The sequence below is a fragment of the Urocitellus parryii genome, chromosome 12 (genome assembly GCF_045843805.1).
Source record: "Urocitellus parryii isolate mUroPar1 chromosome 12, mUroPar1.hap1, whole genome shotgun sequence".
Lineage (NCBI taxonomy): Eukaryota > Metazoa > Chordata > Mammalia > Rodentia > Sciuridae > Urocitellus > Urocitellus parryii.
This window is the reverse complement of record NC_135542.1, coordinates 46,372,227-46,516,405: the sequence shown is the minus strand read 5'-3', so window position 1 is coordinate 46,516,405 and position 144,179 is coordinate 46,372,227. Positions and strand designations below refer to the sequence as shown.

Sequence of the window (144,179 nt, the reverse complement as noted above, 5' to 3'; positions counted from 1 at the left end):
TGACTAATGGACTCTGGTCAGGAATGATACTTGTCGGTCGATCCAACATGGCAGCGGGCGTGGAGAGATCAAGTCTCTGACCTCTCCAGCTGCACAGGCATAGGGAGTCGTAAACTGTCTGTTTGCTCAGGATCACTAGGCAATGCTGAGCTGACGTGGATCTGGGGCCAACAGTTTGGGCCTCTCAGAACACACACCGAGCCCGGATCGGCTGCATTCAAGCTCCAGTTCGCCTGCTTCTCGTGACTCAGCACTAACGATCCCGCTGAAATAACTGGTTGGCGCTTCTAAACTTACAGAGGTAAAAGCCAACCGAGCCTTCATAGGCAGTGGCCACGGGATTGAAACGGGGCTTGGGAGAGACAGTCAGGACCCACCCGTTGCATTGGTCACCCGGCAAAGGGAACGAACGGTCACCATTTGCATGGGATACCACCATGGCAGAGAACTGACGTCACGGGCGGAGGAGATAACTTCATTGAAACCAGCGGCGACAGGTGTGTAATCCCCTAGCCATCCCTCTCCACACAGCGGGGAAACCTTAAGGGCCCCTCTCAGCTCTCCCGTGAGCACGGTAGCCAGACAGAGGGAATCAGGAGTGGCGCGGGACTCGCAGCGCGGAACTCCAGGCTTCCACTCCCACCAGTGCTGACAACTGAGGTCTCTTGCACCAGCTACCGGGGGCGTAGCTACCGGAGGGCAAGCAAATACGCTGGGGGTTCTCAGCCCCAAGCTCTACAAACTTAGGGTCTGAGGGAGGCAAACAGGGAGAGTGTGCCCAGGCGTTCATGGAAACAGGGCTCCCAGGAGCAGCAGACCTGGCATGTAGCCAGTATTGTGGTGAGCGTCACAGGTGAGCGGGGTCTGGCTTGAGGAAACACACAAAAAAAGCCCAGGACCGGATGGGTATACAGCGGAGTTTTACAAAACCTTTAAAGAAGAATTAATACCAATACTTTTCAAGTTATTTTAGGAAATAGAAAAAGAGGGAACTCTGCCAAATTCATTCTATGAGGCCAACATCACCCTGATTCCGAAACCAGACAAAGACACTTCAAAGAAAGAAAACTACAGACCAATATCTCTGATGAACCTAGATGCAAAAATCCTCAATAAAATTCTGGCAAATTGGATACAAAGGCACATCAAAAAAATTGTGCACCATCATCAAGTAGGATTCATCCCTGGGATGCAAGGCTGGTTCAATATACGGAAATCAATAAATGTTATTCACCACATCAATAGACTTAAAGATAAGAACCATATGATCATCTCCATAGATGCAGAAAAAGCATTCGACAAAGTACAGCATCCCTTTATGTTCAAAACTCTAGAAAAACTAGGGATAACAGGAACATACCTCAACATTGTAAAAGCTATCTATGCTAAGCCTCAGGCTAGCATCATTCTGAATGGAGAAAAATTGAAGGCATTCCCTCTAAAATCTGGAACAAGACAGGGATGCCCTCTATCACCACTTCTATTCAATATAGTTCTCGAAACACTGGCCAGAGCAATTAGGCAGACGAAAGAAATTAAAGGCATAAAAATAGGAAAAGAAGAACTTAAATTATCACTATTTTCACCTGACATGATTCTATACCTAGAAGACCCAAAAGGGTCTACAAAAAAACTACTAGAACTAATAAATGAATTCAGCAAAGTGGCAGGATATAAAATCAACACGCATGAATCAAAGGCATTTCTGTATATCAGCGACAAAACTTCTGAAACTGAAATGAGGAGAAACACTCCATTCACAATATCCTCAAAAAAAATAAAATACTTGGGAATCAACCTAACAAAAGAGGTGAAAGATTTATACAATGAAAACTACAGAACCCTAAAAAGAGAAGTAGAAGAAGATCTTAGAAGATAGAAAAATATACCCTGTTCATGGATAGGCAGAACTAACATCATCAAAATGGCGATATTACCAAAAGCTCTCTATAGGTTTAATGCAATGCCAATCAAAATCCCGAAGGCATTTCTTGTAGAAATAGATAAAGCAATCATGAAATTCATATGGAAAAATAAAAGACCCAGAATAGCAAAAGCAATTCTAAGCAGGAAGTGTGAATCAGGCGGTATAGCCATACCAGATTTCAAAATATATTACAGAGCAATAGTAACAAAAACAGCATGGTACTGGTACCAAAACAGGCGGGTGGACAAATGATACAGAATAGAGGACACAGAGACTAATCCACAAAGCTACAACTATCTTATATTTGATAAAGGAGCTAAAAGCATGAAATGGAGGAAGGATAGCATCTTCAACAAATGGTGTTGGGAAAACTGGAAATCCATATGCAACAAAATGAAACTGAATCCCCTCCTCTCGCCATGCACAAAAGTTAACTCAAAATGGATCAAGGAGCTTGATATCAAATCAGAGACTCTGCGTCTGATAGAAGAAAAAGTTGGCTCCGGTCTACATATTGTGGGGTCGGGCTCCAAATTCCTTAATAGGACACCCATAGCACAAGAGTTAATAACAAGAATCAACAAATGGGACTTACTTAAACTAAAAAGTTTTTTTCTCAGCAAGAGAAACAATAAGAGAGGTAAATAGGGAGCCTATATCATGGGAACAAATTTTTACTCCTCACACTTCAGATAGAGCCCTAATATCCAGAGTATACAAAGAACTCAAAAAATTAGACAATAAGATAACAAATAACCCAATCAACAAATGGGCCAAGGACCTGAACAGACACTTCTCAGAGGAGGACATACAATCAATCAACAAGTACATGAAAAAATGCTCACCATCTCTAGCAGTCAGAGAAATGCAAATCAAAACCACCCTAAGATACCATCTCACTCCAGTAAGATTGGCAGCCATTATGAAGTCAAACAACAACAAGTGCTGGCGAGGATGTGGGGAAAAGGGTACTCTTGTACATTGCTGGTGGGACTGCAAACTGGTGCGGCCAATTTGGAAAGCAGTATGGAGATTCCTGGGAAAGCTGGGAATGGAACCACCATTTGACCCAGCTATTGCCCTTCTCTGTCTATTCCCTGAAGACCTTAAAAGAGCGTACTACAGGGATACTGCTATATCAATGTTCATAGCAGCACAATTCACAATTGCTAGACTGTGGAACCAACCCACATGCCCTTCAATAGATGAATGGATAAAAAAATGTGGCATTTATACACCATGGAGTATTACGCAGCACTAAAAAATGACAAAATCATGGAATTTGCAGGGAAATGGATGGCACTAGAGCAGATTATGCTTAGTGAAGCTAGCCAATCCCTAAAAAACAAATATCAAATGTCTTCTTTGATATAATGAGAGCAACTAAGAATAGAGCAGGGAGGAAGAGCAGGAAGAAAAGATTAACATTAAACAGAGACATGAGGTGGGAGGGAAAGGGAGAGAAACGGGAAATTGCATGGAAATGGAGGGAGACCCTCATTGTTATACAAAATTACATATAAGAGGTTGTGAGGGGAATGGGAAAATAAACAAGGAAATAAATGAATTACAGTAGATGGGGTAGAGAGAGAAGATGGGAGGGGAGGGGAGGGAGGATAGTAGAGGATAGGAAAGGTAGCAGAATACAACAGTCACTAATATGACATTATGTAAAAATGTGGATGTGTAACCGATGTGATTCTGCAATCTGTATTTGGGGTAAAAATGGGAGTTCATAACCCACTTGAATCTAATGTATGAAATATGATATGTCAATGTGTTGAACAACCAATAAAAAAAAGAAAAAAAAAGAAACGATACTTGTCACTTTTAGATTCAGTCATAGAAGATCAGTCCTGATTCTGATGCACTCATTTTTGCATCAGTAAAAGTGGAGTGTTCTAAATGGGTGTAGCCATGAGGCAAGGAGCATCCACCAGCCAGATCCCAGGAACAGAGGCTCCTCTCCCACTCACCCCTTGGCTGACTCACAGTGGATGGGCAGCACAAGGGAGAAACTTTTGCTGTGCTATGTCACTACAATGTTGCAACTCATTTGTTATAATAGTTACTCTATCACAGTTATTCTGATAGAATAACTACTCCTTGGAATTCCCTAAACCAAAGCTTAACCAGAACTTTAAATTCAGAGAAAAGGGCAATAGATTTTAAGTGCAATGATTGCATTCTATTCTCAAACCACTTTGATTTTGTTTTTAAAATATTTTATTTACGTCTTAAATCTGAGGGAAAATAATTTCAAACTCTTCTATCTGGATAATGTTTAATGATTTTAAATCTTCCAATTTCTTCTTATTTCTAGACTTTTAAGCAAAAGAACTTTCTGGGATAACTAATAAAGTTAACCTAAGTAGTATCCCAAAATTAGAAGGAAGAGGCCTTAGAATAGCATCCCATGTGGATTACAAAAGGAACTCACAAGATATTTTTTGTAAAGTTAAAATAATTGAGCTAACATTTATCATGAAAAATAATATTTAAAAAAAAAGAGTAGCCTTCTGCCAGCTTCATGGTTTATTTGAGACAAAATGAAATGCTGAAGGAAGCATTTTTCAGAATTCATCCAACCCAGCTGGATCCAAGTAGTCCAGGAGGGTGCAAACACACTTTAGTGGTTAGAGTTCAAGACTATGAAGTGTGAACAGTGTACTGCTTTCTAACTTCAGCTACATGGGGGTTTTATGAGGATTAAATAGTTAAAACTATTGGATAGGGACAAATGCTTAAGTTCTAAGCATTATTATTATCTGAAACTATTACTACATCAATTCTTTGTGTAATCAAGTATTATTATTGGAAGCTCTGCAAGAAAACCTAATCTTTAGAGATTTTCAGCTCCATCTGCAGAACAAAGGGGTATGGGTATCATTTATCCTAAGTATTTTAGACATGCGAATCGTGAGTACCTAAACAGTGAGTGTTTCTTGTTTGCCCATATTTCAACCCATGAGAACTTTGTATTTATTGGCATGACCCAAAAAGCAATATGTTACTCTGGGGAGGAAATAAAACACAAAAAGATTTAAGTTCTAGAATAAGAATAAAGTAAAATGGAATCTATCCAAACATTTTCAGCTGAGATTAAAACCCCTCCTGGATATCTGAAAAAATGCTATTTAAGTAATTAAAACTATAACCTGTGCTCTTTAGTAAATTCTGGTAATTTCTCTGTACTCAGTTTCAAGTATTTTCTGCCTGGCTTCTTTCCAAAGAGCACACCTGTGTGTTAGTTGAACAATGTCTTACTGAAAGATGAAATTAACTAATTTTGTTTGATTTGGATCTTGGTTAAAACTCTGAAGTTAGATATTTATATGCAGAGCTACATAAAGAATACTAGCTTAAATTATTCCACCAGGGACTATAATAAGATTTCCATTTAGCTAATAGAACATTAGAATATGCTTAGCTAATGAAAATGATTCATCTCTGTTTTTCTATTAAACACAAGAGTTGGGGGGCAGGGATGAGCTATTATTTTAGGTACAGACATTTCAGTGTTTTAACTTTCTTCCCTTTCATGCTACATCTTCTTAAAAATTTCAGTTTTGTTTCTGAACTCTGAAAAGTCCTTGATCTATTTTAATTATGAAAAAGTAATAAAACATTGTTTTGACTTTAAATTATTGGTCTTTAATGCCTTTGATCCCCCTTTTCCATGTAAAACAAAAGCCTAATGATTCCCATTAAATGAGGGAAATAAAGTTTATCCCAATGACTATTTTCATTTTATGAGGGCAATTTAAGTTTTTGCTCTTGCCCATTAATTACATGGGGATGGCACAAACTACAGAAGACAGGCTTTATTGGTTTCCAATTTTGATCTCAATTGTTGTTACCACTCTATAGAGAATTAACATGTAACTGAGTGGGGGTGTCACTTTCCACACCTCAAGGGTACAGGTGTGTTCAGTAGGTATCAGGTGCCATTTACAACAATGAGACAATTTCTGAGCAATCATGCTTTCCTGTAAGTCTTCTGCCAGAATGGCCTCCAAGGAACTTCCATCTTGCTGTCAGATGAGCCAACTCTTCTGGTATTCGACATGTGGGCTTTCTCAGGCCTTGATGGGAAAGAATGTTGGTGACTTCCCCGGCCATCCTGTCTGAGGCTCCAAATAATGACCTAGTCCAAGATTGGAAGAGAAATCTCAATTTAGGAAAGGAGTCTTTGATTGCACTTACAATGTCTCCTTGGTTGCTTCTCAAATATTTTGCAAAGCACCTTAGGGAAAGTAGTAAATGTGCCTATTTAAAAAGATGATTGGCTGGATGCCGTGGTGTATGCCTGTAATCCCAGCGGTTCGGGAGGCTGAGGCAGGAGGATCACAAGTTCAAAGCCAGCCTCAGCAAAAGTGAGGCACTAAGCAACTCAGTGAGACTCTGTCTCTAAATAAAATACAAAATAGGGCTGGGCATGTGGCTCAGTGGCTGAGTGCCCCTGAGTTAATCCTTGGTAGCCACCCCCCCAAAAGAGATTATTCAATTCTACATACAACATTGGACAAACAAATGAAAAAAAGATGGATGAAAGTAAGTATAGAAATAGGTATCAAATAAGGAACAGATAAAGCAGAAGTAGAGCATATGTGTGCTAAACATGGGTTAGAAAGGATGGAAAAACCAAGTGCTTGATAAATATTCAGGGGTCATGTGATACCTCCAATTTTCGTGAGGCATTGAATACCCATGTCATCTTTAATTAGCTAGTTGGTGGTGGTACCCAATTAACCTCCACTTTTTCTCAATCCACCACTCAGTTCGGGCTACTTTTTTATGTAGCACTAGAATTATTAGGACACAGTGACCCACGAGACAGTAATGCACCACAGAAGCAATGCCCAAAGAGTAGAAGCAGCATCTGCAATTTCGAAGGCCATATGTCTCTAGTTTATAAAACTTTAAACATGCACATACAAAAAAAGACCTAATTGTTAAGGAGCAGCACACATGGAATTTCTTGGGAAGCCATATATTTCTCTAATTCTCATCAGGTTGACCCCCAAAATCATATTTCTAGGCATTCCCAAGGATGCCTTATGTATTATGTGTGCTCACTTAGATTATATGCAGCTTCTCCTCTCCAGCTGGTGCTTGAAGTCTCTGACATGAGGGTTTCACAACTCTGAAGCCATGGTGTTTCCCTCCGGAAAACAGAGAATGACTCACACCAACACTTTGCATCACTCTTTATCACACAGATTCAAGTAAATGGTCTCTAGAAGTAAATGGATGTTACAAGATGGAATTTGGTTGTGGACCAACTAGGGAGATTAAATTGTCAAATAATCCAAAGGGCTTTCCCTGGAAATGGTTCCATAGCATGACAGGGAGGTAAAGTCCTGGGATTTATGACCTCCCTCATCCTTCTTCATTTATTTCTTCTTAAGTTCTCTACCTTGATTTTATTTATAGCCTCGATCCTCCAGTGGGGTTGGGCAGCCTCAAATTGCCTGTGAGCTTTTTAGAAATGTAGATTCTCATTCCCATCCTACACTGACTTTGCCAGAATCTGCATTTTAACAAGATTCTCGAGTTACTCCAAAGCACATAAAAGTGAGAAAAGTACCAATTTGTATAACAGAACCTGTGGATTCTCTCACTCCAGTTTCACATCCACGTTCATTTCCAGTCTGGCAGCTCTAAGACTCAAAGCTCGGTCCCTCCTCCTCCTCCCCTTTCAGACTGCAGCATGTGCAAAGCTGTCCTTGGCAGCATTTGACTCCAGTGCCGTCCTTTCCCATTACCTGTAAGTAACACTTTCCTGTTCCCTTCCTGCTGAAAATGTCTGCACAGGCTCCTGGGCTCTGTTTACCCTCTTCTCGGAGAGGCTGGAAACACAGCCCAAGCATCAACCGTAGCTGGCTTAAGGGGCTCTGTCTGCCCTGCCTCTTCTCATGCCAGATGTAATTACTCCCAGAGTTCAGAGGTTTATGACTTGTTTCTTGTAGTTCCAAATTTGTGGTCAAGATGCCCTAGTGTTGAGTTGGCAGGACTAATGGCTTGTTTAAATATTTTTCCATCTCTTCCCTTCCAAACCATTTCTTCCAGGTTGATATCACTTATATGAAAATGTGAATGTAGTGAAATCATGTGAATCACAGCTATCAAGCCTGTCTTTCAACTTTTATACTGATTAAGTCACTACATCAGCCAATTCTACACACTTTAAATCTACTCTGAAAGAAACAGTACCTGAAATTGGATATCAAGTCTTTCCATAGGTACTTGTATGTACTCTGAGAATATTCTTTTGCTTCCTAGAAAAGGCAAGAGATTATCTTTGGAGTCCAGAAAGGGAAAAATGGTGAAGATGTGTAGAAATCAGAACCTTCATGCATTGCTAGTGGAATGGCACCACAACTCTGGGAAATAGTTGGTTGTTTCTCAAAAATGTAAACATAGCAAAATAAGGTAGTATTAAAGGCAGTATCATATTGGCCCAGAAATTCCACTTACAGGTAACAACCCATAGAAGTGAAAACATTTACATACTTAAATGTAAATGTCTATAGTACCACAGTAGCATTATTTACAATAGACAAAAGGAGGAAGCAATACATGTTCATGAATACATGAATGAACTTTTAAAACATGGTACATGCACACACACACACACCCACACACACACACACAAGACACACATGTGGAATATTATTCAGCCATAAAAAAGAATAAAGTTCTGATACATGCTACAACATGAATGAGCCTTAAATTTATTATACTAAGTTAAATTATCCAGGCACAAAAGGACAAATTTTGAATGATTATACTTATAACAGGCAAATCACAATTTTTACAGGGCAGGAAAGAAAAGCCCTAGAGAAGACAGTAGGAATTAAAGGGTATATATATATATATATATATATATATATATATATTGTGTGTGTGTGTGTGTGTGTGTGTGTGTATGTTGCAGTGGGAGGGCAGACACTAAGCAGATAAACAAACAACCTCAGGATGAGATTAGTAATGTTAGAAAAAATTTAAAAATCAGAATTAGAAGCTGGTGAGTGGCAAAGGAAGAGAGATTGGTTGGGGGAGGCTGTTATGATTTGGTTGTGGTTTTTCCCCAAAACTCTCATGTCAAATCTTGTTGCTAATGTAGTGCTGCTGCAAGGTGAGACTGTAAGAAGAGTTACTGTATTTCTCTAGAGACTAGATTAGGTAATACAGGAAATGATTATCTCTTGCAAGAGAAAGCTGTTATAAAGTAGGTCAGCTCCTTTGTCTCTTCTCTTCAACACATTCCCGTTTCCCCTTCTGCTTTCCCACCAAGCATACAGCAATATGTGGCCCTCACCAGAAGCAGAGCAGAGTCTGGCACCATGCTCTTGGACTTCCAGAACCAAAACTAAATAAACCTTTTTTCTTTATAAAGTACCAAGTCTCAAATATCCTGTTATAGCAACAGAAAACAGATTGAGACAACACTCAGCTAAGATATCTTGGTCATGCCTCAGTTTTACTAAGGGCTGTGTCTACAGGATATAGTCTTTAGACAGAAACCTGTCCTTTGATACTGCCTTATTTTGATTTTCATATATCTGTCTAAATTCTTTTTCATTTTACTCCCCAAACTCATCTTATAACCCTAGAATCAATAAAGCAGTGCAGTTGTCTAAGAAAACAATTTAACTAAGTCCAGCTGGCCCAAATTCAAGTTCTCTAAAGTCAATTAGCATATAACCAACTTGCTTAATGATCTACTGACCATGTACTGCTTTCATCTACCTTTCTTGTAATGTTTCATCTGCTGCAACAATGACTAAATCAGTCAGGGCTACTCCAGGTGAAGTGCACTGGCATGAACAAATGATACAGACATTGGGTTCAGTGACAGCTCCTCAGTCCCAGCTCCCACAAGGAAGGCAAGAGAGGCAGGAGAGAGGTTGGGGGGAGTGAGGGGGAGAGGAGGAGAGAGAGAAAAAAAGAGAGGGGGGGGAGAGAGAGAGAGAGAGAAAGAGAGAGAGAGAGACAGACAGACAGACAGACAGACATGCCTGAAGCCCTACTTATGAGGCAAGGAATTGGGTTTTAGGGGGGTGTAGCCCAGTCCCATTGGGTGACGCCCACTCCCAGAGCTGTAATTCCTTGCCAAGCAAAGGTGGGGTCCATTTGCTTTCTGCTCCAAGCAGAAGCGAGTTCCACACCTCCATAGCTCAAGGCTAAGGGTGATGCTCAGCTGCTGTGTGCTTAGCTCCTGTTCATGGTGTCCCCGACAGTTTCACTTTTAGAGCATTTCCCATAAAGTAGGACAGTTTCAGCCTTTTTACAAAGTTTTGTATTTTTCTACATATTTTTATGCTTCAGTCATTTATTTTTGTATTCCTCATAAGCATTTATGCAATTATTCATGTGATTCATCAAACTGATCCATTTGAAGTGTTCCTACCTCTATTTTACTCTTTCCTTTGGATTTTTTAAAAATATCTATTTATCTGTATAGCTCATTAGTAGAAATTAATCCCACCTGTGTTTGATGTAGCTCATGAAGTATTACTATTTTGACAGAGGCAAACTATTTTCCAAGAAGCTTCCTAGTAGCAACTTTTTACAGGTGTTTCTAGGCTCATAAAAATGAAAAACTAAAAATGCATTACCAGTAATTACATACTATCTGATCACATTATACTCATTTGGAGGTTTAGGAAAGGCTGAATCTCCAGAGCCCACACATATGGACAGAGACAAGACTACAGGTTTTCTGACTTCAAACCCAGTGCATCAAGCAAGCCTTTATGCTGCCTCCATGCTGATGCTGCCAACGTGCCAGCTGTACTGTTAAATAAGACATGGTTTATCTACCATTTGCCCAAACCTTGTCTGATTTGGAAAATATCATCTCTTGTTACCAACAGTACTTTATTCAGGAGGAAACTTGGTTGAATAGATAGATAAATTATATGTAAATTGACATTCTAAAATTTAGTCCATGAATTCAATCCCTAGCACCAAAAACAAAACAAAAAATTACAGAGATAAAAAATTAAAAACCAAGATCAGGAAATAGTTGAGCAAAAAAAAATCCCCCCTCCAGAAACATTTAAGTTAGCAAATCTTGGTTGGAGGGATTTTATACCCCTCCTAGACGTGTAGCAGTGCCTAGAAATATTTTAAGTTGTCACAACATGGGAGAGGGGGCTACTGGAATCTAATGGATAAAGGCCAGGGATGCTGACAAATGTCCTGCAATGCACAGGACAGTCCCCACAGGGAAGAACTATCTGGCCCCAAATGTCAGCTGTATTGAGGCTGAGAAACCCTGTTTCAATGGCTGATTATTTAAGGAGGAAAAAGTGGGGTGTACTTTGAAGACTAATGCTGGCCTTGCAGAGAACAGTCTTCTTTGCACAGCATAATCTACTTCCCCAATATGGCTTTCACATGTCTTGCCATTTATGCCCACACTCTTTTTTTTTTTTTAATCTATGTTCCTATGTTCATTTTCTTGGCCTGAAGTCTTGGGTGAGGCTCTGCTTTATTCTTCTGTTTTCTCTGGCACAACCCCCTCTCCACCAACTCTCTTTATAAGCTTGACTCTAGTTCTCAGTGGAGAGAAAGACCATTATTGCCTCAAGTTTTGTCACTGCTCCCAGACCCATCACCTGGGCGAGGCTCCAACATCAGGCAAAGCAGGCAAGGTCTCTGGCCCAACCTACTCCTTTTCTAGGCCAAGACCAGCTGGGAACCAACTGAGGTAGGGGAGGATTTCCTACTCTTTTCCATTTGTCTTTCCAACTCCAAAACTCCAGTTTCCTGCTGTCCTCCTTTTTCCTCCTCTGCTCTTCCTTTAGAAAACTAGTGAATTTTTTACCCCTATCTGCTGGTCAAGGTGTCCCATCCAATGTCTGAGCCTCAAGACTGATTTCTTTCAACCATCCCTTTAAGCCTCATTCTCAGAGAGGATCGAGACTCAAAAAAACTAATTATTGACAATGTATGGCCCCTTCCAGCCTTTCAACAAGGGACCCTGCTCAATGAACATAATATTTCCTGGTGGAATATAGGGCATGCTAATACAAAGTACATTTCCCAATCTTTTTCTCATTGGCTTCCAGAGCTTCTCTCCAAGCCTGGGAGGGCAGGGCTCTCTAATGCCCATTAAGATGGTGAAATATGCATAGACATTCAAGTCGCCCATTGGTGGCTGGTGGTGCTTGCATGAAACACAGGGGCTTCAGACCCCATGAGATCCTGCTGGGTTGGAAGTGGGTATGGACCCTTTGAATTATACCCAGGCTCTTCCTTCATGCATGGTACCTCTACCATATGTCCCAACATTACCCTACCTCCCCTCTGCCTCCAAACCTTTGGAGCTATGTGGTTTAAAGAGCACTCTTATGTGAAACCCTGGCTCACTTCAACCAGTTGGCATCTTTTCTTCTCAGAGAGATCCCCAGCAGATGTTTGCCCCTTAGAAAGGACCCTCAAGTTTCATTTGTGTGATGTCCACAGCTCCTCTTGCTCCTTTCTGACATGGGAAAACTCCAGCTGAAATAGCTCACATTCTTTCCCCAGGTTCTCATTCTGCTCTTTCCTCATTAAGTAAGGTAATTAGCCAAAGGCAAAACAAAACTTGGGATTTCATTGTTGAGCAAATGTAAAAACATTTGAGAAACAGCCTGAAGATCTATAAGGGACATACAGTCTAAAGGGAAAACAGGACACCATTAACACAGTCAGTCTGAAAAAAATGCTGTAATTGATAAATGTCCCATGTGGCTATGGGAGTCCAGAAGTAAGAGAGCAACTACCTGGGCAGTGTGGCTGGGGAAATGGTCTCCTGGCCTCAGAACTGAGCAACAACCTCAGGTGAGAAGCACTTGCCCATTTCTATGGCACCAGCAGCTTAGTAGATGCTTTTATTTTTCATTCCATGAATGGCTCCAAATGTCAGTATTACTTTAGTGTGCACTGCTTTATGAGAAAATCAAAGGTTGATTTTCCATATGATCCAAGAGACAAACTATAACTGAGAAAACAACAGTTTCATTGTTGCTTTGGCCTAAATTATGGGCAGTTTCATGTTCTCTCAGTTTGCTGACTTTTGCCCTGGAATAAACTTCATCTGACTCTAGATGAAGCTCTAATACTACCTTCAGCCATTTCTGCCCTCAGGCCTTCATGATTGTGTACACTAATCATTACCAAATTATTTCACAGCTGCAGCAAAGTGGGAGAATTACCTAACATACCCCAACAAGTGGCACCAAACATTTAGAGGCACACTTTGATATTATGATACCATAGTTAATCCACTCTACTCCTCCCTAGCTAAATGTCATTAACCTAGGTAGCTACTCCTGTCTTTCCTTTCAAACTCCCACAATGATTCTACCACACTTGGCATGAGTTTTGGTTTGGTTTGGTTTTCACAGGACACTTATGTGTTCCAAACAACTTTTTCCTTTTTAACTGAAGTAAGCAGCAAAGCTCTCTTAAGTGCATCTCCATCCACAGATTCGGGGCATTGTAAGCCAAGGTCATGCACTTATGATCAATCATGCATCATCATATTTGAAATCAGAAGTGGAACCACAGAGAATGACTTTAGATAGAGCCTGCCTCCTCCAACACTTTGACCCACAATACAAAGAAAGCCTTCTTCTGGAAGAACAGGAGAGGAAATACTGACTGCAGTCTAAGGAGACATGGGGAAATTAGAAGAGAGGGGATGGATCTGGACCTTCAAACCTGTGTAGAATTTCAAATAGTAGAGAACAGGAGAAAGTCTCTCCAAGATCAATGCCTCAAGCAAGAATACCATGGTAGAAAAGACTGGGGCCTAATTTTTTTTAAGTGCTGGAGATCAACATTTTGGGGAAAGGCAGAGATGAGAAGGAGCCCCAACAAGGAACAGGATATGTAGGGCATTGGGTGGCAAGTTAAGGCTTTATTCTGTAGGAAAGGGAGGCCCTGTGAGACTTCAGAAAATACTCTAGGAGCATGGGGGAGAGGAAGATATCCTAAGAACAAAAGTGAAAACTTGAATCTGGACACTAGTATGAAGAGGAGGGGAAAATAGTAATCAAATTGATCAGATTGAAGTCAGGTTGGGCATGGGAAAGTGAAGTGAAGGGTTGATATGAAGAAAAAGGCAAAGATCAGACTGCGGCATTTGGTGGCTCGCATGGGGAGCGACTGAGGGTAAGTAAACTGTTCGCCCCTGAGGGCAGGGGGAGAGGATAGGTAGCCATTCTAAGTTTACTCTTTTGTTTTGCTTCATTTTTGTTTTAACTTGCCTGTCCCTGGAGATGAGTGATAGGGAAGAAAAACTGCTCACAACTGAGGAAAAACTATTTGCGTGTGAGGAACAGATAGGGAGAAAGGACGGATGGGCATGTCAGGAGGATAGAAAGGCTATAATGAATTTTTGTTGTTCCATTTTTATTGGATTCTGTCTAGGTTTGGTTTGGTGTTATCTTGCTGGGTTGTATTATAGTAGAAATACGGGATCAGCAATTAGTAAAAAACAAACCGAAAGAGTGTTAAGTAAATTGTTAGAGCAAGGAGGCTTCCCAGTAAAATCAAGAGCAGTCAGGGCATACGTTGATATAATACAAAAATATAGCCCATGGCTTTTTAAGGAGGAGTTGTTAGATATATCACAATGGAACCATCATGGTGAAGATTTAAAAAGAATAGAAAAGAACAACCCAGGGACTCTGCCAGTTGGCACATTGCCATTGTGGACGAACGTATCTGGTTTGCTTAGTCCAAAGCCTGCAGTTCAGACAAAGGTAGAGGAAGGAGAAGACATATTGATTCAAGTAAAAGAGAAGGTCTCTCAAGTTAGTCAGAAAGAGGAAAAGATTCAAGTACAAGAGAAGGTCTTTTGAGCTAGTGAGACAGAGGAAGGACGTTTAGAGCAAAAAAAGCCATCAGGGGAAAAGTTACAACAGGAGACTGCTAATAACACCTTTCTATCAGAGAGCGAAAGTCTCCAACCAACAGCACCACCTCTACAGGAGACTGCTACTAACAGCATTCTATCACCAGAGGGCATAAGTGTCCAATCAACAGCACCACCTCCATATGCTAGGAGACTCCCAACCCCCGCAGTTGATAGTTGGGATCCTGAGACAGGATCTCAAGTATGCCCTGTATTTGAGGTAGGAGGGCAGCGAATTTACCAGGGTTTAAATTTCAAATCAGTGAAGGAGCTAAAAGAGGCTGTAACAACCTATGGTCCTCAAGCACCCTTCACTGTAAGCTTGGTCGAATCCATTACCAACTTAAACATGACACCAGCAGATTGGGCTAATATTTGTAAAGCTGTGTTAACTGGAGGACAATACCTGTTATGGAAGGTTGCCAATGAGGAATTTTGCAAGGAGACGGCTAGGCGAAATGCAGCAGCTGGTTATCCTCAGAGAAATCTAGATATGTTGTTAGGAAAGGGACCTTATGAGGATCGGCAGCAACAACTTGCATATGATCCTGGTGTATATTTACAAATTGCTGTAGATGCAGTTAAGGCATGGAAGACTTTACAAGGACATGGAGGTTTACAAGGTCAATTATCTAAGATAATACAAGGAGCTAATGAACCTTACGCTGAATTTGTAGATAGGCTTATTGAAACAGCTACCAGAGTTTTTGGGAATACAGAACAAGCAATGCCATTAATAAAACAACTGGCTTATGACCAAGCGAATCGTTGGTGCAGAGATATCATTAGACCATGGAAACAGAAAGATTTAAACACATATATTAAATTATGTAGAGACATTAATGAACAAGAGCAAGTCATGGCAGCTGCAGTAAAACAGGCTTTAGATGCTAGAGACATTAATGAACAAGGGCAAATTGTGGCAGCTGCAGTAAAACAGGCTTTAGATTCCAGGCCAAGAACATGCTACAATTGTGAACAAACAGGACATTTTAAAAGGAATTGCCCCATAGGAGGAGGGTTTAACAAAACTAGGTATCAAAGGAGTAGAATACCGGGTATTTGCCCACGATGCCGTAGAGGGAGACATTGGGCTAATGAATGCCGTTCTCAAACCACCATAGAGGGTACTCCATTACATTGGGCTAATGAATGCCGTTCTCAAACCACCATAGAAGGTACTCCATTATCAAAAAACGAACAAGGACAAGGTGTTTATCCACAATATCGTGGACAAAGGCATCGGGCTCCATTGCCAAAAAATGGACAGGGGCCCCCAATGCTCCAGGGCCCCAAACCACAAATATACAGAGCACTGGAGAAAACCAGCAACCCCAGCAACCCCATCAGGGTAGTGCCCAGGACATCAGATCCCTCATCAGACAAACCAGAGGGAGCGCAGGGTTGGACATCTGCGCCTCCGCCAGATCAGTACTAACTCCAGAAATGGGAGTTCAAATCATTCCCACAGGGGTGAAAGGACCTCTTCCCAAAGGAACAGTAGGCTTATTATTGGGACGCAGCTCTTCTACTCTAAAAGGACTTTTAATAAGTCCTGGGGTAATTGATCCCGATTATAAAGGTGAAATAAAAATTATAGCCAGTTCTCCAAAGGGTATATCAGTAATTTCACCAGGAGATAGAATAGCACAGTTACTAATAATACCAAGCCTACATGATAAATTTTCCAGTCATGCTGTAGAAAGAGGTTCCAAGAGATTAGGCTCCACAGGTGTAGATTGGGCTATGCTTTCTTTAAATTTAGATTCTCGCCCTATGCTAAAACTAAATATTCAAGGACATGAATTTAATGGGCTACTGGATACAGGTGCAGACCTTAGCATCATCTCTCGTCAAGAATGGCCAAAACATTGGCCATTACAACAAGCCACTCAAACGCTTCGAGGCCTAGGAGTGGCGACTAATCCCCATAGAAATGCAATGGTATTAGATTGGAAGGATCCTGAAGGATGTGAAGGAACTATACAGACATATGTATTGGATCAATTTCCTGTAAATTTATGGGGACGAGATGTCTTAGATCAATTAGGTTTGACATTAACAAATAACATCAATCAAAATGCACCCACTATTATGGCTAGACAAGGTTTTAGGAAAGGAAAAAGATTAGAAAAACAAGAACAAGGTATAGCAGCACCAATACAAATAAATCAAGGAACAGACAGACTTGGGTTGGATTTTCACAAAGGGCCACTGAGACAATAAAAATTATATGGAAATCAGAGAGACCAGTATGGGTTCCTCAGTGGCCCTTGACTAAAGAAAAGATACAAGTAGCCCATGATCTGGTCAAACAACAATTAGCGGAAGGACATATACAACCTTCTGTATCTCCCCATAATACTCCCATTTTTGTCATCAAAAAGAAATCTGGTAAATGGAGATTATTGCAAGATTTAAGAGCCATTAATAATGAAATGGTCATTATGGGACCTGCTCAATTGGGGATTCCTCAGTTGTCTGCTTTGCCAAAAACTTGGTATGTTTTAGTTACAGATATTAAAGATTGTTTTTTTTCAATTCCAATTCATCCTGAGGATAGTCCACGTTTTGCATTTACTATCCCTGCACTAAATCATGAAGGTCCTGATCAGAGATATGAATGGAAAGTACTCCCTCAAGGGATGGCTAACAGCCCAACTATGTGTCAAATTTATGTTAACAAAGTAATCCAGCCACTTAGAAATCAAAATTCTGAGCTACAAATATTTCACTATATGGATGATATATTAGTAGCACACAAAGCTAAAAACACATTGCTAGAATGTTATGCCACACTTACAAACTTATTAAAAAATTATAATCTAGAGATAGCAATAGATAAAGTACAATTAAATTTTCCAATTAATTATTTGGGAGTTCTATTTTTCTCAACCATGGTCCGTCCACCAAAAATTCAAATACGAGTAGATCAACTCAAATCACTTAACGACTTTCAAAAGTTATTAGGAGACATAAATTGGATAAGGCCTTATCTAGGTATTCCAACAGGAGAATTGGGACCTTTATTTGATATCCTAAAAGGTCCATCAGATCCAAATTACATATGAAAGTATTCTTTCAGGGGCTGGGGTTGTGGTTCAGCGGTAGAGCGCTCACCTAGCATGGGAGAGGCCCTGGATTCGATCCTCAGCACCACATAAACATAAATAAATAAAGTAAAAGTATTATGTCCAACTACAACTACAAATAAATAAATAAATAAAAGTATTCTTTCAGCCCAAGGCCCAGGGTAGGAAATCAACAAACCCTCTTTTCAGTTGATGATTTCAGGATTTGGAGTATAAGTGTCAGGTGGTAACATTTACTGGAACCAAGAAGAGAAAAACGGGCACTGGGGGAAAGATACCCAGGTAAGCCATGAGTATGTTACATTTGGGAAGATTGAGAAACACCCAGAGGGAAATGAAAAAATGACATCGGATATACAACTCTGGGACTCAGGGAAAGATCTGGAATAGAGGCAAAATCATCAGTGTCCACAGTTCACAGGTGAAGTTACAAAAAAATAAATAAGAAGAATAAGTAAAAGAGCACAGAGGCATGGAATCCTTGGGAGCATCAGCATCTGTCACTGGACACTATGCCATGCACAAGCCACTCACTTCCCTGCCACCTGTATCTCTAGAGCCTAGCACAAGACTGGCAAAGATCACTTTGCTCAGTCAAGTTTTCTAACAAATGGGATGAACCATCTTAATAGGGCAGTCCCTTTCATCTCAGGAGTAGACAGAGATGAGACTTTGCTGAATATCAACTCTACCAACTTTCCTTGTGGTTTCTCTTTTAGAGAATAAAAATGTCACATAAAGCTGTACAAAGCACATGAACCCACCTTTCCAGTGACCTCAGCTTCTGCAGTGTCTGGAACTCCTGTGCCTCCTCACTGACTCTTCTTGCCTTCAGCATGTTTAATCTCCACTTTAGGGAGTTGGGGCAAAATGAAACTCCTTTGAACTTAGGATACTTTTAACATTCTCTTTCATAAAGAAAACTTTCAAATCAAGAAAAACCTGGTTGTTCCTCTGGGACTGTTGTTAACTGATTCATCATTTTCTAAGAGCTGGCCCTCATGTACAACATGTGGGAAGCTCAGAATACCTTTAAAATGCATGTGCATGTGCACACACACCTGTATATGAATCTTAGAATCTATCAGTGAGCACTGTTCTCTGGGCACACTCAGAAGAGAACAGGTGAGGGTGGCATATCATCAAGATCTTTATAGAAGAAAAGTTTTGAGAATAGAACCACAAAAACTAAGTAAGTTGATTTGCTTATTTGTTTGTCAAGGCAAAAGAAACCACATAAGCAAAAATATGGAGGCCTGAGTGCAAACTATTTGAAAAGTGCTGGAGCAGAGTCTCAGAAGAGTCTTAACTACATGTCACATGATTGGATTTGTGCTTTGGGAAGGTTGTTCTGCAGCTAGTGTGGACATTAGAACACAGCCTGGAAAGACACCTGAGCAGAGAGCTTTATGCCAAGGTACCTCCTTTCCATCCTCCTGTTGGCCTCACAAAGGCCTCAGGAGGGCTGGATCTTGAAGACTGACATTAGTAAATGGGACCTAAGTTCATACACAAAGCCTCTGCAACTGTCAGAAAGAAAACATACACGGAGCAGTCAAGCCCAGAAAAGGGAGGGGTCAAGATGATACTGCTCAAGAAAGTATCTTTTAGACCCCATGTCTTAGATGGGATTTAACTTGTATTTATAGGTCTTGATTTATCATTACTAATTTTTTCCAGTCATAATTAGATTTACATTTAGCTTCCTAAAACCCTTTCTGTGTTCGAAGGAGTTTGCCTATGTGTCAACTTTGGATCTGGCTTTAGCCTGAGCCCCAGGGAAAATGCAAAGCTCTCTTAACCTTGAGGAATCCAAAGAAAATGGCAACTTGCTGTGGCTTCTCTCACTAGGCCTTACTCCTAGTAACTTTCATTTTAAGAACTCTGATAACACAGATAGACCATGATGCTATAAAATTCAAGTGGGATTTACTAAGAACTCTTATGGTCTGATGCAATCCCTAAATTATATCTTGGGAATATGAGCTAACCACTTCATCAGGGTTTAAGAGTCTTTACTATACAAGAAACAATTCTTTAAAATACTGATTTAATTGCTGGTGCATTTAACTGACTTTTCATAGTATACTTTAAGGATTTTGCACATACAGATGCAAATGAAGTAGAGACAGAATGGCTGAATTTCTATAGTAATTTCTTAAGATATAAAAAGTAAAAATAGTAAATTCTGTTCTACAATTCTAGATGCATAGCCCTCTTCTGCCTGGCAAGAGAAGCACAGTCATGTAAAGGACTCTCATTTTCAACTCTAGAAAACTTCTACTTGTTCATTTTCTTTCTGGTTCAAAGAATAAAAAAAACATATTGCTGTATCAGGACCTTGGAAAGGACTTCTACCCCACAGTCGGTAATGATATTGGTCCAGGTTTCCAAGTAAAAAGAAATTCTTACATTGGTTATCCAGAGCACTACCATCAATCCACTTGGTATGAGAAAAAAGAAACCTCCCCTAGAAAAACTCCTAGAAGACTCTGAAAGTGAGACATGATTATCAAAAAATTTTTTTAAAAAAGGAAATAGGTAGATAGCACTTCCCCATCAACTGGTTGCTAACACCTGGGAGGAGAAGGATGCTCTTTCCTGCTCTTTCTTTTGGTTACAAAGGCAAGATAAGAGGAGGAGGAGGCATGAGAAGAAAGGAAACCTAAAATCTATAAAAGGGCCAGACACCCCCACTCCCACAGAATCAGCTCTGGGTCCCTTCTCCTCTCCAGAGAAGTCTGTTTCTGTTTATCCCCTAAATTAAACTTGTTTTCTTGCTTAGGTGTTCCTCGGGTGTTTAGTCTTCAACACCAAACGGGGGGAATGAGGACCCAATCTTGATTTTCAAGACCCATATCAAAAGGATCAGCGATTCATTACATATGGATTCATTACATATGGCAGCATATGCTAAAGATGACTTTAGAAAGATGAAAATCCACCCAGGACAGTCGTTTACATTTACCGTTTACTCCCAGGGCTTTATCATTCCAGGAAACTCATTTTTACCTCATCTCTGAACTTTTCAAACACAGTTATCACCCATCCAGAAAGTCCATTCTAATGTTCACTAAATTTGTTACATTTTAAAATATTCTTAATAAAAGCCTATCATTTATAACAACTTATGATATTTAATTCATTTTCCTTTTTATTTCTTGTTATGCTCTTTTATTTTCTCCAGATGTCACAGTGAGAAAGAACATTCAGAGAAGAATGTAGAGAGGTCTGAGTTTCAGATGGCAATAATGCTAGAAAAACCTTAGATCAATTAACTCTTCTCAGATTCAGAATCCTAACCCCTTAAAGGGAGAGGATCTTTCTGAGCCTTCTGATCAAATAAGATTGCTGTGAGTTTCAGACAGGAGTGTGTCTATAGACACAATCTGAAACCCACCATGAGCCAGAGCAAAAACGGAGTTTCTAAGTTTCCACAGATACATCAGACATCATGTAATTTCTATATCCTTAGTTTCCTTTGATTATGATCTATAACTTTGGCCTTCAAATATTTCACATTCTTAGACTTAATTTTAAAGTAACCTAGCACTGCAGGCTATGCTTTCTACAATACTAGCTAACTATAAAGTTATCATCTAACTTTCTCACCTAAGAACCAAAGACTTGACCAGTCATTGCTCCATATTAAAATCTATTTAAATTATAAATTTTTATGGTAACCAATGGCCATCTAAAACCATTTCAAATTTAAGAGATTTGCCAATATATCCTCATATAATGATTGCTACAGTTTGATTATTCTTTCAGTTTACAAATATGTATTAAGCAAACACTGGCAAAGTGCTAGCTACTAAGCCCATGAAGCTACTAGAAACTAGCAAATAAGCTAAAGAGAGAGCTCAGCACAGTGGTGCATGCCTGAATCCCAAAGACTCAGAAGACTGAGACAGAAGAATTGCAAGTTCAATTTTTTAGTATGCTGCTGAAGCTAGCACTAGAATTGCAAGTTCAAGGCCAGCCTCAGAAAGTTAGTGACACCCTGTCTCAAAAAATTTTTAAAAAGGCTGGAATATAACTCAGTGATAAAGCATCTCTGGGTTAAATCCACAGTATATTAAAAAGGAGGGGGGTGGGAATTGAGGAGCCCAATTATAGATTGGAATTTTAGGAGAATTTTGTTGGAACTTTCCCCTTTGGCTTTCCTTTTTAAACTATATTTTCAGCTTTCCCCACTTAATATTAAAATTACAATGATTCAAAAGTATCTTTTCCTGTAGTTTGATCTGGTAAAAGTCCCATCCACGTTTGCTTTAAACCAACAGCTCATCTAAAACCTTTTACAAAATCCACAACATAAGTAAATTTATAGTGAAGTTTGGACAGTAGAAGACCCAAAATCAGCAGATAGAAAACTAAGCTATTCTTGGATGGAGCCTGCATAAAACCTTTGCACTGATATATAGACCTGCTCAGAGCAATGTCTTGTGGACTTCAAATTTTCAATGCCCAAAACAACAATTGTACTAGATCAGGTCCAGAAACATATTGTTGGACTAGAAAGGGAGATTTTTCAAAAATCTGAGTTTTGTTTTCTTCTATTATATTGCTGATAAGTAGAAAATTCACTATATGAAAACTTGATGCATTTTTGGCCATAAAAGATCTCTTTTATGCATGATCAGCCAAAAGCAAATTTCCAAAAGAATTAATATGTTATTGTAAGAAGATACATTTATGAAATGAGTAGCTAAAATATATTGTCTTCTTCAAGGGCTACAGAGAGAAATTAACTTTTTTCTAAATCCAGTAGCAATATAGACTCAGAGCTCTGAAGAATTCTTCCTATAAAGGCCACTAAAATTGCTGGACAAAATACTTTTATTTTTAAGCTCATTTAATCTCATTTCATATAATTTTTCATTTTAAAATATTTGCTGAAGATTGAATATATTGCATAACATGATTTGATATGTACATACATTGTGTAATGCTTGCCACAATTAAATCACTAAAAACATCATCATCCATGATTTTTTAAAAAATGGACAGTTACGGGATGGGGTTGTGGCTCAGTGGTAGAGCACTTGCCTAGCATGTGTGAGGCACTGGGTTCGATAGTCAGAACTACATATAAATAAATGAATAAAATAAAGATCCATCAACTTTTGAAAATTTTTTCAAAAAATGGACAGCTAAGCTAACAAGATAAGTCAGAAGCTTTCAGAAGAAAACAAAAACTAAAAGGAAACGCCTTAGGAATACTGAAGTCACCTAAATAAACCTACAGAAGTACTAGAAGAAAACATGAGTAAGATCTACTTTAACTTCAATGTAGAAAAAGGTTTTCTAACTATAGCCAGAAATCCAGAGGCAAAAAAAGCTGAGAAAATGTCTGTAACAAATATCACAGATAAAGAGCTAATATCTCTTATTTGAAAGAATGTTTAACATTCAAGAGGAAAAAAGGCTAAAAATCCATAGAAAAAATGCATAAAACCAGACAATTCAAACACACAAAAATGCCTTAAAGCATATGAAAAGATATTTAACTTCACTTATAACAATATAAAGTAAATTAAAACTTTGCTGAGATGCATTTCTTACCCTATAGACTGGAAAACATTTTAAAAATGTAATGGGTAGGGTGTGGTGACACATGCCTGTAATCCCAGCTACTCTGGAGACCTAGGAAAGAGAATGGCAAATTCCAGGTCAGCCTTGGCAACTTAGCAAGACCCTGTACCAAAATAAAAAATAGGGCTGGGAATGTAGCTCAGTGGTAGGGCAATCCCTAGTACCACACATACACCAAAAGTACAGCAACGCCCTGTTAGTGAGGCTGTGGGAAGGAAGCAGGCACTTTTCTGCATCACTGGGTAGAACTGCAAAATGGAAAAAATCCTAAATAAATGGTATTTTTGGCACAATCTCACAACTACATGTGTGCTTACCCTTCAACAGAGAAATTCTCCTGCTAGGAATTTGCAAACACAAGAATTCATATGTACAAAGCTATTTATGGTATACTCTTCATTTGTACTTGGAAATTACCTATATGTCCAAGCATAGGAGATTGGGTGAATAAACTATGATGCTTACACAAAATGAAGTATAATGCAACCATAGAACACAAAAAAGAATGAGGAGATCTCTATGAACTGTTATGGAGTGATTTACTAAAGGACATACTAAAGGAAAATGGAAAGTAGTAAATAGTATATAGAATATATTAAAAATACTTGCACACATATGCAGAGAGTAACAAAGAGCATGTTCATAAAACTTTATGTAGGGATGCAAAGAAAATGAAAAATCACACATACAACTATTTATTACACAAAATAAAAACAAGTAGATTAATCAGAAAACAGTGAAATCAGTTACCAATTACAAGCAGAGGAAATGGAGTGCAAGGTATAAAGCAGGGAGTGAAATTTCTGAGACTTTGAAAACATCATTATCCTACAAATTCAAAAATTAAATTAGATTAAAAAAATAGGAATGGGACAGGAATACTTAAAAGGAGGGCCACAAATGAAGCTCTTTATATTTCAAATGAACACCATAAACACAGTGAGTGGGTGTTGGGGGAGAAGAGAATCAATCTAACTATGAACACAGTGTTAGATTGTATTCTTTTAGTCTAGGAAAGAAAAGCGCATAGGGAGAGAAGGGGAGAAATGCAAAAGAATCCTTAACTCTTTGCCGTAAGTTTGCTTATTGCAATGGTGTGCTAAGCAATTTGAAACTATCCTAAGTATATTATAGGATTGAGTAAATGAGTAAATGTAACAATGTTGTTGGGAAACAGTATTCTTAATATGGAGGAAGAGAACTGCAAATGTGGAAAGGAGAAGGCAAAAACCATCTGTGGATGTTGGAATTGGAAGTATCAGCTTTTTAGTTGCAATTTTAAAATATGCATTTGTACATTTATCTCCATATGTATGTGTTTAGATGTGTGTACAGACATGCATGTATTTCCTAGCTCCCTTCCACTTAAAGGACCAAGAAATAAAGATACCCCAGTTGCAATGAATATACTTTAGCATCCATCTCTTGGTCTCTAATACTATTCCCAACTAAAAAGAAACAGGGCTCCTTGGAGAAATTATTGACTCCAGGACACATACCAAGATAAGACTGAACAGCTTGTAAATCAGTAAGTCAGAAAATGCTAATGAATATCGTGGAAGTGTCACAAAGACACAGAAGTTGGCTTTCAGGGACTCACACCAACCAAATATATGACAAGTTGAGTTCCCAAATAATTAACTGCACTAATTCTAAACCATTAAAAAAAAAGCAGGATTCCATTGCATCTATTACAATAATGCATAAATAGATAAGGGAGAGGGAAGGCCTCTTATTTGCAGAAGAATGTCAGGGACCTACTGGTAACTATCAAGGGAGTCCTGGGTTGGAATATCACTATTTTATAGCCACCATGGTAAATAATTATCAATGGATAGTAAGCTCCAGAAGAAATTTTGATAAAGTGTAGAATATTTATATGTTTACAAGATGCTCATAAGTGGAAGGGAGAAAAAAGCAATAATTACAAGCATTATAAAATTGGGCAATACCTTAACCAAGTGATCAAAATTAATACCATGATGAGGGACAGATGTGCACTGTGTACCTCCATAAGATTCCCTGAGAAGGATGTGTCACTTAGCTGGTATTTCAGTTGAAATTCTTAACCTCAGATTAATCAGGAGGAAATAGACAAATACAAAATGAGGAATGTAGTAATTTTAAAAACGGATAGAAGGCAGTTTGTAATCTTCAAAACCTCAGTGTTATAAAAAATAAAGATCACAAAAGTTGTCCAGATTAAGGAAGCTAAAAAGATATGTCAAAATGCAGTATCTACTCCTGGACTTAGATCTAGTTTTGGAGGGATAAAGTGCTCTCAAGGAGACTATTTTATCAATTAATAAAACTAGAATGTAGATGGCCAAATAAATGAAAGTATTGTATTGACTGTAACTTATGAAGTTGACAGTTCTCCTGTGAGCATGGAAGAGAACAGCCATGTGAGAAAGAGACAGAGATCGGAGAGGTGCATCTTCAAACCAAGGAGTGACAGAGGTTGCAGGTAAGATCAGAAGCCAGGAGAGAATGGACAGATTGTTCTTGAGGGCCTTTAGAAGAGGACAGTCCTGGATTTGGGGCATTTAACTCCAGAACTGTGACAGAAATGAATTATAGTCACTCTAAGTCACCGAGGTTTTTGTGATTTTTTTACAGCAGCTCAGGAAACTCACATGAAAGGCAGATCTGAGTTACAGCGATAAAGGGTATTCTTTGTACTATTTTTACTTTTGGAAACATTTTATAAGTTTGAAATATTTCCAAATAAAAGCTTTTCTTAAAAAATAGCACAATTAAAACAATAACAACAGAAATGAAACTATAGAGTCTGCTAAGAATCTTAAGGGCACTATCATGCTCCTGTCTCCCAGGACCCAAAGTTGAGATTTTTGAATGTGACATTAGTATAATGCAGAGCTATTGTGGTATACAAGTTGTGTCACTGACACAGACCAAACACATTTGTGTCTTTATACAATGTTAGAATTTATTGCAAAACAATAAATTTACAGGCTATACCACATTCATCAGTGGCTGTTAGAGTCTGTAAACAAGTCAAGATGGCGCCTGGCATTTTGACAGAGGAAGTGGTTTGTGAAGTAACGCCAGCGAGCCATTAAGTGTGGAGATTCCTTATTGGTTGACTGCTGTATCTAGTTTATGTTAATTAAGATAAGCTGTGTGGAATGTATATATATACCCCTCCTGTCCTACAATAAACGGCTCCCACTCCTGCTGTATCAATGTACACAAGTTGTTCGTCACCCCAATTCCAATCTTAATTTCAAATGTCTACAACACTCCAGGCACACATATTTCACACAATAATAAATATATATATAAACAGGTCATAGAAAGACTGGTTAAAATAGCCTCAAGTTTACAGGATGTTATGCCAAGAGCACAGGAAGAGAAAGATAAATTCAGAGTCCAAGCGTCATGGTAGGTGATCAGATAAAGATTTTAACACACTCAGGTCCACAGAGATGTCAAAGCAGAGGATCTAGACTGATGGCAACTTCAATTTCAGAGTGTTAGCTCCAGTTGTGCTTGGATATCATACATGGTCATAACAAGTAGGAGAAACTACACTCTGCTGAAGCCTGATGGGGACAAGAAATCAGAAGTCCATCATGGTGGTGGTTTTCCTGCGCAAGACTCATGATGAGTGATCAGATGATAGGGTTAAGGTGCTGTCATATTCATTCTTGGGGGGCTTCTGTTATGAGTCTCAAGTAAAAGGTTCTCATCTGGTGAGGTCAATAAGCTCCCATGTCTGGTGTTACTGACATAATTTGGAATGTCCATGTGTCCAATATATCTTGATTTAGTTTGATAAATTGGCATATATAAGTTATTTATCAATTTGTGGCTTATGGTGGTACCAGGCAGATGGTGGCTGTTTCCTTGTACATACAAGATGTGGAGTCATTCTACCTTGGCACAAAATGAAGTAGCTTATGGAAAACTGCTGCTTTATAAAATGGAGTAACTCAGTTTCAGCATAGGCTAAAAACTGCTGTTCTACATATCAAAGAATAACGCAGAACAGTGTGCTGCCGTGAATGGCTCAGCTCCAAATGTAAGGCTATTTCTTACAGAAAAGGAAAGGCAATTTGGAGGGCAGAATGAAGAACCCAGAGGGAGCGAAGAGCCCTGGAGGTCAACTCCTCTCCACAGCACAGAGCCTTAATTAAGAAACTACAAAACTTACCTCGCTCAGTTTCAGAACTGTTCTGGACAGGTCACTCTCATTCTTTCTACATTAGAATGGTAAAGTCTATAGGACCTGCCTTCTACCTGCCTCATTATTATATGTCAAATATGTTGGACTTTTAATAGTCACTTAGATGATGGAGACTCACTTTAATTCCATATAGAAACTAACCCAAGTAGTAGGAATCTCTATCAAAACCCCATTAACTTTGGAAGGAGGAAAAGTTATAGCCTTCATAAAATGTACCCCTTCTATAACTCTTGGACACTAATTACCAGAGATAGAAAATAGCGGAGGGAGAGTTAATGAGTTCTACTTCTTGCAGTACTCTCATTTCTCCCCAACCTGTGGAGAATGGGGAGATGAGAACATGCATTCCTAGAAGGTAACAAAAAGATGGCCATAACAGTAGCATCTCTTCCATATCATGAGAGTCATATGGAGGGTGAAGGAAAGCTCCCAGGAAAGTCTTACCACAGCTTTCTCACATACATCTCCACCTTTACACCTTACGCTACTCCACATCCTTCATCTTGCTTAAACAAATAAATTTCCCTTCATTAAAGGGAAAAGAGGGAAAGTCCTTATACTAGATATGATAATATTCCCCAAAATAACCTGAATAAAGAATAATCAATACATTATATCTTATACTATATCCATTTTTTAAAAGGTAAAACCATACTTCTGATTTGGGTTAACAATAGACCCAAGTTCCAGACACCTGGATCTTCAATGTCTAATTATTTCATGTCTCTGGTACTTACCTCTCACATGATGAAGAGGGCTGACCATCCCCTCGAGGCCCTATCCCTTCTTGAACACTATCTCATGGGGCCCTCTCACTTCTTCTCTGAGCACTCACCCATTGTCCTGAATCCATGCTCACATAGTGTTTTCCCCACTTCTTTGGTCAAAACCACAAGGCTGCCTTTTGTAGCCAATCTCAGTTGGGCCACCTTCCTGAAGTTTGCATAAATCACTTTGTCATTTAACATCCTTGAGCTTCAGTTTATTATTCTATAAGAGAAATGGTTATTTAATTACCATACCTGTCTCACAGATTATTGGACAATGAAATAGATGAACTGAAATTTTTTTAAAAAAAGAATACCATATGATAAGCAATGATATTGTCAGAAGTGCCTTACACTGAAAAACCTCCCCAATGAGAAATTCTGTCTGTCCTCCTTTTCAGTGACACCATCTATCTAATTGTTCCAAACTTCTAAGGTTCAAAGTTTTGAAGTCATCTTTAATATCACACTCTTTCATTTTCTATCCAAAGATAAATAAATCTTTGAAAAATTTCCTATGCCCTTCTTTCGCTTTCCATCTAGGAGTTCTCAGGGCTGCCTTTGTATGCAACACCACTCACCCCCATCAACCACCTCCAAATCCAATTTTTCTGACATGTCACTGTCATATTAGTCTTCCAGATCCATTACTTCAGTCCCAAATCACCAGTAGGACTTCACTTGCCTGTAGGATAAATTTCAAAGGCCTTCATTTAGCTTATCTGCTTTATCTTGCACTGTTCCTTCTTAGAATTTCTGCCTGAGCAGTAAAACCCTTCCTCACTTTTGATTAGTCCAGTGCTCAGAACTTCCAATATTTTCCATAGACTATTTAACTATCCTAAAAGGACCTTGATTTTTATCCCTTTATAATAAAATCCCTGAGGTGCTTTATAGTGCTCAGCATTCATGATCAGTAGACAGAAGTGATGTTTTTCTCTGTTCCCATAATCATGATAATTCCATCAACATTGCTCATGTCCAGCCTCTCTATACACATGAATCTGGACAAACTGCTTGGTAGATTTATAAGTACACCTTGTCCTACAATACAAAGCCAAAAAGAGTAAAAGCATTTTATTGAATAAAATGTCTCATGATTAAAAAAATAGTACTTGAAACAATTAACCAAATTCCTGTCCATTTACATCTAATTTTACAGCCACTTGAAATAATGGGAAAAATTTTGTAAAATTTTCCATAAAATACAAGTATATATAATATATATGTAACTAAATATCATTGGAGTGCTGGAATCAACTTGCTAATAGATATTAAATGTATTAATATTCTACAGCTCAATAAAACATTAATGTGTAGGCTTCTCCTTTCTCTAGTACAAAAATTAACTTATTCTCTACAAGACAAAATTCATTTGCATTGCTATGGACAATAATCATATGCATTATGATCAGCTTTTTACAAGTTAACTTATATCTCTACAAAAAGTTGATAGGAAATAAGTCAAAGGCACACACCTGTTTACAATCAGTTAATTCCCTAGTGTATATGAGAAAATAGTCAGCACTTCATGGAAAAGTCACTCATCAATCTCTTTTGTCCATTTCCATGTTTTGGATCATTTTTCCTGATGATTCCGGGGGCAAAATTGCACAAACAAGGATTCTGGGGGAAATAAAGCAGAAGATGGTCTCTAGTTGGATATCCCATGGACACAGAATGGAAAGGGGTGGGGCAAAGAGTTAAAACTGAAAAATCTGATGCCCAAGTAAAGTGTTGTGAGTGGACAGATGAGTTGAACAAATGAACTCTATGAGCCCTTCCAGAACTAACATCATTTGTGTTCATATGAAGGGTAATTGGGCATTCCTTAATGGAGCCTCTTGCACTGGAAATAGGAGTTCTTGATGTGAGGGGTCACTGGACCTTGACTCACTCAATTCTCTTGAGTTCCCTCTTATTCTATGGTCCCTGGTTCCTTCTTGCTGCTACCAGGATGCTGACTAACATACATACCCTCAGGCCAAAGAAGGACACAGGCCCTTGCACTGGTTCTCCTGAACAATGCTTAGATAAAGCTAAAATATTAGCAAATGCACAGAGAGAGTAGACTGTACCCAGAATAAATTGACTTATAATTATGACTTGTTATCATTTTGTGATACATTAGAGAGATCCATTCTGCCTGCAGGGGGATAGGTAAAGAATCTTTGAACACTTCTCATCTAAAAGTATCCTTGTAGAAACCTAGATTCCCCAAAACTTGTGCTCAGAGAGTGTGAACTGTCCAAATGTTTTATCAACTGAGGCCCACTTTACAGTTGCTCTGGTCTTATTTGACGACTTCACTTCTTCTAGAGATAACAGATACCAAGATTGGACTTTTGGTAAGACTACATGTTAACCTCTCTACCTTTCCCCCATGGATTCAAGAGGGACACATTGTCAGGACTCAGCATGATATTCTCATTATCTCATAACAAAGGATGGTAGCCCCAGCACTCCTACAGGGAAACCATACAGTGAGAAAGACATGTAAAGAATAAATCAATATTATACACTTTAGTAATTGCTACAATTCAGATGTGTTAGTCAAGATCAGAGCTGGTACACATAAGAGAAAATTCAAATAAGGGCAGGTTAAAATAAATAGCCTCTATGTCTCAAGTGAAAGAAATTCATACATACATAGTCAAAAGCTGGAATGGCAGCCTCACAGTGTTAAGTCTCAGGACTCTTTTATTTTTCTACCCTACCATCTCTAATGTATGTTGTTTATTCTCAAAGGAAGCCTTACAGTCCAAAATGGTTGCTGGAGCTCTATTCAATGCATCCACATTTAGGCAATTTTGAAGAAATAAGGAGATAAAGACAAAAATAGCCAGTGGCAGCTACCTGTTCTTTTGAGAGAAATTTTTCAAAGTCCTACACAGCATCCATTTATATTTCATTGTTCAGAGCTTGGACATTTGACCACAAGAAAATTTGGAATTAGGCAAACTGACACTCTGAATAAAATCAGGACTCTTTCATGAGGGAAGTAGGAGAGAGTGAATGCTGAACTGACAATAAATTAGCTATGTGCATCAACAGGGGCATGATGTACAGAGGGAATAGCAGAGGGTGGCTGAGGTAGGCAACAAAGGCTTTGTGGAAAAAGAAGCATTTGAGCTAAAACAAAAGAAGGAAGAACAATTAATTAGCCTTCCCTGTTGGTAAAGAGCCCTGACCTCACAAATGGAGAGAGTCAAAATAGTTTGACTCCTGGATGGAGAGATGAGACCAGAATGGGAGATTAGAGTCAGACCATGAAGACATTAGATGCTGAATAGAACAGCCTAGATTTCACCCTGTACAAGAGAGGCAGTAGATAAGCAATTTCATTTGCTTTTTAAGATAGGGTCTCATAATATTACCCAGGCTAGCCTCAATCTCCTGGGCTCAAGGGATCTTCCTGCCTCAGCATCCTGAGTATTTGGGGCTACAGGTGCACACACTATGATCAGCTGATTTGATCAGCAGTTCTAGGGATGAAAGTGACATCATCTGGAGCCGCTGCCCACGCCAGCAAGGTAGGCAGACCTGCAACTGACAGACAGAACAGGCCCAGCGGCCCGCAGAGGGGCAGAGCCGCCGCCCATGCCTGCAAGGTAGGTGGACCTGCAACCACCGACAAAATAGGCCCAGCGGCCGCAGAGGGGCAGAGCTGCTGCCCCGCGACTGCAAGGTAGGCGGACCTACGACTGACCAGCAGTACAGGCCTAGCGGCCCACAGAGGGGCCCGTGGAGGGGCAGAGCTGCCGCCCCGCGCCTGCAAGGTAGGCGGACCTGCTACCGAGACCTGCTACCGACCAGCAGAACAGGCCCAGCGGCCTGCTGGCATGGTAGGCACACTGCCCCAATTGGAGGAGGGGCAGAGCCGCCACCCGCGCCTGCGAGGGAGACTTTGCAACTATACAAGAGCTATATAAATATATAGGGGGAAAATTCAACAACACAACAGTTTCACCAAGTAGAAAGAAACGGAAGCAGTATGAAAAGGAAAGAAAGGACCACAAGCAATGCAGGCCAACTCAATGTTAGAAGAGGTAATATCTGCAGCAGGTGGAATGTCAGATAAAGAATTCAGGATATACATGCTTCAGATGATCTGGAGTCTCAAGGAAGACATTAGACAGCAAAATCAGACAATGAAAGATCACTTCGACAATGAATTACATAAACAAATCCAAGAAGCAAAAGATCAACTATTCAGGGAGATAGAGGTTATAAAAAACAAACAGAAATCCTAGAAATGCAGGAAGCAATAAACCAACTTAAAAACTCAATTGAGAATACTACCAGCAGAGTAGAACACTTAGAAGATAGAACATCAGACAATGAAGACAAAGTATTTCAACCTGAAAAGAACATAGACAGCTCAGCAAGACTGTTAAGAAACCATGAGCAGAACATCCAAGAAATATGGGATAACATAAAAAAACCAAACTTAAGAGTCATTGGGATACAGGAAGGTATAGAGGTCCAAACCAAAGGAATGAGCAATCTGTTCAATGAAATAATATGAGAAAACTTCCCAGACTTGAAGAATGAGACAGAATCCCAAATCCTAGAAGCCTACAGGACGCCGAACGTGCAAAATCATAAGAGATCCACACCTAGACACATTATAATGAAGATGCCCAACACAGAGAATAAGGAGATAATTTTAAAAGCTACAAGAGAAAGGAAGCAGATTACATTTAGGGGTAAACCAATCAGGATAACAGCTGATCTTTCAACACAGACTCTGAAAGCTAGAAGATCATGGAATAACATATTTCAAACGCTGAAAGAAAATGGGTTCCAACCAAGAATTGTGTATCCAGAGAAATTAAGCTTCAGGATGGAAAATTAAATTAAAACCTTCCATGATAAACAAAAGATAAAATAATTTGCAGCTAGAAAACCATCTCTTCAAAACATCCTCGGCAAAACATTACAAGAAGAGGAAATGGAAAATAACAATGAAAACCAACAGTGGAAGGTAGTACAGTAAAGGGGGAAAAAATAATCAAAGAGGAAAAAAAACCATGTTAAGTAACATAAATAAACAAATATGGCTGGAAGAACACCCATATCTCAATAATAACCCTAAATGTTAGGGGTTAAACTCACCAATTAAAAGACACAGGCTAGTAGAATAGATCACAAAAATAGACCCAACAATATGTTGCCTACAGGAGACGCTTTTGATAGGAAAATACATACATAGAATGAAGGTGAAAGGTTGGGAAAAATCATATCACTCATTTGGACTTTGGAAACAAGCAGGAGTGTCCATACTCATATCAAATAAAATAGATTTCAAGCCAAATTTAATCAAAAGGGATAAAGAGGGACACTACATACTGCTCAAGGGAACCATACACTAACAAGACATAACAATCATAAACATATATGCCCCAAACAATGGTGCAGCTTCTCAAGTTCAAGAGTCTAATAGACCACCATACAATAATTATGGGAGACTTCAACACACCTCTCTCACCACTGGACAGATCTTCCAAACAAAAGTTGAATAAAGAAACTATAGAACTCAATAACACAATTAATAACCTAGACTTAATTGACATATATAGAATATACCACCCAACATCAAGCAGCTACACTTTTTTCTCAGCAGCACATGGATCCTTCTCAAAAATAGATCATATATTATGTCACAGGGCAACTCTTAGACACTATAAAGGAGTAGAGATAATACCATGCATCTTATCTGATCATAATGGAATGAAACTGAAAATCAACATTCAAAGAAGGAAGGAAAAATCATGCATCACGTGGAGAATGAACAATAGGTTACTGAATGATCAATGGGTTATAGAAGACATCAAGGAGGAAATTAAAAAATTCTTAGAGATAAATGAAAACACAGACACAACATATCGGAATCTATGGGACACATTGAAAGCGGTTCTAAGAGGAAAATTCATTGCTTGGAGTTCATTCCTTAAAAAAAGAAAAAACAACAACAAATAAATGATCTCATACTTCATTTCAAAATCCTAGAAAAAGAAGAGCAAAACAACAGCAAAAGAAGTAGAAGGCAAGAAATAATTAAAATCAGAGCTGAAATTAATGAAATCGAAACAAAAGAAACAATTGAAAAAATTGACAAAACTAAAAGTTGGTTCTTTGAAAAAATAAATAAGATTGACAGACCCTTAGCCATGCTAATGAAGAGAAGAAGAGAGAGAACTCAAATTACTAGCATACAGGATGCAAAAGGCAATATCACAACAGACACTTCAGAAATACAGAAGATAATCAGAAATTATTTTGAATCCTTATACTCCAATAAAATAGAAGATAGTGAAAGCATCGATAAATTTCTTAAGTCATATGATCTACCCAGATTGAGTCAGGAGGATATAGACAACCTAAACAGACCAATATCAATGGAGGAAATAGAAGAAACCATCAAAAGACTATCAACTAAGAAAAGCCCAGGACCGGATGGGTATACAGCAGAGTTTTACAAAACCTTTAAAGAGGAACTAATACCAATACTTTTCAAGCTATTTTAGGAAATAGAAAAAGAGGGAGAACTTCCAAATTCATTCTACGAGGCCAACATCACCCTGATTCCGAAACCAGACAAAGACACTTCAAAGAAAGAAAACTACAGACCAATATCTCTAATGAACCTAGATGCAAAAATCCTCAATAAAATTCTGGCAAATCGGATACAAAAACTATCAAAAAAATTGTGCACCAGGATCAAGTAGGATTCATCCCTGGGATGCAAGGCTGGTTCAATATACGGAAATCAATAAATGTTATTCACCACATCAACAGACTTAAAGATAAGAACCATATGATCATCTCCATAGACGCAGAAAAAGCATTCGACAAAGTACAGCATCCCTTTATGTTCAAAACTCTAGAAAAATTAGGGATAACAGGAACATACCTCAATATTGTAAAAGCAATCTATGCTAAGCCTCAGGCTAGCATCATTCTGAATGGAGAAAAATTGAAGGCATTCCCTCTAAAATCTGGAACAAGACAGGGATGCCCTCTCTCACCACTTCTGTTCAACATAGTTCTCGAAACACTGGCCAGAGCAATTAGACAGACAAAAGAAATTAAAGGCATAAAAATAGGAAAAGAAGAACTTAAATTATCAGTATTTGTGGATGACATGATTCTATACCTAGCAGACCCAAAAGGGTCTACAAAAAAACTATTAGAGCTAATAAATGAATTCAGGAAAGTGGCAGGATACAAAATCAACATGCATAAATCAAAGGCATTCCTGTATATCAGCGACAAATCCTCTGAAATGGAAATGAGGACAACCATTCCATTCACAATATCCTCAAAAAATAATTAAATACTTGGGAATCAACCTAACAAAAGAGGTGAAAGACTTATACATTGAAAACTACAGAACCCTAAAGAGAGAAATAGAAGAAGATCTTAGAAGATGGAAAAATATACCCTGTTCATGGATAGGCAGAACTAACATCATCAAAATGGCGATATTACCAAAAGTTCTCTATAGGTTTAATGCAATGCCAATCAAAATCCCAACGGCATTTCTTGTAGAAATAGATAAAGCAATCATGAAATTCATATGGAAAAATAAAAGACCCAGAATAGCAAAAACAACTCTAAGCAGGAAGTGTGAATCAGGTGGTATAGCCATACCAGACCTCAAACTATACTACAGAGCTATAGTAACAAAAACAGCATGGTACTGGTACGAAAACAGGTGGGTGGACCAAAGGTACAGAATAGAGGACACAGAAACCAATCCACAAAACTACAACTATCTTATATTTGATAAAGGGGCTAAAAGCATGAAATGGAGGAAGGATAGCATCTTCAACAAATGGTGCTGGGAAAACTGGAAATCCATATGCAACAAAATGAAACTGAATTCCTTTCTCTCGCCATGCACAAAAGTTAACTCAAAATGGATCAAGGAGCTTGATATCAAATCAGAGACACGACGTCTGTTAGAAGAAAAAGTTGGCTCCGATCTACATATTGTGGGGTCGGGCTCCAAATTCCTCAATAGGACACCCATAGCACAAGAGTTAATAACTAGAATCAACAAATGGGACTTACTCAAACTAAAAAGTTTTTTCTCAGCAAGAGAAACAATAAGAGAGGTAAATAGGGAGCCTACATCCTGGGAACAAATCTTTACTCCTCACACTTCAGATAGAGCCCTAATATCCAGAGTACACAAAGAACTCAAAAAATTAAACAATAAGAAAACAAATAACCCAATCAACAAATGGGCCAAGGACCTGAACAGACACTTCTCAGAGGAGGACATACAATCAATCAATAAGTACATGAAAAAATGCTCACCATCTCTAGCAGTCAGAGAAATGCAAATCAAAACCACCCTAAGATACCATCTCACTCCAGTAAGATTGGCAGCCATTATGAAGTCAAACAACAACAAGGCCAGGATGTGGGGAAAAGGGTACACTTGTACATTGCTGGTGGGACTGCAAATTGGTGCAGCCAATTTGGAAAGCAGTATGGAGATTTCTTGGAAAGCTGGGAATGGAACCACCATTTGACCCAGCTATTCCCCTTCTCGGTCTATTCCCTAAAGACCTAAAAAGAGCATGCTACAGGGACACTGCTACAGCGATGTTCACAGCAGCACAATTCACAATAGCAAGACTGTGGAACCAACCTAGATGCCCTTCAATAGACGAATGGATTAAAAAAATGTGACATTTATACACAATGGAGTATTACTCTGCATTAAAAAATGACAAAAATCATAGAATTTGCAGGGAAATGGATGGCATTAGAGCAGATTATGCTAAGTGAAGCTAGCCAATCCCTAAAAAACAAATGCCAAATGTCTTCTTTGATATAAGGAGAGTAACTAAGAACACAGTTGGGAGGAAGAGCATGAGAAGAAGATTAACATTAAACAGGGATGAGAGGTGGGAGGGAAAAGGAGAGAGAAGGGAAATTGCATGGAAATGGAAGGAGACCCTCATGGTTATACAAAATTACATACAAGAGGAAGTGAGGGGAAAGGAAAAAAACAAGGGGGAGAAATGAATTACAGTAGATGGGGTAGAGAGAGAAGATGGGAGGGGAGGGGAGGGGATGGGGGATAGTAGAGGATAGGAAAGGCAGCAGAATACAACAGACACTTGTATAGCAATATGTAAAACAGTGGATGTGTAACCAATGTGATGCTGCATTCTGTATATGGAGTAAAAATGGGAGTTCATAACCCACTTGAATCAAAGTGTGAAATATGAGATGTCAAGAACTATGTAATGTTTTGAACAACCAACTATAAAAATTAAAGAAAAAAAAGAAAATTAAGTTTACATACTAACCTTATATCCTGAAACTTTGCTATAATCACTTTTTAGATTAGGAGTTTTTTGTTGTTGTTGTTGTTGTTATTGCTGTTCTTTTTTATTTGGTACATTTTGTACACCTAACAGTATAATATAGGGCTATTTATTATGTGACCCACAATGTACTTTTTGAAGACTTATAAATTGAAATTAATATTTTCTCTTGTCATTCTGAGTATACATAAGCAAATGTGACTATTTGAGTCAATCAATGTGAAGCTTATTTTACTATATGAGTGCAACTTTCTGTTTATTATTTTTTAGTTACATATAACACCAAGATACACTCTGACGTTATCACAAAGGTGTGGAACTCAGGGGGCTCCAATACAATCTCCAGTTTCTCTCCCTTCGCTCCACTTATCCTTTTCAATTCATTTACAGTATACTTTTTTTTAATACAATACCTTTGTTTTATTTATTTTTATGTGGTGCTGAGGATCAAACCAGGGCCTCACATGTGCCAAGCGAGTGCTCTACCACTGAGCCACAACCTCAGCCCATACAGTTTACATTTTTTAAAATTAGTTTCCTGTGGATATAGCTGATATTGGGACTCACATGACACATCTATGCATGCACATATGAAAATTCAGTCAGATTCGTTCTTCTGCTCTTCCCTTTTACCTTCCCTTCTTCTTCCTCCTAATCCCCTCTGTCTACTCTTTCCTTTATTTTGATGAAATTCTCTCTCCCTTTTTTACCCTTCCCCTGCCCTTTTTATCCCTACTTCCCCTTATTTTAGATTAATTTCCAAATATCAGAGAAAATTACATCTTTGATTCTTTGAGACAGGCTTATTCATTTAACATGATTGTCTCCATTTCCATTCATTTACCAGAAAATGTCATAATGTTAGTCTTCTTTATGGCTGAGTAATACTTCATTATGTATAGATATCATATTTGGTTGTAGGACTATTCAGGTCATTTATTTTATTTGAGTTTGTTAGATTTTAATTTTCAAAGAATTGATTATTTATTCTAAGGTGCCTATTTTATGACTGTAAAATTTTACAGTATTTTTTATTATTCATTCAATAAATCAAGACCCTATATTGATATCCTATATTTGATTCTTGATATTGATGATTGGTGTCTCCTTATTTTTTTTCTTTTATTTTTCTGTGACTTACCTAACAGCTATCAATTTTATTGATATATTTCAATTAACCCATTTTTTCTGCATTTTTCTTTATTTAAAAATAAGCATTTGTAAACCAAAATTAAATAGAATCATTTAAAATGAATTTTTAGCCTCATTGATTTATGCTCTTAACTTTGTTGTTGTTTTTTTCTTCTGCCTGCTCATTTAGTTCTTTTTATTGTTTCTTGAAATACAAACATAACTTATTTAAACTGAGATTTTACCTATTTTTAATGGAAGTGTTTAAGTGCTATAAATTTCCCTCTTGGTGCTGCTTTAACAGTCTTCCACAAATTTTAATATATTGTGTTTTCATTTTTCTTAAGTTATATGTATTTTTATATTTCCTTTGAAATTTCTTTTTTGATCCATTATTGTTTCAAAGTACATTGTTCAATGTCCAAGTGTTTTCATATTTTCCTCTCTCTCTCTTTCTCTCTCTCTCTCTCTCTCTGTGTCTGTGTCTGTCTGTCTCTCTACCTGTCTCTCTCTCTGTCTCTCTTCCTTTTGTGATGAAGATTGAGCCCAGGACACTCTACCACTGAGTTACATCTCCAGCCTTTTAAAATGTTTTATTTTAAGACAAGGGCTCATTAAGTTGCCAAGATTGGCCTCAAATTTGTGATCATCTTACCTCAGCCTCTTCATTCACTGGAATTACAGGCATAAACCACTATACTCAGTAAAAATTTCCTGTTTTCTTTTGTTATTGATTTCTAATTTGATTTCATTATGGTTATGGAACTATACTCTATATGATTTTTTTAAAAAAAAGAAAGTGACATCATCTAATTTTCACAACTGGAAGATCTTTTAACGCTTACCCTAGAATATACCCACAATGGTTCAAAGGGAGTTATGTTTTATCCCAATGGTTCGCTCCAGTAAAGAATCACTAACTGATACTAAGAACATCTCTGATGATGAGAGAAAAAGGAAGGAGAAAGGCAAATAACTGGGACTTTCTTGCAAACACATATACACACTACAACCCCACTCAGTATGACACGCTCCAAATCTGCAGAGTGCCTACAGTGATTGCAGGGACTCAGATAAACAGAAAGAAGGGGGAAAATTAAATGGATAGAAAAGTAACAGATTTCAGTAGGGAATTTCAATACACTTTTCATACAACATGCATTTATCAACACCACTAAAATGTATAATTAATACATGTTTATCAAAAATGAAAGTAAAAAATTTAAAGTACAGCTTTAACTCTGACCTATTGTTTTTTCTTTTACAGATTGGTCTTCTTCCTCACACACAGTTAAATCCTATCTCACCCTTAATGTAATATAAAGACAATTTTTTAATCAAAACCATCTTTAGGAGCAAAGAGAAATATAGTTCTAGGTGGATAGTATGTTAGTTATATCTCATAACCTCATATGTTTAGGAGTATTAAACTAAAATTAAAGATGATATTTGTAAAATTTCTAAAAAATCAAATGCCTCCAAATCCAGCAGGGTGGGAGTGGGGGTGGATTGAAATCTTTTTTTTTTTTCTTCCAGAATATTTTTCTCAAGTACTAGCGGAAGTGCTAATGAGAGACAGGCCTCCTTGCCATCTAGTGACAAATGGAATAGGTCACATGAAACCACAGAAAATGAGTCTATTTAAAAATGTCAGACATAACACTAAAGGAAAACTCAGTCTTGTATTTTTCCTCTTGATCATGGTCTAATAGAGAAGATTCAGAAATGTTTTCTTCTGAACTTGGTGATATTCATGATTGAAATAGTGTTGCTAATGGTAACAATGTGTAGAATTGTTACATGGAAAGTACTAATAATATAAATCATATGGTCCTTAGTTGCAGTTCCTCTGCAGATTACTTTTTCCTAGGAATATTTGATTCCTCAGAGATTAGCCTATTAAAACTCAGATTTGTACTACAATACAGGGAATAAAAACAAAGTTAGAAAATTAACCAAATTTTCACTTATGCCAGTTTCATCATATAAAATAACAACCATATAGGAGGTACTAAACTAAAACACTATTTCCAAATATTTTTGGCATCTGATAAAATTTTGCTTAGATCTTTCTCTAAGACATAATGATAAAACACTTGTAAAATTATGAGTACTTGCCAAATCAAAGACACAGCTCTTATGTTTTGTCAAAATATGGCACTCACGTTAGAATCTTTAACTATTACCTGACTTCTTAATTATAATTTCCAAAAAAGCCAAAATATTTTATTTTCCTTACTTAGAAGAATTTTTAAAAATTATCTTCATATTTCATCCTTTTGCACATCCGATAGTTATAGGAAACTATGTATCTCCTCTGTAAAAAGCAACATTTATAAAGATGCATTATTTCCACTGATTATAAGGAGTAATAATATCAGATTTTAAAAATTATAAACAAGAAAAGACAGTGTCCTTTTCTCATATGATTGAATTTCTGGAACCCTATCCCAAAGCTGACACGTATAGAGCAGTGGGGTTTCCTTTAAAAAAAATTAAGTATGGAGGCACAAGCCTGTAATCTCAGCAACAGGACACTGAGGCAAGAGGATCACAAGTTCAAGACCAGCCATAGCAATTTAGTGAGGCCCTCAGCAACTTAGACTCAGTCTCAAAAAATAAAAGATGAAAAGGGCTGGGAATGTAGCTCAGTGGTAAAACACCCCTGTGTTCAGTTCTATCTCTATGACAAAAGAAGGAGGCAGAGGAGGAAAAAAGGAGGAAGAAGAGGAAGAGAGGAGGAAGAAGAAAAATGGTCTGAAAGGGAGAATGTTTTTTACCAAAGACCTGGCATCAAACAACTCATAACTACGTCCACAATGATGAAAGCAAAGACACAACTATGAATTTTATAACAATAATTTAAACAACAAAAATTATGTTTCAAGTTTTATAAAATGTACTTACACATTCGTTGTTCAAAAGATGTCACTACATCCTATTGAGGTGTACATGATATATCTTATGTGTATTAATAATGTGATATAGTAGATAAAGATAGATACAATGAATATATAACTATATATCTATCCATACTGTATCAGTTTTGCTAGTTTAGACTGCAATAACAAACAACCCCCCAAACTCATCAATTTACAACAACAAAGGTTTATTTCTTGCTCCATTACATGTCCTTCACTGGTTAGCTATACCTCTACTCCACATTTTCTTCATGAGGGGACCCAGAAGAAAGGAACAATCCAATCTGGAACATGCTGATTTGGGGCACAGAAAAAGAGAAGTGGCAGAATCCCACAATGGTAGAAGTCCACAATGGACTGTCTATTAACATTCCATTATACAAAATGAGCCAGATGGACAAGCTTGATATCAGCAGTACAAAAAATACAATCTGTCATTGAAAATGTCACAAGATTATTGGGAATAACTGAAAACAAACTGTGTGCAATGGTATACCTGTAATGCTAGCAACTCAGGAGACTGAGGCAGGGAGGTCATGAATTCAAGATATGGTGATCAGGAAGGGGAGAGGGGAGAAGGGGGAAAGGGAGGGGAAAGGGGAAGGGAGAGAGGGAGAGAAAAAAGGAGGGGAGTGGAGAGAAGAGAGAGACTGACTCCCTGAAAACATATTTACCCAAAGAATAGATCCCTCAATTAATTATCTCCTTCACAGGACAAAGTAACAAATTTGCTTGCTTACAAATGAGTGTTTTCTCCTCATTACATAAGAAACATGGGATACAAGCAAAGCAAAATTCAGAGGAAAATTCACAGATGGAAAATTTACATTCACAAATAAGTGTAAAGTTAGAAAAAAAAGAATCCCAAGTAAATCAGAAGAAACCAATCATAAATAGATATTCAATAAAGAATTTAAAATGAAATGCTTGTGGAGCTAATAGGTGAATATAAGCATTCCTTCTACAAAAAAAAACCCTTAATATACAAACATAAAACCTAAGGTCATCTGATCAAGTGAAGAAATGGGAGATAGTCTAAGAGTACAGAAATTAGAAATGATAATGAAATGACCACAGAGGAAACTTAAAGATTTAGAAGTGACTACTTTGTTCAACTCTGAGAACACGAATAAAAGAATAATCTTTAGAAAATGTACATTATTTATAATAATACAATACAATTTAAAAATTTTCCAGAGTGCAGATAATTAAAAGGAAAACACTTAAATTCTTTTTATGAATCTAGTATACTTTTGATAACAAAACCCCTAAAAGGTAGACAAAATTAATCCTACTTCAAAAAATCAGTATAAAATCATATATAAAATATTAGCAAAGAGAATATAGCAGAATATTAAGACAATATTTTATCTTTACATTTTTGAGAAGATCCTCAGGATAATATCCTTCATCCCCTGGGGAAAAAAAACGAGAAATAAGAATAGGAATAAAGCATGTGGATACCAAAATGTCCATCTTGTTTCTGAGAAAGGCTATATTGAAGTCCACAGGAAATATGAGGGTCCAACGGGCCTCCATAGTGAGCCTCACAAGTAGGCAGACTTACCCACACAGTCACAGGAGTGGTCTACTACAGAGTGGGGTGTCTTGTTCAGGTTATTCTTATATTGTGGAAAAGCAAAGACCTCCCACTCCCTGTGGGAAGCAAGCTCAAAGAAGGGGAAAAAAACATGATTCAAAAACTCAGTTTATTCTTCCATGCTTTATGTATCAGGCAATTCACTCTATGTTCATTCCCTGGGGCAGAGTGAGGAAGGGATTGAGAGGCCAGGAATGCTACACTAATTAAGGTACTTCACCATGGAAAGGAACATTGTAAGTGGAAAATATATTCCAGCTTGTTGGATTTTTGCTTGTTTCTCTTTTTAGTTTAATTTGATTTGATCATTACCCTGTGGATGTATCCCTTGAGAGATAGTCTCACTGGGAGAATTTTGCTCCTACCCCAGGAGGCTATTACACCAAAAACTGTTGTTTGGGTGTTCTTCGGGGCCCACTGATAGGCAAAATAGATATTTCCCCCAAAAGGCTAGGACCTGAATCAGAAGAGTGCCTTACTTAATGAACCTAAGACCACAGTGTTGAAATTTGACTCTTCATTACTATGCTTTGAATGTGATCCCCCCCCAAAAGTTCATGTGATGGAGGCTTGGTCCCTTCAAGGGATTAATTATGTCAGCCCCCGCCCCTTGAAGGTGGAAGGGATTCCCTCAAGTGATTAATGTATTGTTTGCAGGACCCCAGTCAGTTCTGGAGAGAGCGAGTTGTTATAAAGTGAAGCTACCTCATGCATTAGCCTCTTACACATGCAGCCATTTCCCTCTCTTCTGTACTTTATTGTGATACAACAGAGGGGTTCTCATGGGGGGCTAATCAGATGGAACCTCCCAATCTTGTACTGTCAACCTCAAAAACTGAACTAAATAAACCTCTTTTCTTCATGAAATATCCAGTCTTGGGTATTTGTTATAGTAATAAAAATAGATTTATATATCTATTCTGTTTTCTGTTTTAAATTTATCTTTGCTGTGCTATCTAAAAAAGCCTAATATATATTCTATGATGAGATTAATAAAAACATTAAAGTACTCCAATAGTAAAACAAAAATACGTATTGTTGGCCAAGAAGCCCCAGAGTAGAACCAGGAGGGTATAGTCAGTCAAGTTGATTTTTGAGAAATTGAATATGCACTGGATATTAGAAGATGTTAGAGTTAATTTTGTGAGGCATGATAATGGCATTATTTTGAACTCTTTGGCTGTTAGAGATTCATACTAAAGTATTTATGGTTAAAATAATACAATGTCTGGAATTTATTTTTACATGTTCCTTCAAACAAGCAAACAAAGATCATCATGCAAACATAGTGCAGATGTAGTACATGGTAGACAATAGATACGTTCAAAGTATCTTTAGAGACCAGAAGCCTTAGTCAACCTGCAAAGCTAAGTATAGTGATATTTGAGTGTTAAAAAAATGCATAAAGATTTTTATAGGCTAACTGGGGTATGGTTATCTGAGAAGGAAATAACATTTTAGGCAGAGAGTATAGATTATGTAAATGCAAAGAGGTTTGGAAAAGCTTGTTGAAGGATGAAGGATGAAGGATGAAGGAGCTCAGGGAAATTCTGCAGAGAAACTGCACAACCCCACTGAAAACATTTGAAGTAAGGGTGACACCAGTCTGGGTTGTAGAGAGCTGAGATGAGTCAGTTTTTCATCACTAGATCATGCTGCTTCAGACCACTGAATACATTTTGTTAATTAAATCTCTTCATCCATAATGCAACTTTCTCTTTTGAGGCAGGACTCAAGATTCCCGCAGTCAAAGCCCTCCCCATCCAATTCACTGAACCCCACCCGCTCTTCTTAAGAACTATCAACTTGGTACTTGATGAGCTCATTGACAGCATCAGTACAGTTCTACCTGGGATAATCTCACCTCCTTGAATAGAAGGAGTTATCTCCAACCAGGCCCAGCACAAAGTGGAGGAAGTCATAGGACTCATACCATGGGGCATTCTCCAAACACAGGAAAAGGGTCAGATGTGGGCTGCCAAAAAGTTAACATATCTACTCAACAACCCCACCCCACTCCATTCTTTGGAGTTGATATCTCAGTTGACATTTGGGGAAAAAAATAAAATAAATATGGTTCCTTAGACTTCCTAAAATATTATAAAAATGGATGACTCCAGAACTAAAAATTGGAATGCTTTAAAAATACTGAAATTCCACATTTCACCTAAATTTTGGATTCATTTTATCAACTTCAATTAAGAATTCTACACATAAACATGAATGAAAATGGAATTGACGGGCGAATTTGAACTCTGTGCTAATAATATGACTACATTTTGTTGATTAGGAGATAGACTGTGAAAAGACAGGCAAACACAAGGCTTTTACAGTTCTTTGAATCTAAGAAATCAAACATGTAGCATAGAAACCAAAGCAATAATTTGGCAGCAACTAGTACTCTGAAGCCTGAAATCTCCCTACCTAATATTGTTAGCTCATTTTCTAAACAGAAATGATCTGAGTCTTCATTTAATTTGATATATTCATGTCTTATGGCTGCTGCAACTACTTGCCACAAATTAAGTGGCTTAAAACGACACAAATGTATTACCTTACTGTTCTGGAGGCCAGAATTTCCAATACTCCAATTTCTATGGGCTGAAATCAAGGTCTTGGCACGTCAATTTTCCTTCTGAAGGCTCTAGAGAAGTCACATTTCTTATTTTTTTCAGCATTCCTGGGCTTGTGGCCCCTTCCTTCACCTTCAAGAGAGCAGTAGAACATCTTCCAATCCCACTCTGACCATGATTGATGTTTGAACCTTCAGATTTCCTTCTCTTCCCTGCTCCCAATGTTGTAGTATCTTCTGGGATGGGAGTACTCCTCCCTTCCCCTTACATTCACCCTAGTGATCATATTCATCTCACCTAAATAATCCAGAACACCTCCCCATCTGAAGATCCTTAATACATTCTAACCACATATGCAACATCCTTTCGTTATGTAATGTACCACAGATTAGGATGTGGACATCTTTGGAGAGCCACCTTTCAGTAGACCAGTCACATGGATAATATGAGAAGGAATTTTGTTCTATGAAAAACTCTATTCTTGTTTTTACTGGAGAATAAAAAGTCTCCATTAAAAGTTAAAAAGGAATGATTTGTAAAAGTTCTGTAGCAGTATTATTAGCCTACAAAAACCTTGCTGAATGGAGCTATTAGTTTCTGAGGAATCCAATAAAATGGGAACATATTGTACTCTAAAGGAGTAGTCATCTGTACCTTGTTCCAATTTGTACTTTGTTCTTAATTTATAGAGATAGTTGAACTACATATCCCATATTTTTTAATCCTAATTATACCCTGCCCAGACAATAAAAGCTTCTTTATGGTGTGCTCCTTGATGGGGACCAAGGAACCACAGAATGAGTTAAAAGAAAACATTTGGAATTGTAGTTATACTACATATGGTGAATTATCTTAAAAGTATTAAATACAATATTATTTTAATCTCATATACATGCAAACATACATGCATTTATACATCTACATACACATGTGTGTGCATATATATATACACACATGCAATTACATATGCAAATACATGTGTATTTATAGTTTGAATCATTTTGGATGGCAAGGACACCATGAAGGCAGTATAATCCATGAGCAGAACTTTTGCAAGAATCTTTGACTCTCACTGATCAAATTTTTCTGACTTTTGTTAGGTTTTCTGCATTATTAATAGTCAGGAGGATCAGTTTAGTCATAATAAGGAAGTTGAATATAGTTTTGTCAATGTTTAGGTATTATCTTTACTCGCCTTAGATTTTTTTAAAGATTAAAATGGTACATTTTTTAAAAATTTTTAGTTGTAGAGGGACACAATATCTTTATTTTATTTATTTATTTTTATGTGATGTTGAGGATCAAACCCAGTGCCTCACGCATACAAGGCAAGCACTCTACCACTGAGCCACAACCCCAGCCCTAAAATAGTACACTTTTTATAAATTTTAAAAAAACATATCTTGAGTTTTAATTTATGTCTTAAGATGACACATTATGTGGATCTGTTTTCTTGACAAAAGTGTTTGAGAAAAGAATTCATGAGGATCTCAGGGAACAGCAATTCCATTTTGTGGATTTTTCATTAAACAATTATACACTGAAAAACATTTAGAATTATCTCTACTTGTAAATGCACAAATAAGAAAAATTCACTATAGAGCCAGTAGAAAACTAAAATTTAAATTCACTACCATTTATAACTAAGAATCTTATCTCTAGAATGTACATTGAAAAGAAATCTTAGTTATCTAATTTTTATCTTTTCTCTCTTTTCTTCCTCTTGCTCCTTTTTATATAGTCTGCACATACTAAATCAAGGTATGTATAAGCAAAGAGTTCCTATTTTCTGTGCAATAGAGTAATAAGGGAGAAGACAAAACTTTCTGATTAATAAGCACAGGTCCTTCCAGCATTCTGATAACATCCATCAGGACTATTTTTTCCTACCATAAAGATGTAGGTATTGCCCATTTCTCTGTCTCATTTTCCTTGCTTTGTGGAATATTCAGTCTTCCAGAGGATCCCCAGCTACTTCTTCACTTCCACGAGAGGGTCTCCAACAACTGTGGAAGTACTGAGGCAATGTCTACAGGTTCCCTACATAGTTGATCTTTGCTATATCGCAAATGCAACCTTTTCCCTCTCTTCCTTTTCAATAATGTTATCCACAAGAAGCCAAAGAGCTCTCAACTATCCGCTGCAACTTCCTTTTTGTAAATGCTACATGTTACTGACAATACCCTGAAATAATTCACATTCAGGGACATTAGGCTGACTTTCTCTGCTTTACAAGAGGTGACTTTCTTCCCCTTCCACTATATTCCTTGGTACCATAACCTGTCAAGGTGGGTCCTGAAGAACATGATATTGGTATCCCTAAATCTCTCTTAGTTAGGCTGCTCCTAGTTTCCCAACCAGGAGAAACTGTATGAAGTAAAACATGTGCATTTTTTAAACTGCTATGGTTTTGGTAAGTTGTTAAACAATAGAATAGTAATACACTTCTCATTATCTTTAACATTGCCTTTCAGTTCCCCTTATGCCATCATAATTTATTAATCTGTTTAATTTGCTTGTATTATATTTGTGAGATTAGAGACTTTTTTTGTTTGGATTGCCTTTGTATCTGCAGTCTGGAAGAGTGCTTGAAATGTAACAGTTAGTAAAAATGAACAAGCAATGAGAGTCTAAAATTTGTATGTAAAAGGTAAACATGTCATTTAAGATCAGTAAACAAGGGTCTACTTTTATGCCATTTGTGCTTCTGACAAACATCTTTGTGGAATGTCTGCTCCATTAACTATGATCATCTTATCCATGTTAGCAGAAGGCCAATACAACCACTAGCACTTGTCACTGATGATTGGACAACTGCTGTACCTCAGACCTACACTAGACCAATGAGATATTCTCTTCTGGATATTTAGAATAAAAATTGAAAGAGTGATAAAAAAGAACCAGTGTGTGGCTTTCCCTCTGCAACAATCTGGTCAGATTCTATTGTACTACAGTTGCGAACAATCTTGAGAACTTTAAACAAAAAAGGTTACTTCTTTTTCATAACATGTCATCACATACTGAATATATTCTGGGCAGAAATAGCTACTCAAGGACACAGGCTTTTGGCACAGACACTATCTTGAATGTTGCCATCACCCCATCAAATGAAAATGTGAAGTGTCAGAGGACTCAACACAAAAATCAACTGCTCAGCCTAGAAGTTACCCATCATTTCTCTTCATACCTCATTGGCCAGAACTTCTCCTATCTTGTCACTCCTCCCTTAACTCCAAACACCCAACTATAAAACAAGATCAATCTTACCATGTGTCTAGAAACTATCTGAATAGCATTAATAACTCCATCAATGCAATAATTGCAGAACCATATTCTGTCATGTAGCCTGGGAATCAAAGAATGATGAAACAGATGCCCAGAGAAAATTTAAGTCAAGAGATGGAGAGAAAATTTTCCTCAGCTCCCAACAGTTTTTTTAGATCCCATTTCCATACTGTAATGAGGTACAGAGGAATTCCTGCCCTTGGAGTCGGAGATCAACAGTTCCGAGTGTAGTCATTTAAACACAGACTTACAGCATGCCTGCCATATATCACATTCTATCTAGACCTAGAAAATACAAAGTGAAAGAACAAAAAGGTACACGTTTTCCAGGATCTCACAGTCTAGTGAAGGAGACAGACAAAGAAGTATCTTAACAGAAAAATGTAAACGATAATACATAAGTATAAAGGAGGAAACCTTACCATACCTGGTGGCATCAGGAACCACTGTTTGAAAATGAATCTTGAATCATGTGTTAGAGTAAATTAGTGGAGAAGGGCACACTGGGGAGGGAAGGGCAAACAGCAATCCATGCAGAGGAAACAGTGTGTGCAAAAGTATAACAACTTTACTATAAAGAACATGGACATTCCAAAAATTACAAGGAAAGAGAGAATATGGGGAGAAGTGGCTGCAAGTAGTTTAGGTGTTTGAACCACAAAAGAGGTAATGATATGTTATTCAAGAGTAATGCTTGTGTGTGACTGTGTTATGTAACGGTAAGAGAGTCTGGCTCTGCCAAATGATCTTGAAGAATTACTTAATTTCTCAACACCTCTTTTTGCACTATGGGTAAACATGAATAATACTGAATTGCCATAGGGTCTGGAAAGATTTTTTTGTTTAAGACTGAACCTCTGTGGTTAATTCTGCCACAGGCTTAATTAAATCAGAGACATAAATCACCCAAAGCGATGTATCACAAATACATATGCAAGGATAAAAAAAAAATGCTCATACAAATGAGCCATGTTCACGAGAATTTGGTACACATATTGAACCAAGTATTAGTAACAAGGGACACCACCTTGGACATATCATGTAATGTCATTATAATGTAATGTAATCAATAATTTATTTTATGTATTTGCTTTACTTCCAGGCCCTATGTCACTTGTTAATACTAACCTCATAGGAACGCTCTGAGGATTTAAAAAATGAGCTAATTCATGAAAAGCTCTTAGCACAGGGAGTGGGTTTTTTTTCCCTGAACTCATTAAATATTACCTCTGAGTGTGAGGAAGAATTACCAGTCTACTTTCAACAGCTGATTGAATGGTAGTGTGGACCACTGAGATGTTTAATTTAAAAGGAGCAAATGTCGTTTTCTAAGTGTGAGAATCATTGATGACTCGCTAGTCTACTTCTCTGCTTCTTCTCTGGCTACAAGACTGTCATATTCACAATAGCGCATATTTGGTCAGACATATGCTGATCACCTGATGAGTAGCAGGTGCTGGGCATACAAGTCACACAGACATAACCTCTGTCTTCATGGAGTTTGGAGGTGGTTAGTTCAAAGTATCTTTGAAATAGTATACAACCCTAAAGTGTAGCGCATCTGAGGCTGGCCACACTAATGTTAATATACAAGGTCAGCTGAGAATCAACTTTCCTGTGTTCGTGAAGGGAAGAGATGCAACCAGTGATGCAGGAAGCGAGAAATGGACAGAGGAAACAAAAGGGGAGAAATAGAGAAAAAATGAGAGAGAAAGGAAGGCAGGAGTATATCAAGAATGAGAGGCAACAGGAGGCGGATAAAATTCAAACGAAAGAGAAAAGGACACCGCTCCCACTCAACGTAGATTGGCGGCATCTTAACACCCGGCTCCACGCCAGGAACAGCAACATCCCACCGCCCGCGCACAGCGCGCCGTAAACGCGTAAGCGCCCCGAGAGCGGAGCGCGGCGCAATACAGTGACGTCATAAGGCGGAACTTCCGGTCCAAGCACGCCTCCCCAGGAACTTCAGCGGGGACCTTGTGGGCAGACAGGTGAGGTGCCGCTCTCCAGGCTTCGCTGACTTTCAGGAAATCAGGCGGGCTGGCTCGGGGCCCTGTTCTCCCTGCAGCTCCTCACAGAGGCCTCGCGGCCCTTGGCCGGACCTTCCACTGAGCCGGAATTAACGGTGCTGAGACACTTCTGCGGTCATGAGCTTCCTGGAGCGGGAGGCCCCGGGGCTGCCGGCTTATCGCGGCTCCCCAGAGCTAGAGGACGCACCTTTTGGACTGCTAAATGCAGCCCACGGTGGGGAATAGGGGCCTGGACGTTGGGCACCTGGCCCGCAAGACGCGGCCCGGAGGGATCAAAGTCAGGTCCGGGGTGTGATTTGCAGCGAGCATCTAGTGCGCACACCGCTTTCCGTTCACACTTAAGGCCCACTGTGTACTCACCTCGGGAAGTTTTTCCCCACCCAAGACAGCATGCAGATCCGGACGCTTTGTTCCTTGATTCGTTAATTCATTTGTTCCTCGAAAGTAGTTACTGGACATCTGTTTTGTGTCCTGTCTGCCAGTTCTGGAGAGTTTATAATATCCCTTCTGAAGTTCTAAGGTCACATTCCTATCAGAAAAGAGAAATATATAACAAAAGAAGCAGAATTTAGAACAAGCTCCAGTCTTTGTGCAAAAGGTTTACTTTCAACTTCTTTCTGAAACTATGAGTAAGAATATCTGAGTTGTCTGTTAGGTGTTTTCCATTTTTTTTTACCTAAAAGTGAAAGGCTTGAAGACCCTGAAGCCTGGCTTCCTAGCATGTAGGATGTTAGGGGACGATAAAGGCAACACAGCAGGTGCTTTTCTGAAATTTTACATTTTAATATCTTGTATTTTTACAACTAAGGCTTTTAGATTAGGTGATTTTCTTCCCCTCAAAAGATCCATAACCTCTCAGCATTTCCTTACTTGTAAAATTACTATAATATACTTAGGATCAAGCACTTAATTTTGAAGTCCACTTTATACTTTGAGCAAAGGGAAATTAGTATACTGCTTTAATGAGTATTTAACATGCAAGTCCAGTAGTCTTCAAACTTTTGAAATTCTTGTCCTTGATGTCAAGAGGCTGAAAGCTGTTTTCTGGCACATTAAAAAAAAAATGCTTACAAATTTGATAAAATAATTGGTGAATTAGAAGCAATAAAAGAATTATGGAAAACATCTTTTAAAGTCAAGATAATTTAGCAAATCCATCCTAAGTGTAATGTATGCCTTAGTTTTTATATTTCCTCAACAGTAGTAATGGATTTTATATTCATCATCCAAGTTTGGTTTTCTGACCCACTTGTACAGATTTGAGAAATCTCATGCAGCACATATTCAAATAGCAAAATTAGAGAAAGTTGAAAAGGTATAAGAAAAAAAAGTGAATGTAAAAGGTGTAAGAGGAAAAAAAAGTTGTAAAATTGCTGTTCATATATCCACTTATCTAGCAGAGGCTTAGAACACCAGGTAGAATCTTGGTCTAACACATATCATACTTATTCTCTCTTGGACTTTCCCCTACAACATTATGTAATTTGTTCTTTGATCTTAAATAGTACATAAAATTTTTGACATAATATGTAGCTGGAAAAATAGTGTAATAGGAGTCCAAAGACTATAAAATTGATTTTGCCATTAAACGACCTTGAAAAAACTTGACCTTCAATTTCTCACTCTGTTGATTGCACTCTCTACTTTGTAGGCTTTGTTTAAATGAGAAAGGATTTGAATGTACTTTGCAAATGAGAAGAACTACAAAAAGAAAGTGGTTGGTTGCAAGTGGGGAAATTATCTGTAAATCAGGATATAGAAAACAGTTACTTCCATTAACAGGTTATTTTGGAGTAAGATGGAGTAGATACAAATAGTTACAGTGACCTTAAAGGTATTCTGTTTATGCATTTATATTATATGTTGACTTGCAACTGTATGTTTTGAAGTTTATATGGAGCTGTGTGGTATTCCTGATTTTTCTTTGTCATACCACTTAAACAGTTTGCAATTAAATAAATGCATAATTAAGTTTTGTGGTTTTAATTTTTTGTTTTGAATAATTATTATAGATTTTATAGAGGTTGCAAAAAAAACTGTACAAGAAAGTCCCCATCCCTTCTCAGCCAAGCTTCCCCAATGGTAACATTTTGAATGACAACAAAACAATATTAAAACCAGGTAATTGAGATTGACATTGGTGTAATATACAGTTAATTGAAATTTCACCAATTTTATAAGCACTCATTTGTGTGTGTACTCAGTTCTATGCAATTTTATCACACATGTAGCTTTTATAATTATTATAATAAAGCAAGATACAGAATTATTTCATTAGCACAAGACTTTATATCTGCTGCTTTATAGAACCATCTAGTCCTACTCCAATCTCTCCATCTCTAAAAAAATATCATTTCAAGAAAGTTGCATAAATGGAATCATAAGTACATGACTTTTTAAAACTGGCTTTTGGCTTTTGTTTTTTCTTTAACTCAATATAATTGCTTTCCATTCCATCCAAGTTATTTGTATCAATCATTTTTGTTGTTGTTGTTGCTGAGTAGTATTCAGGGATCCTACACTGAGTTTAACCATTCACTCATTGAAAGACAATTGGGTTGTATGCATTTTTGGAATATGATGATTTGAGATACCATGGACCTTTGTTTGAAGGTTTTTGAATCAACATAAAGTTTTTATTTCTCTGGGATAAAAGCCCAAGAGTAAAATGCTGGGTCACATGGTAAGTGTGCAGTTAGTCAATTGATATGACTTTAGCTTATTGATACGGTGAGTTACATTCATTGATTTTTTTTTCTAATTGGTTATTTATCACAGCAGAATGCATTTCTTTTCATTGTACACAAATGGAGCACAACTTTTCATTTCTCTGGTTGTACACAATGCAGAGTCCCACCATTTGTGCAATCACACATGTACCCAGGGTAATGGTGTCTATCTCACTCCATCATCTTACCTACTACCCCTGTGCCCCCTCTCCCCCCTTCCCCAAATTCCTTTATTTTTTCCCATGCCCCTCCCACATGGATCAGCATCCACTTATCAGAGAGAACATTAGCCTTTGGTTTTTTTTTTGGATTGACTTACATCGCTTAGCATGACATTCTCCAATTCCATCCATTTACCTGTAAATGCCATAATTTTATTCTCTTTTAATGCTGAGTAATATTCCATTGTGTATATATACCACAGTTTCTTTATCCATTCATCTTTTGAAATGCATCTAGGTTAGTTCCACAGCTTAGCTATTGTGACATTCATTGATTCCTGAATGTTGAACATTCCTGGAGTAAATTTCACTTGATTGTGGTATAATATTTGTTTTATATGTTGCTGGGTTCTATTTACTAATATTTTGTAAGAGAGATATTGGTGGTTTTGTTTGTTTAGTTTGTTTTTGTCCTGTCCTTGTCTGGTTTTGGTATCAGTGATGGTATTGCAGGGTCTTCAGCAGTAACCTGTTTCATTCTTGATTTTAGCGACTTGTGTTTTCATGTGTTTTTCCTTGACAGTTTATCGATTTCATTCATTTTTTAAAATTTGTTTTAATTAGTTATACATGACAGTAGAATGCATTTTGACACATCATACCTAAATGGAGTATAACTTCTCATTTTTCTGGTTGCACATGATATAGAATCACACTGGTTGTGTAGTCATATATGCACATAGGGTAATAATGTCCAATTCTTTCTATTGTCCTTCCTAATATATCCCCCTCCTCTCTTCACTCCCCTCTACCTAATCCAAAGTACTTTTATTCTTCCCTAGCACCCCCCATTGTGAATTAGTACCCACATATCAGAAAAAACATTCAGCCTTTGGTTTGGGGGAATTGGGTTATTTCACTTAGCATGATATTCTCCAGTCCCATCCATTTACCGGCAAATGCCATAATTTCATTCTTCTTTAAGGCTGAGTAATACTTCATTTTGTATATATACCACATTTTATCCATTCATCTGTTGAAGGGCACCTAGATTGGTTCCATAGTTTAGCTATTGTGAGTTGAGCTGCTATAAACATTTATGTGGCTGTGTCACTCCTCAAATAGAGCATTTATCTCCAGGATATATAAACAACTCAAAAAAGCAATCAAATAATCCAATCAACGAATGGGCTATGAAACTGAACAGACACCTCACAGAAGAAATATAATCAGTCAACAAATACAGAAAAAATGTTCAAGATCTCTAGTAATTAGAGATATTCAAGGAAATTGTAAAGCTTTCTGTGTAAATCTTATAACTCTTGTTAGATTTTTTTGTAAGTATTGGATTTTTTTCATGTAGTTATAAGTGGTATCTTTTCAAAAAACGTTTCACTTTCTAGTTGCTCATTGCTAGTATATAGAAATGTATTTGGTTTTTAGTAATTTTTTTTTTATCTAAAGACCATGTTGCATCCACTTATTCATTCAAATAGTGTATATTTATTCTTTTGGATTTTCTCTTATGTAATCATGTTGTGAAGAATGACATTTTCTTCCTATCCAATTCACATACCCTTATTTCTTTTTCATGTCTGGTTGCATTGGCTTAAGACCTCAAATACAATTTAGAGTTAGAAGTGTTGGTAGCAGACCTCTGTTTCTTGACCCCAAACTCAGAAAGGCATTCAGTATTTCACTTTTAATAATATGTTTGCTATAAGTTTTATATATACTTTATATTTACAAATGTATTTTATATTTATATTTTATAAAAGAAGATATGTTTCTTTTTTAAGAGTGACTATTGGGTTTCATGATATTGGGTTTTTATCAAATATACTTCTGTGCAGATTGAGGTGATTATGTGCTTTTTCTCCTTTATTCAATTAATATAGTCAATTAAAATTATTAAATTTTGAATATTTAAACAACATTTTGTTTCTGATATATACACAATTTGGCTGTCATGTATTTTATATATTACTAGGTTTGATATGCTAATATTATGAGTAGAGTTTTTGCATTATACCCATGAGGGAGATTGGCCTATAATTTTCTTTTCTTATATTATCCTTGTTAGGTATTGATATCAGAGTTTGCTGGATTCATAAAATGAATTGAGAAGCAGTTCTTTTTCTATTCTCTGGACATACAAGATTGGTGTTATTTTTTCATTGAAGTATTGATTCTTTCATTTTATCAAGAATTATGAATTCTGTGTTTTGAATAGACATAGATTTATTAAGATTCTTCTAGTCTTTTGGTATCTGTTTTTCTTAGAAGTTTTCCATGCTAAATTTAATGGCATAAGTTCTTTAAAATATTCCTTTTGAAGGGAGGGGAATGGTGCTAGGGATTGAACCCAGATCCTTGTACATTCTGTGCCACTAAACTACATCCCCAGGCTCATATTATTTTATCACCTTTTTGAATCTGGAGAGATGTCCTTTTTTCACCTGTAACATTGATTATTTGGGCTTTCTTTTTCCTTGATAAGTCTCTTCACGGGCTTACTTATTTATAGGTCTTTCCAAAGAACAGAATTTTGGGTTCAGTAGTGCTTTCTAATATAAACCTTTGTCCCTGGCTTATTGATTTCTATTCTTCATCATTATCTTTTTTCTACTTTATTTACTTGAATTTGTCTGCTTTTTCATATTCCTTTACCTAGATCCTTGATTTCCATCTTTTTTCCTAATAGGTATATATCTCAAGACTAAATTTTTCTGTACTTGTGCTTTTATTTGTATTCTGCATATCTTGATAGGTCATAATCTTTGTTCTGTCTCATTTCTCTGTTATCCTCTTAGTTTTATATTAATTGCATTTTCTGTTTCCCTTTTTATACACTTGTTATATGTTCTTACACAATTCTTATAGTGGTTACTGACTTTTTGAACAAATTTTAAAAAATATTTCCTCTAGCTTTTCTAATTGTCCTCCATGGAGATTATTTGGAAGCAAGCTAGTCTGCCTCTGCCTTTGCTAATGCAGATTCAAACTTAATTTTAATGTATATTTTAAAAAGAAAAAGTACCTCTAATTAAAAACAACTCTCAGACTCACCTCTGTTATTTGTATACTCAACATTGAATGAATATAACTAACATATTGATATTAGCTATTAGGCCACTAAAAAAAAAAAAACTTGAAATAGAGCCATTGACTTTTTGTTTATTTTCTTATATTGTTTTTTGATGAGTTAGCAATTTGAGGAGTTAGAAGCTCTTATCCACTTATGTAATAAATAATACAAGTTATTATTATTATTAAGCATTGGAAGAAAACTATCTTCCTAAGTTAAATGTAATTTAATTGAAGACTATCTGGAAATAGCAACACGAGTTTTTTGTTTTTTGTTTTTAATTAGCATTGGCAATTCTAGTACCTAAAGCAATTCTAGTACCTAAAATAAAATGTAGGCATTATTTGCATATGTATGCTGAAGCCTGAATCAAATATATTTACAACTCCATTTATTTTTTTATAAACTTTTTAGAGAGAGAGAGAGAAAATTCTAATATTCACTTTTTAGTTATTAATGAAGGAATAACTAAAAAATGGTTTTTTAGTCATTCTTTGTTTGTATGTGGTGCTGAGGATCGAACCCGGGCCACACGCATGCCAGGCGAGCGCGCTACCGCTTAAGCCACATCCCCAGCCCCATACTCCACTTATTTTTGTTCATTAGTTCAGTTGTAAGGTTATTGTCTAGCTATAGTATAAAGACTTGTTATTATAAATATTTACATTATAAATACTATAATAACAAATTTTATAGATTTGAATCTCTTAAGTTTTATACCCATCTGATACTGGTTTTCTCTTTTAAATATTGTCTAGGTTTGCATACAATTTAGTTGGAAAAAAATTCTCTTACCACGTAAAGTTAGAAACCAATTGGTTTCTAACATTGTTATATGTTCTACATATCTACAAATGAACACCTGCATTTAAGAAAACAGGTCTGCCTAGATTGCACAAGTTATGTTCACACTTGATTTTTCACCCTACCTAGATCTTGATGCTTATCAGATTTATTTCCTTCAAGATCATTTATAGGCTGAGGCTGAAGGTGGAACCATCACCCTTTTTCAATATATAATTGTAACACATTTTTCTTTGTTAATCTGACACTTGCTTGCAGAACTAAATTACTTTGGATTCTTAGGTAAGCAAGAATTCAAACTCTCATTTTTTTGAGTTTTCATTTTCTTCTTATACATAGCTGCGTGGGAATCAGAAATATAAGAGTGAAGGAAAGTAAAAGATTCTTTAGAAATACATGTTAATTCCATGCTTCTCTGTTCTATTTTATTTGAAATGTTTTAGAATTGCAACTGCTTGTTTTCCAATTTGTATATACTATACTTAAATTTCATATCTACTTGGATTTTCATTAGTTTGGCTAATCAAACTCCCAAGATGTCATAGTCTCAAATATTTATAAGTTGAATGCATTTTTAATAACTCAGAATTCTCCTCTGGTGAAAGTGTAGCCTGTGTCTTCACAGTCAGTTCTAATTCAATACTTTGTTTCACAGCTCCATCTAATATTGTTTCTAATACATGGTAAATGTCAGAAGACCTTTATAGAAACACTCTGTTTAAGATAGTTTTGGAGGTTGGGCTACAGTGACATTTATTAGTGAATTAAAAGTCAATTCATACCAAAAGTTGAATGATAGTTTTGTTTATTTAATCAATATATTTTGAATAAAGAGTGGTCCCCACTTTTTAAGTAAGGATTTTTCATTTTTCTTAGTATTGTTATTTAAGAAAAAAGAGTGTATGACTTCTGGTTAAACATGGAGATTAGAATGTATATTATTTCTTCCTACTCCCTAAATTCCCTAAGCTGACAGCAAAAATAGGAAAGGCATAAACAAAGAGAATAGCAGCAACAACAGAACATCAAACTGGAGAAGTGAAATCTTAAAAATGTTAGAAAGTAAATGGATAAATTATAAGCAACTTCATAGCAGTCTTGATGGAATGTAACATTTGGTCATAATATTGAACTACAGCTTGTTTAATCATTCCCAAAATTGAGTTGATAGAATTTTTAGTATCGGCAAAATGGATTATCATAATTCACTTATCCATTCCTTCATTAATGACTATATAGGATCTTCAGCTTTTCACCATAATAAATAGCATTCCATGCATTAGTTTTTTTTTAATTTTTTTAATTGTTGATAGATCCTTATTTTATTTATTTGTTTGTATGTGGTGCTGAGGACCAAACCCAGTGCCTCACACATGCCAGGTAAGTGCACTAACCACTGAGCCACAGCCACAGTCCCCCATGCATTAGTTTTAAAAAGTATTTTTGATATTTTTTAAGAATCAGTTCCTCAAAATGACTAAATTGAAGTATATGCCTTTAATGGGTATAGACTAGTGCTGCTAGATTGCTTCCCAAAGGCTGTTTTCATTATTACCATCTATGTGTGTTTTATCTTTCATTCCTAGAATCAAGAATAGCTCTTGGGTGTGCCACATGGTGGCACTTACCTACAATACCATAGACTCAAGAAGCTAAGGCAGAAGGATCACAAGTTTGAGGCCAGCTTCAATTTAATGAGATCCTATTTCAAAAAATTTAAAAGGCAGCAGGAATTGGGGATATTGTTCAGTGATAGAGCACACCCCTGGGTTCAGTTCCCAGTATATCACCCCCAGAAGAATAGCTGGCTAGTCTTCTATATACACTGTAGCATTTCCTTCTTGGTATTTTGAAAATTGTCTTTTTAATTCTTCAGTTAATTATTTTTGGCTCAAAGTTTTACATTTTGCTGCTTTTCTCCCTTTATTTAGAAATGGACTCAGAAATCAAGGAAGAAATCCCTGTACATGAGGAATTTGTTCTGTGTGGTGGAGTTGAAACACAGGTTCTAAAATGTGGTCCCTGGGATGACCTCTTTAATGATCAAAATGTCAACAGACCTAAACTGCTTATTTTCATTATTCCTGGTAAGTAGAAAAATCTGGATGAGAAGACTTTATACAGATAGCCATCACTATTTCTCTTTTCTTTTTTTTAATCACTTGGCTTGAAAATGAACAGTATTTAGAAGAAAAAAATCAACTATAAATTTAATAGCATATACATTAAAAATGCAGAAAATTAACATAGAATTTTCATAATTAATTAACTACCTGAGTCACTTCTTTTTTCCCTGTATACTTTTTGGCCTGCATATTTTTTGCTCTCCTCTCCATATTACAATTACAAAAAAGAATAGATTTATATTCTCATCTTTCCTCTAGCATCTGTGGCCAACATTTGTTTTTTGTTATCAGTTTAAAAATAGTTTAATTAATAATCAGCTTTATAACTCTTGGTAATGTCATGCAAAGTTTTAGTATTGTTGATAAAATTGAAAAAATCTCCATCAATTTTCTTTTACACATAATTTGAAAATTTTAAGGCAATTCAAGTTTTCTTGTTTGTGACAACTGAAATGTTCTTTGAGCTGACATCCCTCATCCACCAGGTGAGTCATTACTGTCCTCACTGTAGTGACGTGTTATGAGTTTGACATTATCAGTGTCAGGTTTTAGTGTCACATAAACAAAAAAAAATTATCTTATTTTGATGTGCTCCTGTGATTCACTTCTCATTATCAACTGGTTGTCAAGTCATTCGAGAAACTATTTATTATCTTTAAAAATATGTATTAGAGTCCTCATAATATTGTTATAACCAAGTTGCATAGACCAAACAGATTTGAAATGGCATTTTTCTATAATTAAACTCTTTAAAGAAAAGCTCAGTTAATAAGGATGTTTAAAATACTATATCAGTGAACCTGGAAAAAAACCTCACATATAACTTTTGCAAATATCAGAACAGTTACCAATACCAGGTCTTATGCAGGCAGTTTTTGCATGTACTGTGATATTTGTGTCATCAAGCCCAGTAAGTTGGGAGAGTGGGTAGGAAGAGTGTTCCTGGAGGCCATTTCTATGCTAGGCTAGCTAGTGGCAACTCACCTTTAGAGGGAAGTGGTTGTATATCCTATAAAATGAAAATGAACCTAAACTTTAACCCACTGCCAGTCAGATCCTGAAAAGCAGATTGAAGAACTTTTAATTTAGTTTCATCTTTTCTAGTGAACCTTAGATCTAGAATTTCTGTTAAACAACAATGTATTTGGACTTATTTTAAATAGTTGAACTGAGCAAAAGAGGCAATTTGATAACTCACTGTAGAACATACTAAATCATTTAATTTTCAGTTGGTAATGTAGAATCAAATGAAGTGTCTTGTGCTAAGAATCCAGTAATTAGAGATCTAGCAGACAAGGCTCTGTGGAAGAGCCCAAAGTTTACACATGATAACCTTCTATATAAATGGTGAGTCACGCTAACTTGATATATGACAGTTTTGTCCCCTGTAAAGTTAACTGGAAGGCATAGTCTATAAGTACAGTGCTTAAATGGAATTCATTGACTGTCAGGGTCTAGATATTATAATCATAGTCTCTGTTGTACTTTGCTTGAGCATTTTACTATTATGTGTTCTTTGGGTGTGTGTTTATAGCACATTTTGATACAAATATTTGATTTAAAAAGTATTTACTTGCCTCTTTGTACTGGAATGTTTTTCAACATTCCTATTTCTAGAGATCTGAGAGAGAAAGAGAGAGACGGGGTAGGAGAAGGAGAAGGGGTGGATAGCTCTTGTTTAGTTGCATAAGCAAAGCCCATGTAATTTTCTTTGTGGTTTCTTAACCAGGAAGTTTAGTTCATGGTTTGTAAAGTATGACATAAGTGAAGTATGGTGAAGTATGAAGCATGCAATCATATTTAAACATCTTATATTGTGTGTTCCATTTCTGTCTCTGCTATAAATTGGATCATCATGTTATTGGTCATGTATTCATTTTGAAAAAACTTACTGTAAATGATTGTCATGTGTCCAGCCCAGTGCTGCTAGGTACACTGGATACAGAGAATTACAACAAGCCATGGCTACTTTTTTAAAACTTAAACTTTTAGGTTTGAGTAAGAAGACTTACCCGGTGAGAAATAAATTTTAAAATGAGATAATTTATTTCTTTCTACTTACAATGCAGACATACAGGAAGTAATAGAGTTAGGGGCTATAATATGAAGTTGATAATCTGATGGAGTTTTTAGCGGAAGCCAAGGGAGAACAAGAGCTGAGATAATTTATTTCTTTCTACTTACAATGCAGACATACAGGAAGTAATAGAGTTAGGGGCTATAATATGAAGTTGATAATCTGATGGAGTTTTTAGCGGAGGCCAAGGGAGAACAAGAGCTAACACACCTTCATTAGGAATTTCACATTGCATTCCCCAAGACCTTCAAGGGAATAGATGTTATATATTCCACACTTGTAAAAGGAAATAATGGAACTGGAGAAATACCCATTCTTTTGGATAACTCTTCCCTTTTACTTGTGCCTAGCCTCAGTTTCAACTACACACTGATTATTCCCTACTCTGCATATATATTTTAATTAACAAAATTTACATATCTGTATATATTTATGATATACACAATATTTTGATACATGTATACATTGCAAAATGGCTAAACCAAGGTAATTAAAATATGAGTTACTTCACATACTTTTTTTGTGCTGAGAATACTTGAAATCTCCTAGTAATTTTCAAGGTTACATTGTTACCAATTGTAGTTACTGTGATGTATGATCCTTTCAACTTATTTGCCTGTCTAACTGAACTTTTGTGTTCTTGGCCAGCATCTCCCCAACTCTTTTACTTCCCACCCTGGTAACCAGCATTCTGCTCTCTGCTTCTGTGAGTTTGACTTTTTAAAATCCTGTATATAAGTGAGATTATGAAGTATTTGTCTTTATGTGCCTGGCTTATTTAATTTACTATAATGTCCTCTTGGTTTACCATGTTGTCACAAATGGCAGTATTTCTTCCTTTTTTGAAGGCTGAGTAGTATTCAATTGTGAATATATACCACATTTTCTTTATCCAGTCTTCATTTGATGGACACTGAAGTTGTTTCCATGTCTTGGGAATAGTGCTGCAATTAACATAGGAGAACAAATGTCTCTTCAAGATACAGGTTTTGCACCCTAAGATACCATCTCACTCCAGTAAGATTGGCAGCCATTATGAAGTCAAACAACAACAAGTGCTGGCCAGGATGTGGGGAAAAGGGTACACTTGTTCATTGCTGGTGGGACTGCAAATTGGTGCAGCCAATTTGAAAAGCAGTATGGAGATTTCTTGGAAAGCTGGGAATGGAACCACCATTTGACCCAGCTATTCCCCTTCTCGGTCTATTCCCTAAAGACCTAATAAGAGCATGCTACAGGGACACTGCTACAGCGATGTTCATAGCAGCACAATTCACAATAGCAAGATTGTGGAACCAACCTAGATGCCCTTCAATAGATGAATGGATAAAAAAATGTGGCATTTATACACAATGGAGTATTACTCTGCATTAAAAAATGACAAAATCATAGAATTTGGAGGGAAATGGATGGCATTAGAGCAGATTATGCTAAGTGAAGCTAGCCAATCCTTAAAAAACAAATGCCAAATGACTTCTTTGATATAAGGGGAGTAACTAAGGACAGAGTAGGGACGAAGAGCATGAGAAGAAGATTAACATTAAACAGGGATGAGAGGTGGGAGGGAAAGGGAAAGAGAAGGGAAATTGCATGGAAATGGAAGGTGATCCTCAGGGTTATACAAAATTACATACAAGAGGAAGTGAGGGGTAAGGGAAGAATAATACAAGTGGAAGAAATGATTTACAGTAGAGGGGGTAGAGAGAGAAGAGGAGAGAGGAGGGGAGGGGAGGGGGGATAGTAGAGGATAGGATAGACAGCAGAATACATCAGACACTAGAATGGCAATATGTAAATCAATGGAAGTGTAACTGATGTGATTCAGCAATCTGTATACGGGGTAAAAATGGGAGTTCATAACCCACTTGAATCAAACTGTGAAATATGATATATCAAGAACTATGTAATGTTTTGAACGACCAACAATAAAAAAAGAAAAAAAAATTTCATAAGGGAAAAAAAAAAAAGATACAGGTTTTGTTTCCATCCTAGAAGTGGGAGGTTGGGTCTTAGCTAGTTCTATTTTTAGTTTTTGGAGGAACCTCCATTCTTCATAATGCCTATACTAATTTACATTCCCACTAATGTGTGCAAAGTTTCTCTTTTCTCTATATCCTCACCAGAACTTGTCTTTTGTCTTTTTGCTAATAGCTCTTCTAGCAGATGTAAGGAGATATCTCATTTTGGTTATAATTTACATTTCTCTGATAGGTGATGGTGTTGAACACTTTCTTAAATACCTGTTAGTTGTATGAGTTCCTTCAGTATTTTGGGTATTAACTCCTTATCAGATGGATCTTAATCATTTCAGAGTTATATCCATACAGTTAAAAAAAAAAGTAGAAAAGAAAGAGAAAAAACACTTAATGTACTGATGTGGAACAATTTTAATTTATAGCAAAAGAAAAAAAGCAAGGATCAGAACTGTGTGCATCACTGTCATTTGTACATAAAATGTGAAAAGGTAATACATGAAATATCTGAAAGGATACACAAGAAAGGGGAAACTTTGAAGCTGAATAACTGGTGCCTGCTAAAGGCAGGAGCCTGCATTTCCATGCTTGCACCACACCCACCACTTCTTCTGCCCCTGACTCATTTAGTATCATTCAGCAAATATCAAATTTTTAAATTAACTACCTGCCACACCTCTATGAAATGTTTTCTTTGTTTATTGGCCATCATGTTTTCATATGATAGTGATTTAACAAAAATAATTCTATTTGATTTTTAGCATGATTGAATTTTTAATGTTGATGCATGGATTATATAAAATATGCAACATCACACATAGATGTATTTCTGGTGCTCTGCTGCAATTGATTAACTTACAGATCAGGAATTCTTCATTTTATTTCAAGAAGTTCCCTTCATTGTATAGCACATTTATAATTATACATGCCACATTGTTAAGTATATTCATGAAGAAATAACTTTCATTTTCCTGGGTATATTAAAAGGATCCTATTATGGTTTTCCTTTCAGTTAGTCAGTGTGCTTAATATTAATTAATTTTTCAGTACAAAACCAATTATATTTTCCTGTGAAAAACTCTACTGTGTCATGATGTATTTTTTTAATTTTATGATTTTTATTATAATAATTCACACATTAATTCACTGTAATTAATTTCCATACATTATGTATTTTTTTACATTTTGATGGACTCAGTTTAGTAAAATTTTCCTAGGGTTTTTCTAGCTATCTTCATGGGGCCATTGGTATATATTTTTCTTCTTCTTCTTTTTTTTTTTTTTTTTTTTTTGTAATGTCTTTGCCTGGTTTTGGTATGAAAGGGATGTTGTCCTGATACAAAGAACTGGAAAATTTCCTTCCTTGTCCATTTTCTGGGAGAGTTTTATAGATTTGGTATTATTTCTTCTTTAAGTATTTGATAGAATTCACCAGTGAATCCATATAGACCTGGATTTTCTTTGTGGGAAAATTATTAACTAAAATTTTAATTTCTTTGATAATAGGACTATTCTGTTTCTTTTTGAGTGAGCATGATAGAGAGTTATCCACTTCATTCATCTGTTCTAAATTTATGCTGCAAAAATTTTCATAATATTTCCTAATTATTCTTTGGATACAGAAAAATATTTTTTTTCAAATTTTTGTTCACTTGTTTATTTATTTATTTTTTGTATGTGGTGCTGAGGATCGAACCCAGGGTCTTGCACGTGCGAGGTGAGTGCTCTACCACTGAGCCACAACCCCAGCCCCCAGAAAAATATTTTTAAATGTAAATCTGCTCATGCCTTAACCCTGCTATACTCACTCTTCCAGTATTACTTAGATTAAAAGTCAGATTACCATTGAGCATAGTGACACACCTGTGATCCCAGCACGTTGGAAGACTAAGGCAGAAGTATCACAAGTTTGAGGCCAGCCCAGGCAACTTATTGAGAACCTGTCTCAAAATTTGAAAAGGGCTTGTGATGTAGCTCAGTGGTATAGCCCCACTGAATGCAATCCATACATTAAATATAGAAAAGAAGAACCAAGAATTGGACTCTCTTCTATTGCTTTAGGAGCCATGTACTTTCTTTTCTTTTCTTTTCTTTTTTTTTTTTTTCATGTTCTTTATTTCTTGAGAGCCTTTGCTTAGTGTTGTCTTCCCTCAGATTATCTGTCTTGTGCCTTGCTTGGTGGCTTTCATATGGTAAATGCTCAAAAAATAATTGATGGCCTAAAGAAAATGCAAGAGAAGCTATAATGCCAAATAGAGTGAATGAGCGTGTAGTCATAGGCATCATCATTTACTTGATGATGATGAAATAATGGCTCAGAACATTAAGGGGGTTTTCTTAAGTCCTTATGGTTAGTAAGGGAAAAAACTCAAACTTATTCCCAGAGAGAGGGAGAAAAATTTATTTCATAGCTGTTCTATTATCTAGTACTCATTGGTTTTTATATATCCTGACATTGTAGATGTTGCATCTAAATTATGTAGTTGTTATCTTTACTATCTTCTTAATGTTAAATCAGTTTTTAATTTTAATAATAATAGATACAATTTATTGAGCTCTTACTGTGTGCCACATATTGGTATAAGTGGTTGTTTATTCACTATCTCTGATGCCACCTACTTTATAGAGCTATTATAATACTAATTAAAACTACATATATACAGAATATCCTAGACCAGGTCATTTGTGTATTTTTTTTATTCAACATTATTATTTTCTTTCATCTGTTCTTTCAGTGATCATATATTTATTGAACACTAGCCATCTATGTGGCCTTGAGCAAGTTATTTAACCTCTTGGTACCTTGTTACTATCTCGTTCAAAGTGTAATTAATTAAGTTAGTGGATGTAAAGCCCTTAAATACTGCATGCAGTAACTTACTGCACTTAAAAAATGTTAGCTTTTAGTAGTTTCTAGCCATATGAGGAAGTCTGTAGAACTTCACCACAGTACAAAACATTTGAATATGGGGTAGAACACACTCCTAGATTATACCCAGTGATATAAAATATTAAATCTTTTTAAAATAATGTATAAATAAATGAAATTTTAATAAGAATCCCAAAGAGATTTTTAAAAATGAGTGAAGCTAATCCTAAAGTTTATGAGACCAGCCTTGAAAATTTAGAAAGAGAAAAATAAAGAAAAGGGGGTTGCCCTACCAGTTACTGAGACATTACAAACACAGTGTAGTAATTAAGACAGGATGGTACTGGCAGAGGAGAAAAGCAAAAATAAACAGGATTATTTGGAATCAGAATTAGCAAGCTGACACCAAAATTTTTGTATTGGCTCAAAAGACATTTCAAATCAATGCAAAGAGTTATATAATAAATGATCTTGGGGCACTTGGCTAGCTACTAGGAAAGAAGTTGGATTGCTACTTTGCATTTTATACTTAAAAATATTCCAAACTTATTGAAAATTTATATTTATAAAACATGAAGCAGTGCCACCCACATCCATCTTAGTTGCACAACCCCTGTGCTAGTATACCCTTCCCCTCTTCCATCTCCCTTAGCTAAGAGTACATAACTGTATTTGAGGAAGTTTTTACCTATTTGACAAAAATGACAGTAGTACCATCACAAAAAGGAATTTGGAACTTGGAGCAATTCCAGCACTAGGTTAGAATGCAACAAAAGCAAACTGACAGTATGGCTATATGTTGGTTTACAAATTTGAATTGCTAATATTTATGTAGCACATATTATGTTGCAGGCAATGTTGAATTAATTCATTTGGTCATTACACAAAGTAGTATGACTATTATCTCCATTTCATAGATGAAGAAATAGGACACAGAGGTTAAATAACTTGTCAAAGTTCACATAGTTCGTAAGTGGGGAAGCCAGGACTCCAAACCAGGCACTCTGGCTCTAGTCTTTGCTGGGGATTGAACTTGATTCCTGAGTTACATCCCCAGCATCTTTTTAAATTTTTGACATAGAGTCTCACTAAGTTGCTGAAGCTGGCCTCATAGTTGTGATCCTCCTGCTTCCATCCCCGAAATCACTAACACTGCCTATGAGGCCATTATAGGGGATTACAAGTGTGTGCCATGGTGCCCAGCTTTGTTTTGGTTTGTTTTTTTTTTTTTTTTTGTCTGTTTGTTTGTTTTGTTTTGTTTTGTTTTGTTTTATGGTGCTAGGGATTAAACCCAGGGTTTTGTGCATGCAAGGCAAGCACTCTACCAACTGAGGTATATCCTCAGCCCTTTTTTAAAAAAAATTTTTTTGGCTGTAGATGAACATAATAGCTTTATTTTATTTGTTTATTTTTTTAAGTGGTGCCAGGGATCAAACCCAGTGCCTCATGCATGCTAGGCAAGTGCTTTACCACTGAGCCATAACCCCGCCCCCCCCCAGCTCCTTTTTTTGAGATAGGTTCTTACCATATTGCCCAGGTTAGTCAAGAACTCCTGGACTCTAGTGATCCACCAACCTTAGCCTTCCACAAGCATGCTCTACTACACCTGGCTTAGAATCTATGCATCTTGCTGTGCTGCCTAACCAGGAAACTGAAAGATATGAACAGTTGAGAAAAAAATCAGTGAAGTTTGTCTGTGGTTATTTATATCAGTGCACTCAAGTAAGGTGGAGAAAACCTAACAAGAAGAAATCAATAAATTGAATGGAGAAATAGATAGTGATAGCAATGGACTAGTAACTGTGAAGATGAACCAGACAATTGCTAGATGAAAACCCCATTTCACTGTCGTTTTCCAATGCACATGTGTTAGATTGAATCTTTTTAAAAAGATAATTTATTTATTCAATTTCTCTATATCAGAAGTATGTCAAAAATACTTTCTGAATACACACAAGAAAAATATGTATTAGTTTGTGTCCTTCAAAGATAATACATCAGTTTGCAGCATAAGTACTTGTGATAATGACAAGTCAACACTGAGTATTCCTTAATGTTCTCTTTGTGTGGGATAGTAACCCTGATTTGACTGGCCTGTTTGTTTAGTTTTCATGCAGCTTAATAAATGAGCCAGTCAAACCTTGAAGGGTCTTATAGACAGTATTAGTGATTTCAGACTTTATCCAAATGACAGTGGGAAGCCACTCAAGGGTGTTTAAAAAGGATGAGATTTGAAGATATATCTCTATGGTTTCCTGAAGAATGGATTCCAAGGGGACAAGAGCCGACAGACCTGTTAGGATGCTGTTGTAGGAAACCTGGGAAGTGATGGTCACTAATGGAGAGAGAAGGGCAAATTTGAGATGCATTTTGGAAGCTAACTTGGCAGAACTTATTGGTAAGCTGGATGTGAAGGACAGGGAGAAACCAAGAATGACTCTCAGTGTTTGGGTTTAAGCACTTGGTTTGTGTTTAGTGATTCCAGTTAGTGTATTGAGGAATAGGGAGAATTTACTTGAAATAGTTGGAGAAAAAGCAGGAACAGAATTTTCTGAGTGGTTATTCCCAGACTTAAGGTAGAAAGGATATTAAAAATTAAAGTGTAGGTATAAAATTGCAGGATTTGTAGAGCACAGTGTGAAGAGAAATTGACCTTTCCTTTCTAGTCTGCATCTTCTTACAGGAGTTTGATTAATCTAAGGTCTTTGTCTCTTTCCTAGGTAACCCGGGTTTTTCTTCTTTTTATGTGCCATTTGCAAAAGCTTTGTACTCTTTGACAAACAGATGCTTTCCAGTTTGGACTATCAGTCATGCTGGGCATGCCTTGGCCCCCAAAGACACGAAGATTCTTACAACATCAGAAGGTATGTCCTTGTTAACATTTAGTTTCCTTTACAGTGTGAATGAGTATTCTTGTTTCTAGAAAGCCGCTAAGATTAAGAGTTTTACCAACGATTTCATCCCCTACATTTTGCGTCACTATATGTAACAGGTGACTTTGATGTGCCTTAATCAGATTACAAGTGTATGAGCAAAATAAATGTTGTTATTGTTTTATTAAATTACTATGTTGTGGGAATGGTTTTTTAATAACACAACAGATAACCAAGTCAGACCAAAAAATTTATTGATAAACTTCTGTATTTGTTTTTTTAGTTATATAATTAAGATTAATTTAACCTAACAGTCTTACAAAAGAGAGAACTGACTTTTAAAGTAATAAATAATTGCTACACCCCCTCCCCCCAAAAAAGTTTTACCAATGAGAACCCCTGTGTAAGCCACATTTTGGTAATTTTAGGATTTTTAGAGACACTTTAAATCTTATGCAGGAATTCTCTGTAAGAATTTGGGTAGATCAAATAGTCTACATATGACTTTCCTTCTTTTTTTTTAATTCACTATATATTTATTGATCGCATATTTCCAAAGTTGTGATAGGAGGAGAAGTAGAGGAAAAATAAAAGGCATGGTCTCTAAAGAAGTGATCTCCCAGGCCAGGGAGTAAATATGATTACATGCTGAACATTTTTGAACAGCTTCTAAAGCTTGGTTTATTAATCTATTGTTAGTTTGGGTAAGTGTTTCAGATCCTATAAACAGTATCAATTCATCTAGTTAAATATGGTTCTTAACTTTTTTAATCATATTTTTGTATTAAAAAGTTATATGTGCTTATTATTTAAAAATTTAAGCAATTCAAAACTAAACAAGGAAGTAAAACAAATAGTTTTCCTTAATATAAAGGTTGGAAAAAGAATGCTGTAGCTTTATAATTTTTTTTTTAATTATGTTTAAATTTTCTCAACCTCAAATCAAACAAGCATTAGCAGCATGGCAGAGAAATGAGATTTCCCAGTGCCTTTAACACTTTCTCTACAGTAGCTGAGGAGTTTTTTCCAGGCTGAAATAAGTATCTTAAGAATTGTCTAATAAGTGAATTTTAATGCTTTCTTCCCTATGACAATGTCATGATAAAGTGTATATCTTAAGCCTTAATAAAATGGTTACATTTTTATTCTGAGGGTATTTTTCAAAATTTATTTACTTTGTATTACCTGTCCAAAAAATAAGTGGGCATATATTATGTACCAAGAAAACTTTCAGTGTCGAATGATTGTCTCTGACATGTAAAACTTGGAATTTGTCACTTTCATCCTCACAATAAGAGAAAAGCTTAAAAAAATGAAATCCAGTGATTTTTCTTAGATCTGGCAGAGAATTGAGGTCACAGGACAAATTCCAACCTGGAATTTGGAGAGAAGAGAATACCTGAAGTGGAGGATCAGAGAGCCATAATCTGATAGAATATGCAATAGTGATTTTGATGAATTATTGGAGGTGAACGTGAGAAACTCCCATAGGGCTCTTCTTGCGCACCCACCCACATTTTCCTGGGTGTTACCTCCAGAAACTCCATTAGATTATTTTTTGAGTATCTGAGGAAGATTTCTGCAAAGTTTTTGACCCATGGAGAAAAATTTTGCAGGATGCCCAGAGCATTCTCAACAACAAAGGCTTCCCTTTTGCCAGACCCTTATCTAACCTGAGGAAGGACACTTAGCCAGTGTTCCTGAGGAAGGCTTTCTCTATCCTGGAGGTGGGGGAAAAGGTGACAGGCTCTTTGGAAGATCATAGTACAGGTTTTCAGGCCCACGTAGAGACTGAGCTTTAATTATAGGTTATAAGATACTTTTCTCTTCCATATTTTATCACTACCTCAACAGACCTCTGTTGAAAGAGAAATTGATAATGAAAGTGTATTGCAACTACAAAAGTCACAAGACACAGAATTTGTTTAAGGAGGAGTTCTTAGGGAAAGCCAGTGATGACAAAGGATAGAAAACAGGAACTTAGAGGAAACTGAAGTCTCTGGCATCTACAAGTACAGTAAACATTAAATACAACCCAACTTCTAGCCATTAATTAATTAACAAAGCCTCACATAAAAAAAATCTTTTTAACTTAGTTCCTGTTACCTAATACATCATGTCTGGTTTTAAACAACAACAACAAAAATTACAAGGCATTGTAAAAGTCAAGATAAACCAGTCTGACTAAATAAAGAAAGCATGGAGCTAAACTCAGGTCTGTGCTTATTACCAATTTTGAAATTATCACAAAATTTAAAATAACTACTGTTAATAGAGTATAGGACTCTAGTGGAAAGAATAGCATGTTAGAAATAATGGCTAAAGCAAGCCAGGGTTGGAGACTCATAAGAAATTTCCAAAAAAAATACTAAGAAATACTGCAATAAAGAAAGAAAGATTTTACAAAGAGATCACCAGTAGACTAGATGTATCTGCGGAAAGAATAAGTGAGTCTGAAAATAGGTCAATAGAAACTTCCCAAGCTGAAATGTAAAGAAAAAATTTTTAATTGTACCTATCAATTGATATAGAAAACACAGTTAAAAAAATACTTATTATTTTTTAAAAATCTCAGAAACTAATTATAGAGGGAAACTTACTCAAATTGATAAAGAATATTTGTAAAAACTATCATATTTTAAAAATTCCAATTAGTTATACATGACAGTAGAATGCATTTTGACATATTGTACACAAATGGATAACATTATACTTTATGGTAAGAAACCAAATGCTTCCTCCTAAGATCGGGAACAAGACAAGATGTCCCTTCCCACCACTCATATTCATCACTGGGTTGCAATTCCTAGCTAATGTAGTAAGACAAAAAAGGGAATTAAAAGATAAGCAGATTGGGGAAAAAGAAATAAAACTTTGAATTTGCAGAAGATATGACTTTCTGTGTAGGAAATCCCTAAGAGTCCACAACAACAACAGAAAACTCTTGGTTGTTGCCATATCAAGGATGCAAGGTTAATATATAAAAATCAGTTGCTTTTCTATTTAGCAGCAATGAAAAATTAGAATTTAAAATTAGCAACACTCTCCATTAGAATCAGGACATGTTTTGTTTTGTTTTAGGGCATATTTTGAAAGGTGAATGAATAGTGATTATCTAACTTGATTTTTAACAGAATAAAGAAACTGAATATACAAATTGCAGCCTTGATTTAAAAGTTCTCTTTCATGGCTGGGAATATAGCTCTGTTGGTAAAGTGCTTGCCTCTACCAAAGTTCTCTTTCAAACGTAACTGAAAGTGAATAAAATGTAACATGTACTTATTCTGCTATGAAATATTTTCAAATATATGTTTATATATGCCCCAAATTGGGGCTTTATTATCATACATAGCTCTTCCTTTATCAGGAAATTCTGATCTGTTTATAATATGTTTTTTGTAGTCTTGTATTTAGAAAATAGCTATTGAGAGAATTTTTCTGGAAGGGAAGTGGGGGAAAGGAGGAGGAAAAGGTTAGGGGAGGTATTAGTTAGTGAAATTGATCAAATTATGTTATATTCATGTACCAATATACCACAATGAAGCCCACCGATTTGTATAATTAATATGCACCAACAAAAAAATTTCTTCAGTGGTAGAGTTCTTGCCTAGCATCTGAGGCCTTTGTTTGGATCCCTAGCACTAGAGGAAAAAAAAGAAGAATTTTTCCTAGAAAACAGGTTTATTTGATGTGCCAATCTTCAAAAATCTACCAGGTGTTCTGGCCTATTTTCTGAACTAGTCAAGAAAAGAGATAATCCAAAGACTGGGAAGTAGGAAGAAGTGGGAATACTACAAGGTACTGGGAAGGGTTTATTCCTATCCTTTTGCTGTGTCAACTTTTTAATGGTGAGTGGTGAGTATGTCTTATTCCTACAGTTTTACTTTGGTGAGAAAGGCCATGCATTGGAGAGAAAATTTATGTATCAAATTCCTTAATCAGAGCAACAGCCAATCACATTTACCATTAGAACTCATGCTAAAGACAGAATGCAAACATTTGAACAAAACATGAATAGCAGTTTTGAAAGTCTAAACAGACTGGAAGGATTGCCATAGATCAAGGGTTCTGAAACTTTGGCATGCATCAGAATTACCTAGAGGATCTATTAAGACATAAATGGCCACCCCCAAGGGTGTTGATTCAATAGATCTGTGGGAATCTAAGAATTTGTATTTCCAAGTAATACGGATGCTGCTAATCCTGGGACCACGCTTTCAGAATCATTGACCTCTGTCTGCCCCATTGGATACTGATGAACAAAACCAATAGAAACTGTGTGTTGTATGTTTTCATTTCTAGGACATGTCTTTAATTCTTGTTCTAAATCAACATCTTATTTGCATCTTCGAGTATGCTTATTGCTGTTTGGGCTGCTCTGTTAATAACTTAGTAATTGGAGCCTGGGTTCTTTGCTATTTCATGAGAACAGTGCCATCTAGAGGCATTAGCCCAGAGGGCCACCATGGGCCAAAGGAGGCTGTGGTGTCTAGAGAGGGTGAAAAGACAATTCGTTACCATGAAGAATTTATTGACAGCCAACTAGATTATCATGTGTGGTATTGCAGGGGAATAGAAGGAGATGACATGCCAGTCTTTACTTTTAGGACAGTGATTCTGGGTAGCTCAAAAGTTCTGTGAAGGCTGAGCCTGGGCCTTACCAATGCCCATTTGAGCAGAACAGTTGTGCTTTCACCTGTTTTACATGTTGAACGTTGTGGTTGAAAGTGTATGCTCTAGAAGGTTGCTTTGTGTTGACAGGACAGATATATTATATTCGCCATCCAAGATTATTGTCCTAAGGTACAAGTTTTCTGACACCCAAAGTACGGTGTGAAAAATATGTATTGAGAGAAAGCCATAATGACACATCAGATGGCAACAGTATGTTTTGCTTCATATTAGCACGTGTTAAAATTATGCACAGTTGGAAATAATATTCTAGTTGCACCACATTATCATAGTCACAAATTGACTATAATTGAGAGAACAGATGTTCACCAATGTCAGAAGGGATGATTCAAAAAGAAAAAAGTGAAAAGAAAATTTGAGGAATTAGAAGTATAACTGTTTTTTTGGCTTTAATTTACTAGAATCATTACCAACAATTTTAAGTTATTTGTTCAAGAAGTACAAAATAGAAGTTAGAAATCATACTGGTTCAGTTTAACAGATTAAAAACATTACCTAAAAATATCTCAAAAAATCTTGTAATTAGTGATGAATTTGAATAATGCATTATCTAAAATGTTATCAACTACTGCCACTACAGTCTCCCAAATGGAAAGAAAGAGAGAAAAACCTGTAGAGCTTTCTTTCTTGCTGGGACTAGACAAGCAGAGACATGAGGAAAGATGGACTGACTAGATGAGCCCTAAGCAGGAATAGTCAGTCAGTCCAGTCTCAGGGCTCACAGTCAGTAGGAATGAAAGCAGGTCTCTGGGTGGAAAGAAGTAGCAAAACTAAGAGACAGGACAAGGGAAGAAGTCAAAATCAAGTGCAGTGTTAGAGTCTCAGGACAGAGGGAAGGACTAGGGAGTGTCAATGTGGCAGTTCTGTCCAATATCACCGACTAGACCATGCTGCTGCAGGCTCACAGTCCTTAGAGGTCTTCTCACTGCTCAGAAAATGAGAGCAGACTCCTTGGTGTGATCGGTATGATCGTTCATGCCCTTCTTGATTAGTCACAGTCTTCCTTTTTGTTCCACCTCTCCCAGTAACCACAGATAGCCCCAGAACTCATGGCTGTTTCTGAAATCTCATCTCACACTTCTGTGCTTCTTGCTCTGTTTCCTAAGTCTATAACAGTATGTTCGTGCTGAATCTCTCTCCTGTTTCCCACACTTCTAGCAGATCACTGGTGTTAGTCAAGTGGAAAGCGTAATTTGAGGACCCTTGATTTCACCATCTGTTTAGAAAATAATAATTTAAAAATATTTTTGAGATGTATGCTTGGAATTTACAGCTTTTTATTATTAAGATAGCAGTTTTAAATAGAGTGCCTATCTACATCCTCTCCACATGTTGCATACCTTCAGAATTAGGAGCCGCACCCATGTTTTGATACAAGGAACTTACAGAATATTTAGGGTACCTAGAACAGATGAGCCTAAGGTATGAGTAAACTTTCATATCAGCTTAGCAAACTTGAGTCAGTTGTGAAAAGAAGGCCTTTCAGATCTGTGAAGTAAGTAAGCATAAAGAATTAGGGACCATGGTTCTCATCCAGCTGCTTCCTTGGTGTTTCCCATGAACACAGAGCATCCTTTGGTGATTCTGTGCCCCATTTGAATAATAAAGAAGTGAAGGATAGTTTTCCCTATACATTAGAGGTCAGATACCTGGGAACAGTATATTTAAGCATTGTTTTAATATTTTGAGAAATTTTTAAAAACATAAAAGTTTAATAGTTTCTACAATTATATAACAGTTCAAGTTTTTTTTACTCACAATTGACAGATAACACTGCCATATACTTTGATATTTTTATCAATAAAAATAAATGAAGTAAAATAATACATTAAAAGGTTTTGTCTTCTTTGTAGATAATTTCCAGTTCTGCTATCATAAATTTAGAGTAAATACATAATGGTTCTTTTTATATTCTTCATTATTTAGGTAAGATGAACAATACATGGTATGGTTTTGTGTCTTATAAAGAACTTACCTAAGAAATAAACTGAATACTCCTCTTGCTCAAAGCATTTTTTCAATATGAAGTTCTGTCGTTAGCCTTTTTAATTCTACATATAAGTTGTTTGATTACAATTATTGTTAAGATATAGCTTTGTAGAACAGAAAGGAAGAGTTCAGTAGTTAAGAAAATTATTGTGTGAGATGTAGAGAGTTATGGTCTACAGATCCAGTCTTAGCAAAAGGCTCAGGTAGTGCTGTAATCATATCAGTACTGTGGTCATGGAAGACCTTAAATGCTATATGAAAATATATAGTTAAAATTATGTATTTGTGTTCAGTGTGTAGCTAGACATGTATATATGTGTGTGTATGTATATATAATTAAATATGTAGTTAAATTTAGACTGTTCTGCTTGCATTCAAATTATAATTAAATTTGTACATTTATAGTAATGAGCATGTAACAAAGAATGTTGTCTAGTATTTATCTTAGGTAACTTAACGGTGCCTTACTTTTTATGAATCCAAAAGAGGATTACCTTTTATCATGATCCATTAAAACCCTATTCTTTTCCCAAATGCTTTAGATAATTTCTTGAGGTTTTTATAATTGTGTTTTTATGTATATTTCTTCTTCTTGGACTGTGATCTTCTCGAAGGCAGGGATAGTTTTTCATTACATCTTGAAGAATCTGAAAAATAGTTCATTTGTGACAGAAAAGAAAATTAGTTCAAGCAAGTCAAAAGATGTACTGGTTAAAAGAAACAATTTACAACATTCCTACCTGGTCTTTCGAGTCTGAGTTCTTTAAACAAAGATTATCTAAAATATTAAGGCGGTGTAGGACTTTCTTGGTTGTCTATTAGTAATAAAAACTAACCTAAACTGGAGATTCTCAATGTGTGGTCCTGAAATCAGCACATCAGCACCTCCTAGAAACTTAGAGATGCAAATTCTTGGGCCCAAACCCAGACCTACTGACTCAGAAACTCTGGTGGTAGGACCCAGCAATCTGTTTTACAAGACCCTTCAGGGAATTCTGATGCATGCATGCTCAAGTTTAAGAATCACTTACCTAAACTACAGTAGTTTATGGAATAGTTGAAAGATCATGGGCTTTGAGGACAAAAAGACCCAAATTGGAATCTCACCTCTTCTACTTAGTCTGTGACTATCCCTCTGTTACATGATACCTACAGTGTTGAGATTTTCATCTGGAAAATGAAAATGATAATATTTCCCTCTCAAGATTGTTGTGAGGATTGATTGATATTATTTAATTACCTAATACACTGTAGCCTTTTGATAAATGATCAGTATTTTTTTAAGATTTTTCCAGTTTCGTATGTTTACTTATTGAATGAAAGCATGTTCCTGTTTTTGCTTTTAGATGCAAATGCTCAAGAAATTAAGGACATCTATGGACTACATGGTCAGATAGAACACAAACTAGCTTTCCTGAGAACCCATGTGCCAAAGGAAATAAAGCTAATGCTCATTGGCCATTCAATAGGCAGCTACATTGCTCTTCAGATCTTGAAGCGTGCCCCTGAGCTTCCAGTAAGTATGCCTTAGGAGGAGACAGTCCACACCTTATTGTGCACTGTATACATTCTCCTCAGCACTTTGTCTCTTGGTTAATGGAGAGAGGGATACTTGATGGCTTCCTTCATCTTCACTTCCCATTACTGTGGGCCTAGGTAAGTATATGTTCATGAAATTCCCATAGTTTAAAAAAAAAATAATGGAGGGAAATGGAATTTTCTCAATGAATGCCTTTGAATCTAGAGTTGTCTAGAATTCTGATGTTGCATTTAACTTGCTGTATTTCATAAAGGAATATTTAAAAGTAGTTACCATCCAAGAAATAGAAAGCTCTGTATTGGGAGGGTATTTTGCAAATATTCATGTCTCCTTTTAGAAGCAAAAAATGTATTATCCTCATTGATAGGTAAACAGCTGTCCTTATGGAACACTAGGTCTTTATTTAGTCATATCCACATCTTCTGTAGTTTGCCAGGTTTTTTTAATATTTATTTTTAAGTTGTAGTTGGAAAACAATACCTTTGTTTTATTTATTTATTTTTTATGTAGTGTTGAGGATCGAACCCAGGGCCTCGCACATGCTTAGGCAAGCGCTCTACCGCTGAGCCACAACCCCAGCCCTTGCCAGGCTTTTTGAGACACACATTTGTTCTTTTATTCACACATATTTAATGTTACTGTGTATCAGATATTAAGTGAGGTACTGGAGACAGGAAGACATATTAAAAATGCCTAGGAAAGCAAAAGCACTACATAAGACTTAAAACAAAAACTGTACTTTCACTAAAATGTACCATTAAAATGACCATTGAATAGATGCAATCCATAAGATAACTTATTTCTTCATTCAATAAACTTATATTAAGCATCACCACGTGTCAGATACTGTGACATGTTTTGAAGACATCCCACTGAATAAGACAATTTGAGGAAAGAGAGCCTGGACAGTCATGGAGGACAAAGCCTAACCAACGCTCATGACAATTGCTGCCTTGTAGTGCTCTGTCCTAAGATTTTGACTTTTTCCCTTCTTTTCACTACATGTGATAAAATATCTCACATAATTAGTAGGTTCTTGGAGCTCACTATGCATTTGTTCCTTTTCCCACCAGCTTGACACACTCATTTATTCATCATTGCCTGGAAAAGGTATTAATTATAACCTCCCTGACTATGGTTTTTAATACTAAGTGGGTTTTTTTTTTTTAATTTTCTCTTGTTGGGTATTAAAAAACATATTTTTCATCTCTAAATGTAAATTCAAGCTTGTACTTTATTTATTGTATTATTGCTCTGCTCTGTTCTCCGCCCCCCCCCAACTCCCAGTTAAGGTGTTTTAAAATAAGAAAGCACTCTTTATTTCTGCTTTTATCATTTTGCTTGACTACTAACCTCTACTGTGCTTTTGAAATTTCCTCTAGTACTATATTGTGTGGGTACTATCTTCAGAGTGTCCAGGCCTTCCTCTTGGTGGTTCTGCTTTCGTAAGTGCTATGAGCTCTGTTCCTAGAGCAAGAACACCCAGGTTCAAATACTTGCTGTCATATTTTGTCTGTGTGACCTTAGACAAGTTATTGAGTCTCTAACTCAGTTTCCTTATCTGTAAAATGGGATAATAATATGTTCTTCAAAGGATTCTTGTGAAAATTATATAAAGTATTAGCAATGATAGCTGGAACTTAAAACTTTCAAATAGATCTTATCTGTTACTGTTATAGAAATGACACTAGAATCAACAGCTCAGTCAATAGGTTAACTACTGTATTGGTTACCTACTGCTATATGTCAAATTGCCCCAAACTTAGTAGTGTAAAACACATTTAGTCTCTCACAGTTTCTATTCAGAATTCTTACCACACTTAGCTGGATCCTCTGTTGCAGGGTCTCTCATAAGTTTGTAATTAAGTTGTCTTCCAGGGGTGCATTGTCTTCTGAAAACTTGAGATGAATCTTCTTCCAAGCTCACTCATGTGGTTTGCTGGCAAGACTCAGTTCCCTGAAAATTGCTGGACTGAGAATCTTGGTTCATCACTGGCAGTTGTGGGTGGAAGGGGGGAGCTACCCTCCTTAACTTTAGCCTCTCTAGCTTGCTTCATCTGTGTAAACCTGGGAGAAGAGACAGACAGACTCTGCTGGCAAGATAAAAGTCATAGTCTGTAACCTGTAACCTACAGAAGTGACATTATATCACTTTTGCTCTATTCTTTTTGTTAGAATCAAGTCACTAGGTGCAGCCACATGTAAGGAGAGGAAATTACACAAAGGCCTGCATTCCAGGATGGGAGGCACCTTGGAAGCCATGTCAGAAGCTGCCTATCCCACCACTGTACAATTAGGATTTCACTCGTGTGGTATATATAAATTGAAGTACTAAATTGATTTTCTACTAAAGGCAGTGACTTGGTCCTGCCAAATAAAATGCAGCAAACTGATATGAAATATAATTTTTGGTTATTAGTTGTTCAGATGTTTTTAAAGCTTTAAAAACATTTAAATTTTTAAAGTTTTTCTTTAATATTTAAAATAGTAACAATTTACCATTCTATAAATGTAAAGAAAAAAAATGCTCATTTCTGAGCTTATCAGAGTCTGTTAACTTAATGACAGGTCTGTGTTTTTTGTTTGCTTGCTCCAGATCCATTCTACATGTAATATTTGGTTTCTCTTGTGTACACTGAAAATGATTGTTTAACACATTCATTTTGAATCCTTCTCATTTGGGGGGTTGCCTTTTCAGTGTCTGTTGAGAAAGAAGTACAATAGTGCATCTTAAAGTTATATACATTATTATAGCTTCTTCAACTCCCTAACTTTATATTGTCTTATTTTCATGTATTTTGCCCATGCAAGAGTGGTAGTGAATGGGACTGTGGGTGTGGCTCAGTGGTAGAGCATTGTGCAAAGCCCTGGGTTCAATCCCCAGCACCAAAAATAAATAACTAAATATCAATTTTTAAAAAAGAATAATGGAGAAAAGGCAAAAAAAGATGAACCACAAGCTTAACCTAGTCTTATTTGTAGAGACATAGCTCACACTGTGATCATAGAGTTTGCAGAGATTGTGAACTTTTTTATCTTCATTAAAAGTGTGTATGCTAGAAAATAATCTGTGTAATAAATTATTCATAAAAGGCACTTTGGGGGGCATCTGTATGATTTTTTTAATTCAGAAGTTTTATTTGGTTTCAGTTAACCACATTTTTGCAACCCCAACCCCAAACACCTGGGCCAGTTTATTTTAGTGGTGTGATCCCCACTGAAGTGTTGAAATTTCAGTGTCTTTGGGCTACTCTAAGACAACACAGTGCCTGCGTGCCTAAAGTTAGCATGACACGCTCCATTTGAGATGCATTTGACAATCAAGTGAGCTTGTGTAAGCCAGAGTGTTGCAATCCCTAATCATCTTGCCAAAAATAAGTTAGCTGTTATGTTTTATAACATATGAAGTGTGATAATAAGAAACTTGTGTTTTCATCTCTTCTGTTATTTTTACTGGAATTTTTGACTCCCATAAGATTTCGAGGTCATATTTGTAGTTGAGTAGCTGGTTTATTTGGTATTATTTTGGTTCAGTTCATTTTAATATTTTTATAACTTATCATAGGCAACCTTGGTCTTAAATCATTTTAAGAGACTTATTGCATATTTGAGATATGTTGTCTGACCTATATTTTAATATGATGTTTATATTTTTTATTTGTTTCTTTAGGCAAGTTTGCCACAGACATATAGAATATTTTCAGTCATTTTGACATTGTTCAGAAAAGAGAATCTTAAAAGAAAATAGTTAATTGAAAACTATTGCATAAGTAGCTGTCATAATAATAAGCACAATTGTCTCTGGACTCATAGAATCGTGGAGCTGAAGTGGGCTTTAGAGACTATCTAGCCACATCTTTCATTTCATAGGTGAGAAGTGAGAGAAAGGTACCTTGCCAGGATTCAGCCTTGGCTCACTCTGAATCCTGGGGTGAGGTACACATACATTAGCTGTGGGTATAGAGACAGCCTAAGAAAATATCTCATGGCTCTCAATGATAGCAGCACGTGCTGATATGATGGTGTGCCTCTACAGTGCACATGAAGAGATTTATGTGACATGTTGTGTTGTAGCTTGAGGAGTATGAGGCCAGTAAAAGCTCTAGCAATTGAGAGAGAGAGGAGACTGATGACATGGAAATAAAAAAGTATTAGTCTTATCCTCACTATCAGGAATCTACTTTCTCTCATCCTCAGCCCTCTGTCTGTTAAAAATGTGACATCTGATTTTACCAATAAATCATTTGCATAAAATTCAAGATTGGGAGTTGCCTGGGCATTGCACTGAGTTGGGGGTAGACCTCAAGTAATTAAATTATTTTCCTCTAAGAATTATATATCATTTAATGATAACCATTCCTCTTCTTCCAGAGATAGCATGTACTTTGTAAACTTTAGTTTTTAAATTATTTGGCCTTCTTGAGGGAAAACGCACAATAACATAGAGCTTCTTTTGTCTGCCTGCTTAGCAAGTTATCTTCTGAGTGAAACTTCTGAATTGCTTAAACTGACTCCTTTAAGTGCAAGATTGTTTTGTCCAATTGTATAAAAATCTGTGTATGGGCTGGGGATATAGCTCAGTTGGTAGAGTGTTTGCCTCGCATGCATAAAGCCCTGGGTTCAGTCCCCAGCACCACACACACACACACACACACCAAAAAAAAAAAAAAAAAAAAACTGTTTAAAATATCACTCAGTCTTGTTTGTTGTTGTTGTTATTGTTTCTGTTGAGATCCCCCCAAATAAGTGTTTTGTAGTATTTTAGATACTCAAAATATACCACAACTGCAGCTGAGAAGCTTAAACAACTACTTAGAGGTAACATATATAGGTCGTGTGTATGTTATTTCAGGAGCCATCCTGTCTACATGGGTAAAAAACAAACCCACGTATTCTGCCAACAAGGAGACAATGGAGACTGGAGTGTGCTGGACTGCTCTGCTAACCTTCATGTCTGCGGTCGGACATGTTTGTGAGTGACACTCATGAAGTCACTATTGTATTAAAAAGTCACAATCTCGGGGGGAGTAACTATTGTCCATGTCCTGTTCCTTGATTGAGTGATAAGAAATGGAAGGCAAAATGGGGAAGCACTGTGAGGTTCTGGATATTTCAAGAAGAGAGGAGACTTCCAACTAGGAAGATAAGAAAAGGCTTCATGGAAGAGTCTTTTTGAACAAAGCATTTGTCCAAAACCAATGTATTTGAACAGGGGTAATGAAGATGGAGTAGAACATGGAAGTACAGCATTTCGGCATTTCATGAGGAGGAGTGGGGGGTTTCTATGCATTCTAAGCAGTGGAACAGTATAAAGAAAGAGAACTGGAGAGCAATGGGTGGTCTAATTGGGTCTGAGAACCCAGGCTGATGGAGGTGGGTAGAGGGACAAGAAAGCTGGGCCAGGGGATCTGGACTCACTTTCTGGACAGCAAGAAAGCATGGAGGATCTCTGATGATGATAGTCATGCAGGTAAGTTAATCTCTCAGAGAAGAGAAAATGAAAAGGAGATAGAAATAATGTAGAATGAAAGCAAACAAGCAGGCAAGAGGCATGTTTACTAGTCCAAATGAGAAAACATGAAGACTGTATGGGATAAAATTGCCAAGGGAGATTGTTAAGGGAGAAAAGAAACAGGTCATAGATGTGTATATTGGGGGAACATTTTCATTTGTTATGAAGGTAAAGGAAGAGGAAACAGAACGAGGCAGAAAGTATAATAGTTTTTAAATGTGTTTCAAGAAGGGAACACTTTCATTTGTCATGAAGGACAAATGAAATGAAGAAGAAATAGAAAAAGGCAGAAAGGATAGTGGTTTTCCAAGTTAAGACCCGTAATTCATTAGTGAATGCTAAATTCCTTCATTAGGTTGCAAACAATGGATCAGTCAAGACAAAAATAGACTGTGACACGATGACATAGTGTCAGTGACTTTAACAACAAAGGTTTGTTTCCTCTTTACCTTCTGTTAGGCTGCCATATGTAGGTTTTTCAAAGCAGTCTACTCCAGAATCCAGACGGATGAATAGCTTTTAGCTAGAATATTCTGATCCCATGGAAGTCTTTGTTGTTGTTGTTTGTTTGTTTGTTTTGTTGAGATCCACCCAAATAAGTGTTTTGTAGTGTTTTAGATATTCAAGTTTTAGAGACTCAAAATATACCACAACTGCAGCTGAGAAAGGAAAGGGAATAGTGAACCTAACTCGGTGTTTTAAAACCTCTGTCTGGACATGGCTGAGCATTGGACACAGCAAGTTACATGACTGAATCTTCTATCAATGAGGTGTGAAATATAATCCTCCCCAGAGAAGGGAAGCATATGTTTGTGAATGATAAAACATCATTTTAAAAAAACAGAATATAATAGAATACATTTATTGTAATAAAGGCATATATTGCAAAACATTTGTTTATATTTTATAAGTGTGTGTTGATAGATTACAGTATAGAAGAATATTTTATTTGAGTCAAGATTTTAAAAGTTTGAAAACTTTTTTAATAGTTTTTAGTTGTAGATGGACACAATATCTTTGTTTGTTTGTTTACTTATTTATTTTTATGTGGTGTCAGGGATCAAATCCAGAGCCTCATGCATGCTAGGCAAGTACTCTACCACTGAGCCATAACCCCAGCCCTGAAAACTTTTAATCTAGATTAATTATACTACAAAAACAGAAGAGAAAGGAAGATGCCAAGAAAGATACAGTCACATGGAGAATTAAAGATGACCATGGATTCTTTGCCATTCCTCTCTCAAGAAGTGAAGTTTCTTTCTTCTTTGAATTTAGGTTGGGCATCTGACCTGCTTTCACTAATAGGATGCAGTGGAAATGACATTATGGCACTTCCAAGCCCTTCCCTTAAAAGGTCTGAGAACTTCTGTTTCTTCCCTCTCAGAAGCAGCTGCCATGTAAGACATCCAACTGCCCTGTGATCTCCATGCTGTGAAAAAGCCCAAGCTGGCCACACATGGAAGATCATGAGATACTAGAGTTACAAGTGAAATTTTCTTGGACCTCCCATCCTATCTCATCCTATCCCAACCCATTAGATCCCATTCCATCCCATCTCATCCACCACTGAGTGCAGCTGAGTGACCCCGGCCCACCACTGTTTGGAGCAGAAAAACCATCCAGATGAACCTGTTTCAATTCCTGACCCACAGAATCATGAGAAAGTGGTTTTAAACCATAAGTGTGTAGATACTATATTAAATAGCAATAGATAACGGAGTGGGGGAGGTAATTTTGAGTACAGTGAAGGTTAAGGAGGATGAGAACTTTAGACATCTGGCATTAGTAATTGAAGTGTCATCAGTGATCTTGAAGAGAACACTTAGTGAAATAATGAGAGGAGGAGGTTGCAGGACATTAGATGATAGTCATCTAGGAACTGACCAGTTAGGGGAGAAGAGAAGATGATAAGTTAAAGAAGAAGCTGATCAAGGAGCATTTTTTTCCCTATAAGTAGAAGAGAATTTAACATAAGCTGAGGGGAATACCCATGCAGAGAGAGAGGTTAAAAATAAAAAATAGGAACATTTGTTGGAGCAGTTTTCATTGTATTTGTCCTTTAAGCCTGTGCACCTGAAAACTAGGAAAAATTGGGTATTTCTTAACCTTTGCATCCTCACAAAAATGTTTTTCCTGGGAGTGGAGGATGTGCAGGTTATACTTGGTTTTCCATTTCAGTCTAGAAGCCTGAATCAGTTTTCAGAAAATAGATGTTATTGCCATTACTAACAATAATCATACCAAACATTTGTTTGAAATTTACAAAACATGTTCACATGTAACAAGGCCATTTAACAACTTTATTTTTTCCATCTAAGAAATGAGACTGAAGTTCCAGGGAGTTTGATGTCTAACCCATATGTCAATTACTAATAAGTGACAAAAAAGGAGTCTATTTCTTTCTCTCACTTTCCCATTATCTGCTTTCCAAGTGAGTTAGTTAGGAATGTTAGAATTGTACATGGCTAGAGCAAGTTACTTTTACAAACTACTAAAACCTATTTAGCCTAAATTTAAGATTTCTATTGTTGGTTCTTTAATATTTGAGTTCTTCACATACACAAGGAGGGATTCAGGTGAATGTTCTGGGGAGAGTTTGGAGAGAACTGGGAGCAATGAGATTACCTGTGAGTGACATAGAGCTGAGGAGACAAAGGGAGTTGGCCTTGAGGCCTAAGCCAAGGAAAGAAGTTGAATGGAAAAAGACAGTGGATCAGAATCCTAGAATTGAGCTGCAGATAGAGGGACACGTTAAAGTGTGAAGAAAATTGGAGGATTCTGCAAATATAATGTATAGTCATTTGACACTTGTCCCCATGTGACCCATTAATGAACCCTGATATGTAAAAACCACAGAAATCAGACAATCAACAACTAACTACTCTGATTTGTGAAAGACCTTCCATTTCAGAAAACAGTAAATCTTCTACTTAGAGGAAAGTTTGTATTGAATATTGTGAGATATCATTTTTCCAATGACTTACAAATTCATTTATATATGTATATTTATCTCTTTGTGTATATATGCACATATTATCTTTTCTGAATTACCAAGAGATTACCTTGCTGAAAACTAAACAGTGGAAAGTTTCAACTTTTCAACTTCATCCACTTTTTAGTTATCTGCATATTTTTTAAAATCCTGAAATTGCTTTCAAAGTGGAAAAATTATGTGGGCTTTTTTTCATCTTTTCATAACTCAAAAACTTTTTAATATATTTTTCTCAAACTTTGCAAAAAAATTACCTTTGGGCTGAAACCAAGCATGGAAAATTTTACCACAAAGGGCTAATTTTTTGGAAAGCTGCAAGAAAGTAAAAACAGGGGATTATAATACAACATTCTTCATGCATGTTAATACTTAGTACTTTAATGCATTTCATCTGAGAATTTCTGAGCACTTTTCAGACTTAAATATTGAGCCATTTTAATATTTGTGTATCCATGATATACTGTCAGATATAGAAAATTCCCCCCCATCCTCTCAACTCTTGGGCATTAGTGAGATATATGTAAAGAGAGGCTAGGCAAAAGTGAAGAAAAGCAACCACTGGCCAGAAGAAGCCTTACACACTTACTGCTTCACATATCTTACTACCACCTGTTCCTAGCCCAGGAGTATTATGAAGATACTAGAATACATGACACTAGGCACTGGTTCCAATGTCTAAGCCAGCACATCTCTAAGCAATATCAGCATCACCTGGGATCTTTTGAGAAATGCAAATTCTTAGGCCTACCCTGGTGTACTACATGGGAAGTTCAGGGTGTGGAGCCCACCAGTGTTTTAACTAGTCGAGGTTGTTCTGATACATGCTCAAGTTGAGAACCTATGACCCAAGCTTTTTGAAAGCTTAAAACTTAGATCACATTGAAATGCTATGGACAATTAAATCTGTCCTTCGTCTTTCTATGATGTGACCGTTCTGTATTCTCATGTCATTTCTAGAAGCAGGAAGAATACTAATCAGTTCCGCTGAAGAAGAGGTCTTTCTCTATTAAAGTACTCTCTTTCCCCCTGCAACCTTTTTCACAAGCACAGGATTTCAGCTTGTTCAGTGTAACAGCATTATCAAGATGTATTTTCTCATTTTCTTATATGGTTCAAACCTGGGATGGGACTGTACTGTATTTTATTCTTATTTTTGAAGTCTGAAGCTCCAAGATTTAAGCAGTGAAGTCTGCCAGTGGAAGCTGATTTAAGCTCTGTTTTTGTTTTTTTGTTTTTTTAACTTCCATTTTAAAAGTGTATTGGTTCTTTTTGGTTATATGTGACACAGAATTCATTCTGATATAATTATACAAGCATGGAATATATCTTATTCTAGTTAGGATCCCATTCTTATGGATGTACATGATGGTAGATTCACTGTATGGCTTCTTAAAACCATGTGAAATTGGCTTAAAGAAAACTATAGCTTGATCATTGCATTTTGTTTTTATATGTTCATGGGAAAATTATGTCAGATTCATTCCACTGTCTTTCCTTTTCCTATCCCCCTTCCTTCCCTTCATTTCCCATTGTCTACTCAACTTCTATTCTTCCCCTTATTCCCCCTCCCCTTATTGTGGGTTAGCGTCTACATATCAGAGAAAACATTTGACCTTTGGTTTTGGGGGGACTGACTTATTTCACTTAACATGATTGTCTCCAGATCCATCCATATGCTGGCAAATGTTATAAAGTCATTCTTCTTTATTTTAATACTCCATTGTATATATGTATCACATTTTCTTCATCCATTCATCTATTGAAGGGCACTTAGGTTGGTTTCATACCTAAGCTATTGTGAATTGAACTTCCATAAACATTGATGTGGCTGCATCACTGTAGTGTGCTGATTTTAAATCCTTTGGGTGTATATTGACGAGTGGGATAACTGGGTCAAATGGTGGTTTCATTCCAAGTTTTCTGAGGAATATCCATACTGCTTTCCAGAGTGGTTGCACCAATTTGCAGTCCCACTAGCAATGTATGAATGTACCTCTTTCCCCACATCCTTGCCAACATTTATTGTTACTTGTATGCTTGATAATTGCATTCTGACTAGAATGAGATGGAATCTCAGTATAGTTTTAATTTGCATTTCTCTAATTACTAGAGATGTTGAACGTTTTTTCATAGATTTATTGACCATTCTTATTTCTTCTGTGAAGTGTCTGTTCAATTCCTTACCCCATTTATTCATTGGGTTATTTGTGGGGAGTTTTTTGGTGTTAAGTTTTTTGAATTCTTTATATATCCTGGAAATGAATGCTCCATCTGAGGTGCAGGTGGCAAAGATGTTCTACTATTCTGTAGGCTCTCTTTTCATGTTTTTTGATTGTTTCCTTTACCATGAAGAATAAGCTCTGCTCTTTTGTGTAGAAGTTCTCAATCTTGTGCCTTGCAAGTGGCCCTCTGTATTCCAACAAACACCAATGCTGTGGCATCATAACAAATTTCAAGAATATAATCCTGGTGAAGGAAATCACCCATATATTTTGTGTGAGGCTTTAGTTAATCACTCATGTCTGGCTTGGTGTAAGAATGGGAAATTTAGGCATGTCCTAAGTGAATTAAAGGAGTTTAAAAGTACATTCAGCAGCAATCCATCTCAGGAAAACACATAGCTATATAAGCTATTATTGAGGAAAAGAAAAAAACATGTTTTTAAATTGATGATTTAAAATTTTACCATGAAATTTTTGAAACAAAAAAGAAAAAGATTTTTTAATAAAACGTTATTATGAAAAATTTCAAACAAATAAAAATAATTGTATAATGAACTTCCAAATACCCTCCATCCAAAGTGACATAGCTACTAATATTTTGTAATCTTTTCCTCATATTCAGATTTTCCTTGTCCCCAAAATGTCTTTACAATTAATTTGCAAGATACTATTTTAAGGATGAGTTGTAGCTCAGTATTAGAGTGCTTGCCTCACACGTATGAGGCACTGGGTTCGATCCTCAGCACCACATGAAAATAAGTAAAATAAAGGCATTGTGTCCATCTACAATTAAGATATTTTTTAAAAAAGAAACTTTCATTTAAAAAAAATACTACTCTAAAGTTTTTTTCCCCGACTATAAAGGTTAAGATATTTGCACATTCTAGAAAGGTAGAAAAAATAGTAAAAAAATTAAAAAGCAAAGATACCTTTGAATTAGTGTCCAGAGAGACTTGTATACTATACACAACAAATTGATTTTATAATTCAATTATAAAATTTTATAATTTTATAATTCAATTTTATAATTGATTTTATAATTCAACGTTTTTAGAGAGAGAATTTTTTAATGTTTATTTTTTAGTTTTTGGCAGATACAACGTCTTTGTTTGTATGTGGTGCAGAGGCGAGCCGTACTCGGGCCGTACTCGTGCCAGGCGAGCGCGCTACCGCTTGAGCCACATTCCCCAGCCCTATAATTCAATTTTATAATTGATTTTATAATTCTTAAAACCATATGAAATTTGCTTAAAGAAAACTATAGCTTGATCATTGCATTTTGTTTTAGAGATATTTGGCTTAAGAGTTCATGATTTACAAGTGTTCTTTTAAAACTAATTAACTTATCACTCAAGTTTCTATTCTTAGACCAGAGAAAATAACATAGTACCCCCCTTGATATTTTATTTAATAAAGAAGCTATATTTACATTATTATTTATTAGGATATTAAATGTTATTTAAGGCACATAATTGTGAATGTTTATAGAAATTAAAATTCAAATTATTTAATAAATATCACTATAATTATTATTTATTATATAATTATTATTTATTTATTATTATATTTAATAATGTTATTTAATCCTTTCAACAACTCTTTGAGGAGGCTATTATTATTCTGTTTTATACATGAGAGAAACTCATGTATAAAAGTAAGTAGATTCATCAGCTTTAGGTAAGTAGAGCCAGTAAGTAGCAATACTAGGATTTGAACCCATGCATTTGACTCCAAAACACATCTTCTCAACCACCAGGCAGAAAGGTGAACCTCTTATTACAAAGAATTTGTAGAAATCCATAAAAAGAACAGCAAGTTCTCAGGTAAAGATGCACAGGATATGAATAGGTAATTTGATGAAGAACAAACTATTACAATATATTTTAAAAAGTTGAGCTGGGATTGTGGCCCTGTGGTGGAGAGCTCCCCTGGCACATGCAGGGCCCTGGGTTCGATTCTCAATACCACATAAAAATAAATAAATAAAATAAAGGTATTGTGTTCAACTACAACTAAAAATAAATAAATTTTTTTTAAAAGTTTACCTAGTACAATGTGTGACACAGTGCTTAATAAACTAGTAGATGCTAGTACTTAATGATGTCTGCGTATTAACTACGTAGTACTTAAAAATGTTTGATGAATGAACCCCAACAGTTATTAACTGGTCCTTTTATAGAGTTTAAAAGAGAAAGTTGTGTCACATGTGTATCCTTTCGTATATCAGACTGGAAAGTAAACACCAGGTAGCTATAGTTGTTATTCCTAGTGTCTAGGAGTAATGGTTACATTGGAGTGAAGACTATATTGTTTCTACTACTGTTTTTTTAATGATCACATGTGATCAGAAAAAAATAATTCTTATAATGTGTGTTGATACTCTTTGGCCCTGATAATTCTTTTCCTTGTAATCTATATTAAGAAAATATTCTCAAAAATAAGGAAAATACTCATGTCTAAAAATACTATTATTAAAATATTGGAAACATCCTATTTATTAGCTTTTCTGTTGTGTCTTGTGGCTGCAATCTAATTTTTATTATAGCCACAGGACAGGAGCTGCCCTTATTTGTACCCCTGCAAGTCTAGGATATAATTTTATATATTCCTTCACCATCCCCAAAGGAAGACATCTATTCCTTTTTTATTGAATTAAATTAAACTATATGTCGTTTTCAACTTCAGCAGATGCTGCTGGGTGAAATTTTTACTGGTTCACAAGTGCCACTGACTTCTGTTCATTCAATATCCTAACTACCTGTATTGACTTTAGGGAAACAGCTGTCGTGTTTGACAGGAAAAGAGGGTACAGGTCAGTAGCAGGTGACAGCAGCAAGCTACATCCAAGGGGGCAATATTAATCAGGTTCTGGAAGATAGAATTGAAGAATATTGTTATGGCCTTAGAGTGAGGATTTCTTAAATTGCACAACACAAACATTTGTTCAAAATATTGCTATATGTAAGAGGAAAGAATATAATGGGTAGACTGCAGGGTTGCCTCCCAAAGTCCCTACCTCCTACCTAATGTTGCTTGTTTGTAGTCTCCTCCATGAGTGTAGGTTTGACCTATTACTTGCTTCTAACCAACAAAATACAGTAAAGGTGACAGATAGTAAGTATATGGTTGTATGTATGTGCTTTTCATACCATAAGCAGAGGACCTCCTCAAGCCATGTCTTAACTCTTGGCCTGAAGAATCTCTGAGATAATAAATATGTTTTATTTTAGGTTTTAGTAATTTGTAATACATCAGTATTACAAATTAATAACAAGTAACAAGTGAAGGTAACAAGTGAAGAGAAAAGTAAAAGTACAGTGTCAACTGCATAATTTCTCTGCTGGAAAATCCACCCCTAAGACCAACGGTGGTACAAAGTCAGTATCAACATCTTTGGTAATAGCAATTAGCCTGACTCCTCACGCTGCCATTCTTTCCTCCCTGCCTTTGCTTCCCTACATGAGATTCTCCTCTTCTCCATTAGGTAGGCTATTGGCTTTCCTTGCGATCCACTATTCGCAATGATTCCTCCCCCTCAAAAGAGTAAGTAAGGTTGTTGATATGTAAGCCTTTTGAGCCTGCCTCTTGGTGTTTCCAGCTTTATTAACAAAATCCTAGGTGGATAATCCCAGCTACTTGAGAGGCTGAGGCAGGAGAATCATAAATGTGAAGCCAGCCTGGGCAACATACACAGAAGACCCCTATCTCAGACAAACAAACAAGAAATCAAAGGTGGAGATTGGCATTATTCATTCTACTACTAGGCTGAAGCAGGCCTTATTTAAAGTATGCCATATTCAAATCTCACCCAGGTATGAGGTTCATAGTGATAGGATATTAAGGGGCTTTACAATGTGAGTGAGTAGGCCATGCTAAGGCAGAATGCCTCATTTGTAAATTTCCTTGAAACTGGTGGCTGTTCTGAAAATTATAACTTATACATTGCTGCACATGAGCCTTGTTCATAAAAGAACAAATTCATCAATTCTCCTTGGATGGATCATAACTGTTACAGAAGAGATAACAAAGAGGAGAGTGGAAACAGATGAACAAAATTCTTTGAAATTGCCTTTTTGTGGCTATTATTTGTTCCAGCCAGAAGCTTCTATTTGTCTTTTTCTGGAGATGAGAAATATGAATGTGATCATCAAGGGAGGAAAGGTTATCTGGTGTGTATGAGGTTGTTTTACATTCGCATCTTGCTTGTATGGAAAATCTGTGAACAATATGCAATGCAGACCACAAAAAAATTCCCTGAAGTGGAAAAAGCCTAGCAGGCACTAAATGAAAGATATATCACAAGAATAAAATGTGGTCACTTTGAGGTCTGACATTCCAGGCCAGACTACTTGTATTAAGAAGCAAGATTGTCAGGTATCAGGAAGGCGTGCTGATGAGTAAATAAAAGACTGAAGCCAACAGTCCTGAAAACCTATGGCACCTTCCCTTTAATGGGCACAACCCACAAGTTTTGTTTCTTGAGCCCCATAGATTTCCAGAAACTTCTTCAGTTTCTCAGTTTCTTAGCTACTACATTAAAATCAGAAAATATCTAAGAAAAACTACTTTACACTCCTTTCCGAGTTTCTTCTTTTCCTGGGATTTTGTCCCTTCAAATTCTCTTTGCCTTTGGTGTTTTTACAGCACTTTTAAACAGTATTTTTCCAACTTTTCTAACTGCTTTTGGTTGGGAGATTGCTCTCTGTCAAGGTAGTCTACTTCATGCACACCATGACCAGCTTTTGCCCAGCTTCACATTCTGCCAGCCCTGCTATTGAGAATTGTGTCTTTCTGAGTTTTTTACTGTATGTAAGAATTGGTTTTTCCTCGGTAGAGTCTTAGAATTTTCAGTTTATCCCCAGTGTTAAATTTTATGCTGATATTAACTTGAACTGTTATTGTTTTTAAGCTGGAAACTGGAGGACTTACTAAGAACTTCTTATGTTTTTTCTCTCATTTTATTATTATTCATATGTTATGCTTTCATAAATTATTCTTTTCATTTATCTTCTATAGTCCATCTCTTTTGTTTTTTATTTCTGTACGATAAGAAATGTGGGATATTTCCCCAAATTTATCTTCTGATTCATCTAATTAAACTTTTTATTTCAGCATTCATGCGAATAGTTTCTAAGGAATTCCTTGGTTTTTGTTTCCTTTTTATATTATCTTTTATTTCATGGAACTCTCTTGGGATAGCAAATTTTGGGAGTTTTGTCTTACATTGCCTCTATTCATTCTGATGTATTTTTTTCTGGAGCCATTAAGTTTCTACAGGAAAAAAAAACAAAACTTTTTTTCTCTTTCCACATTTTTCATTGTCGCTTTATAGCTGTACATATTGATGGTACTTTTTACATATTTGTACATTCACTCAATGTAACAATATTATTTGGCCAATATGACTCCACAGAACTCCCTCCAGGACTCTCCCCCCTTCCCCATTTTCCACACCTGTCCGCTTTCTTCTACGGATCTCCCTTTGATATTTAGGAGATTCTCCCCCTAGCTTTCCTTTCCTTTTTCCCCTCTAGCTTCCACATATAAGAGAAAATATACAACCCTTGACCTTCTGAGTTTGGCTTGTTTTGCTTAACATAATGGCCTCTAGTTTCATCCATTTTCCTGCAAATTACATAATTTCATTTTTCTTTATGGCTGAATAAAAGTGTGTGTGTGTGTGTGTGTGTGTGTATCGCATTTTTTTTATCCATTCATCCATTGATGAACACCTATGCTAGTATCATAGTTTGACTATTCTGAATTGTGCTGCTGAAAACATGGGTATGCATGTGTCACTGTAGTATGATGACTTTAATTCTTTAGGATAAATTCCAAGGAGTGGTATAGCCAAGTCATGTGATGTTTCCATGCCTCATCTGTTGAGAAACCTCCATGCTGATTTCCACAATGGTTGTATTAATTTACAATCCCATCAACAGTGTTGAAGTATTCCCTTTTCTCCATATCCTCTCCAGCATTTATTGTTATTTGTATTTTTTAACGACTGCCATTCTGACTGATAAGAGATGAAATCTCAATGTAGTTTTAATTTGCATTTCCCTAATTGCTAATGATGTTGAACATTTTTTCATGTATTTGTTGGCCATTTGTATTTTTATTTTGAGAAAAGTCTTTAATTCATTTGCCCACTTATTAAATGGATTATTTGATTTTTTTTAGTGTTTTTTGAGTTCTTTGTACATTCTAGATATTGATCTTCTGTCAGAAGAGTAGCTAGCAAAATTTTTCTCCCATTCTGTATGTTCTCTTTTCACATTCCAAATAGTTTCCTTTGTTGTACAGAAGTTTTTTAATTTGATACCATCCCAAGCATTAACTCTTGGCATTATTTCCTGATCTTTAGGGGTCCTATTGAGAAAGTTGTTGCCTGTGCATATATGCTGGAGTGTAGACCCTATGTTTTCTTCTAGGAGTTGCACAGTTTCTGGTCTTAATTCTGAGATCCTTGATCCATTTTGAATTAGTCTGAGTCTTCTACATGTGCATAACAGTTTTCCCAGCACCATTTGTTAAAGAGGCAGTTTTCCTCCAATGCATGTTTTTAGCACATTTGTCAAGGATCAAATGACTGTAGATGTGTGGGTTCGTCTCTTGCTTTCTATTCTGTACCATCGCTCTATGTGTTTTTATGCCAGTACCATGCAATTTTTGTTACCGTATCTCTGAAGTAAAATTTGAGATCAGGTATTGTGATACTCCAACATTGCTTTTTTGGTTTTGAATTGCTCTGTCTCTTCTAGGTCTTTTATTCTTCCAAATGAACTTTAGGACTTTTTTCTCCTAGTTCTGTGCAGAATGCCATTGGTATTTTGATATGGGGGAAAAAATCTTTAAACTTCTTGTCCAAGGGCAGCATCTCTAAAGCAAATATCTCAGCTAGTTCGCATTTGGATTTCACTTATTCCCCCTTCTTAGGATGTCCCTTCCCCCTGTCTCTTTCTCTGCCCAGTTACTCAGGTCCTGAATCTCTTTCAATTTTTACACAGAATAATCCTTGAGGCTATGCTGGGGTTGCAGAGGAGATGCTTGGGAGTGCTGAATGAAGAAGGTGTCCTGGGGAACTGGCTGCCTCTCAGCCATACTTTCTTTCATTTAGTTTTCTCTGTTCTGTGTCTTTTACTGAGCACCTGTGAAGGACTTGGGTGTATCTGTGAACAAAACAAGAAAACTCAGCCACAGCTCTGCAGAGTTAGAGGTTAGGAAGGAAAGATGGGGATAGGCATAAAAAATTAGTAAATTAATATACTGCCTTGATGGAAAGAATGAAGCAAGATAAAGGTGTTTGGAAGTGCCTTGCCTGGGGGATAGAGGGCAGTGGTGGACTGCAAGTGATCTTTCAACATTTTATTTGGAAGTCACTTCAAACTTACAGTTGCAAGAATAAGAATAGTGCAAAGAACACAATATACATTTTACCCAGATATACTTACTGTTAATAATCTACCTCATTTGCTCTCTTTACACTCTTGTTGCCCTCTTTGTGCTCTTCCTCTTCCTCCACTTTGTTTGTGTGTGTGTGTGTGTGTTTGTGTATGCGCGCACACGTGCATGCACATTTGTGAACTGTCTGGGGTTGAGTTGAATGTATCTTTCATCCCTAAATACATTCTTATGAGTATAGTTTGCAAGAATAGGGTTATTCTCTTTTAACCACAGAACAATTATCAACTTCAATAAACTTAATATTGATGTAATACTTTAGTTTGTCTCCATATTTCAATTTTGTTGTTTGACCCACTAAAGCCCTTGATCCCCTGTCCCCGAGTATGAGACCCCATCTAAAATCAGGTATCACATTTAATTTTCATGTCTCTGTATTCTCCCTTGGTCTGAAACATCTCAACAGCATTTCTTTGTTTTTTCATGAAACTGACATTTTGAAGAATATAGTCACTTGGGGGGGTGGGCAAGTAGAAAAAGAACATTCTTAATCTTGCATTTGTCTCATGTTTCCTTTTGATTAAACTGAGGCTGTCTGCATTACCACAGAAGTGATACTGTGTCCTTCTCAGGGTTACACCTGTGGGCACATAATGTTCAGCTGCTGCTCATTGGTGATATTACTTTTGATCACCCAATCAAGGTATCCAAAATTTCTCCACTGTAGAGTTGTTACTTTTTTCCTAGCAATTAATAATCTCTGAGGAGATACTTTTAAGATCATGGCAGCATCCTTCTTTTTATCAAAATTTTCTCCTGTATTTAACATCCATTGTCTGTCCTTACCTAATCAGATCTTTGCCATGATGATTGCAAAACTAATTTCCAACTGTAGCATGCTCTCCATGGGGGACCAGTTGTCCCAGTCTTCTATAAGCCCTACTTTCCCCCACATTGTATGTATTTATGTATGTGTATATGTATATATGTATATATTTATCAGCATGGACTTGTGAATTTGATTTATTAAAGATGTATCATTATTGTAATTAATTATTTTGGAGATAAATTTGTTCCATATTTGACCAATGCTAATCCTTCAACCTGACTTTCATATTAAGCTAGTTGGTCAGTAGGCCTCTTTGAGAAATGATTTGCAGCAGGGGGAATTAGCTATGTGCCTGTCTAGGGGACAGGGATTCCAGGTTCAGAAATAGTTATCACAAAGGCTTTAAGCCAAGAATATGCTTATGTTTGAGGAACAGCAAGGAGGCCAGGTTGGCTGGAGCAAACGAATAGTGTGGAATAATAGGAAAGTTGTCTAAAAAGTCTTTGTTTTTACTCTAAGCAGAAGAGTGATATATGACTTGGATTTTAAGAGGAACATTCTCATTGCTGTGTTTGGAATAGACTGTAAGAGAAAAGAATGCAGGGAGGCCAGTGATGAGGGCATTGCAATAATTCAGGTGAGAGATGATGGGGTGCATATGAAGTAGACCATAGAGGTAACAGTTGAGGTTATCAAAAAAGGAATCTGATTCGGCAAATATGTTGAAAAGAAAACCAAAGAATTTCCTAATTGATTAAATGTGGAATGTGAACGAAAGGGAGGACTAAGGATGACTGTAAAGTTTTAGGCTATCAACTGAATTAAGAAAGACTGAGTAGATTAGCTTTAGGATAGATCAAATGTTTCATTTTGGAATACTAAAATTGAAATGTTTAGGCATTGCAAGTAGAAATGGAGAATAGGAAGTCACTTTTTTAAAAATGCTAGAGGGAGAACTCAGTAATAGAGGGCTTGCCTGGCATGTATAAGTCCCTGGTTTCAAGGCCCTGGATTTGATTCTTAGCATACCTCCCCGCGACGCACACACTCAAAGTAAATAAATAAGAATTTTTTAAGTCTGGGGTGTCAGTTGTCAAAGGCAATTGAAAAGGAGAAACTGAAAAAGTGAGAGGAAACCCCAGTCAATGTAGTATCCTTGGAGCCAAGTGAAATAATACATCAAGAACAGAGTGATTTACTCTGTTGGATATTTCATAAATTCACATTACATGAGGAGTGAGAATTGACCATTAGCTATAGTGATATAGAGGTGGCTTTGAGAGACTTGAAAGATTAGGTCTGCTTTATTTTTTCTTTTTTCTCCCAGAGTATTGTGAGAAATTTAACAAGATATAAGAACGAGCTCAGTTAGTATTACTTAAAATCATTGTCTTCTGTTACAAAATGATCAACTGCTCCTCAGATGCTAGTGACCACTTAGAATTAGGCTTCTTTTTTTAATTTCTCAGATGTACACTGACACTTTGAAGAACCTGAGGTATTGTAGTACAGAGGGCACTTGCAGCCTCGGCCTCCCCTTTTTCCTCAGGCACCCCTCACGTTATACCACGCCCTATCCTTACTGGCCCCAGCTGGTGGCTTCCAAGAAATTACTCCAGGAATTGCCCTGGAGATCTCCCCTGGTGAAGTCTGTGGCCACAGAACACAGCCCCCTCCCACCCCCCACCCGGGACTAAAGAAGTTGGTAGCCTCAGACCCCTGTTTGTTGATGCCACCAACACCTCCCAGCCCAAGGCTACCTGGGACTTACACCAGCATTTTTGATTGATAAACCAGTAGTCTGTCCTATTTATAGGCCAAGTATTCTTGAGGGCCAGGGACAGTGCCTCCAGGATGTCAGGAATGCTGCCCAGTCCTGTCAGGGAAGGCAGGTCTTCCAAGCTCTGTAGCAGCCGAGAGCTCTGAGTTGAGAGAGGCAGTGGCAGGACCAGGCTATCGCCACCAGGAGGGATGCTGACCTCATGAAGCTGGACACATCTTTAATTTTTCCCTCAACTGAATAAAACAGATCCTACCCTTGAAACAGGCTACTGAGAATAGGTGTACTTTCTGTAGTTGCTTGGGCCTTACCTTTGGCCTCTGAGTTAACTATGTTGCCGAGTTGTAGTCTCTTTCCTGGGGCCTTACTGTCCTAACTGATGGATTTACTTTTTTCCATATAAAATGTAGCTAGAAAGCTATACTGTGTGCCTTCCAGTTGATATCTAAGAAGTTGAGAGTGTTCTGTGACAGCTTCTATGGCAGAAATCCCTCACTGTCTGGTGCTTTGTGCTGAGTATATGCCTCTGAGTATGGGACTCTCCATTTTGTCACTCTCTTGGTCGAAAAGCTTGTGTTTCTTGGTCAACATCACCATCCTTTCATGTTCTGTATAGCTTTGCCATTGGGAATCATGAAAAAGGCCACGGTAGTTAATGTGAGAATTTTGTAGCTGTAGATGTGAGAGGGGGTGTGCAGTTGTCATCAGTCACTGAATTCTGAGTCTACAGAGAACACTGTCTCCATGAGAGATTATTATGCTGCAGAGCAGCTTGTAAAGAATAATCTTCAGTGAACCTATGAAATTGATATTTTCTGAGTGAACTCTGAATCAGAAAGACTCAAAATAAAGTGGATTCCAAGAGATCTCAAGCTGAGAGAAGAGCATTTTGCATTCAAAATTAAGGAAATGTAAAGTACATAAAGTGATAAAAGCTGGAGGAGAATGGGGATGTAGAAAAATTTTTTGAAAGTTTCAAATATTTGTGTAATCATAAGTTATATAAAGATCTCTACAAATATGCAAGCAGTCTTGGTAATTAGCAATCTTGGCGTGTAGATTAAATACTTGAAAGGACTTTTTACATTCAGATAATTAAAATGTAGTAAAATTTCTGCCCCAGGAGGTCTGAGTATCGTTCAAATGAATGGAAAATGGTAAAAGTAATATGTTTCTTGAATACCATAATAACCAGAACATATTGAAACAGCATAATTTTTGTTCCAGTAATCAGTAGTTGAAAGATTTAATGCTTTATTTCTTAGAAGATGGGCTTAGTTATTTCTGAGGCAAAATGATTCGAGACACTTGTAAAGACAGCCCATGTTTAACAATAATGATAGTTATTCGTTCAAACATAAGAAATTTTGTCTCCAAACAATAACTATTACAAAGAAATTCTTGTGTATAGCATATTTAATGGTTAATGACATGGGTTCTGAAGTTCAGGTCTCATCTTTGTTACTTCATAGCTGAACCTCAGGTTTCTCGTCTATGAAAAAAAGGAAACTTTAGAGGGTTGTTGTTTTTATTAAATAGGATAACAAGTATAACAAATAAGATGATCATAAGTGTAGAGTATTAATGTAGTGCCTAGAGAACATTAAATAATCATTATTACTGTCTTTCTAAGTACTTCCTTACTGTGGAGTATATTCCTATCTTACATATGAAATTTTAAAGACAGAATATAATATCTCAAAAAGCAAGCTCTCAGTGATTAAAATATAATGGCATTTGCAGCTTATAAACTGCATACTTATTAAATAAGCCAAATAGACTTGTGTTTTCAGTCTGATACTAAGGAGAGGAATACCTGACCGTATGAGGAGAAGAGGTAAACTGGGATTATTTCTAGATCTAGACTTTGACTGTTAGCAACTTTGTCTTTGATGGCTGTCTGAATTATGTTATATGTTTGTTAAGACATGCTTTAACACTGTTGGCAATCATTTAAGAAGAAAAACTGTGTGCTACATTTTCAGCCTGTAGAGTAGGAAACAGGGCCTTTACTGAAGCAGGCAATCCAACCTAATAAACAAATAGGTACGATAGCAGTGATGCTGTTCTTTTGAAGAGGTTGAGGTACAATTTGTTGTGGCTTCACTTGGTCCTAACATATAGGCATTGTTTTTCTCCCAGGAAAATGGATGCCTCTATAATAAGCTAACTATACAGTAAAGTTTATAAAGGATTTTTTTTCAGTTTATTCTGCCTTTTTAAAAAATTTTATGTAATGAAACATACATACAAACTACACTGTAACATCATACTCTTTACTTTATGGCCACACCTCAAGTTGTTTCTTACCTTCCATTCTGAAGAATGATTAATAATAGTAATAAATTCAAGAAATACGAGCACCAGAATATTGTCACTAATCCCCATAAGTCTATCCAATATAAAAAGTCCCAATGTGCATATTTACTTTCCTGTACTGTTGAAGACATTGTTGTGCTTCATTATCAAAAGTTGACTGTGGCAGATTTCTAATGAGAATGTGAAATATGTGAAAATGTTTTCTTAGAATAGAATAAATTGGCCAGCCTAGAAGTTCTTTTTTTATGAGACAGTAATATAAGAAAATATTTTGTCATGTACAAAGATTTGGAAACCTTCTCTGCACAGCTGTGTTACAAAATTAGGTACACTTCCTTGACCTGAGTGATTTTTTTTTTATTTTTGCTAGTAGGTTCCTATATAAAAAATAAAGGAATTTCATATTACTTTGACTTATACTATAAAATTTAGACTATAAATTTTATTGAAATTATCATTATGATATTTAAGAAAAGTATAAGTTTCACCTAACAGGTTATAATTGTTGTTCTACAAAGGCAAGAGAGGAAAACTATCGAAAACTTATTAGTTGTGATAAACAGTCTTTGGTTTTGTATTTTTGCGAGGCAATGAGGCATTCAGAGTACATATTAGAACTTCCTTATTGTTTTGGTCCATTCCTATGATTTCAGAGTGCACTTTAATTCTCAATTTGTTATTGATATAGATCAACCAGATATAGCCCTGTGGTTGCTCATGTATGTTTAGTTTTGCTTGCATGCAGTTTTGTTTAACATGGGTCACAGTAAAGGATCATTTATAAAAGTAATGGATTTCTTCCTGTTTCTGCCAGCTGATTTGATCAGTCTAAAGTTCCTTATGTATTATTGGTTACATAACTAACATGGAATCTGTGTGGTACATTTTTTAGTTTGACAGTAACTGAATTATCCATCTATATTCTCTAAATCTTTGAGGACATTTTCATAAACATAATAAGGAAGCCCTTCATTTTGAAGTGAATCAACTCAAAATTAAAATGAGGAATGAGTTACCATACCAGACTAAATGATCAGACTTCTTGGCAAACAGATTGTTTTAATTAATTGATTATACTGGATAACTATTTGCCAAGTGGGAAAATAAACAAGAATATTAATTTCTAACTTTCCTATGTAAAATGTTTGTAATATGTTTTAGCATATTATCTGCATTCAGAAATAGAGTATAACAGTATATAATTTAGTTTTACTTTCCTAATAAAGAATTTTATAGTACCTCAGAGTTCTGGTTTTGAATATCTTCTCTAGAAAGCAGGTTTTCTCTACATTGTAGCCAGCACTTATCTTTCCTCTTATTGATAATAGCCATTCTAACAGGAATGAGGTGGTATCTCATTGTGCTTTAATGTTGCATTTCATTGATGATTAATGAAGTTGAGCATTTTCTGTTGGCTGTTGGTGTGTCTTTTTGAGAAGTATCTATTCAGGTCCTGTGCCTATTTTTAATCCACTGCTAACATTGTATCCAATGATTAGAGTTACTTGTTTCTTGCTTTTGACTTATTTGAATTTCTTATATATTTTGGATATTAACCCCTTGTCAGATGTGTGATTTGTAAATATTTTCTTATATTTGGTAAATTGTCTCTCCATTCTGTTGATTATTTCCTTGTTTGATGTAATCCCATTTAATAATCCCATTTGTCTCTTTTCGTTTTAGTTGTCTCTTTGGGGATCATATTCAAAAAATTATTGTTTACACAATTTCACAGAACTGAAAACCTTATGTTTTCTTCTAGTAGTTTTATAATTTTATGTCTTTTATGTTTTACAGTTTTGCATATATTGCAAGATAAGGGTTTAATTTCATTCTTCTGCATGAGCATATCTGTTTTCTCCAACATTATTTATTGAAGAGACTGTTCTTTTTCCATTGTGTGTTCTTAGCACCTTTGTTGAAAATCAATTGACTGTAAATGTGTAGAGGGTGCTATATTTTGTTCTGTTGGTCTATGTGTCTATTTTTCATGCCAGTATCTGGCTGTTTTGATTACTAGAGCCTTGTAGTGTTTGTTTGGGTTTTTTTGTTTTGCAATGCTTGCCATCAAACCCAGGGCCTCACACATGCTTGGCAAGTGCTCTGCCAACTAAACCTCTGGCTCATGTAGTATATTTTTGAAGTCAGGTAGTTGATGCTTCCAGCTTCAGTCTTTTTGTTCAAGATTATTTTGGCTATTTGTATCTAAAATCTGTGCATATTTTAGAGTAGTTATATTTCTGTGAAAATGTCATTGAAGTTTTGATAGGGAATACATTGAATCTGTAGGTTGCTTTAGATAGTATATATTTTAACAATATTAATTTTTTCAATCCATGAACACAGAGTAACATCTTTCAATTTATTTGCATCTTCCTCAGTTTCTTTCATCAGTGTTGTATCATTTTCAGTCTACAGGTCTTTTGCCTCCTTGGTTAAGTTTATTCTAAAGTATTTTATTAGTTTATTTTTCATAAGCTTTTTTAACTGAAATTATTCTCTTGATTTCTTCTCTGGGTAGTTGTTAGTGTATAGAAATGGTACTGATTTTTGTATCCTAAAACTTTACAGAATTTGTTTATTCTAACAGATTCTTGGTGGAGTCATTAGGTTTCTTTCTATATAAGATCATGTCATCTGCAAACAGGAACAATTTAATTTCTTTTTTCCCCCTAATTTTAGTGCCTTTCATTTCTCCTGTTGTTTTGGCTGCAACTACTATTATTATGTAAGTAGAAGCAGTAAGAGTGGGCATCTTTGTCTTACTCCTGATGTCGAGGAAAAATTTAACTTTTCACCATTGAATATGATGTTAGCAGTAGGCTTGTCATGGATGGCCTTGAGATGCATTCCTTCTCTACCTAATTTGTTGATGAGAGTTTCTATGATGAAAAAATGATGAATTTTGTCAGATGCTTTTTCTCCATCTTATTAAGATGATCATGTGATTTTTGTTCATTCTGTTAATAGGGTTTGTCACATTTACAGATTTGCATATTTTTTATATCATTCTATTCAAAAAATAGTAAGAAAGAAGAAAAAATAAGCTAGACATAGTAGTGTACACCTTGATCCCAGCCACTTGGGAGGATGGAGTCAAGAGGATCACAAGTTTGAGGCCAGCATCAGCAACTTAGTAAGATCCTGACTCAAAATAAAAGATAAAAATGGCCAGGGAGGTTATGCAGCCATGACTGAGAGATGAGTGTTAAGCCTCTTAAGCATTGGGACTGTTTGTCAGCCAAGTTAATGGTATACATTTCCTAGTGTTTATAAAGGATTGATCACATTAGGCATATTTGGAAGAATTTATTTTATACTGAGTCACTAGTTGTATAGTACTATTTGTGATTGAATTCTTCTGTGGAAGGGAAGAGGATCTAAAGAAGCTGTATGCCATCAACGATAATGACAAACATTGTCGTGTTGAAAAGAATGTATACCACTGTGACTATGGAAGAGGTTTTTATGATTTTAGCATATTAATACATCATTCAAAGTATCTGTCAGGAGAAGGTTTATGTTCCTGTTTGTGACAGACTGCCAGTTGTCACCTCACCACATAATGTCCAAATAAATTGAGGTTTAAAGAATCAGACACACTAAAAGCACACCCTTCAGAAGGAAGCATGTTCAGTCATTATGTATAAGCCTTTCATGATATTTATATAATGTTCTCATATACTATTTTGCTTTCAAAAATGTCCCATGCCTTAATTTTATTTACATGCTTAAAATTTTAACTAATAAAATCATTAATGCAGTTTTACTTTTTAATAAACACAAATATTTCAAGTTATCACAGGTCTAGAAATCATATTAATAGTGGATTCACATAGATAAATCCAGATGATGGCTTTGAACAGTTAAAAACCATGTTTAAATGAATAGTTTCATTACTATTAAATGGTTGTACAAAATGAAAAAAAAAATGGCCAGGGATGAAGCCCAGAGGTATAGTGCCATAAATGCAGTCTCCAGTACTGTGAAAAAAAGAAGAAAGAAAGAGGGGAGGCAAAGGAGGAGAAAAAAGAAAAGAAAGAGGAGAAAGAATAAAAAATAATAATAGAGGAGTGTAAAAAAAGTGCAGAATAAGGTTTGAGATTTACATCTTAGATTTAGACCTCAAATATAAGCAATGACTTTAGATGGAAATGCATTTAATGTACTAAATTATATTAAAAGACAAATATGAGATTTTATGGAGAAATCCAACTATATCCTATAAACATAAGGTGATAGCAATGTAGAAAGTAGAAGAATGGAAAAGGATGTATCTTGCAAATTCTCACCAAAAGAAAACTGTTAACATTAAATAAAATAAACCCTAAGGAGAAAACATTCCTAGAAATGAAGAGTCACTTCATAGTCATAAAATATTTTGAAAGTGGTAACATCATCACTACAGGTAGTGCATAAATTAAAGTATAATAGCAGGATATTATAAATAAATTTATGCCATAAGTTGAAAATGTAAATAAAATGGATAAATCCATAGAAAAAGATAACACCAAAACAGGTGCAAGAAGACTATTAAAGAAATTAAATAAATCCGTAGTCAAAACTCTTTCTAAAAATAAAATTCTAAGCCCAGATGCTTCACTGGTGAGTTCTACCAAATATTCAGAAAATAAACAGTTTTGTTATTTTACTAAATTTTCAGGATAATGGAAAAGGGAGTCATGCTTCCTCACTTAGTTTTTTCAAAATAGCAAAATTTTTGTATCCAAAACCTAGAAAAAAAATAATGTGAGAAAAGAAATCTACAGAACAGGCTTACTCATTAATGTACAAAAATCTTATACAAAATATTAGGAAACCAAATATAGTAACATTCATAAAACTAGTACAATGACCAACGTGTGTTTATCTCAAGAGTGGAAGTTTACTTTCACATTAGAAAGTCAGTATGGTAGTTTATCACATTAATAAATGAGAGTGGAAAAATCACATTATCATCTCCAGATATACAGAAAAAGCATTTGATGAAACTAACATCCATTTAGGATTTCAAAAAGTAATTTTCAAATTGGGAATAGAGGAAAAAAAATTCTAATCTGACAAAATACATCTCTAGAAAACCTTCACTCATATTTTAATTTACTGGCTAATTCAAGTGATGATGCTGAAAATTTTTCCTTTGAGATTGAGAATCAGAATTATTCCAGGGGCTGGGGCTGTAGCTCAGTGGCAGAGTGCTTGCCTAGCATGCATGAGGCACTGGGCTCGATCCTCAGCACCACATAAAAAATAAATAAATAAAAACAGATAAAATAAAGGCATTCTGTATCTACAACTACAAAAATAAAAATAAAAAAGAATTATTCCGTTCAGTATTTTACTTAAGGTTTGGGCCAACTCAGTAAGTAAAAGAAATAAAAGACACGGATTTTAAAGGAAGAAACAACATTGTCATTATTTGTGGATGATATGGGTGTGTACTTAGAAAATCCAAGAGATCTCCAAACAAGTTATTAGATCTAGAAAGACACTTGAGTAAGTATGCTTGACACAAATTCAGCATGTAAATATTATTTGTCTTATATCACCAACCACCATTTAGGAAGTGAAACTTTTGGATACCCTTAAAGTAATCTTAAAATAAATAATAAAATCTTGAAAACCTAACAAAAGTGGAGCAGGATGACTATAGGTCCTTGTCTAAAATGTCTTTTACAGACATTAAGGAAGATTTACAGTAGAGGGAGAACTGTCCTGTGTTCATGTACTAGAAAACTCAGGTATTACTGAATTTAGGATAGACAGTCCCAATCAGAATCACAACAAGAAGCTTGTAGAATTTGGGTAGCCACTGCTGAAGTGTTCACAAATATGCAGAGAGCCAGAAATATCTAAGGCATTCGTGTGTGTGTGTGTGTGTGTGTGTGTGTGTGTGAGAGAGAGAGCGAGAGAGAGAGACAGACTAGGGATTAAATCCAGGTCCTTGTGCATGCTGAGCAAGCATTCCACTGCTGAGCTACATCCCCAACCCTTTTTTTTTTTTTAATTTTTATTGTTGGTTGTTCAAAACATTACATAGTTCTTGACAAATCATATTTCACACTTTGATTCAAGTGGGTTATGAACTCCCGTTTTTACCACGTATACAGATTGCAGCATCACATTGGTTACACATCCACTGTTTTACATATTGCTATACTAGTGTCTGTTGTATTCTGCAGCCTTTCCTATCCCAACCCTTTTTTAAGTTTCACTTTGAACAGGGTCTTGCTAAGTTACCTAGACTGGCCTCAACCTTGCAGTCCTCTGCTTCAGCCTCTAGAGTAGCTGTGGTTACAGGTGCATACCACCACATTGGACTCCATGGCATTCCTGAAGAAGAAGATGATGAAATAAACTTGCCCTACCAACTGTCAAAATATATATGAAGCTTTAGTAAATATGACATTGTGATCTTGGCACAGAGTTAGAAAAACTAGGCTAGTGGGACAAATTAAACATCCCTAACTTGGGTCCATTCACACATATACAGGATTTACAACATGAGTATCATTCAGAAAAGCAGGGAAAGGTCAGCCTTTGCAGTTAAATCGTGCTAGGACAATTGGGTTTCCATATGGTAAAATATTAAATGAGACCCATATTTCATAGCATACGTGGAAATAAGTTTCAGGTTGATTATGGACCTAAATGTGAAAGGCAAAACCATCAGGCTTTTCAAGATATTGCTCAGGAATATTGGCTGCCCGGGACTCTGCAGCAACTGTAAACTGGCTGACCTGGCTTCCTTACCAGATCTTGTTCCTGTAGCTCCAGGTGGGACTGACAAGCCAGGACACAGCCACAGTTGAGAAGTCAGCTTCATAGTTTTCTTTGTTGCTGCCTCAGCTGCTAGCAAGAAATCTACTCCCTGGCCTATAGGGAAAGCTCTTCCTGCAGGATGGAGAGGTAGCCTCCTTAGCCCTTCACCTAGGAGCCCTCAGCAGGGTAGTGAAGAGCCCTTCCTTTTTCTACCAGCTACGTCTTCACATAAACCACCCGTTTGAAATCCATCAAGTCTTTTGAAGTCCAACAGAACGTCTATAGCACTTTCAAGAATAAAAGGACTCATAATATTAAAATTAATTTAAAGAGATAGAAGAACTCTGAATTTGAAGGTGGAAAATAAGTGGTTGTTTGTAGCACTACCCTGAGTACAGAAAGATTTTTCATTCTTTTTTCCTCTCAGACTCTTCACGCACGCTGTTAAGTATCCAAGTAAAATATCAGATCCTTAAATTGTACTGTTAACATTAGATAATATAATATAATATCACACTTTCTGTGTGAGCTCCAGACATATACTAAGGTAACTATACTTTAAAAAACAGAAGAGAGAAGTGTAATATTTTATAAATGTTGTGGTGTTCTAGAGTTCCTCTTGATCTACATCTTCTTCAATGTTTAGTATTATTAGACTTATTAAATTTTGCCGGTCTGAACAGCATAGGGTACAACTCTAAAAGTGACAGCAGTCAACATGAATTTGAGCTATTGACAGCAGTCCTGAAAAAATAAATATCTTTGGACAACAGGCAAAGGTGAAATAGTGGCATAACCACTGTACCTCAATGTAACAGTGGGAAGATTTCTGCTCCAGAGCTCTGGAGACCTGGAAAGCTGCTGTGTTCATTGCTTATAGTTCCTGTACCTGAAAATGACTAGTTATGATGGTTGTGCTATATACTCTGCTTATCTGTGTCCTCAACATCTTAGTGATTATCAGTGAATCAGGAATGTTGTATCCCTTTGTTATGCTAGAAGGGGAAAAAGAAATTGATCAGCCATTAGAAAAGTGCTGGCTTTCCAGAGCTGATCTTTCTTTCTCTGTGTTGGAATGCCCTGAGTTGGAGTTTATGATGAAAGTGGCATCCAGAATGAGCAATTTCTTAAGCCCAAGACAATTCAGGCAACTGGCTCTGATTTGTGGCTTTTGGAGTCTGTCATTGATGACTTACTGAAGCCTATGACATCTCCATCACAAGTACCCACTGCATGCCGCATGAAGCATTTATTAATCATAGTTCAATCAATCCAGCACTCCCTCTTCTGCTCTTTACTTGAGAAGATGCCAGAGTAGCAAAATCTCGCTTTCATATTCTGACTGAAATCCTGCATTTATTCCAAAAACACATTAGAAGCATTTGCACTGCATTATTGTCAATCTAACATTTAAAAACTGTCTGAAAATGTTGCTTCCTCCTCCCAAAAATGTTTTTCACTCATCATCAAGGTCATACAGGTGTTCAAGGAACAATATGTTCTTATTATGTGGTAGAGGAGGAAATCCAGTGGAGGTCAGATTATTATAACCAAAAAAAGAAATAGCTAAAATATCTCAATTCTTGTTGAGAGAAAAGGAAAAAGTCTACAGGAAATAGCTGAGCACTTAGCTGAGTGATATGACAAAGGAAAAACAAGAAATATGGCTGGAAAGAAAAAAGTCCTCCACAGTTTTGGCCCTCAAGGCCCTGTTTTCTATTAAAGAGATACATGAAGGCAGAATCACAGGGAATATCTTATGGAATTTGACATTCGGGCATTGCCATCAAACAGGCTACTATGAAAAAGGCCTGTGTACAGCAGCAGGTGAAAAAGACATGAAATCCACCTTTACTCTCAGGGACTACGGGAGAAGCATTTACTTCTTTCAGAAGGAGGAGTGTAGGGCTGGAGTGGTGGCTCAATGGTAGAGCGCTCGCCTAGCACATGTGAGGCCCTAGGTTCAATCCTCAGCACCATATAAAGATAAATAAAATAAAGGTATTGTTTCCAACTACAACTAAAAAATAATTATTTAAAAAAAGAAGGAGGAGTGTAAATGCATAACAGAATTGGTAAATGAAATCTCTGATATCTGATATCAAAGGCACCAGATCACAACTGAAGCTAAATATAGCCAAAGGTTTAAACCTACATTGTAGGTAACACAATCTAATTTATTAAAGAAACATTCTATTTTTTAAATTATTTATTTATTTATTTGTTCTAATCAGTTATACAAGACAGCAGAATGCTGTTCGATTCATTTTACACAGATGGAGCACAATTTATCACTTCTTTGGTTATACACAAAGTAGGATCACACCATTGGTGCAATCATACATGTATCTAGAGTAGTGATGTCTGTCTCATTCCATCATCTTTCCTACTCCCATCTCCCCTCCCCTCCCCACCTTCCTCTCTGCTCAATCCAAAATTCTTCCACTCATCCCATGCCCCCCCCATTATGGATTAGCATCCACTTATTAGAAAAAACATTCATCCTTTGGTTTTTGGGGATTGGCTTACTTCGCTGAGCATGATATTCTCCAACTCTGTCCATTTACCTGCAAATGCCATAATTTTATTCTCTTTTATCGCTGAGTAATATTCCATTGTGTATATATACTACAGTTTCTTTATCTATTCATCTGTTGAAGGGCATCTAGGTTGGTTCCTTAGTTTGGCTGTTGTTAATTGTGCTGCTATAAACATTGATGTGGCTGCGTCACTGTAGTATGCTGTTTTTAAGTCCTTTAGGTATAAACTGAGGAGTGGGATAGCTGGGTCAAATGATGGTTTCATTCCAGGTTTTTTAAGGAATCTCCATACTACTTTCCAGATTGGTTGCACCAATTTGCAGTCCCACCAGAAATGTATGAGTGTGCTTTTCCCCCCACATCCTCACCAATACTTATTGTTATTTGTATTCTTGATAATTGCCATTCTGACTAGAGTAAGATTAAATCTTAGAGTAGTTTTGATTTGCATTTCTCTATTACTAGAGACATTGAACATTTTTTCATATATTTGTTGATCTATTGTGTATCTTATTCTGAGAAGTATCTGTTCTTTTCCTTAGCCCATTTATTGATTGGGTTGTTTGTTTTTTGTTTTTGATGTTAAGTTTTTTGAGTTCTTCATATATCCTGGAGATTAGTGCTCTATCTGATGTGTGTGTGGTAGAAATTTGCTCCCATTCTGTAGACTCTCTCTTCACTTCATTGGTTGTTTCTGTTGCTGAGAAGCTTTTTAGTTTGAATCCATTCCATTTATTGATTCTTGATTTTATTTATTTGCGCTTTAGGAGCCTTATTAAGGAAGTCAGGGCCTAATCCAACATGATGGAGATTTGGGCCTACTTTTTCTTCTATTAGGCATAGGGTTTCTGGTCTAATTCCTAGGTCCTTGATCCACTTTTAGTTGAGTTAAAAAAACATTTTAAATGAAAAAAATAGTATCTTCATGATTTGGGGTTAGAGAAGAATTTCTTAAATAAGACACAGGATAATGAGTATTAAAAAGAAAAAAATATCTGAACCCAATATAAAAATGGGCAAAGGACTTGAATAGATATTTCTTCAAAGAAAACATACCAGTGGCCACTCAGGTATATGAAAAGGTACTTGACATTGCTAATCATCGGGGACATGCCAACTAAAACCACAATGCTATATCAACTAACACATGTTAGGATGACTATTTAAAAAGCACAAGATTATAAGTGTTGGTGAAGATGTAGGGAAATTGAAATCTTTGTACATTGAACACACTGTTGGTGGGCATGTGCTACTGCTGGGTAATAACTGGTACAAATACTTTGGTCAAATGTTCTCTCTGATATGTGGATGCTAACACACAAGGGTGGGGTAGGTGTTCAGTGGATTAGATAAAAGGGAATGAAGGGAAGTGGGGGAAGAAATAGGAAAGACAGTGGAATGAATCTGACTAACTTTCCTATGTACATATATGAATACACCACAGTGAATCTCCACATCATACACATTCACGAGACTGGTAACCTAATTAGATTAAGATATTCTCCACATTTGTATAAATATGTCAACATTGACTCTACTGTCATGTATAACTAAAAAGGCAAATAAAAAATAAAATTTTACGGAAGGCACCAAAAAAAAATTGGAATTGTCTCCTAAGCAGAATATATGCATGCCATACCATATGACACATATGACATCAAGGTAATAGAGCCAACCAAAATACAGGCACCCCTGCACCAAGAGACATGAACAAAAATGTTAATAGGACTTCTGCTTTCCAGGTCCATGTGTAAGAGTTTAGAAGTTGCTACTCCATCCTAACAAGTGAAAAGCCAAACAAACTGAATAATCAACTCCAAATCCCCCCTCCCTGAAAATTAACCCCAACATCCCAAGAGACATCCTTAGATCCTGTCCAAACTGGTTATGAATTGAGAGGGAAAGCAATAGGTGGTGGTTCTTCTCAATCTGAAGGGGAGTCTAATCATATTCTAATCTAGTCATTTGTCATTATTATGTAGAGAAACAATAAAGGAATGAGTTATCCCTTAAGAAAACCTCTCATCAAAGTGTGTTTGTTTATTTTAGGTCATTCACACCTTTCTGCTATTCCCAACCATTGAGCGAATGGCTGAGTCACCCAATGGCAGGATTGCCACTCCATTTCTGTGCTGGTTTCGATATGCTCTCTATGTCACTGGCTACTTATTACTTAAACCATGTCCTGAGAAAATCAAGTCCTTGATAATAAGAATGGGCCTTCAAGTAATGAACCTGAAGACTGAATTTTTACAGACGAATATATTACAACCGTTCTGCCTTGGTAAGCACATTTTAAAAGGTATATGTTATTGTTGAATAAGGAAATATTTACAGATAAATCTTAGGCAGAGGATGAATATCAAGCAAGCAGTTGTTTGTTGGATTTCCTCCCCAAAGGTTTAAAACCAGAGATAAATAAATTAGAAACAGGAGTGAGTGAAGGGAGTTCTGTAATGCAAATGGGTAGAAAAGCCTCATCAAACTTTAATTTTACCTATGCTTCTGTTTCTCCAGTCTCGAAGCAGTTCTGTGTGTAGTGCGTAGCATGTGTTGAGTCCTCCTAGGAGCCCAGGGTTTGCCTTGTTGGTTCAGTGTTTTGCAAAATCAGCCTAAGAAAACCAGGCCCACTATTCCAGTGGAGTAGACAGGTTATGCTTTTATTTTCCTCCTTTAAATCTTGTTGTGGGAGCTTAAATTCTAAAAGGATTAATCATCACACCACAGTGTTCAGAGCCAGGTAGTGTGTCTTTCACTGTAGTTGCTGCAGTTGTCTTTTTGCCCTAATTGATGGTAAAGGCAGGACTCCTGAAAAAAGTTTAGCATCATCTCCTGTGTTGAGAATGCCACAGAATCACATGCACAGTGATTAACTAACCACGGTCCCTGTCCAGCTGTGCAGCTACACTTAATATGTGAGTTGTTTTCCAAATATGTATCTATCAACAGTCATCACAGATACAAGGCTTAATATATATTCTATATTTGTGGATTTTTTTTCTCTCCTCTCTCCAACTCCCATTCTTTATTATAGCCTTAACATAGTAGTGACAAAAAGATGAGAGAGGGAGAGGGAAAGCAAGGCTGAGGACAGTCATAGAAATTGCCAGAGGTTGAAGTTGGAGATGTCCCTTAAAGAAGACTCTCTGGTCTAACTCCTCACCTTTTGCTCCTGTTTACAGACAAGGGGTTGTATGGTGTGTGGGAACAGCGCTGCCTGGGACCAGAAACCCTCAGCTTTCAAACTGGGTCAGCCTAGACTGAATCTGTGGCCTCAATTTAGTCACTTTCCCTCTTTGGTTCTGTTGTTGATCAAATTAAGAATTACACTAGGTGATCTCTCAGGGCCAGTTCATCTTTGGAAATTATTTGAGACCAAATGGAAAGCAACATTTGAAATTCTGGCAAACGTATGTGAAATTTTCTATATGTTCTTCAATAAGATTATCTTAATTCCCCTTATGATTCCTCTCCTCCTACCCCCAGCATTTTTTTTGGTACCAAAAGTGTTTCAGATATATGAGGTTTTTGGATTTGGGGAAATATTTGCATAGACTGTACAAGTTGAGCATTCCCGATCCAAAAATTCAAAATCTGTAACTCTCCCAAATCTGAAACTTCTATGCTCAAAAAGTTTCATATTTCATATTTTCAGATCAGTAATGTGCCTTGTAATAAAAATCCAAACAATCCACTTAGAAAACGGATTAAAGACATGAACATACATTTTACTAAAGAGGTTATTCAGATGCCAAGTAAGCACATGAGAAGTTATTCAACGTCATTAATTATTATGAAAATGCAAATTAAGATCACAATGAAATATCATTATATACCTATCAGAAGAGCTGAAATGAAAAATAGCAATAGCAGACTCCAGTGAGGATGCGGCAAAATTGAATCACTCGTACTCTGCTTCTATAATATAAAATTATATACTACTTAGGGAAAAAACAGCTTGTTTCTTAAAACACTAAATGTGCAACTACCATTGAACCTAGCAATTGCATTTACAGACATTCATCCCTGATGAATGAGAATTATGTTTACACAAAGACCATAATAACCCAAAACTGGAAACAACCTGATGTCTTTCAGTGGGTGAATGGCTAAACAAAGTCTGATGTAGCCATACCACAGAAAGCTACTCAACAATAAAAAGGAACTAGCTCTTAACACACACACAAATGTGTAATCTGTCTCTACAGTATTGTTTAGTGGGGGAAAAATCCCCAAATTTACATAGGTATTTACATAGGTATGACTCCATGTAATAGCATTCAGAAAATTATAAAATTACAGATTTGGAAAATAAATTAATAGTTGCCAAGTGTTAAAGATGGAAAGAGGGCAAGGATGGAAATGAGTAGGTTTATAAAAGGGCAACAAGAGAGATCCTTGCAGTGATGGAATTATTTTTTTTTAAATTTTGACTGTATAAGTGTCAGTGTCTTTGTTGTAATACTATACTGTAGTGTTGCAAGATGTAATTTTTAGGGGAAACTGAGTAAAGGGTTCATATATTTCTCAAAACTTGCATGTGACTCTAAAATTATCTTAAATAAGAATTAAATTAAAAATAAAAGCATTCACCAGACCTGGTGGCACATGCCTATAATCCCAGAAGTTCAGGAGGCTAAGGCAGGAGGATTATGAGTTCAAAGCCAGCCTCAGCAACTTAGTGAGGTCCTAAGCAAGACCCTGTCTCTAAATAATTTTTTTTAAAAAGGAGGGGGCCTGGGGATGTGGCTTAGTGATTAAACACCAGGTTCAATCCCCAGTACCAAAAACTAAATAAAAATAAAAATAAAAGTATTCTTCAGCTGGGGACTTCATTTTCCTCCCTAGGATAAGTGTTTTCTTCATTCTGACTGCCTAAATTAGGTGTTCTTTATCCTTGAGACACGAGAAGGTTGAGGACCCACAGCCCTAGGACTAAGAGCACATTCCAAGGCAGCTACCATGCTTTCCTTATGCCTCCTTGGAAATATTTTCTAAGCCCAAATTAGGACATGGGATATAAGAAATATGTATTTGTTTCTTTATTTACAAATGAAAAGTCTAGGTAAAATGAATTACAATTATATACTTATGAATATATTATACATATAACATATAGTCAAACACTTATTTTTTATTTAAAAAGGTATTGATAAAAAGGTATTTTTCCAAGTTATAAATGCCTGTTAGAGAAGCAGGCCCCAAAAACTACACTTGAAAGAAAGGAGTCTTCCTTTTAACTGCAGTGATTGACCTCCAATTACGTCTTCTAGCAGCCCCAAATTCAGGAAACAGGGAGAAGGCAGGTTAGACACAGGACACATTCACCACAACCAGAGCCTTCCAGCCACATTGTTGCTTGAGGAATCTGGACTTCCTTTCCCACACAACCATAGTAGAGTTATGCCACATGCAAAATGTACTATAAACCAGACTGAACATTTTTCATCTCATTCCAACAAATAAACTTGAAAATGAATAGCCCTCATCTTCCATCCTTTCCTTCTCTAGTCTTCTAACTCATTGGCTCTAGATATGGCCTTCTGATATCCAAGTATTCATTAGTTCAGTAGCCTCCATTTTATTCCCATTACCTACCCAGTCTGTGTAACTGGGTAAAGAGAAAGGAGATAAGAATTACTTGTCCTCTTTCTTTTTTGGGTTCTCAGTTCATTCCCTACTTGGATACTTAGTTCAGTCTCTTAATAGTGTCCCCAAGCTGATCATTAACTAAGAGTCTCAAATATCCTAGGCACCTCTTCTCACCTGTCTCCTCTGGATCCCGTGTCGCTCTGCCTGCTCTTGGCAACAACCCTCACAGAAGCAAGCTTTGTCCAGACATGCCTTTGCCATCCTTATACAACTCCTATTGGCTTGCTTACTACAAATGGAAGAAGGTCCCAGCTGAGAGAGAGCTCAAAATAGAAGACCTGACCCCCTTGTAGATGATTAGTGGGCTCTGTCAGAGCCTATGCCCCACATATGGTGAAGGTAACCAATATTCATATAGTCACATGAATTGGTGACATGATTTCAGGTTTCATGAAGAGAAGGGTTGCCAAGGGGAAAGAAGCAGTACTGTCTGGTCCTGCTGGATATTCCCCCTGCAGGTCTCCTTCTCTGTGACTTGACTGTCATCTAGACAATGACCCTTAACTTGCCAGCTTGACTTGTACAGGCCTTGCAGTGTTTGCACATTATGTAATGTCTGTGCTTCAGGAGAAATCACACGGAAACAAATGGAGGAAGTTCTTTAGTCCAAGTAGTGGATAATAAATCCTGCCCTATCTAGATAAAAACTATTCTTCTGTATCCTTTAGTTTATATACTCACATTTTTGTTGTTGTTGTTGTAAGCTCTGAAAAATTCAAGGAATCAAAATATTCAAGTATTTCAAATGCTGCTACCCTTTGGCAAAGATGGCGCATCCCTTCATGGAGACTGATATGCTGTGGCATTGGTGTTCTTCTCCGGCGTGTGTGAAACATCATTTCCTACCCAGCATTCAGAGAAGAGTAGCCCTAATCCAGTTAACATGCATTATAAACACTACCAGTGTTCACCAGTGGTATCTGTATAACTAGATTGTTTTAAATGTTATTTTTAAAGAACGTTCGTGGATATTTTCCTCCTTTATTTCAAGTATGGAATGTTTGCTACTCCATATTTTCTTTAGAGTAGATGTTCTTCCATCTCATGAGAAGTAGACTTTCCTCTCAGACAACTAAATTGGATTTTCTGATCAAGGCTAAAAGAAGATATATTTTAGCTCAGCAGTTTCACAGGTCAAATAATTAACTTTTTAAAAATATTGTAAGTTCTTTTCATTAGGCTAAATTGATGTTGTAATTCCTTTCAGTTACCTAACTAGAAAAACATAGCACAGAGAAATAAAGAATTCCTGCTGGGTTACTTTGTTGAATATGTTCTTGCAAAAGAAACTTTCACATTTTTCCTTTCTTTGTCAATATCAAAGTAACTTTTTAAAATATTTAGAATGACATCTAATGAACTGAACTAATGAGCTGACAACACAAGATTCACTGAAGAATCACAAATTTCTTAGAGTATTTTTAACTCAAACACATTAATTTTTTTTATTAAGAAGAAACCCCCTTGCTACCTATTCTTTCACTTGTGTGAGCAGCTTGTAAAAATAAAACCCAACTGCAGTTTTTAACGATTCTTATAAGTTCTGCCTCAAATTCAGGAATAAAGGGGAAAACAAGGCATTTTTGGCTTTTGTAGTGTTTAGATTTAGGGCCAAGAATGATTAAATCTGATGCAAGGATATCATCTCCCTTTTAGAAACAAATGGGCCTGTGAATATCCTACTGTATTTTTCTGAAGAAATCTTAGATTTTAAAATTATCTTTCAGTCTAAAAAGTTGTATTATTAAAAAAAATATGGTATCTTGGGTTGCATTTTTCTTTTGGGTGAATGCACTGTCACTTGTGTGAGTTATCAATTTGCAGACTAAATGGATGATCATAATAACCAGAATCCTGGCTTACAAAGAAACACATAATAAATCAAATGAATAATTAACATTTTTCCATATTACACAGAAATTTTACAATGGGAGAATTTCTCTTTTAGTTCTGATTTTTACATTGTTAAAAGCCACATTTGGCATCATTACTAAATATGGAAAACAACCTGGAAAAACTAAAGAACCACTAAAGAAATTCCCCTTGTTAAATGGCTTCATCCTAGTTTCTGAGCCTATGTAGCCCTGCTAAATCTTTTGACAGAACCTCCTGTTTTATGGCTCTTTGAATACCCCACCTTACTCTGCTGGCAGTGGTGCATGGATTTTCATAGAGTGGAAACTTCTTAGGTCTCCAGAATACTTACATCTCATAATCTGACCTCAATCCCAGACTTTGCTACCATGCAGACCTGCTTGTCTCCAGCCTTCCTAACTCCCCTGTACCCCCAAAATCTTGTTACCCTCAGGGATAGTCAGAAGATGTGCAAGAAGGGCCTACCCTTGAAAGGGTGACTCTTTTCAGTCAGCCACTACAACTTCTTTCTCTTGGAAATCCCTAGATTTGTGCAGATGTCGTATGATGCCACCTTTCTCCCCCACTCCATTGCCAGAATCCCATGGAAATTAAGCATAACAACCCCTGTGCTTCAGACAAAAACACTCAGAAAATTCAAAAGCAGTATCTTTATTTTTATCAGCTGGGATGAATTTGACTATAGTTAACAGTGGCCAAAACAGAGAGGTCGTTTTTCTCATGCACCAAGAAATTGAGATGTAGTAAGATGAAGTAAAAATCATCCACACGATGCCATCAGGGCTGTGGGTTATTGGTACATTTCCCCTCTGTTGGCCTTAGCATGTAGACCTTTTTCCAATGCTCATCATCTCATGCTTAGCTCCCTAGGCCTCCTATTTGACATTCCAATAGAAAACAAAAAGAGTTGGGGAGACGTAAAAAAGCAAAAGGTCTATTCCTAATTAGCCTTTGGGTTATTAAGAAAGAGAAATCCTTCCCAGGATTTTCCTCCTCTAGATTAAAAGCCAAAACTGTCACATCACTCCCTAAAAGGGATATAGAGAAGTCACACATTGACTTTCCTCATCTCTTGTTAGAGGAAGTCAGGGGAAATGAAGAATTTTTTTATTGGCTTTTGGATCATTACATCATTATCTACTACAGCCTCCTATAAGATAGTCTTAAGACACATCTTTCATGTATTTAATCACCTGCCAAACACCTCACTAAGGCAGTTAACTCCATTTCCTGTCCACCATGACTAAAATCTACCACAGCCATGTTTATCCAAAATGTCTTCAGAGTTTATAACCCTTGGCAAGGTAAAACCTCAGACTAGGGTCTACAGTGTATTTCTTAATTGTTGCTGGCCTTCTGCAAAGATGTCTGAATGTATCTGTTCATGGGAGAGCCCATTTCAGTTCCCATGGTTATTATTATATTTTTTTTTTATTTTAAGGGGAGTTTAAAATAGAACATGTTACTGTTTCACCTGTATTAGTTGTTACTAGTGACTTCCCTTCCCAGCCACCTTCCATCATCATGGAGACAAATGTACTAAACCTTTTTTCTATCCACCAAATCTTATAAGGAATACATTTTTTAAAAGAATCATTTTTCCTTATAAATATCGTGATTTATTTTGGACATATAGACTCTCTCGGTCCCTTTAAAGACTTAAAGTGATAAAAGTAATAGTTCAGACAGAATAGATGAGGAGTAACCATCACACTTTACACTGCAGTGTGTATACCACACATGGTAGATTTCCTGTCTCCATGATTCACCTGCCCTAATTTCACTATGCCTGTATCCAGTAATTCCCTTTGCTTCAGCACCAATTACCTTTTCTCCCCACTATGGTGACAAAGTCATAGTATTCTGTGGAATCACCCAGTGGCACTAGACCATATACTCCCAAAATAGTAGGACAACTTTTCTTCTCAACTCCAAGTTCTGCTTCGGAAAGCTATTCGTACATCTCTTTAAAACCTTCCATTTGATCATTACCTGTGATTTTATTTGCCTCTCTATTGTCCCTGGATGCTATCTAACTAGTGCTTTTGTAGCCTAGTTTCTGACTTGTCTCAACAGAAACTCCTGGACCTGCCCTCTATCCTGTGATTATTTATCCCACTTGTATACCAACACCTGTCAGCTTGGCCTATCAATGTTGGTGTGCTTCGGCCTCCACTTTTGGCCTCCATTGTGATATCAGTTCTTGGACCACTTCAAATGAGGCGGTAGACTTATCCTCCTCACCCTCCAAAACTACTAGCCCCACACTACCTCCTCCCTCAGTCCATTCCAATTTATTTCAGTTAATAACCTTCTTTCCAAAGACATGCCATAAACCAAATTGTCAAGCATGGTGGAAATAATGAATGAAATATAGGTCCTGCCCTTAAGTTACTGACAGTGCACTAAGAGAAACAAATGTGGAAAATGTTTAATTTAACACAGTAAGGGCTGTCATAAAAATAGATGCAGAATGTGGGTGGTTCTTTGAAAGAGAGATCATTCTACCTGTATAAATAATAGAGAAGATAAGTAAGCTTGGACTTGAAGGTGACTTGGTATTTTTCCAAACTGACAAAATGGCACCAATATAAGTGACAGTATTAAACAGAAGGCAGCCTTCTGCTATAGATTATGTGCACTTGGAAAACTCATTGATAACATTTGAACTATGAAATTAATGTTCTACTGGTCTTCCAACTTTAACCCCCACTCAGATATTTCAAACCGTTTAGCCCTTCTACTATAAGTTGAAGTCCCAAAGTAATATTTGAACATTAAGTAGATTTCAGAAGATGGTAGTAGCCAATAAAATAGATTGACTCCTCAGCGAGTCCTTTTTTCATACCTGTATTTTTATTTATTTTTAATATGTATTTTATAGTTGTGGTTGGACACAATAACTTTGTTTTATGTATTTATTTTATTTATTTTTTTTGTGGTGTTGAAGATTGAACCCAGGGCCTCGCATGTGCTAAATGAGCACTTTACCGATGAGCCACAACCCCGGCCCTTGTATTTTTATTTTTAATGCAACTAAAGTAAACAATTAACATTCTTCTGAATCATTCTTTCTTTCATGTTTTTGTTTCCATTATTCCTGGTACTAAACATTTCCTTCACTATGGTGCTTGAAACTCTGAATGCTGCTGGGTTTCCAGGAATGCTGTTGACAGTTATTGCCAAGAGAAATGTGTTTTCCACTTAGGAAATTACACTTCTACTTGGTATTATTATTTCTGACCACTGTGCTGCATTAAGAGCATTTCTGAGGAATGATAAAGATGGCTTCCTAAGAGCAATTACTGGAAAATAAACTCGTGTTCTGGTTAAGTGTGGGGGGCATGGGTGGAGGGGAGAGTATACTTAGAGGGAAATTACCAAGAAAAAAAAAATAAGAGTCATAATAAAGGGATTGGGCACATTTCCTGATGAAACTTTTGTTTTAAAAAGTGTTAAAAATCTATACAAGTTCTTTGAATTTTAAGTTTTTAATTAAGAAATGACAGAAAAATGTTTAACTATAAAAGTACCCCATGAGGGCTGGGGATGTGGCTCAAGCGGTAGCGCGATCGCCTGGCATGCGTGCGGCCCGGGTTCGATCCTCAGCACCACATACAAACAAAGATGTTGTGTCCGCCGAGAACTAAAAAATAAATATTAAAAATCCTCTCTCTCTCTTCTCTCTCTTCTCTCTCTCTCTCTCTCTCTCTCTCTCTCTCTCTCTCTCTCTCTCTTTAAAAAAAAAAAAAAAGTACCCCATGAATTATATCAGTACAGTGTTCCTTTAACTACCACCCAAATCAAGGTCCACTGCCTGGCTCTGAGAAGCCCCCTTTAAGCCCCTTTAATCCCTCTTACACCATCTCCAAATGTAGTTACTCTCTTGACATCTACTGATACTATTTAGTTTTGCCTAGTTTTTAACTCTGTGTCACTTGTTTGTCCTTTTGTATCTGGCTTCTTTCATGCAGCAGAGTGTGATGTACACCTGTTTTGTTGCCTGTGTTTTTTTCATTTAATTACACTGTACTTTGCCATTGGTTGAATTACACTTCAGTGTATTTATTCTGTGTTGATGGTGTTTGGGTCATTTCCAGTTTGGGACTATTAAAGGTAATACTGATCAACATATGCTTCCCCCAGTTTTTCTGGTTGTTTCTCATATGATTATATTGATCAATACTTAGCTGAAACTAAATGGTAACCCTCTGCAAATCTCTGGAGCTTTCCTCATTCATGGTAGATCTCTCCTCCCACTATTTTGCCTTGTCAAAAACCAAAGCATTCGCCTCCCTAGACTGTCAGTCCTGTCTCCTTGTTTTAAAATGTACCTGGAATTTGATTTAATCAGGTATGGTAAAGTGACAGACATGAAAACAAACTGTGTTGAAAGAGAAGTTAGTTACTTACAGTTTCCAGGAGAGCAGGGGGTCATGCTACACGAGGCAGGGTTAGACAGGTAAGCACCTCATTGGGTCAGAAAGCAGAAGGAACACAGGTGAACATGGCCTAGGGGTTCCAAGAAAAGGAGGGGGTGAGGCAAGTTTAAGATAGCTAATTTGAATAATTTTGCCAAGCTCTGGACTTTTGAGATGGTCCCTAATTGTCTGGTACTTGGCCCTGGGGTGATTTAGAACAGGGAAAACACTGTGCTTGCTGGCTTGTTTCCTAAGTAACAAGGAGTATGGACTTTGGATTGGTTGGCTTGCATGTGAAAGGCATGTTCGCAGGGAAATCAAAGAACTAACTTTCCCTGAGAGAGGTAATCTCCCCCTGGTCAGCAAGGCCACCAAGATGTCAGTGCATCATAAAATGTAGAATATATAAAAAAAAAAAAAAGACTCATGCTCTCCTCAACTTGGGGAGATTACCAAATTCTGCATGTATTCCTCCTTCCTGTACTGCAGCCTGAAGACTTTTCAACACAAACAACAAGCTAAGATGATTATAACAGTCACCTCATCATTTTCAGTTTTCTCTAGGTTCTTTGCCCAATATCCAGTGTCTTGAAAATCTTTTCTTCTTCATATATTTTATTTGTTGCTCTAGTTTTAGAGAGGAAATCAAATCCATTTTCTATCACTCCATTTTGTTCAGAAATGGAGGAACTATGTGAGGTCATTCTCCCCCTCCCCCTCCCCCCCCCCCACTTTTTTTTGTGGGGGGGGGTTTACTGGGGATGTTTAATCACTTAACCACTGAGCCATATCCCAGCCCTTTTAAAAGTATTTTATTTAGAGAGAAGGTCCCACTAAATTGCTTAGGGCCTTGCTAATTTGGCTTTGAGCTTGCAATCCTCCTGCCTCAGCCTCCCAGGCCTCTGGGATTATAGGTGTGTACCATTGTGCCAAGCTGGGGTCATTTCCATTTGAGATTACAATTCAGTTGAGATTTTTGGAAGCAACAGCATGGCTTCTATCTAAAATTCAGCAATCTTCATTAACAGATTCCACTTTTCCATCTCTGAAGACATTTTTGTTTCATAGAAACTTAAAACATATCTCAAATTTTATGAGGAAGATTTTGTTTTATAAACAGCTTAAAATCAGAAATCTTTTACTAACAGTGATTGAAGTTTAATTATTTCTTGACTTACAAAACTTTATTTTAAAAATGCCAAGTATGAGGTATTAAAACCACACATTTAATGCTATAACACAGTACACTTCAAATATATAGATGTGGGGCCTTGGAGGCATCTCACATGGCAGCCATGCACCAAAGTTAAGTTTCCCACACCCCACATCAGAACTTTATCTGGCATTACCTAACAGTTTGCAGGTGACCTTTCCATTGCATTTATAGCCCCCAGTGCTATAAATGAATGTGGCCTTACTAAAAGTTGGAGAATGTCTGATGTAAGTACTCATTGCTACTTACCTAGTTAGAATGTAAATTGAAGGCCTCCGTTACCATAGGACATCCCCCCAAAGGGAAACAAGTACCAAATTTAACACAGTTGATTTAGGATTTAGCTTTTGTAATATAATTCTTTTGTAAGTTCTATACTATCTATATTGGCATTTTTATAGGAAGGCTAAAAAAAGACATTTTTATAGGAAGGGCATGTTACTCTACATTTTATACTTCTTATACTATATATATATAAGAAACGAATTGATTTGATTATGAACATCACTGGTCAACTGGAATCTCTGTAATGGATCTGGAAAGGTAAAAGTAAATCTACCGTTTATAATTACAGAGTAACATTTTGCTCATGGTCAGAGTGTTTTGTGTTGAATTTCAAGCACCCAGAATTGCAATGAGGAACTTCTACCTAGAAGAAAAGGTGTACTATATAAGTCATTCTTGGACTAATTAGGACTGCTCCTAAGGTTCTTCTGTCACATATAAGAAAGTATTGTGCTTTCACTTCTTGTAATATGGGACTCAGCCCCTTGGTAACAAAAAAGAAATCAGACCCACTATATCTGCAGGGAAGGTAGGGGAATGAGTTATATCCACCTATCTTGGATAAACGGGGCCTTCACTGCAGATTAGTGTCTTTCTAACATTGTGTCAAAAAATGAGAATCTTAGCTGAGACTAGCCTATCTATGTCACACTCAATGATAGCCACATTACACAGGAGAGCTGGAAAGTGGATTGCTATACAGCAGGGCCTGCTGTTAACAGGAAAGAAGCTCATCATTCTGATTGCATCTATAAGGGAAAGCTTTCTACCCACCTGTGAATGAACAGGGTATCTCATATCCAGGGACAAGACCTGCACTCTCAAAATGAGACAGACATCATTACTCTAGGTACATGTATGAGTTCACGAATTGTGTGACTCTACTTCATGCTCAACCAGAGAAGTGAAAAATTCTGCTCCATTTGTGTACAATAAATTGAATATCTTTCTGCTGTCATGTATAACTGAATAGAACTAATAAAAAATGTCAAGGCTAGAAGAAGAACACAAGTAAATACTTTTCCTGAATAGATGCATTATAGATCTTGTATTTGCAGGAAGAATACCATTACCAGTTGGAAGGGAGGGAGGAGAGGGAGAAGAAAAGGGAGAACATGGATTCCATCAACTAGAAAGAACCACTATTATTATTTTATTGTTCATCATTTCATATATCTGTACCACATATCTGTCTTTTATTTACAATAGGATCATACTTTATCAGTTTGTAATCTGCTTTTTTCCAACTACTGTTATACTTAAATATGTATTTGACATTATATATTCTTTAGCATAATTTTTAGTAAGTTATGTGTTGAATTAATTGAGGGGGATGGACCATAATTTATTAACCTATTGTTTTATTTGGTTATTATCAATTCCTTGGATTATATTACAGTAATGTGGAGTACCGACTTTGGAAGTAGGACTTTAGAGTCTTGCATTACACATCCTTACTGTAAATCTGTGACTAAACAGCCTGTCTTGATTTAGATTAGGCCAAGGAGATGCAGACTATTTACCCCTATGTGTATTTATGCTAATATCACAGATGGACAAGAATGATTAAAATCTCACTTTAGGAATTATATAATGGCTATATTTAAGATGTTTAAATGGAGGAAGCAGCTTGCTATTATACACATGGCATAAAATAAATAAAAACCACTTAAATGTAAATTCTCTGGGATAGGGTTTATCTCTTTGCGTCTCCTTTACCTAAGACATAGTAAGTGCCCCATTGTGAACAAAGAAACTGGCTAACCCAATAATTAATATCATGTAGATGTTTTTAGAATCACTGTGGGAATTAAAGAAGTTAATAAATTATTTCTTAAAAAAGTGATTTATTACTTTAGAAAAAGCAAAGACTTCTCTTTGAAGAAAAGCCAATTAATCACAAATACTTGCCTTCATTTGATAAAAATTATATCAAAGGAATTCTTGAGGATGATAAGAGAATGACAGGGAAGTCCTTAGCTAACAAGAAATTTCAGTGAATTTATGAAATAGAGTGAGCAAGAGTAGGGGAGGCTGATGAAGCAAAGTATAGGGAACAAGCACTCACAGCCCTGCTGTCTAGTACAGAAGCCACTGTCAAATGCAGCTGTTGAAGGTAAAATTAATTATAATTACATTAGAAGTTTAGTTCTTTGTCCCACTAGCCACATTTGAAGTGCAGCAGCCACATGTAATAAGCAGCAGGTACAGAACATCTCTATCATTCATCATGTGAAATACACTGTATAGCACTGGCTGAGAAAATGGTCTACACAGTTACAAAAGAGCCTGTCTCTCCCAAGTTGAGACTCAGAAGTTCAAGTGCGAGAAGGAAGATGAACCTGAGAAGGCCTCTGCAAACAGATTTATCACCAGTCACCCCAATCCTGCTGTCTTGCACAGCACACACATTGTCCAAATTAAAACTTCATTAGAAAGGGCAAAAGATAAAAGTGAGGTGAAGAACCAATTATAGAACAGCAACAAAAGTTATGTATTAAAACAGGAAAGAGAAGAGCAAGTAAGTGAGAAAAATGAAAACCAAGAGGAAACACTTATCAATAACACTGAAGTTTGCAGTGAATTGAAAATGACCCACGTCATGATACATCATCATAAAGATTGAGAATCTTTCATGACTGATATGCAGAAGGTCTTAAACACTTCAGAGTTGCACATACACACATACACACACACATGCAAATACCTTCAAAGAAAAGCGAATCAAACTGACACTGAACTTCTCATCAGTAATTGCAGATATTTAAAGATAGGAGAACAGATGTCAAAGACATCTTGAAAGTGAGGGTTATTTTGCTTATTTTTCAACCAGTATAATGGAATGTATCCTCATTGAATACTCTTAGAGATCCTGTAAGTCTATCTTTAAAAATGAGCATTCTTTTTTAGTTTTTTTCCTTTTAAAAAAAAATCACCATTTCATGTTAGTTATCACATGCAGTTTCCCTGGTGTACAGGATTTATCTGTAACAATTTGTGCTTCTGGTCCTTAAATCACAATAGTGCAAATTGTCAGGTACAATTACATGTGTCTATTGTGATATCTAATATTAAACTGTTGGACAACTAAACTTTACTTTTGAGAATCCAAGCAGGGTTAAGAGAAGGTTCTTTAGAAGCATGTGCTCTTGTTTCCAGAGACTCTGCATGTAACTTGTCTCATGTGCCTCTCTTAGACTCACAAGTATGTCACATCAGATAGCACATTTGGTTTATAAAAAAGGGAGGTAGATGAATTGATTAAAATTAATTTGATATTTGTATTGCTCTCCATATTCTAAGTGTTTGACTTTTTTATTTTATAAATGTAGCTAATGCTGCCTACCTTGGAGGCCAAGAAATGATGCAGGTGGTGAAGAGAGATGATGAAATCATAAAGGAACATTTATCTAAGGTAATTACTTTATGGCTGATCACGAAAGGTTAGAATTGGGAAGAATCTGCAAAACCTTGAGAGTTTGTAGATTCAAACAGAGTCCTACTTCTAGTTCAAGTTGATGTTACCCTTGAGAGTTGCACAGAGTAAGTAAAGCTGATTGCATAGTTATTTAAATATATTTTGCTACCTGTTTTGTTGAATCTACTTTTATAATCAATATTTTTCTGTTTTAACAATGAACTGAGAAGTTTCAATAATATTTATGGAATAAATGAGTTATGTTGAAGCATAATAAAACTGGAAAAAAAAACTAATGTGACACATCATCCAGTGACCAGTAAGCCTGTCTTTCAGATTCTTCAGCACATTGCAGTAGATGGTCTCATTCTGGCACAAAAAATAGTTTTCTAAAATATTCAGCATTTGCAAATTATTCCTGAAAATACTAGACTCTTGCACACATTTTGAAACACTAGTCTCTAAAACTAGAAGATCACCCTGGTTTAGAATGTCTCAATATCCTTGAATGTGTGTGGCTGTAGCACTACTATGGCAACATTTGTCTGTCTGTCCATCCTGAATAGAATACATCTGCACTTTTTTTTGTATTGTCCGCAGTGCTGAGGATCAAACCCAGGGCTTCGTGCAGGCTTAGCAAGTAAGCAACACCTGTAGCCCTGTAGCTCAGAGGTATGCTGTTTATGATAGCTATATACCACATGTGGTTTTTTGTGACTAGTCTGAGTTGAGATGTGCTGTAAGAGTAACAAACACATTGAATTTCAATACTTATTACTTGAAAAAAGAAAATATTTCATTAATATTTTATATGGATTACATGTTGAAATGATAATATTTTAGATATACTAGATTAAAATAAAATTCTATCCATTCCTTTATACTTTTTTAACACAGTTATTAGAAATCTTTTAAATTGCATATGTGCCTTGCTTTATCTTTTGTTGTCAGCACTAATCTAGAGCTTTACAGTTGGTGCCAAATAATGGCATCTGCTGGGAGCACTAAAATACTCTCTGCTGAATGGCCATCTCTTATTGGGTCCAGACCCTGCAAGTCAAATTTTAGATACTCTGCTGAGTTTAGAGTCTCTTCATAAACAGAGATATTTGGCCTACACTTGCCTACAGTCTTCACCCATATTTCTTTAACCTCCCAATGTAATTTCCTAGAGCTAGAATGAAGATATTCTTTAAAAAATATTTTCAGAATAGTGAAAATATTCACTCATAGAGAAGACAATCTGGGTTTGTCTTATGGACATAGTGGTCATTGTATTTCTTAAGTAGCAGTTGTCTAGAGAGAGAAAGTTTGAACCAGAAGCAAGCCTTCACTAATCAAATGGAGAAGTTGGGGCCCTCAGGAGAACCCTATATAACTACTTCCAGTAATTGAGGAATGCAAAAATATAAGAAAACAGTATTTTATTTTTCAGCTAAATTGTAAGTGAGCCTGCTTCAAAAATACATTTAAGTTCTCCAGGTTGGAAGTTCATAAAAACAATTCAACTCCCACTTAATAACAAGACTGGCAGATGCTCACTTCCAAACCTCACACTTGCCAAATGACTAGACCCATCCTGTGTCAGAGCTTGTCTTACCACCTGTGGAAGCCAGCTGCTATAAGATATTCATCAGTTCTGGATTCTCTTTGTATGTTGTGCTCAGAAAGAGGTCAAAGAAAGGTGCTAACTTATTCCTGTGTTAAGTTAAATCCATATGCATGTGTAATCATTCCCAGATAGAGGTCTGTTCATGGTAACTGTGTCAGGGATGTAAGTTTACTGAAACTGTTATGGGAGAAATACAGGGGTATAATGGTAGATGGCAGACATTTCAAGGTTAGTGCTAACACACAATACAGAAATACACTTTTCCAACTCCAGAGAATAATTTTGTTTCTAAGGCGGTGTTAAATGCATTTGTAGAATTTGGGGAAACAGAGCATTGTTTAGTTTAATGATTCACAACTACCTTGCAATTCATTAATTATGCTTTCTTCGAGCTAAATTTGAGCTCTCCACTCAAATAATATAATTCCAATTTCTGAGCGAAACAAAGACACAGGAAGTTTATTGCAATTTTTTTTTGTTGTTTCTGTAATGAAAAAGAGGAAGCATGCTGTAATTTAATATTGATAAAAGTCAAATCAACATAACATGCCCCGGTATGCTTGAGAAATAAGGAAAGTTAACAGGATGCATAGTTCCAGGAAGAGAGTAGGCATTGCCTCCTGCCTTCCAAACACCCTGATAATTAGTCAAACTTGAAAACCAACTCCTGAGATTTGAAATATCCCAATTTTAGGTATTCTGGTGAAAAGATATGCTATCTCATTTCCACCCAAACAAAGGCATTTAGGAACCTCATACGTATCCAGGGATATCCAATGGGAAGAGATTTTGAGCCACACATTGTTGCAAAAATCATTCCATATATCTCAGTTATTCAACTAAAAATAGTTTGGAAATATGTAACTTTGTGCCACATAGCCAGAAAGCCACAGGAAAGTTAGAAAGGTACAGTGTCTCTACTGTATCATGCAGGTGGCTTTCTGATTCTTTCTCCTCCTTCAATAGAAAACTGGCATGCCATAATCAACGGGCGTTGGTTATAAATTCAAATTTTGCAACACTGGATTTTTATTGTCCTCATGAAGAGGGATTTTTATATTCTTGAGAAAAGCTGGCCTTTTTCTTCCTTCTAAGGTCTACGTACTTTATACCCATTATCGGACAGTTTTGTTTATTTGCAGTGCTTCAGTGCTCAATACTTACTTTCCTTTCCTGAAGCCAATATATCATACTTATAGTTGTTTCCAGAAGAGTATACCATGGTTTATGGCGTCATGGATTGTTATGTATTCACCTGACTAAATCCTGCTTGTACTTTAAAACTTGGTTCCACATGGGGAGGGGAAAAATAAAAGTCCATTAAATTAGACAAAGGGAAACAAAGGGGAGGGAGAAAGAGGGGAATTAGAAAAGCCAGTAGAATTAATTGGACATAACCTTCCTCTTCTTGTATATGAATAGACGACTAGAGTAACTCCACATCACGTATAACCACAAGAATAGGATTCTAACTAGAATAAGTTATATTCCATGTATGTACAGTATGCCAAAGTACACTCTACTGTCATGTATATCTAAAAAGAACAAATAATAATCATAATAAATAACTTGGCTACATTGTCATCTCCAAGAGGCCTTCCCCAGCCCTGGTTTTGGTAAGATGGTCTTCCCTTTGACTCTCATGGCTACATATATAAATTGATAATATTGCATTTGTCAGACAGTATTTATATGGTCCTCTGTCTTTCACCTTGAGGTTAGGAACTGTATTATCCTCATTTTGGGATTCCCTTGGGACCCAGCACAATTCATAGTACTTGATTTTAAAACAATCAATAAACATATGCTACATAGATGGATGGTGTGAGACATCAATTGGGAATCCTTTGGAGTATAGATTCTAAAATTTTTTGTAACAATGATCTCTTTGGCTCTCTCACATAAAATATGTGAACCTCTTCTAAGAATAATGTTTTTAAGGACATAAAATAAATACAGGAGGTTACAAAAGAAGACAATTATACCAAAATATAATTATCAAAATATTTTAAAAACTGATCTGTGATATAGTAATGTGTGCATATTTATTAACACATTGAATAACAAAATATAATAGAATTGCTGTGGCAAATTTGTACTGAAAAGTTTAATTAAATTCTTAGTTATCTACAAGTTTACTGTGATTTTAAAATATCCAAAATTTTTATAGGTTACTAAATATAGGCATTACTAATACCAGTTTGTTGCTTCTATTTATAACTAAGGGAAATGCCAAATGGTAAAGTTTAATTAAAATTAAGATATGATTTTTCCTCAAGTTCACATGATCCTGACCCACAAGTCATGGACATACATAGGTCTGTAGACCCCAGGTGAAGAAGCCCTGCATTGGAGAAACTAGAAAAGTTTAGGTGGCATGACATGGTGACTTGGCACTGGTCTGAGAACAAGGCATGATGTACTGCACTAAAGAGATCAAGTTGTTGGGGAGCCATTGGAGGGTTCAAGCAAGGAAGTAACAATCAGGGTAATATTCTGAATATTTGACGACTACGTGACATAGCCCCTTACCAATCAGAAATGTATCAGCTATGAACAGCCAGTGCATGTTAGTTAGCCCTCAGGATGTGGTGAGATGAACAAATGAGAAAGAGTATTTGGGGGAAAACGTGTGGCAAAATATTGGGAAATAATGAAATTGGAGGTGGGAAGACTATTTACAAGGCTTTTACAAGAATGAAGGCAGTGAGTTTAGGGATAGAAAGATTTAGGAGGTAGAATCAAAGTCACTTAATTAAAACAGAATGTGACAGAGGAATCTAAGATTATTTCTCTGTGTCTGGATTGGGCAATAACGAAGGAACACAGAAGAAGCAGCCCCAAGTTGTGGGAGGTGGTTGAGAGTAATTAATTTGGTGCTTGGGTTTGAGATCATAGTCCAGCCAAGTGAATATGTGTCTGCAGATAGCTGGATATATGGAATGAAGCTTAAAAGAGGAGCCTGGGCTGGATTTAGATTTGGACATGTTAAGCCTTTAGATGAAGCCATGAGCATGGAAATGTGCATTGTAGGGAGAGACAAGATCAAAAGACTGATCCTTGGGGAACCCAACATACGGTTTGGGGGTAAGAGGAGCCAACGAATAAGATGGGAATGGAGGGGGAAGGAACGTAAATGAGAACCAAGATGGAATAAACCAAGGGAAGAGAATCAACTGTACATTTTCACCACTCTAATCCCCATGTGTCTGAGAGCCTCTGGGGCCTACTCTGCTTTATAAGGCACCTAGTGTGTCCGAGACAACCAGGAGGTCAGCATTCCCTTGTTCTGTCATTGTTATAAACCAAAAGGGATACATGTCTCCTTCCTAGAAAAGTGCATTATTAGTATTTAGTCATAAACTTAAAGTTTTCATTTAAAACACACTTAGGAGGGAAATTCCAAACTGCCGTGACCATCCTTGGCCCAGGCTTATGGAAACAGCTGGTGTGTGCTACTTCCAGACTGAATCTGAGCATCACTGTCACTGCATAGGAGTCTGAAATTTCTCTTCAAGAGGACACATGGGGTGTAGCTTTTGCATGAAGGTGAGGAGAGGTGCACTTCAAGGAAGTGCGGCCCCTGCCCTAGAGTGCCAAGCCAGAGCCACAGTGTAGCCTAGGAAAGGGTAAAGTGTCCTCAGAAACAGGAGCCTTCTATAGTGGTTCTCTCCCCATCCTCCTTAGCCAGAGGTGCCTTTGGGAAGAACCTGCATGCCATTGCCTACAGAATGGCCATGCAAATCCTTCTGACATGCACGTGTCCTGCTTGGTGGAGCATAGGAAGTGTTCCGTGGACCCGCTAACCAGGACTGCCTTTCCGCCAAGCCTTAGTCTGAAACAGATTGTGTTAGTTCTGCCTGTTTAATTTGAAGCCTGTCCAGAATTTTATAATCATCCTAGAAGCAGATAGGTTTGTTTTTATCTTGATCATTTTGACCTTGAGAGCTTCATTTGAGACAACTGTATTAACATACCCTTGAGCACTCCAGGGGAGCCTGCTTGAAAGGAGGTAAGTGTGTTGGAGAGCAGAGTCCATGAGAGTCCTCAGTGCCACAACCTAGACTCAAACTCCAGCTCTGCCACTTAGTTATGAGAGCTTGCTTAAATTACTGAACCTCACTTTCCCTCATTTTTCCATCAATAAAATCATTTAATACTGTAATTCAGACTTAGTATCTGGCATATAATAAGTACTTAATGAATGTTATTTTCTATTAAGTTATAGCCTGTGTATACCTATGAGTACTTTAGAAAAAGACTAGTTGCTGAACTTTTCCTTCCCATACATACTCCCTTCCCAGATATTTTCATTGTGTAATGAAAGATGTGAGTGATGTTAAGAATTGGCCAAGAGACCCTGGAATGCCCAGTCCCATTCTGTTTCATAGCCACTGCTCCCACTTCAATACCTAAGGGAGCTGTCTACAGGAGCCTTGACAAGAAGAAACACAGTAGCACTCAGCCCAGTACCCTAATGCAGAGAACTTGATGAGCTGAACTGAGTGATTTCTCAGTTAGTTAAGTAGAACATTCCAGGACATCTACCACTTTCCTGAGGCATATAACCAGTGAGGAACAGAAATACAGGAGAATTCATTTTTGACTCCCAATACTTTGTACTCAGTTGCCTCAGCAGAGGTGAGTAGACACCTTGGATCAGCTTTAGTCTCAGGTATGGTAAAGCTAATATCACTAAGTGGCTTCATGACTTCCTTGACAAGGGGAAGTGATTTCTGGCCCTATTCACAGTAGCCAAGCAAGAGGGAAGGAGCCTCGCTCTGCATGCCTTTGGAAATGTGGAGAAGGTGGGAATGGCATCGTTTCCCTCGACCTCTCAAAGTCAAGCAGAGGAGACAGAGCTCCTCACTGAGCATCTGTGTCATCCTCTGGTCACCAGAGCCACCACAAGGTGGTCCAGGCAGGGCCCTAATGGGACCAGGGTCCTGCTCCTTTGACACCTCTGTTCCCCTGTTCCCTAGTGCCTGCAGAGGGAAGCAGGCTTCCATGACTGGGAAGGGTTATGTTTTCCCCTCTCTCTTCTTTGAGATTTTAATTCTTATTTTCTCAAAAATGGTAACTGAATCAGGTAGGAATAAAAGGAAGAAAGAAAATTAGTTAAATTGAAAATTAAATGTCCTTAATAATTTTCCTTTCTTGTTCAGAAAGACCACAGTGAAATTGTAAAACATTATAGCTACTTGTGTTCCTGAAGAGGTAAGAAGAAATAAAGGAGATGCTTGTGCTACAGAATAGGTTTCATTTAATGTCACAAGGTCAAGGCCTGATTGTCTTGTGCTCTAGTGGGAAATGGAAGCAGAAGCCTGCTGCCATCATTCAGCCTATTCTCTCTACACTGGAAGACCTAGAGTCAGTACCTTCCAGCCTGGAAAGCTGGAAGGGATGAAAACAGGGAGTGAAGGCAGGACAGAGATCTATCTGGGAAATAGGGGTCTGCCTTAGTTTGGGCCTAGAAGTTCCTCCAAACCCCATGTGTTAAAGGCTTGTCCCCACATTGGTGCAATTAGGAGGTGACAGAACTTTAAATAAAAGATGGGGCCTACCAGGAGGTCTTAGATCATGGGGTGGTATGCCCTCCCAGACAATAGTGAGAATCTAGCCCCTTCCTATCTCTTCACTTCCCTGCTGCCTATCACAGGCCCAAAGCAACAGGACCAATTGATGGTGGACTAGAAACTGTCAGCCACAATAAACCTTTTCTCTTTATAAGTTGGTTATCTTGGGTTTTGTTACAGTGATAGGAAGCTGACGAACATAGGCCTCCTGGTATGTGTTCATGCCTTGGTAAGCAACTAGCTGCTTTGTATTTGACCTTTTGCTTCTTTAAAAAACAAACAAAAAGCTTGGTCTTGTGGGAGCTATTCCAGAGAAGGAAAGTAAAAGCGGAGAAGGTAGAATAAAATCCTTTTTTCTTGACCTCTCAAAGTCAGAGAAAGGAGACCACGCTTCTCACGGAGCATCTGCAACATCCTCTGATCACTTTTGCCAGAGCCAACCAGCTGTTTATCCCACCCTACACATGATAGCTCAAGACACTCTAAAGAAGTCAACACATGACCCTAGCAGCAGCCTGCTAACTCAGCACCCTGGGAGTTACAGATCCTTGTAGTGTGCCAGAAAGGGTGTCTTATGCAGCCCAGGCAAGCAGTTGCCCCAGCTGCCACCAGAGTGCGAAGTAACACACCCTGGGTGCAGGTGCCTTCCTACACTTTGGAAGATTTGCAACCAAAGATACCCAATTGACACTATACCTGGGTGCAAGATCTTACTTACAAGGAAATGTAGGTTTTATTTTTTAAATAGATTTAAAGAATCTACTCCATGAGCCGAGTCTTAGTGACAGTGTGAGGACACGGAATGTACTCTCTGTTTATTAGGTTGATGACTAATCTTCCATTCAATCTCTTTCTTCATAATTTCTGGAAATACACACACACACACACACACACACACACACACACACTTTTGCTTTAGGTTTAGAAAATATTTAATATCTGTTTTTCTGAGCCTGCCTTATGTCAAAAGTAGCTTATCAAAAGAAAACATATTTTCTCAAAGACTAATTGAAAATCATGATACAGTTCCCAGTGTGGAGCAGAATGTAAACAGATTCCCTGCCCCACCCCACCAGCACACAGTCTGTGTCTGGAAGGTCCCTTTGTCCTCATCTGTCATGCAGCCACCCTTTAATAGTGCCTACTGTGTGTAAACCTCTTCCTGTGTTTAGTCTCCTGATCTCACCACTAGCCCACAAGGTAGCTGTTTTAATCCCCACTTTACAGATGAACAAAAGGACAGGTAGGCTGAGCAACTAGTTCAAGTTCACAGTGCTAATTAATGCAGAACCAAGGTTCCAGTCTGAGTGGGTATGGCCCCAGCCCAGGTCTTAACACTGCACCAGCCCACCATGCCCTCTCCCTGTCCCACATAATGACTGACTAGTTTCACAAATCACTCTACCCTAGTGTAAATAAAATTATCTCACTGTACTGTAATATAAGAGCATTATGAGCAGTACTTTCACTCTAGAAATGCCACTTCCCACTCTGCTCCAATCTATGCTGAATCATGGAACAAACTGCCAAATACTGAAGGAGTGAAGCTCAGTTTATGCCAAATTTGGCTACATGGTGAATTATGATCTACAAAGCTTCTAAAATTCAGTTTATCCACAAGGTTAAAAAAAGAAAAAAAAAGTGTTCACACACACACACTTACTAAACTTTGAAAAACTATCCTTTTATTGGACTTGTCATTCCTATAAGAACTATGGCCCCATTAGCCTGTTGAACAGAGAGAGATTTTGATGTGACTTTTTTCATTGTTAATATGTTAAGATGTTAATATGTCATTGAATGGATTTTGTTAGTTACTAGCCAAATTATACTATGGTTTCTAATATTTCTTTGTTCTATTAGTATTAAATTCTCTATTAGTAACGCATGAAAGTCAGTAACTCCAAGTACGTATTCAAGGTTTTTTGACTTCCTTGGGGCAGAATTCCTTTTTCCTGCTTTGTCCCTGCCTCTTGTCTGCCTGTTGTATTGGAGGGCCCGTTGGTACAGACCTGTTCTCTCCCCTGGTCTTTGAGCTTCTGTGTCCCTCACTTCTAAATTTCAGCCACTTAGCCCAGTACCAAATGTGGAATGAGTCATTTTTGTGAAACTTTTGAATCTGTCATCTTTAGCAATTCACTGACCAAAAGTTCATAGACCAAAATAAACAAACAAAAACAAAACCTGAAATGGAAAAAAATGTTGCTTCTACATGGCAAGAGGTTAGCAACTTACAGGAGGAGATGGAGGCGTTAAAGGAAAATACATCTAAGAGCTCAGAGACTGTAGTAACCATAATTTTACTTTCCTGTAGAAAACACAAGAAGAACAGCAAAAGTACAGTCCTGGGAAACCAAAATCTAGAAGAACTGAGAAAATTAAATTTTGTGTTAGTAGAAAAAAATTACTTACTTAACATGACAACAATTTGGGAACAAATCTCTATTTCAATAATATGTATTTTATCAACTCTCATGAGTATTGAAACAAATGCTAAGGAGAAATAAACCATAGGAAATAATTAATGTTCTAAACCTTTGAATATAAATATCCTGCTAATAGTGTAAGATTCTTAGTTAACAATTGCAGTATTTTTATAGCAGTTATTACCCTGTGATATGTGGTACCATGACACTCAGTGCCCACGGAAAGGAGCTACACAGGTGTTGAGAAGGCTTAAAGGACAGGTAGATGGGTTTACTCCTGTCGGCAATTATTACACTCATTAGTTTTCATAGCCAGTTTAGGACCTCCCAGTCTTCAGGCTTTGTGTTTTATAACCCAACTTTATAGCTCATTCATTGCTTGAACTTGAGCAAGTTAATCCCACTAAGCCTCAGTTTCCTTTTCTGCAAAATAGGGATAAGATACCACCCTCAGAGCACTGTTGAAAGGGTGCAAAGAGGTAATATAAGGAAAGCACGCAGCACAGGGTCTGTGTATCAGCCTCAGTTTCCACCAGCTGTTCATGTTTAAATGCCTGTAGGGTAACCGTGTGCACTCTTAGCCACTGTGTCCTGGTATCCAGTTCGTTCCCTTCCCTTCTACTTCACCTGTCCTTCCCCATCCCCCACCACTGTCTCCACACACTCCATACTTTTTCATTTTCCTGTTTAGGGTTACAGTGCAGAGTTGCTGGGCAGATCTATGGCTCGTGATTTATAATCTATAAGGAACAGGAAGTATCTTGAGCCAGTGTTTTTAAAGGCATTAGATAACCACGTGTTTTACTTGTAAGCCAAGATTTTCATAGAGAGCCCTTCAGCAAATTTAGCCTGAAGAACTTTTGAAACAAAACAAAACAAATTTTGGGGGGCTGGGGATGTGGCTCAAGCGGTAGCGCTATTGCCTGGCATGCGTGCAGCCCAGGTTCGATCCTCAGCACCACATGCAAAACAAAGATGTTGTGTCTGCCGAGAACTAAAAAATAAATATTAAAATTCTCTCTCTCTCTCTCTCTCTCTCTCTCTCTCTCTCTCTCTCTCTCTCTCTCTCTCCCCTCTCTCTTAGTAAAAAAAAAAAAATAAATTTAAAAAACCTTAACCCCTCCATCAATTAGGGATTTAACTAAACAGAGCCCACTCTAAACAGTTACCAGCCATGGAGAATTGAGAAGGGAATTCAGGTGAACATAGGGGAGTCTAGAATCTTCACTATTACCTGTATTAAACACTGACAACACTTTTCGTAACCTGCCATGGACACTATAGGCCCCATGGATGTGGTTTGTTTCTTGACACCCTGAGGTGTGGGTGTAGGGTCCCTATAATCCATGCTGATAACCCCACTCAACTACACAGCACCCTATGCAAGAGAGACGGGCTGATGGCTCATCAAGCTGTATCTTGATGGGAATAGTTCAAGTTTTAATTGTCTCACTGAAAATATTAGCTTCTTCATGGAAATTGTCCCCAAAATGCCAATTAGAAAGCAACAGGAGGTGTAGAGTGATGTTCTTGTCAAGGAAACTTTGTGAGGAGAGGTCTTTTCTACCTTGCTTTCCTCTGGCTTCCTCTTCCATCTTACAGTTTTTAAAGGACTCTCCCGAGAAGCATGTACTAGTGGGAGGGTCTCAGTGTGGCTTTTTCCATACTCAGCGTCTTCATTCAAAGGCATGCACCAGAGCACACCTGCTCGGCACCAACCCACGTCTGGACTTTTAGACTTCACAGTGTCATGCTCTGGGGATACGCTGAACAATCCTGCATGTGACTACCATGTATGCTGTTTCCTGAATATAGTTTTCAAGACTTCCTGGTAGTAAATGTAGAAGGTGATCTAGAGAGAACCTGAAGTTTTTAGCCATGTTGGTAGGTGGACAGCTTGTACTTTTAGCAGTTTTTCAAGATGAAGCTATAACAGAGTGATTGCTGAGACATCCTGGGAAATGTATGCTTCCATGACTAGCCACAGTAGTGGCAAGTCTAGAACAATAAGAATGAGCTCTTAGAGCTATTGGAAGCCAGGAGGAAGAACCAGGCAACTGCTCTGCTCTCCTATTCTCTAGGAAGCAAAAGAAATTCATATCCTGCCAATTGACAGGGGAAAACAAGTTTTCTTTTTAGGGGTTTTGGATTGCACAGAACTGGTTAAAGTGAGAGTGGGAATAGTAAATTAAGTGGTAAATGTATAAGCCACAGGTCCTCTGCAGCATTCAAAACTGGAGCCCAAGTGACAACCAGAAAAATCTCTGTGAAGGGATTCAAAGTAAGTCTGCTCCTTAAGAGTTGGTTGCTAATAATTTACCCTCTGGCATACTACAGAATGAGTGAAGACCAGCACTTCCATAAAAGCAGCCTCACATGTCCCATATTCAGTTTAGGATTGATAGAGTAAAACTGTCCTGTGTCACATCTGTGTTGGGTAGAAAAGTTTTTCTAACACTGGATGCTGTCTTGTCTTTCAGCTTACATTTTACTATGGTGCCACAGATCGCTGGTGTCCAAAAAAGTACTATGAAGACATCAAGAAAGATTTTCCAGAAGGAGATATTCGACTCTGTGAGAAAAAAATACCTCATGCTTTTATCCTCCATTTTAGCCAGGAAATAGCTGACATGGTTGCTAACTGGCTGAAAGATAATCTGTTCAAAATATAAACACTATGCAGGAAACAAGCACCTACAGCCAGATCATGGAGGCAGTAGATTAACTATGCTTAAAAGATTAAATATTACTTTTGATCTTTAATGTTAGAAAGAAAAAAGTGAGAACTTCTTGGCTTAAAAACTCCCAGCTCCCTGTCTAAAAGCTGAAGTGAACACGTGGTGAATCATTCCATAGCATCAATGGCACACTTTCCAAGACCCTGGAACACCGTGATCCACACAAGGACTCCCCTTTGCATAAGAGTCCAGTGGCACCATGTGATGTATTTTAGTCAGCGGGATTCTTGCAGACAAAAGAAAAATCTAAATTTAGGTGACTTTAATTAAGTTACCTTGTAGAACAGGTTTTTCTGGAGGAAATTATGAAATACTTAAATGAAAATGTAAGAGACATACTAAAATGAAAATAAATAAGTGATTGTGGGAATAGAAGAGACCAGTGAATATGAAGAGTGTGGTCAGTTATGTGAAGTGTACGAGTTCACAACAAGGATGCAGGAAGTGATAAGCAGTGGATATTGGCAGTGAACATGGATGGAAGGTGAGAGTGAGTCCAGTCTACCTTAGCACAGGTCTCACCTGAGATCATTAGGGTGACATCGTGATCTGCCTGCATTAGACCAAGAGTAAAGTTCACCACAGTATTCTGGTCAACTAAACAGATGAAAAGTTGTTGAAGAATCCCAACTCTGCCTCTTGTCACAGGGCAGCCAGCAAGCTGTGTGTGGAGCCTTAACTTTCCAGGTGATGATCCCCCTGCAGTCCCCTTACCTCCTAAGCCAGCAAGGGGAGGCTCTGGACTGTCCCAGTCAGATGTGTATGGGCCCATGTGCAGTTGCTCCTTCTATGTTGAAGACCAACAGTGAGCCAAGTACTTCGCTAGCCATTCGTGAGAATAAGGGTCTTAACTACTGTGAATTCTGTGAAAATCTCCAAGTAAATAATTTGGGGGAAGGCATTTTAAAATTCTGAGTACAATATTAGCATAAATTGGTTTTCCATTTGCATTAACATTATTTGTTGGGAATAGGTTATTTTGCTAACAAACCAAAGTAAGCCATTAAATTATGTGATTTCAACTTTTCTGGACACATGGAGGTCTAGTAGACAGAAGCAGGTTCTCTGGCTGAGAACTGTTTCCTGAGACCTTAGGAGCCAAGAAGTCCCACAGTTGCAGTGACAGTTGATGACCAATCAGAAACATTCCAGTTTTCTTCTAAAGGAAAGCCCTCTGGGCATTATCATGCTTTAAGGACAATGAGATAACTCTCTTTCCTCTCAATACCTAAGGCCCCCTAATAAAAGATCCAGCTCCAGTGTGCTGCCAGCCCTGTGGTGTTGAATGAGTTACTGTCCTTTGGCCTGGCTTCTGCATCAGAGCAAATGGAGCAAATGATGCAGAGGGGGAAAGCCAAGCTCCACACAAGGAGTGTTATTACTGCAAGGAGAAGAGCCCTTAGATACACCTGCTGTGGGCACAGGGCTCCACACAAGTCCTCATCAGCATCTGCATGGGGCCTTCTGGAAAGCTGACATTAGAAGCTTGGGCTTGTGGCTCTGAGTCCTATATACAGTAGGTCCCTAATAGCACTAAATCACTGCACATAAACAAGAACTGGTAAATCAGACCTACTGTATTAAAAAGTAACATCCACACCTTTTTTTTAAAAATACTCTGTATTTCAGATGTCTACTCATACAAAATTGTATAATTTTTAATTTTTAGAGCTTAAAGAGATATGGGCTCTTAATTCCTGCTTATCATCTAAACACCAGTGAATTTTCAAAATAAATGTTTTTGTGACCTTGTCTGGCCTGATTTCTGTGTTGGGGAGAGAGTATACAATTTAAGAAGTTTGCCCAAGTTACATTGGGATTGAAGTCTCACTATTAAAGTAAAAAACCACTTTCTTGTTGCTTCTTTTAAAGAAGGAAGAATCGGATTCCAGGGAATTATAAAGTCCACTTTCTTTCATTAGGAATTACATAGAAGACAAAAATCAATCAACAGTGGTCCACTTTTTAGAAGTTATGCCTGTATGTTTCAGGCAGCCACAAGGATGATCTTTGTCAAAGATTTACCATCTGCCAGGTGTGTTGGTGCAAATCTGTAACTCCAGCAACTTGAGAGGCTAAAGCAGGAGGATTGTAGGTTTGAGGCCAGCCTCAGCAACTTAGCAAGTCCCTAAGCAATTTAATGAGACCCTGTCTCAAAATAAAAAATAATAAGGGGCTGGGGATGTAGCTCAGTTGTAAAGTGGGACCAAAAAAATAAATAAATAAAACAGAAATCTTCTTAGAAAGCTAAGCTGTCTAAATACTGAATGAAAAGTGTCAGCTGGAGCCTTGACTCACAGTGTCATGAGAGAAGCTCCAGAGGCAGTCCCCTGCAGCTCCAATGGCCTGTGTCCAAGACTGCCAGAGCCTCTGGCCATCGCTTCTGTACTCAATGCCTGAAGAGCCAGTAACCTCAAAAGCCTTGATTTTTCTTCATCATACATTATATTAAAACAAAAGCAATCTCAGACTATAAGAGACTAAAAGAGACATAATCTGACACGACACCTGAGTCTGTATTGAATGTTTTTATTATAAAATACTGGGACAATTTGTACAACTTGAACATGGTCTGAAGATTATTAGCTGGAAGTAAAATAATGATTAATTTTTTTCCAATTTCAGTGATTATATTGTGCAGAAGTCAGAGAATGAGGACTCAGTGAAGTATTTGGGGGCCATGGAGTACCATGTCCATTAGCTCTCAAATGGTTCAAGGGAAAATAATGTTTTCTCTCTACTTAGAAATTCATTTTGGAATTTTGAGGTGGTTTTTGAATTTATAAAAACAGTTATTATTTTTTTTAAAAAGACCAACATGTTCTCTCCTGCATCTATCTCTCATTGTTTATTTTCCAGAAAGCAAATTTCTTCATGACAGTAAATGGGGACCTAGGCTCAAATCTGTCGTTTATTAGGTCTTATAGATGCTACATAAGACTTCACACCTCCCCAACCACCCCCCAACCCCAGTTCCTCATCTGAAACTGGGATAATATGAGTACTTATCTGAGGTTTTCATTTGGGGGAAGATTTTTGTTTTATTTTTAATGGGGACACAATGAGGTCATGCATGTGACATTTGGCCCCTTGCCAGCTTATGGTGGATACTCTATGAAATTGTACCTAATGGGAAAGGATGATTAACTTGTTTTCCTCTAACCTGTCTTCAGTGCAGTGGAAGACCCCATGCTAGCTCAGTCTCTGCTGTTTTCCCCAGTCTGTAACTTAATTCTTGTAGTTTTAGCATTTTTGGCTCATCCATTGGGGTGACACTTGCTCACCTGGCTCTGCTTTCTGACCTCAGGCCACTCAGCCTCCCCACATAGCCCAGGATGCTCTCACAGTTGACTTAGAAAAGGTGCAAAACATTTCTTAGATAGCATGAGACATTCTCTTTTTTGTCGTCTTCTCTTGCAGGAGAAAATAGGTAAGGACATACTTGGGCTGCTCCTTCCCTTAGAGGTAGGGCTGAAGGAGAGGTCAGGCAGGGACTACGCGTACTGTCTGACAGATTTATCTCTGAGGCTTTGAACAAAGCTTTCCTGAAGGAGGGGCAAGGACAGAAGTGTCTAGGTGTCCTTCTGATTGCTTCCCAAGAGGACTGAGATTCCTGACAGTGCCCCAAGCAAATGTAGGTAAGTGATCGCATTGGCTAGGTGGAGAGTGGCTGTGGACATGGATTTGGCCTCTCCAACCATAACAAAGACATCTCCAGAGCAAGCTTGGTGTCCCTGAGTATGATGCCTGGTGAGACTACTGGTGATGTCTCAGAGCATGGCAAGGGCCCAAGAGTCCCCCAGTTGCCACAGTTTTATAAAGAGAAAGCTCCTAGGGAGAGAGGGAAGAGGCTGTCCCTACTCCCAGAAGAAAAGGTAGAACTTGGATGGGTTTGGAATAGAGGAAAGCAAATCCAGATCAAGAATCCCTGTACTGTTGCAGTGGGACGCTCTGACTGTGCTCAGTTTCCGGATCACTCCTGAGGTGCAAAGGTAAGTGCCTTGCTCAGGATCTGGCAGCTGGTGGGTGAGCTCTGGGATTCCAATTCAGGCCTCTACTCCAGAGCCTTCGCTTCATGCCCTTCTTTCCTCTGCATTGGGCTGCCTCCTGGAGGCCACAAGGGGAAGCTCGAGAAAGTGGAGGAATGGGAAAAGGAGTCATGTGAAGGGCAAGTGAAAGCCTGGTTGGCAGAGGAAGTAAAAAGCAGGTAGTTGGTAACAACTAAGCCATTTTAAAAGAATAAAAGCTGCAACAAAGGGTCTCCAAGGCAAAAACTGCA

At 36.9% G+C, this 144,179-nt stretch overlaps 1 protein-coding gene across 2 annotated transcripts; it reads left to right on the top strand.

The window, feature by feature from the left end:
- The first annotated feature begins 51,326 nt into the window (after positions 1-51,326).
- Ldah (lipid droplet associated hydrolase) lies at positions 51,327-141,638 on the top strand. 2 transcript variants are annotated; one of them, XM_026394912.1, is made up of 7 exons: positions 51,327-51,364; positions 60,117-60,272; positions 69,951-70,094; positions 78,131-78,300; positions 112,734-112,968; positions 127,463-127,545; positions 139,643-141,638. In XM_026394912.1, the coding sequence occupies exons 2-7, from the start codon at positions 60,119-60,121 to the stop codon at positions 139,832-139,834; spliced, it is 978 nt and encodes a 325-aa protein (XP_026250697.1). In that variant the 5' UTR covers positions 51,327-51,364; positions 60,117-60,118; the 3' UTR covers positions 139,835-141,638. The 2 variants fall into 2 exon arrangements, with proteins under 2 accessions (XP_026250697.1, XP_026250763.1); XM_026394978.1 differs by lacking the exons at positions 127,463-127,545; positions 139,643-141,638 and adding an exon at positions 117,041-117,216.
- Positions 141,639-144,179: the final 2,541 nt, after the last annotated feature.

What these genes read in the sequence shown, in the direction of transcription:
- Ldah (XM_026394912.1), top strand. Translation starts at nt 60,119, where the DNA reads ATGGACTCAGAAATCAAGGAAGAAATCCCTGTACATGAGGAATTTGTT. An exon ending in GATTCTTACAACATCAGAAG is followed by an intron (nt 70,095 to 78,130) that starts GTATGTCCTTGT and finishes TTTTGCTTTTAG; the next exon opens with ATGCAAATGCTCAAGAAATT. An exon ending in ATTACAACCGTTCTGCCTTG is followed by an intron (nt 112,969 to 127,462) that starts GTAAGCACATTT and finishes TTATAAATGTAG; the next exon opens with CTAATGCTGCCTACCTTGGA.